Raw genomic sequence first — 138,418 nt, 5'->3', positions numbered from 1 at the left:
AAGGTGAAAGTTCTTTTTCAGCTATGGCTCTGCCAGTGTTTGATGGAGAAAACGACCAAGTCTGGGCAGTGAGAATGGAAGCTTATTTGGATGCACGTGATTTGTGGGAGGCTGTAGAGGAAGATTATGAAGGAACTCCTTTACCAGGAAATCCAACCATGGCTCAGATCAAAACCCACAAGGAGAAGAAGATAAGAAAATCCAAAGCTAAGGCTCGCCTCTTGCTGCAGTTTCTCCAACCATTTTCAGTAGAATCATGACATGCAGCTCAGCCAAAGCCAGCTGGGATTTCCTCAAGAATGAGATTAAGGAGATGAAAGAATCAGAGGAATGAAGGTGCTAAATTTGGTTAGAGAATTTGAAATGTACCATATGAAGGAATCAAAAACTATAAAAGATTACTCAGATAGGCTGATTGGCATTGCAAATAAGGTAAGAATACTTGGAACTGAGCTCACTGACAGTAGAATAGTTCAAAAAATACTTGTATCCTTACCTGAGAGATTTGAGGCAACTATTGCTTCTTTAGAAAATTCTAAAGATCTATCAAAGTTTAGTTTGGCAGAATTGTTACATGCACTGTAGGCACAGGAACAAAGAAGGATGATAAACAAGAGGGAACTATTGAAGGAGCTTTGCAAGCCAAGTTGCAGCTGAATTCTGGAGGTAGAAGCAAGAAATAGAAAGGAAAGAAAGGGAGTGCTAGCAACTCTGAAATTGCAGGAACTAAGAATCACACCAACACTACAAGTAGCAACAAAGCGGGAAAACATCCTCTTTGTTAACATTGTGGCAAGAAGAATCATCCTCACTACAAGTGTTGGAGAAGGCCTGATATGAGATGTAGAAGATGTCAAAAACTTGGGCATGCATAAATTATTTATAAGGAAAAGGAGCCACAGGGAGAGGCTTAAGTTGCAAATCAACAAGAGGTAGAACAGCTCTTTGTTGCATCATGCTTTGCATCGAGTATCTCAAGTGACAGCTGGCTCATTGATAGTGGTTGTACAAACCACATGACCAATGATGAAAAGCTCTTTAGAGAGCTTGACAAATCAGCAACATCAAGGGTCAAAATTGGAAATGAAAACTACATCTCAGTAAAAAGAAAGGGGACTGGAGCCATTGAGAGTTTTACAAGTATAAACTAATTTCTAAGGTTTTGTATGTTCCTCAAATTGATCAAAATTTGCTAAGTGTTGGACAATTGCTGGAAAAATGGTTGGAATTATTATTTGAAGACAAAATATATATGATCATTGATCCTAGCGGTCAGGAATTATTCAAAATTAAGGTGCAGGGCAAAAGTTTTTCTTCGAATCCATTAGAGGAGGAGTAGGTGGCATTTCCTACTCAACTCATCATTGTAGAAACTTGGCACAAGAGGCTAGGACACTTTCATCAAAAAGCTCTGCTGTTTATGCAAAGAAATGAAATGGTAAAAGGTTTCCAAACTTGGAGGAGCATCTCTCAAGCTGCAAGGCTTGTCTACTTGGCACGCAAACCAGATTTCCATTCAAAAGGTCTACATGGAGAGCTATAGAAAAGTTGCAATTGATCCATACTGATCTTTGTAGTCCACAGTCGACTCCATCATTAAATGGCAGTAGGTATTATATAGTTTTTATTGATGATCTAACAAGAATGTGTTGGATTTATTTTATGAGATTTAAGTCAACAGTTGTTGGAGCTTTCTTGAAGTTTAAAAATTGGACTGAAAATTAGAGTGGCTGCACGATTCAGGTCATTAGATCAGATAATAGAACTGAATATATATCAGATAAATTTAACTCCCTTTGTGAAGAAGCTAGAATTGAGCACCAGCTCACTGTCGCTTACTCTCCATAGCAAAATGGGGTCAGTGAGAGGAAGAATAGAATAATTATGGAGATTACTAGATGCTTGCTGCATCAAAAAAATCTACCAAAGAACTTCTGGGCAGAAGCAACAAACACAACTGTTTTCTTATTGAATAGACTGCTAACAAGGACTGTGGAAAAGAAGACTCCATATGAGGCCTGGCGTGGTGTTAAACCTATTTTAAAAAATCTCAAAATATTTGGATATCTATGTTTTTCTTATGTTCCATAGGTTAAAAAAGACAAGCTAGATGAGAAGGCTGAACCGGGGATTTTTATTGGCTACAGTTTGGTTTCTAAAGCTTATAGATTTTTTCAACCTCAATCAGGGAAGATAGTGATAAGCAAAGATGTTCAATTCCTTGAACATGAGCAATGGGACTGGAATGAGGAGTCTCAAGTTAAACATCAGATTGTGCCACTAGATCCTGATGAATTAGAAAATGAACAGCCTGTCAGGGGAACAAGATCGCTCTCAGATATTTATCAAAGATGCAATTTTACTGTTTTTAAACCTGCAGGATATGAGGAAGCAAAAGCAGATCAAAGATGGATAGATACAATGAAGGAGGAGTTGGCCATGATAGAAAAGAACTAGACCTGGAAGCTAGTGGAAAGGCCCCAAGATAAAAAAAGTAATTGGGGTTAAATGGGTTTTCAGGACAAAGCTCAATCCTGATGGCTCAGTGAACAAGCACAAAGCTAGATTGGTGGTGAAAGGCTATGCATAAGTTTGGGGAGTAAATTTCTCTGAGACTTTTGCTTTAGTAGCCAGATTGGATACAATTAGAATGCTTTTTGCTTTGGCAGCACATAAAGGGTGGAAGATTTTTCAAATGGATGTGAAGTCTACCTTTGAATGGTTTACTACAAGAAGAAATTTTTGTTAAGCAGCAAGAGGGTTTCAGTATACCAGGACATGAACAAAGAGTCTATTTATTGAAGAAAGCTCTCTATAGACTGAAGCAAGCTCCTAGAGCTTGGTACAACAGGATGGATGAACATTTGCTAAACTTAAGCTTTGAGAAAAGCTTAAGTGAATCAACTCCTTTTGTCAAGAAATCTGGCTCTAGCATTGTTATCATTTCTCTTTATGTGGATGATTTACTTGTGACAGGAAATAATGCTGTGCAGATTGAAGAATTCAAGAAGGAGATGATGAAGGTCTTTGAGATGACAGACCATGGTGAGATGACTTATTTTCTGGGAATAGGGATTAAGCAAACTCATAATGAAGTCTTTATCTACCAAAAGAAATATTTGAAGGAAATTCTAAAAAGATTTAGAACGGAAGAATCCAAGAGTGTGAGTACTCCAATGAATAAAAAAGAAAAGCTGCAGAAAGAGGATGGAGCTAAACTAGTTGATGAAGGAGTGTATAGAAGCTTAATTGGATGTTTGATGTATCTCACAGCAACAAGGCCTGACATCTTATTTCCTGTGGGTGTTTTATCCAGATTTTTGAATTGTGCTAGTGAGTTACACATGATGGCTGCCAAAAGAGTGGTTAGATATCTTAAAGGAACTCTAACTTAGGGCATCAATTTTAGCAAATGTCAGAATTTCAAGCTCCATAGATATTCTAACAGTGATTGGGCCAGGTCAATTGATGATATGAAAAGCACTTCTGGATACTGTTTCACTTTTGGATCCAGGTGCTTTTCATGATGCTCAAAGAAACAAGAAGTGGTGGCACAATCAACTGCTAAAGCAGAGTTTGTAGCAGCAACAGCTGCTATTAATCAAGCACTGTGGCTAAGGAAAATTATGTTAGATCTACAAGTGGATCAAGACGAAAGCACTGAGATTTTTGTGGACAATCAAGCTACCATAGCTATATCTCAAAATCCAGTGTTTCATGGAAGAACTAAGCATTTTAATATCAAGTATTATTTCTTGAGAGAAGTGCAAAAAAATGGTGAAGTGATGTTAGTTTACTGCAAAACAAAAAACCAGGTGGCAAACTTTTTTACTAAATTATTTCATGTTTACAAATTTGAATTTCTCAGAGAAAAGTTAGGAGTTTGCAGCTTTTGATCCAGGAGGAGATGTTGCTATGTCTCAGGAGCTGATTGTATTTTTTTTTTATTAAAGTTGAGTCCTGGTTTTTAGGAAATTTGTTTTATTTTTCTGTTATGAAAATAATTGTTATGGTTGTTGCTATTTCTCAATCATGTTAGCATATTTTTAGCATTTTATTTTAAAATTTAGTTCTGTTGCACTTGTATTTATTTGAAGTTGAAGTTCAATAACAATTAGACTTTTCCTAGTCAATTTTCTTGCTTCTGGTATTTTAAAATCAACATAAATATATCAGAACTTAATTATGTAAGTTTGGTGGTGGTCGTATGACTTAAAATATGAATTCATCTCTCTCTTCCTCTTTCTCTTTATATTTTGAATTTTTAAAAGATTAAACTCCAAGTTTAATACTAAGCATTCTAACCATTATTATTATTTTCTCTCTCTTTACTGTCTCTCGCTTATTTTTTTCTATTAACACTAACTAATTTTTTCATATATTATTATTACTCTCTATAATATCCCTTTCCTAGTATTTGTTTTTATAACATCTCTCTCTTTAAACTATAAACCTTTAAAAGGTTAATATTTAAGTTTAGCACTGGTCTTAGATATGTGCTTTCATAATTACTTTTATGCTTAATATTAATTGTCTACTTATTCTATACAAACTAATTTGTTCATATCTTAAATAGAGTATTGGTTAAAGGTATAAAGCACCAAATATAATTTGATAAATTAAATGATCTAATATATTTAATCTTTTTAAATTTATTTAAATAAATTAAATATAAAAATAGTAAAAAGTTCAAATTATAATATATTTATGTAAAAAATTAATGAAATTTATTAATAGTATGAATTAATTAATAATGTAAAAAGTAATATATTTTATTAGAATAATATTGGAAAAATAAAATAATAATTTAATTATAATTACATAAAATTTATAATGTAATTTTAAAACTATGTTGTTTTGATTTAAAGCTATGTAGTTTTGAATTGAAAGAATAAAGAATAATTAATTTTATTTAAATTATGATGGTATTATTATTTGTATTATTTTAAAATAACTTATAATTTCTTTTAAACTGATTTTCTTGTTATTTTCTATTATTAAGACTATGAACTCATGTAATAATGTATTATGAAAATAATTATGTAAAATAAATAAAATAACAGTCGAGCTCGAGTTTATGGATCTCAAACTCGAGCTCGAGTTTGAACTTATCGAATTTGAGATCGAACTTATCGAACTCGAATCAAGCTTGACCTTATCGAGCTTATATTCGAGTTCATTTTAATGAATTTATTGAGTTTGACACAAGCCGAGCTCGAGTTTGTCTAGTTAATATAATAAATGAATTTAAAAAGAATCAATCTCGTATTTAACATATTTCAAACGAGTCAAAATCGAGCCTTAATATTAAAACTCGAGCCTTAATGTTAAAGCTCGAACCGAGCTCGAGTTTGAGACTAAATCAATATTAATGAACTAAGCCTGAACAAGCCAAAGCTCAGCTCGGCTCGATTCGTTTACACCCCTAGTTAGGAGACAATGAGCCTTCATCACCTCAAACATTCCAAGCTAAATAAGGTGGGAGGGGGAGCAAGAATTACTTGTATGTTAATGGAAGTATTACTAGCTAAATGTGCTGAAATTGCCGTCACATGAGCTGCCAGGGGAGAGTTCTCAGGGCTTTCCTACCGAACAACTTTAATTTTAAGACAGAACACATGGTTCATGCGAATTTTAGATAACAAGGTATAGTATCTGCGAACACTAGTGCCTGTAACAGTGCCCATATTTTTTTTTGTTGGCAAGATGTTGTCTTTTGTGCTGAGAAACAGAATATTCTTTCCACAAATAATGCAGTCCTCCATTATTATGGATTGATAAAGCTGTATGCAATTTTAGCACTAAGTATATATAATAATTATGATAGCCTATATTGCGCCAACATGTATTTATCAAGTCTTCTGAACCAGAAAAAGGGTAATGATATCAGGAGTTCCTGTTCCTTTTAGATTTTCAAATGATCTCAAGAAGTTGAATGATTTTTGGTGGTCAGGAATTTAGTTCCTGTTCCTTTCAGATTTTCAAATGATCTCAAGAAGTTGAATGATTTTTGGTGGTCAGGAATTTAATTAGGATGCGCACACACACACACACACATATATATATATATATCATCAAGACCTTAATTAATTGGATCCCCTCTTTATTGAACTAGTGGCTATCCTCTATTCTATATCATCAAGACCCAGCTCTATTGGGCATTACATTTATGTATTACGTATTTATTCACGTACTTATAATATATAGCTCGATTTCTCTTTCGCATATAGCAATGGTTTGATGTGGGGCTTGAAGGGAATCCACTTGCAAATCCATTGATGTGGTTTATGAATGTACTGTCCACAAGTAATTTGCAATATTCTATCCATTAGATTGTGGAAAGCACTGTTTTAGGCATCAACATATATCATCAGTTTAGTTGATAACAAAAAATGGTAACTCATGGGTGCCCTAGGACATGATGAACCTTTGAATAATTTGATGAATAGGAATACAGAGAGTACTCCAGGTAGATTTTCTTTGATGTAGAACCGAGAATCAAAGAGAGCCATGAAATTGAACGAGGTGGTATAGACTGCAGATCACCTTGCATGCGTTATATATATTTCAAATTAATGACTATATGTAGAAGTGGTACAGGATACTCAAATCAGTTTCAATTGAAGTGCTTGCTGCTCTGTAACATGGAAGATTAAATAAAGTTTTTATTCTGTTGTATAGTACAGCCAGTGCACTACATATTCAATTTCTCTTTATATCGCATACTGCTCCAGTGCTTGCTAAATAGCTCCCCGCCCCCTCTCTCTCTCTCTCTCTCTCTCTCTCTCTCTCTCTCTCTCTCTCTCTCTCTCTCTATTATTATAAACATGAATCAGAACTAATAACATGCATTCTATGGAACATTCTCTAAAATGCATCAAAATATAATTTAGTAATATTCTACAGGTTGTAGTTCACTGAAATAATAACTGTAATTGAGTGAAGGAAGGAACAGCTATCTAGGATGGATCCAAAAAGAATGTGTATGTAACAGTGGAAGAAACTGGTATTTCTTGCTAAAGGGAAGACACCAAAAAAACAGTAGAATGGCAACTTCACATGGTATTGCAATGATCCTAGTTTCTTTTTTCTAGTTTCCTCTCATCTCTTTGTCAACCGCCGACCCCAATCAATACAACTTCGTGACTCATATCTAATCTTTTTTCTTGTTTTATTGCTCTATGACAAATGTCAAATATTCCTTTCAAACATATATATCCTTTTTCCGCTCAATATTTCTTTCCTGCAAGACTTGTGATCCAGAATGCGTCGCAATTAAGATAATGATTTGTAACATTTAATTTCATGTACGTACATGAAATTCACAATATAACATATAAAATATTTGGTAAATATAATATTAATGTTTAGAAATTTAAAAAAAAAATTATAATTCAAAATTATTATTGAAAATTAGTTAATATAGCTATGATAAACACATAATTTTTTATGTATTTAAAATAAATTTTTTATGTGTTTAAAATAAATTTTAATGCTTTGGCCTGCAAGGATGATACTATTAATTGTGATATGATTGTCTATTTATTTTTAAAAATATTTTTTCTTACTTGCTGTTGATTCAGTTGGGGTTTTATTCACATGGGTATCTTTTTTTTCTTCAGTCTTTAACTTTAAATTATATTAAAAAAAAAAAATCGTGGTTCACTCATCTTGGAGATAAAGCATAGATCAAATCAAGATACAAAGAAAATGATTGGCAGAATAATGTACTATTAAGGTGCAGTAAGCAGTTGACTTGCTCAGATAATTGAAGGGAAAAGTGGGATTTCGAAATGATTGGCCTCTGACTTTTATTTCGTCCTTCTCTTCTTTTTTTCATTTCATTCGTTTTCCAAGAAAGAAAACACAACACCAATCACAACACCTTTTCTGTTTCTTTATTTTATTTTATTTTTTATCCTAAGTATAGAATTTTAATTAGCAACTTATCTAATTATTTCTTGTTTATATCAATTTTTTTTCTTCAAACGACAAATGCAGATTATATTAACATAATAGAGAAAAAAACATCATTTGCAAGAATTTCCTCCGAGAAAGCAGGAGGTACCATAAAGTTTTCTTTGAAAAAAATGTAAGGAGAAGAAAAAACTATGTAGGCTAAGATGCTTGAAGTTTTTGAAGTGTTGGGTTTCTGATCCAGCAGTTCAACTCCTGCTTTTAAACGAGTGTGAAGGTCCAATTTGGACGAGTTGGGCTCGATGGAAAACCTTCTCACCTTAAAGTTCAACTTCTTTAATGGGCCAATTTGGGGAAACTGCAGTGAAAGGTAAATTGGGACTGGGCATTGGGATTCTGACCTTTGCCATTCATAGCCAGTTAGAGAAGGCCAGCAGGGTAATGCGTTATATCGAGTAACCTTTATTTCTTTTCTTTTTCACTTGTTGTGTTTCTTTCTATCATCTTCTCTTTTTGGTTGAAAATTAGATGATGTTAGCCTAACTCTATGCCGTGATTCTGTCTTTATCGTATTTGCAGTTAATCTAAATACATTCGAATGAATAATTGATTTCTGATAGCTTGTATGCTGAAGTTATGCATGACTTCTGCCACAAATCTGTTACAAAGAACCTAAATTTCACAGATATATTTGTCTATTAAGAGGTATAGCTGTAACTCTGAGGTTGTTTCTGTTCACACTATCATTTTTCTTCAAATTCTTCTTTTACACGATTAATCTTTTCAAAAAATAAGTTTTAGGATAAAGGCCAACCAAAGGTTCTGTTGATCAATATTCAACCATAAGATAATTGGAAGATGACTGCATCACCATTGCAAAGTTAAAATGAAAATATAACAGATGGGGAATCTCTTGAATGTCAATTGTCAAATTGCTAGATAAGCCAGAATCATTCGTAATCCTTAAATATATTAGCATGTGGATTTGATAGTGACTTCCATGTACCTTGTTAAAGGAATGAAAACAAATCCTAGATATGATTACTCCAATTAATTATATACAAGTGATGAGTTTCAAGAAAATTACCTTTTAATTAAGGCATTACATGTCCTATTTCGTTTCAAGTTAAATAAGCGATGCATTGATCCTGTCAACTCCGAGGTTCGGTCCTGTAAACTTGTGAATTGATAAGCAGAATTTTTTTTTTTTATCTATTCTGGAAAATATGTTCTTTATTTTTAAGCACATTGCATAGATTTGCTTCTAGGTTCCCTTGACATGGAGGCTATGGTGGATACTGGATTCTGATTGCAAAGAAGCATTCTTTAGAATGACATACATATATAGAACACATGTCAAATAGGAATCTTGCTGCCCTCATTGCCTAAACTAAACAAATGAAAGTTGCAGGATTAACAAGAAATCAAAGACTAATGGAGTGACAATCTGAGAAAAATTCACACACAAATAAATTTCTGTTGATAGAGAAAGAACATTTAAATTGTGTTCCTAAACTTTCTTTGTAATGCATGCAGGTTAGTTCCCTTACCATCATGGTTCTCTTTAGGAACACATTTACCCAAATCATGAAAAAGAAGAGAGAGAGAGAGAGAGTTTCCACATTGGTGGAGTGTAATACATTGCTTTGCAATGAGAATAGAGTGGGGATTGAGAAGTTGTCAGAAACACTCTGGCAGCTCTTTGTGTAGAACATTTTATTTTCTTTGATAATTTCTTACTGAAACTTGAATCATTTATTTCATCTACCAGTTTTTTTTTTTTTTCTCCTGCTGATGAGACACCAAATATCCATTGCAGTGGAGTATCGTGCACTGTTAATACCTATTTCCATGAACCTGCAGGGTCAAAACACACAAACCAATTAAGTTTGGAGTGACATAGGGTTGTGTTAACCCAATCATCTTATATCATCAGTCACATATAATCTTTCAGTGATTCTGCTTGGTCCATAAATGGTCATTTTGATTTAAAGTTGATTAGTACTCACATCAAAGCCAACAAGATTTCTGCAGTAAGTGGTGTTTGTGAGCACTGTGCTGGTGGATCCGCACTCACTATCTTTGAGGGATACTGTTGATCTGTCAAGTTTAATTGACCATGGGTATTGGTAATTCTGAGGGTGTTGATAATTCTGAGCTGTGGCCCCAACATGTGAAGATGAGAGCTGCATCCGCATGGGCATGGCTCTTGGGACATTCCTTCCTTCCGCTGATGCTCTTCTCCTGCTTGGTTGCCTCTCGAATGAATCTGGCCTTTGTTTTGGTGCACTCTGTGACCGCACCTTGGCTCTGGAAGATTCTGTATTTGCCATGTAGTTTGGAAATAATGGGTAGTCATAGGACAATGATTCTGCATATTCTGGTCGAGGAAAAGCAAATGGAATTCTTGACGGATCAGGTTTTGACACTGCAGAGTAGTACTGGGGGCTGCTCTGTGCTGCGTTGAAGGAATTGTCCTCAAAATGCCCACTGCATGCTCTGGGGCTCATGTTGGTCAGAGCTGATGGAGCTGGAAAGACTTGGCAATTGTCTGGCTTTGAGTATGCCCGATTTGATGATGCATAATGTGTGGAAAGTCTATGCTCTACTCGTTCTGCTTGTGGTTGGTGTGAATAGCTATCTCTGCTCTTTGTGTTTCCCCTTGATTGTCCAAGATCCATCTCCACAATCTTGATGTTCTCGTCCATACCTCTATCAATATCCTGCATGCATCAAAGACGTAATACATTTCAGTCCTATTGGATTCAAAGCACATAGTACTCCAGTTTCATAACAGAATAGATCATGAATTGGAAATTTCAATGGAGAAAAATTACTTATATAATCTGTGTGCAATTGGAAATTTCAATGGAGAAAATTTAATTACATAATTTGTGTGCCTGAATCTGTTCTCCTGTGTTGATTTTCTGTGGATCGATTGTCTCTGACTAGCTGGGGTTGTTTCTTCAGTCATCCGGATCCTCTGAGCCTGAGCTCTAGCCTGTACAGTCACCAATGCCTGCATGCACCGGAGTGTAGCAGTGGCCTGTTTCCTCACCAGGTGACCTCTTACCAGTGCCTGCAACTTCACCAGTGCTTTCAATGCACATAATGCTTTTTTTGCCTGTTAACAACGCCAACAAACAATTCACATTATCATCTTCTTAGAATTGATTCTTTGTAATGTCCAGCTTACATCTTGGACAAGATGGGTTAAGTGCCTTATTACAGATGGAAAATTCAAGAATTCCATACCAAATAAGAACGGAAGACAGACTGAATCTTTGTGGCAGCAGCCTCTTCAATCGCACTTGTTCTTCCAGGGGCAGTTGCAGTTAGACGGATCACAGCCGCTGCAGCTTGTGCAGCTGCCACAGCTGCATCAGCAGCAGCAGCTGTAGCAGCTGCCATTGCCATTGCGTGCCTCTTCTGCTCATTTTCCGAATCCAATGTGGCCTGAACCTCTGGTTGTGGTAATGCGGTTGCTTCTGTAGATTTCATGTCCCTGGGAGTTGCTGCTGTGACTGAAGACCTGCGAAAACTCCATCTTCTTTTTTCTTTTGGAGTTGTTGGTGGGATCAAAACTGGGGTCGCCGGATTCTCAATACTAGTTGCTGATTTCTGATTAGTTTTACATTTTTCTTTCTCCTTCTCCTTGTCTTTCTTTCCTGTCAAGAAACTTCGAAGCCATTTGCCTGTCTTCCCCATCTCTACCTGGTCCTTGTAATTAAGCAGTCATAGTATCATGGCAAGCGCATGTAAAGATAGAAACAAATGAGTTGCGGATCACTCCATGTCTATATTTCATTAGTAGCTTTCAACACTATAGTGGTCCATCCACAATCCAATTGCATTTTTCTAGACAGCCTAATCTTACTGTTTCATCATTATTCATTCCCAGTTGTAGCCACCATTTCCAAAAGGATGATATGGTTTTTGTAACCACCATTTGCCTTTTGATGTAATTTTCTCAGATACCCATTTTTTTCCTTTTCATGTAAGACACTTTTATGTGAGTAGCAAGGGCGTTAAGGTAATTGAAAGTTCTATGTCGTGTTTATTAATGAATTGGATGTGAGATGGGGAGGCTCAGAAGCCATGTGAAACTGGGTCAAGAACATGCAGAATCCGTGTAAAGTACTCATTTCAGGACTCAGGGCAGGGGGGTGCTTGTCCACTTGAGGTCTATTTTGAGGTCATGAATTTTAACACTCGTGTCATCTTGTGGGTGCGTTGTGGGGTCCCTAGAGTAGTGTGCTTGTAGGGGTGTGCACGTGCTTATCCTATCCCAGCTAGTGGATTCTTCTTCAGTCTTTTGAGTCAAGTTTCCTTTTCATGATCCGAGTAGAGGTGAGTATTCGGTTCAAATCGAATAGAACTGAATCAAATTTAATTATAAAAATCGAATTGAATTAAATTATAAAAATCGAATCATAAATTTTAGAAATCGAATCGAATTGAAATGGATGAAAAACTGAATCGAACTAAACTGTTTTATTTTGGTTCGGTTTAAATTGATCGATTTGATTTTTTATTGATTTTTGAATTTATACTTGATTTTCAAGTTATTTGGTCTAATTTTAACTTTGGTTTGAACCTAATAACCATTAATCAATGAAATTAAACAATTAATATATATAAAATTAAATATAATTCATAAGTTTTTCATAAAAATAAATCAATTCAAAAATCGATTCGATTTGATTTAGTTTGATTTAACTATATAAATTACTATTCGGTTCGATTCGGTTTAACTGATTTTTTTTTCTCTTTAAAACCGAACCGAACAGACATAACCGAAATTTTTATAATTTAAAATCGAACCGAACAAATTTAATTTTAAAATCGAACTGATTGAACCGAATTGACTCGGTTCGATTCGATTTTTCGATTTGAACCGAATTCTGCTCAGCCCTAATCCCAAGTGAAGACCACCTTGATAGTTGATACCAAAACCCTAAAGGAAGTCATCTTCCTTCCCTTTCTATCATTTTCCATCTCCAAAAGGGTAAGGGTCCAGCTGCCTTCACAACCCTGTAATAGAGACATGACCATACATGATGATGCTGATGAGATATAGAGATGTTGTTGGGGTGACAACACAATTTATATTAGAATCTTCCAATTGTGAAGGACCACTACCAGCACAGATTGTTGAGTCCTGGAAACTGTAGCATTTTCAGGGAAAAAAACAGCTGCAGGTTATGAACAAGTAAATTTTGTCTGAATCCATAGAAAATAATTTGGGAAATCTTTAAAATTCTGTTAGAGAATGGAGTGTAATTTAGCAGTGAATTAATGGTATTGAACCTAGGGGTGAGGTGGTTAGGACATGATGACATTGTACTAATGGCACCAATTCATAGCCGAAATATTACTAATGATGAAAGAATTAGTTGGCAATCACATGGCTGCGTTTACATGCTTCCCATTTGACTAGGCGTTTGATTCAGGGAAACGCCAATCCTGTTGGGTTTTGTCCATTTTCCCTTTCTGTAGGAGCTCTAATCCCTAATATAATTAAGATACTATGAACGTGTTGATGTTGGCATTGCATGTTCAAGGAAAATTATTTGTCCTTAACCATTGTGATACAAGGAAAAACGCATCACACATGTATAATTAAGTTGGCTAGAAAATCTTTTTAAAATAATCCAATTAATTTTGATTCATATAGAGTCCACATCCTTTCAAAGATCTATATGTTTTGTCTCGAGTGAATGTGAATCATTTGAAAACAGTCCACATCCTTTCAAAGACATTCTGTAAATGACTGGTAATTTTGTTAATGTCACTGTGCGATGCCAGAAATGTAAAAATAACTTCGATGTAAGAGTACTCAATAGTCTTTTAAGGGAAATATGAAAAAAAATGGTGTCCTCTAACTCTAAGAAGGGAGGACAGGTCAACATTTTCCATGTTTCCATAGGACCGATGCTCTTGGATCATGTCGGATTTCCCTTTTTTTTTTTTTTTTTTTTTTTGCGCAACTTGTTTATCTTTTACATTTCACGAGACGCGGTAAAACAGCTAATTTTACTCCCCAAGTGAAAGAGTTCCCGAATTTTTAATCCAAAAAATATATACAATAATTTTATAAAATAATATTTTTATTTATTTTTTTAACATAAAATTAATATTTTATAAATATGAAAAATATAATTACACCCTTATAAAAAAATTTACTTATTTCTCATAAATATTAAAAAATAATAATAATATTTAAAATTAAATACTTTTATATAAAATATAAAAATACTATATATTATACAAAACTTAATTAGTTAGATTTATTTATTTATTGATATTAACATGTATTATATTTAATTAATTTTTAAGTATTATATATATTTATTTTATTATTTGTGACTCATTAATTAAATTATGAATCTATTAATTGAATCATTAACCCATTTACACCTAGCGTTTTCATTATATTAACTTCTAAAATAGTTTTAATAAAACTAGTAATAAAATTTACTTTTATTTACTATCTCAAGTTTTTATTTTAAATAAATAAATCGAGAGTCTTTGAATTTTACCGTATAAAGACTGTGAAATTCAAATTTAAAACTTAATTAAAGCTAATTATAAAAAAAAAAATAAATAAATAAAAGCATACTGACGTGGTTAATTGTGGACTTAGGACAGATATGACTATAAGAAAAGGCCCAAAGCATTGATGTAGGCTGGTGCTGATTATCCATGTCCAAAAGTAATGACTAACAGCGGCCAACCCACCCAGTTTGTTAAACAGAGTGAGTACATCAATTAAAATGTTGTCCTATCATCAGCTAAACTTAAGACCTCGCCCACTCTGACATTCATTTTTCTTCTAACTTCATGTACCATCTTCTTCAATCGCCGTTCGAGAACTGTACCTTTGGGCTGCAACACAATATGTTATTAGATATTGGGCTTTCCACTCAAATGAAAATGTTCAATTCAATCTTCTTTACAGTACTCAATCTACTATCAAACTATTCCATCTTAACAAATTCACGGAGAATGCTTCAATTTTGGATTATTTCATATCAGAATAAAAAAAAAATTACATCAACCAAAACGGTGCCTAATTCATGAATCATAATTAGTTAAAAAATAAGCATAAATATATTAAGTTAATATTAAAAAATAAATTAAGAGATTTCTTTCAACAATGGTGCCAAAACTGAATAATAAAGTGTTGGTATTTTGCATTGAGAGTCCACTTAACAAGGTAGGTGGTCTTTAAACTATCAAATAGCGATGAGTTGTCGTTAATTGTGCACCGCCCACTTCACAAACAGAAGACATGACCATAAGCTCCATTTAGTGAGCTCCAACTGCTTATGCTGACTATTTTGTACTATTTAATCGAGTGAAGTTGACATATGAGTAAATTCATAGCCAATAAGCAAGGACCCATGCTTAATTTTTAGCTGCGATGGTGCCACCATCCATGCCCTAGCTCTAGTCACTTCATATTCATAATCACGTTATTGTGTAGGTGGGGAGACTGAAACCACAAAGCAGGCCAAGAAATTCAACAATTTACGCCTGGAGGATGGATTCACCGACTTCTCTTCCAGGATTTACCAAATCAACTACTTTACTCCATTTCCAATTTCTAATTAATAATCTTCCATTAGTTTCTGTACAAGCAGAACCAATAAATGTTGTGACATATATCCGACTTCTTTCCTAAAATTTAAACTAATTAAAGACCATATAGTATGCCCTTATTTTTATAAGAAAATAAGAATATATGAAGTGATCGTATGGTTCAAGAAATTTCAATTAAATGATTGTGTGTGTGTGTATATATATAAAAATTGAGATCAGTGGAACAATTTGATTATTTTTATAAAGTAAAGATTATTTAATGTGTTTGTATGAATTTATGAAAATAAGAGAGCGATGCATAAGGGAATGAAATGAGATCATATATGGGTGGAGCGGATCATCCGAGAGCAGCACAGCCAAAGACGCCATTCAAAGAAAATTTGTCATTTTCAAAGTCAGCCACGTGAAGCCTTGAACTTCCATGTCTCAACTGTAGAGAAGTTCCATTTTTAACTATCGTCCCCAAATTTCAAACTCCTCCCATAACTCATCCAAATAAAATACAACCACTCTACTCTCTCTCTCTCTCTCTCTTTATGTTTGTTCCAGAGATGGCTTATGTTTGTACCGTTGCTTATTCTCTTGCAACCCTTCTTCTTTTGCAACCTATGATCGCAAGGAGTGACTTTTTATCTCCTGTTCTTGGTTTGTCCTTCAATCCTTCAGTGACCCCTTTTCTGATTTTCGCTCCAAAACCTTATTCTTTCATTCACTTGCCAATTTTTTTTATTGGTTTAAAGGTTAAAGTCTCTCTTCCTTGATCTGATTTTTGCTTGCAGATGATGTGTGCAAAACAGTTGAATGTGGAAAGGGAACCTGCAAGCCATCCCATAACAGCACTTTGTTTTATGAATGTGAATGTGATTCTGGTTGGAAGCAGACTCGCTCTGACCATGATGATCATCACAAGTTTCTTCCTTGCATAGTTCCCAACTGTGAGCTCTCTCCTTCTCTCTCTCTATCCTTAAATACATCAATCGAATCGCATAGAATCCAATACACAAGCACTTTATCAACTCTGTTTCGACTTAATATTGTGACTGTTTTCTATTGCTTGTGATTCTGTCTATGCAATGATTTTTTCCCTTTTTTACTGTATTTGATTTAATTTGTTAAAGCTGAGTGGGTGTATGATTTGCGAATTCTTATTCTTAGAAGGTATGGAGAAAATTAAGAACATAGATAATAAATTTACCAGAAAAGATTCTAATTTTGGTGGTCTGATATTTAGAATAAGAATATGAAGGATGGAAAAAAAAAAAAATGAAAGTACAGTATTCTGGAGTCAAAGGGTGTATGACCATAGCATATCCCTTCATCCTGTGCCTTTAATCACAGGAAATAAATTAAAGTTTTCTTTAAAAAATGATATCTTTTATTTAGGTCGGTAATGCATGTTAATCAATGTCTCCTTAAGGACCCTTGTCGTGATAAACTTCACTAATTTAAGAGACACAAACAAAAACACTTGTCAAGATTAGATAGTGATATTTTACCTATATCAAGTCAAAGATTAGGTTGTGTGATTATCTTCACCAACTTTGGATAAGGGACTGGTTTTCTTTTTATAATTAAGTCATTTTTCAGCAATAGTTCTTCTGCATTGCTGATTAATTGTATCGTTTTAGGTACCCTGGACTACTTATGTCAGGCAGCTCCCTCACCGATTCAAAATAAAGCAAGCAAAGCTAATGCATCAATTTTTGATCGTAAGCCTGGCTATTTCCAAATTTTCGTGTTGCCATTTGATAATTTCCTTAATAAAGACTTGAGGTTTCTGTTCTTTCTGTTTTGAAGCCTGTTTTTGGACTGATTGTGGAGGCGGTTCCTGTAACAAGACATCTACTTTCACTTACAGTTGCGAATGTACAGAGGGTTACTATAACCTTCTCAATGTCTCTAACTTTCCATGCTTGAAAGAATGTAAGAGACTATTGCCATATGTTGCAAAATGAAATAGTTCCACAGATATGATGCTTGTTTAATGTGAAGTTTATTTGTTGGATATAATAGGTTCCTATTTACTGCTTTCAATAAGAATACTGACATAGGTTTTAATGCGAATAAAAGGTTCGATTGGAATGGACTGTTCAGGACTTGGGATTTCTATTTCAAATAAGTCAGCTTCTCCAGCACCTGTATTAACTGATAGCGGTCAGAATCAAGGTGAGGCTGTCAATTTAAGCCTGTAAATAATATCCAGAATATCCTTAGCATTCCTCTTGAAGAAGTAAATATTTAGACAACATTCAATCAGGTTAGAATTAATTCCAGGGTATCCACATGGATACAGCTATAAAAGGTGATATTACCATTGTGGATTTAAGGACACAATTAATATTTCAACTAGCAACTGTTGGCTATAGTAAATTCCCATCCCATCCATTTCTTAATGGAAAGAACTTATCTGTTGACAAATATGCTTTTTCAGGAATCAGCTCCCTTCAATATATGATACTGCAAGCTTTTGCTTTTATATTTAACATTCTCGTGTCACATCTTTCTTTTGCAGCTGGTTCAAGTCTTCAACACAGTTTCCCTTGGTTGATGGCATTAATCATGTCTCTGGCCATGATTCAGTGGAAATAGAATTGGAGTACCACATTCCATTTAGATCATATACAGTTTCTCATGATCATCTGCTTTTGATTTATATGTTTGATGCCTTATTTAGTTAAATAATTGCATTTCTGTCTGTAAATTTCCCCATTATGTGAATGAGTTAGAACACAAATTCTTTAGGGTTTAGTGTGTAGCTTGTAAGCATATGATGCAGAGAGGATTTTGTTGCAGAGATGTGTAAAGAACATGCTAGCACATTATTATACACACGCCTATATCTGTTTATAACAATAGCTTATATTGAGTTCCGCTATCCAATAAAATTGAAGAAAATGCAAATTTGAACGAAAAAGAATTTCTTGCTTGCATAGATAACAATAGAGAACTAATTGGAGGAAGACGGATATTGAAATTAGGAGGATTGAATAGAATATGTTTTGTTAGAGTTTAAGTTAAATTGAAATTAGGCGATTAAATTAAAATAGGAAGTTCAAAGTTTTTTCAGAAAGAAAATTAAAAAAAATATATTGGAAGTTTGAAGTTTTATCAGAAAGATATATATATATATATATATATATATATATATATATATATATTTTTTTTTTTTTTTTTTGGTGAAAAAAAGGGAGTTTATTAGAAGTTTGATTTCGGTCAAAACCGAATTTGATAAGTTGTATAATCCAAGTCCAATTTGGACTTGTCTTTGTGGCATGGCCTATATATAAAGAAGAGTTGGGTGGCGCCGTATGATAAGAGGTAGAAAGCGGCATGCAACAGATAGAAAAATTAGGCCACAAAATTGAGTCATGGCAAAGCCCATATGGGGCTCAAACTTCTTGGGCCAATTCGTTTGTGGGTTTTTATAGCCAGGTCCCGGGTTTAAACAGCGGACATTATCCAATAGGGCTTGTTTTTTGTTCTCAACCCTTTGTTGATGGTTTTTCTCTTCTTTTTTGGGAAAATTTTGAGTACTGAATCCTGATTGATAGAAATAAACGATCCAGAGGACAGAAACCTACCTCCAATCTGTCTCTAGTACTAAATTACTAATTGCACTGTAAGTCTCTGCATCAAGCTCAAGTCAGTCACACACGTCCACCACTCGGTCCCTCGTCAAAAACCTAAATAAAAAAGCTTCTGCATAGAAAATGCCCTAGAAAGCTAATCTAAAGAGCTAAAATGTCCCGTCGTATTCCCTCCAGTACATTATCACTCTCCCACTCAGTACGGTGCGCCACCGCGGCGGCGTACGGCCCACCATTTTGGGCATTTTTTCTGTAAGCATATAACTCGACGGATTGGACGGACACTCCACAACCTTTATTTTTGTCTTTCTTAATTCCTGATGAAAATAAGGCCTACCCCCAAGAATTTGTATTCTCTATTTATTAGTTATTTTAGTAGCCGAGAGCCGCAGACAGTGTGTAATGTGATCTTTGGATTTTGTGTATGAGTTATTGCCGCTTTTGCCCTTTCTTGTTGCATCTTTCACTTTACCATTTATCGATATTCGTTTCTCTCAAAAAAGCTTCCCCTTCTTGTTTCAAAGTTGCCACAAATGGGCGCATCCAGTTGAACCCTGCTTTGGTTTTCTCTATGCCGTAAAGCCTAAAGTGCCCTTTGGTCCATCAGGTTTACTTACCCTGCTTTATCCCTCTCATTGCTTTTGTTTTGTGCTTCTGTTGTGTCTAGATTTGCCCTTGTGTGATGAAGACTCAACAGTAGATGCCTATCACACTCACAGAGTGAAGATAAATTATATTGGATTCTGATCCATTTTTAAGCCTTTGGAACTTGGAGCTGCATCTACTTGTTCATGTTTTTTGGCCAATTTATGTGACCAGTGAGACAAGTCACATTCTTTGATGGCGTTTATCACTAAACCACAACACATGGTGGCCTTGTCGGTGGTGACCCAACTCCGTGTTTTTGTAATTACGGCGGAATTCCTAAATCCCACATGTTATTAGCCAATAGCCCTCTCATAATTGCCTATTAAGCCATACTTAATATGCACTAATTCTTTATTTAAAAAAAACTCAAACAGTAGTGGATGTTTAGAAATGCTCTTAAATAATTTATTATCATAATAGACAATTTATCAAAAACAGCTAACCATCACATAATTTGGATAATTCGTAGATAGAACATGGACAAAGAAGAAATCAATATCCAACAGATCACGCATGAAATAGCAACAGCCACTATCGATTGTCATATGGGATAATTGGTATGAGGTTCAACTTTATTCTTCAGAAACAGAAACAAGATTCAGCTGAACACGAGTTTCTGTTTTACGGGTGAGTATATATTATGCAGCATGCAATGCATGAGGTGCGCTCAACCGATGAATGGACAACCAAGGAGCGGTCATCTCAAGGTCATTTTAAACCATCCCATAATGAACATAGTGAGAATTAATGGGTGCTGACCTACAATTATATATGATAGTGGTGGTGTTGATAAAAATCAAAGATTCCACTGATATTGAATTTGAAATCTTAATGAGAATAGTGAATATCTTCGCTAAAGTGGGTTGGAATCTTATTAGAGTTTTGTTTCATCATCTTCAAATGGCAGGCAGGGACTTCCTGTCATCCACACAGAAAAAGTTTCGTCTACAAATGTATACTATTTGTTTGCAAATTCAACGGCTCGTATCACTCTGCCTTGACCCATTCCACTTAATGGTGCAGCCTGTAGGGCTTCAAGTTTCCATATCCATTAACCTTCTTGTGTTTTGGTTAATTAGACCACTGTCCCCATATCATTATGCCTGCATTAATTTCTCGGTCTTTTTTCGTTACTAAATATAAAAATAGTGACCAATAATTCTGTAATTTATTAATAGTAATATTTAATTTAATCTCTCTTAATTTCATAAATAAAAAATATTTGCACGAGGGTTAGCATCATAATTAATCTCGGTTGTGTTTATGATTCGAGTGGATTAATATATTAACACTGTTTCATGCTTAATAAAAAAAAAAGAATAGATTTTTTTTTATATATATATTAAAAGCAAGGGACTAGGCATGATTGATTATTTAGGAAGCGTAGAGGGAGCTTAGGGTTACAAAGGGTACACGTAGTATCGGAGTTTAATGATGATAGTGAGATACTTCTGTCCTACCAACCGAGGCGCCCAGTATTTAATCTCTTTCCTTATCACAGCCTTCAGCCCTACTGACGACTGAGTACTGTCCCTATCTCCTAATATTTAAATCACGAAAACAAATATTAAAAAAAAAAAAAAAAAACTAATGGGTGTCGCAAACGTCCATGGCCATCAATCGTAATGCCCATCATGTTTAATGTTCAGGTTCAACGGCTTCAACAAAGTTGAAAGCAAATCCCCTCCCATATTTCACTCTGGGCTGAATGATGAGAGCCTTATCCAGAATTTTATTTAAGGCTTTTATGCTTATGAAATAATGCTGTCATATTAATTAATTTTTTTTTACTGGCAAAAAATTAAGATTCTTCAAATCTTATGATTATAATATTTTTAAAAATGTATCACTAAATTTGAGATAATATTTAATAAAATAATCATCAAATAATTCGCTGCTTCTGTATTGGATAACTCCCTCAAATACTTGCGTTTAGGTGAGTTGTAGATTTCTTAAAGGTCAAATAATAACTATTTATATAAGTTAATAGATGCCAAAATGATAATTTAATGTGGAAAATGACAAATGCGCATGAGGATAAGCTTCAACGAGTAAAATAATTTTTGGCCAAAGATAGCAACTACAGGACCACCTTCATTTAATTTAGAATGACCCAATCTGAATAATTTTGGCCCATCCTAAATATATCAATTCCCACATACCCTTTTCAACCAAATTTATATTAACCCAAAAAAAAAAAAAGAATTCGTAATGGTTTTAATGATTAAAACATAACAATTTGCCTTGTATATTTTGTTCATAATTATTAATTCAATATTTTTTGTATTTTTAAATTGATGGATAATCTGTTTAACTTGACATGTTAAAAAAGTTTAATATAACATATAAAAAATTTTTTATCTTGTATATACAATTAAAATAATAAAATAAAAATAGGGCATTTTCAAAAAAATAAAATAAAATAAAAATAGGGACTGATGGAAAGAAAATGGATGGAGGTAGATGATGACATGCAGGCAGGCAAGCATGCATGCCACCACGCGCAAATTAGCTGCTGCATGAAAATAAAAAGAGAGAAGCTGTTAAAATTGTCAGGGCTGGCTGTTTTCCCTTTGCTGAGTGTAACTCTGCTGGTTGGCCTTGCCAGGCTCAGAAAAGGCCAACGTACGCCTCAGGCTTTGCTTCCGGTGGGAACGTTATCACACTTTGCTTTCGCTGCACCTGCTTCTCCATTATTCCAGCATGATCGTCCTACTTGCCAGTCAATATGTACTGGAATGTGTTGTTAGTTTTGCTTGGATGGGAATGAATATCAATGCATGCATGGGTCCTTTATTCTCTTCCAATACAACACTGCAAATTCACTGCCTATTCCAATGCCATATTTAAATCTAATATTTTTTTAACTGTATAAACTTCAAAATAATTGAATAATTTTTCTAAATTATTTTTCAACAATATTTAAAATATTTATTTTCAAAAATCTTTTTTTTTTTTTTTCTAATTGGCAAGTCAATCTCAAACAGAACTAGAAGTTATGGATGATGCATGCATTTAAGAGACTGCACGGCCTGTATCGTTGCCATCAATCCATTGCTTCATATCACCTAAACAATAATTGGGGCGAAAGATTTCATTATACTTTAAAGGACTCGAGAAAATTTTACCAAGATCCGGTGAGCAAACAACGGTAAATTTGTTTATTCTATGCTTCACTTGAGGTCGGCAGGAACCAAGCATGAATAATGACTAGAAAGAAACGATCATCATACTAACACCAATTAATGGTTAATAACGCCAGGCGGAAGTTGTGCGGCTAAGCTTCCAATATTGATGCTCACCATTTGCTAGTGACTCTCGTAGTTTGACCTCATTCGCAGGTTTTCCTAAGAAAATTTCAGTAATTACTCACATGGATACAGATCATTGCTTTTATTCATGTCCCTACAACTTCCACTTGCCAGCATTTTCTGCTTTTTCACAGATCACCAATCGTTTTCTTCCCTTTTTTTCATTTTTATTCTCCTTTTTCTTTCATGCATTGCAGTGAACCGATCTACGAGTCCAATAAATCAAAGAAAAAACATAAGGGATGGAGGAGGGATATGTTCACAGTGATTTAAGTGGGAAGAAGAGAGTCATTGGTCAATTGAGATGGTGATGATACTCCAGAACATATTATTATATATATTAAAAATATTAAAAAATATATTTTTTTCATAAAAAAATATGATGATACATGTTCGCTTGATATATCTAATAATTTCTCACTCTGACCCGCGTCCTCACCGCGGCTTTCCAATCTCCCACCTCATACAATTAGAATATTGCACCCTAATACCTAAATGGACTAATCAAATCATTATAAGGGCATTTAAATAATAAAATATTAAAATCATCAAATTAATAGAGTAATAAAAGATTTTATAACTCCTCAATAAAGTCAGATATATAATTTTTATAAATAAATAAAATTTTTAGTGAAAATATTTTATTTTTATAATGAATCTTCTCTATATAAATAGGTCTTAGTAAATACATATAATTCATTAAAAAATTAATAAAATATTAAAGAAAATGAGCATATTGAATTTTTTTTTCTTATTCTAAAATAGAATCATTTAGCAAATTCATATCTAATGGGTGAAATTGCTAGTATTTGTTAAGAATATTTTTCTAAAAAGATTAATATTTATGAGATCACACATGGGATCTTTATTTTTCTGCTTTTCATCATGATCTTCGATCCAATCCTCGAATAAAAGCACATAGGAGCAGACATCGCAGTCAGGTTTGTCTCATACCACCTTCCTCTATAAAGCAGCCACTCAACCATATCTCCAGTTAAAACGCCACTTATCAAAACAGACTCGGTTTCTCGCGCTCTCTCTCTCTCTCGTCTTAAATGGACAAACCCATGGCAGAGCCATGGCGACCGGACTTGGCCCTTTTCCGACCACCAGAGACGCCAAGCGAACCTATGGAGTTCCTCTCGCGTTCTTGGAGTATCTCGGCCTTGGAGGTCTCAAAAGCCCTTGCTCCGCCACAAATGGTTCTCTCTAAGACCATGAGTGGCTGTACCATACAGGAGGACATTGCTGGAGAGCTAGAGGAGAGTGCTACCGTTTCTGGGAACCCATTTTCTTTTGCTTCCTCTGAGACCTCTCAGATGGTCATGGAAAGAATCATGTCACAGTCGGTGAGTTATGGAAAACAGAGAACTAGAGGATAAAGACAATTTATGGGATTTATATCTTGTTGGCTCTTGGTCTTAAAGTTCTAGCTTCTACTTTGTTTTCTTCTCTCTTTCTCTCTCTCGCTACTTAATTGACTGGTTTTGTCCTTTTTTAAATTCGGTTTTGTCTTTACAGTTTTCTGGTTCTTTTGGGTGTTGTGTTTGAATATTTTTGACAAATATTGTTCTAATTTTGACATTTTTTTTTTGTAACTTTGATTTCATAGTAAACATAAAGGAATTTTTTGAAGAACTCAACTGGTGTTGAAACTCGAAGTGAGATTTAATTTGCAACATTTTATTTTCTTCCAGCAAGTCTCTTATTCGAAGAAATCAATCCATTGTTATAAAAGTTCTCCAAAGCACAATCCCATTATCATCACCTTCGATTTCCTCAAAAATTATAACGCGTCTTCTTTGATGCCTCTTAATGCAGCAGGAGGTATCCCCACGCACTTCAGGCAGGCTCTCACACAGCAGTGGCCCTCTTAATGGTTCCTTAACCGACAGTCCGCCTGTCTCCCCGTCCGAGATGGACGACGTCAAGGTAAACAAACACATGACTAGTAATACTTATTTTCAAGAACTATTATCAAGGGTGTTAATAAGAATCTGTATTGTGAGTATCCGCTTTTTGTTGTGCTCTATTTGGCTTTCACAAAGCACGATTTCTGACCTACAGTGAGTACTGACTCATTCATGCCCAAGAAGACATATTTCAGGTTTCTCTATAACCAATGCTATCTTTAATCGCCTCCATAGGCAATCCTTCAAATATACTTTCCTTTGGTCGAAAGAAAGCTGGTTGAATTTTAGTTATATTTTATTTTATTTTTAGCGAAAATTCAGAGGACGTAATTTGTTAGCATTGGGTGAGTTACATAATTACCTATTTGTCCTCCTGTTTTTTTTGGCAAAAGTCTTAGTGGAGAGAAGGTAGAAACTACCTATTTGACATGTTTTCTGGTCCTTTAATTTTGTCAAAACGCGGGTATGCGTTAGTTTCCTTACCGAATTGGTTAAAAAATTGCAGAACTTTGCATTTATGGCTTATGGACTTTCACCATCAAACACAATTAGTGCAACTCGCCTGCTTTGGATAATTAATAAGGGTTAATTAATTATTGATATTGCCCTTGATTTTTGTTTTTGGATTCGTCAATGGTTTAGGATGTTGCATAAGAGAAACAAATCCGAAACCTTGCCTCCTAGAAATGGTAATTTGATGAGCCAATTGAATTGCTTTTCTGCTCTGCAGTATTGCCGTCCAAATAATATCGCTAACACCCAGTTCCGTACACCCTCTGCCACGCCTGGTGCTGCCATTAGTACCGCCGGAGGCGGTGGTGGTAAGACTGTTGGTAGGTGGTTGAAGGACAGGAGGGAGAAGAAAAAAGAGGAGACAAGGGCCCACAATGCCCAGCTTCACGCCGCTATTTCTGTAGCTGGCGTCGCTGCAGCCGTTGCTGCCATTGCTGCCGCTACCGCAGCATCTTCTGGGAATGGGAAGGATGAGCAAATGGCGAAGACTGATATGGCGGTGGCGTCTGCTGCGACATTGGTTGCGGCTCAATGCGTGGAGGCTGCGGAGGCCTTAGGGGCAGAGCGAGACCAGCTAGCTTCTGTTGTCAGCTCTGCTGTAAATGTGCGGTCTCCAGGTGATATCATGACATTAACAGCCGCGGCAGCGACGGGTATATTTACTTGTTTAATTATTCAATGTCAATCAAGGCTATACTAAATTCGTTTTATATGGCATTTATGGGATTTGGTTTATGTATTTGTATTTGACGTATTTTGCCTTGTACGTGATATTGTTATTGCAGCTTTGCGTGGAGCGGCAACGTTGAAGGCCAGGGCATTGAAGGAGGTGTGGAACATAGCAGCAGTTATTCCTGTGGATAAAGGGTTAGGTGCAGGTGCTGGAAATGGTAATTCTAATGGTAGTTTTAGTGGTGAACTTGTGCCTGAACAGAATTTCCTGGGGATCTGCAGCAGGGAACTGCTAGCCAGAGGCTGTGAACTCCTCAAGCGCACTCGTAAAGGTGAATAATGCTTTTAATTATTGCATTTGCCTTGTTAACTTGTTTTTCTTGAATGAAATGAAATAGCCCGTTACGCAATTTTCATTACAAGTATAACTTGTTGGGTTCGCATTTTCATAATGAGATGCTCAACTGAGGTTTGTAATTTTCGTTGGTATAAATCTTGACTTTTTAGCTTCATTTCATTGTACATTGTCGTAATTGCTTTCTCAAGTCATTTATGTTGATTGTGGATTAGTTGATTATACGCACGAGAGGGAAAAATAAAACTGGATTTTGAAAATTTTCTAATTTCTCTTTGGAATAGAGGTTGTTAGTTATAGAAGAAGAGAATTTTGATTACCCTGTTGTAATTAATGCAGGTGATCTTCACTGGAAAATAGTTTCTGTTTATATCAACAGAATGAATCAGGTATATAAGCATTTCTAATTCCAAACCATTATTCCGAGTGTGAGTGTTTAGAAATATCAAGTCATGTTTTAATTATTTGGGAATGATGGCTGTTATGAATGTGAATCAAATGAGGAAAAAGGGAGCAGGACAAAAGCTAAAGCTCTGATCAATTATTATGAAATAAATGGATCTACTCTCTCTCATTCTACGTTCTTCTCTAACCACCTTTAACTTTTGAAAACCCTCGTTCTGTACAGGTTATGCTGAAGATGAAGAGCAGACATGTGGCTGGGACCATAACCAAAAAGAAAAAGAGTAAGTATCATTGCTCGTCTTTCTCTATTAATGTGAACATCTTCTTCCATTTGGGGATTTGAGAAAGTTAAAATGGCGCTAAAGCCTAAAAGATTAGAAGGGTTGATCTTTAAATTCCTCTTTTTATTTATTTATTTATTTATACTTACAGATGTGGTGTTGGAGGTTATCAAAGATATTCCTGCCTGGCCAGGACGCCACCTGCTCGTGGGTGGTGAGGATCGGAGATATTTCGGATTGAAGACTCTGTTGCGGGGAGTTGTGGAGTTTGAGTGCTTGAATCAGAAGGAATATGATATGTGGACTCAGGGTGTGTCGAGGCTTCTGGCCATGGCAGAAGAAAAGAACAATAGAAATAGAATTTAACTCACACAAAGGGGGCAAAAGCTTTGCAATTGGGAACGGGAAACTGGGATAAATAGTAAATACATGGCCCTAGTGAACGTTAACTAAGTTTTTAAATTTCGGTTGGGCTATATATATTTCTGTTTGTTCTGTTCCTATATTTTGTTAAGGAGAAATCAAAGATTTTAGTTATATCCAATATTTTGGAGGCCAATCTCTTTTTGTTTTGGGAGTGGGAATATATTTTTGTCTTGGAACTGGAAAAGTAAAGTGTGTTGAATCAAAAGGAAGTAGAAGCCATGTGATGAAAGCCATTGTTTCTTTCAGTGAACAGGTAACGAAAGGAGCAACTTGGTTGGGGTGGTCAAAAAGGGGGTGAAAGGAAGAAGAGCCCATTGTTATGATAGTAGAATGTAGAAACTAATTTCAAATATAAAGGCAGTGAGTGCTTTTGTTTTTTATTTTCTGTGGCCCTCGTTTTTGTACCCATTGTTGCTATAGGGCCCTGCTTTAAGGTACTTCGATGTGGAGCCGTTAAGGCATATGCTTGTGGATTTGTTGTCTTTCGCTTTATCTAATAATTTGATTGGATTAAGTGAATCAAAAGGTTTTTGCAATTATTTAATTAATGCAAAAGTAGGCTTTGATCCTCAATGCCAGAGGAGGGTGGGGAATAAATGTTAGTCAAAATCGTGCCAAAGACTATTCTCTCTTATTCTCGTTCCCTCTTGGGTGTCTTTCTCATTTCAATCGAGTGTGTTTTTCCCTATAGGGCCTTCTATTTCGGGCATGAAAAGGCCCATCCCCATCACGGAGTGTGGCTAGCTCCTTCACCTCCAATTTGGGGTGTGTTTAACCTCTTTAGTTTGTTGGGCCGATCACTAGGGCTTTTGTGGTAGTTTTTGTTGTCAGGTGGTGACTTGGAGGTAATCAGTGCGGGGTGTAGGAAGTCTAGATTTTCTCTGAGGGCTGCACCCTGATAGGGGTTAAACTTTAAAGATGTCGATGGTAGGTAACATTGCTGTCTCAAAGCTCTCTTAGGGAGATCAACTTTCTTTTCCTTGTCATTAGGTAGCTTCTGGGAAGGCTTAACATGTTTGCTCGGTTTTGGAGTCAGGCTCTTCGTCTCCATACGCGTTAGAGGAAATGAAGATTTGGCTATTAGAGTTGAGCCTGTACATGGTTCTTGGGGTTTTAGATGATACTGAAACGATAAAAATCATATTAAATCGAAATTATTTTAAAATTTTAATTTAATTTTAATTTTTTTACTAATAACTGAACTATAATTATATATTAAATTAGAACTAAATTTATATATATATATATATATATTTATAATTTTTTTATATATATTATATATTTTTTAGGTATAATTATATATTTATAGATGTATATATAATTATGAATTAAATATAATTTAATATTATATTTTATTTTTTTATATATTCTTAATAATTTTAATTATAATATATTAAATTACTTTATAATTTTAATTATAAATGCACTGAAATACTATATATATATATATATATATATATGTTAATTTATGATTATATTTGTATCTTATAGTTAAATATTAAATAATTAATAAATAATTAAAATATATATTATATGATATGTTTGTATTATTATACTATATAATATACTTAATTTTAAATTATGTATATATATAATTTAAAAATAACTAAAAAAAATATTATATGATATATTATGTATTAATAACTTAATTTAAAATTTATATATTAATTCAAGTTTAATTTTTTAAGAAAATAATTATATAAAATTATTTTAATTAGTGAAAATTGAATCAGAATTATATGAATCGAGTTGAAACCGAAGGAAGAATAGACAACCTTATCAAATCAAAATTAAAAAAATAAAAAATTAAATTGAAATCGTATTAAAATTTCAGTTTAATTTTAATTCTTAAATAAATTTTAAATTGAACTAAAACGGGTACAGGATGCTTGTTGTGCAGCTCTGGGTTTGAGCTGCTTACACTATGGTTGCTGGAGCTGTTTTGAAGTTGGGTCCAATGGACTTAGACTTTACCTTTGTGATTTTGCTTTGGGCTTCAGCCTCTGCCCACACCCATATAATATTCCCCTTAATAATTAATGAAATATTCAGTTAAAAAAAATGTCTCATATCATAACAAATATTAAAAATATAATGAAAAAAAATCACAAAAACAACTAAATTGGAGGAAGTTTTTGAAGTTAAAGAATGTGTATTTAAAGTACCATATTTATTTGTAAGGAAGGTATTTTAAAAAAAAGTATGGTATTTTAAAGAAAGTAACATCTTTTAAAATTTTTACTTTTTCAACTCATCAAATTAGAGGTCTAAAAGGTTTTACTATTTTACCTTTCATTATCTTACTTTTCTTTATAAAACCTTTACTCACTCTATCTATATACTAGCTTAGCTTAATTCAATAGCTAAATACATATTACTCATATATATTCAAATTCTATTACTTCAATTCCTACTAAAAAACAGAAAAAATGTAATTGAATCCATTGGCTTCCCTGATCATTTTCAATTCTTCACTCTCGTAGTCCTCTGAATTCAAGTGCCAATACAGCACTCCCAACTCTATATAATCCTATGGTTTATTCGAATTTAGAAATGCTCGCAATAAAACACAGCAGCAAAAGACGAAAACCCAGAAAAAGAGAGATAAGACTAGCCGAGTGATCCGAGCCGAGGGAACGAACTCCCGTGGGCTGGGGTGACGTGGGTGCCTTTGGTCTTCCTCCCGGGACGCCCGGTGTCCTTGTTGATAGGCATGCTGATCTCGATTTCTCCACTATTTTCAGTTGCCAGCCAATAATATCGCATTTAGCATATTTCCAGGTGATGAGCAAGTGATTCATTTTTCTTGGCAAGATTTTCCTTTCTTTCCTTTCATAATAATAATAATAATAGTTTGAATTGGGGATTGTTATAGAACCATGATTCAATTAATATTGGCAGTCTAGTGATCAGTTAACAGCATATGCCTCGCCAACTATGACTAATCACTTTAAGGTTTCAGGTACAGAACAGTTGCGAGAAGTGTAGCAATCATTCATAGGGGCTAAAAATCAGTAACAACTAGGGCAATGAGATACAAGCACGTCAAATGGTAGCATACGTTCAAATTTACATCATATAAAGAGCATAGATGCTCATGACCGCATATTTTAACTTGGGCTATATTACAAATCAGAAAAAAAGAATTTCCCACGACCATGATTCTAGTACAAAATTGATCTGCTGACAGTGAAATCCCTATCCCTTGCCAACAAGTAATTCTCTCATAAGAATCTCTATAAATGGGAGGGAACTAGAAAAAATAAAAAAAAAAACTGCTTTCCTTATCAAGAAAGAGCAGATCATGTAACAGACATCCTGAAGATTGTTAGGTTGCCTTCCTCTTTTGACAATGGTGATTGTCTGTAGAGGGCACCCTACACAGTTCCAAGCATCATAAATCACACAAACAGCATGTCAACCTTCTTGGACATCTGCAGAGCACACAAATAATACAAAGACCTTCACATATATTTATAATAAATCCCAATATATATTAACCTGTATATGAAGAATCAAAAAGTTCCCTAGAAGCTGCACAAGAATTACTTCACAACTATAATCACTTGCATCATAAATTAGAATATTACAATTAACTATTTTCATAAGGTTGACAAAATAATGCTTGGCAGCACACAAGAAATTCTAACAAAACACGGTATGGGTATAACCAAAAGTCATGGTTTGAGTGGCACACAAGTACATTGTCAAAAATAAAATGTCCATTGGTCTTTATGGAAATCTATCTTTTACTGGCATTCTTCAGATTCCCAGCAAACAAATGAGATTGGACAGCCCATGCGTCAAATGTTTAATATCAGTTCGATAATGAGCATTAAAGCTGTGATTAACATAAACACCATGCACATTTCAAGTCATAAAACATGCCATGGAAAAGAATTATGCAGCCTACCTTCATTAAGATCAACAGAAAAACTGGCAAACTTTGGTTGATCATCACCTGGGCTACACAAGGTAAGTGGCACTCCAGGCTGAGGCGGAGAGCTTGTGCTGCTCCTGGTTGATTGTCCATTTGAGGTATGCATCCTCATATGATGGTTCAAATATGTTTCCAAGCCAGAAGAAGTAGGACCCGCATTTTTCCTGGCCTTAAATCTTCCCCGGATAGTAATATATGGGGTAGAAATGGGGGAAAAAAAAAAAAACCATGGTTTCCGATTAATAGCTTTCTAATAACTATAACACATGAAGAAAAGGGAAGTTAAGGTCACCAATGAATGATCTTTGTCACTGAAAGTACCTATCTTTTTTCTTCTCCAGATATTTCTTCAACAACATTTTTCGGTTTGCATGAACCTCTACATATTAAAAAGAGTAAACAATATTAAAAGGATGTGCAAACAACTGACAATTAGGGGTACGCACTATTCAATTTGAATTAAAATTCTGAACTGAACAAAATTATTCAGAAATTCAGTTTAATTAATTAGGTAATTCAGTTTGAAATACATAGAAGTTCAGTTTACTCAGTTTGGTTTTTAAATGAAAATCAAAAAATCGAATAGAGATCCTTCAGAACTTTGTGCTTTGTAATTTAGGGAATAGGGTTACTACTTTACACCAGCTTGCAAAATTCTCCACACCCCCACCCTCCACCCCTGAATTATTCGGTTTTGCAATTTTTCAGACCGAACTGTCTAATGCTTACTACTACTGACAATCTTGACATTGTACTTTCAGTAACTTAAGCAAGATTTTGCTCAGGGTACTTTTCATTGCTGAATCACAAGTAAAGAGTATGCATACAGCAATCTCTTGCTCAAGCACAGAGAAGGAAAGTGGCTGTGGCAGCAAGTGTGCCAGAAAAAGAAATTTGCTATTTTTAAAATGTGAAGCAGGAGAGAGAATTGGTGCCAATGAGATGGTGCTAATCCAAGTAGTGCTTGAGAAGATACTTGTAGTTGCACGCAATAGTGTTGGTGGGTGTAATGTGCTGATGTAAACACTGTGGATCCCAGCACACACAAAGAAGAGGATGACAGTGAATCAAGCATGAGATCAAAGGGGTTAAAGATTGCATCCAAGACTTTCTGAAAAAAAAAAGAAAAAAGAAGATGTTGGTACTGACAATGCTAACATAGACGCATCGTTGGTGGCAGCAACAGTATGTGATTCATCGGCAGCGATAGAAGTGCAATGAATAACCCTTTACAATACACACAGTTAGTCACCATGAAATGTCCTCCATTTATCTTTTTCACTTCTATCACGCCAAACAATAGAAAAACAGTTAAAATTGCTTATACCAATAATTTGTTCACAATCACCTTGTGAAGGGATGATATAGCTTTCAACAAGATGAGGATTCGTTGTAACAACACTCAATAAAAGCCCAGTGTCCAGCCCATCCTATAAGCCATATCTAGAGAGAAACCCATTACATCAAATGTCTTACCTCTTGAAGTATCAAGATACAAAGAAATTTAAAGCACCAGTATTTGGCATAATAAAGCACGCTGTTGAAATGTGAATATTCCCAGCTACTAACTTTAACATAAGAGCAACGTTCTAAATTTATCCATTGCATAAATTTGCATAATAAAGATACTCATCCTCATCAAAGAGAACTATGACGATGCTTTCCAACAAGTAAAAAAAATCTACGAACAACAAGCTAAGGGCGAGTCCTTACCAGGGTCATGAGTCATGTTGGCTTTCTCCCTACACTGATGAGAATATTCTGTTGTCTTCTCTGTAAAGTCAATGCACAGACCATTTAATTCAGTATCACCAGAAGAAAAGCCCTTATTGTTAGCTTATGTTTTCAACATTATATTTTTGAGTTATAAGCTATTTTATACTAGATCTCACATAAGTTTATCTCTTGTGTCACTCTAGTCAAATGATTCACATTAGGTTCTATCCAGGGTTTTAGTAATGAAAATCTAGAAAAGTGACATATAATGTTTTGAAACTTTGGAGAATAGCTACATTTCTATTTAGCAACAATAATTACCAATTTTATCATTTCTTTTTTCTTGTGTTGAGGACATATGCTGCTATACCTTTTCATTTACTAAATACATCTGTAACTCTAGCCATGTTCCAATGTAGCAGCACCCAAAATTGTAAGGTTTAAAGGGTAAATTGTAAGCACTTCCATGCTAAAAATCCTACCTGTTAGAGTGGTCTGAGCGATTGCAGCATTAGAAGAAAGAAGGCCATGTTTATCACTGGGGGTCTGAAAATGACATGGAAATGAAAATGCAGGTCTATGAATTGGATCATCCAGAGGTGACTGAATTGGACTTGCTGCAAGATGCATGATTGCCTGGGCCTGCAAATCCATATTTTGGATGCATTGGAAGGCCAACATGCTATCAGAGTTATCTCCAGGTATCCATGCAAAGGGGGGCTTCATTACCTTATCAGATGGGACTCCATCATACACATTCACCTTTCCGCAATAGAAAATTGTCAATTGCCCGACTAATCCATCTGTTGCACCAGGACTTCTGTGGCCACATCTTCAAATACTTCATTAAAACAGCTAAGTAGGAGATAACATAGCTAGAAGCGATTATTTGGATGGCATAAGACCAAGTTTCAATCATGTGTGCTAGTTGTGTTAATGCATTAATTGACATCTCAAACCATCTTTCAAAAAAATCAAACTAGAAAAAATGTCCTATGTAAACAGGACTGCATACACAATCAGAAACAAAATATAGCATGCTTTAAGCAACACGTTTCAAAGTTATACTGTTCATAAACCATTTCTCAATTCAAAGGTGTTCCCCATGCTGACCATAACTCTTCCCAAAACCTTCTTCCTTCTCTTCATTTATCATGTTTTTATTCAGTAACAGTAGAACTTACGAACTAAAAAGTTCCAATCATTTGCGCCTCAAACCTCAAAGTTTAAGGCCACAATGTAAAAGATATAGCATTATCTCTAAAATATATTTTCATTAAGAAACTCACCGTACATGCAGATTGTGGAGTTTAGTACTAAGACCCACGTTTTACGAAACTAAGCATACCAATGTTAGTGTTATACAGCCTATGGTAAAACCCGCGCGGCAATTTTATTTCTCACATGTCAAACCTAACCCAGAATTGGATAACCATTCTGAGAGTATGAAATTGCAGCTAAAGAGAAGCATTAAACTGGGCAGCCATATTGCAAGGTCCATCTACATCAATTGATGGAAATCAGCCAATTGCTGATATATGTTAACTAATCCCATTAACATTACGGAAACAAAAACAATTATTAAAAGCAAAAAATTAAAGTCAAATTGAAAAGGCACAGATTAACCTGGAAGCAATAGCTTGATCATCTGCCTCTTCCGCTTGGCAATCCAACTGTCCTGGAGGAGTGGATTTCGGAGAATCATTCTGCCGGCACGGAGCTATCTCATCTAAAGACCCAGAAATTGCACTGTTATTTCTATCACTGGGTTCCTTAATTGAATCAACCGAATTTGAAGTAGCCTACAGAAAAATTAGAATTATTTATTTCCAAACAAAACAAACACCAACAGTTAACAGTTAGTAGGGGGAGTCGGGACTCACCGGTGGTTTGGAAACTAAGATTTTCCGGAGAGCACCGGCGCCGGAATCTTCACTAGTTTCAAGGAGTGCTTTGAGGGAGATTACTTGCTGGATCGCTTGTGATTTGTTCCAAGAAGGTCTCCGCAATCCTGTACGGACATTATAACAAAATCGGATAAAAAGGAGACACGTGTCAGCTGCCTCTAAATTTACAGGCACCGGAAAATATGGCGAGACTTAAGGATAAAAATGGAAACGAAAATGGAGGATTATAAAAAAAAATAAAGAAAAAAAAAAAGCAAAATAGAAAAGAACAAGCAGAAAGGAAGGACCTTTTTCTTTGAGGTATTTGCGGCAATCTTCGCGGGTGAGCTGGGAAATGTCTTCTTCCGTGAGCTGAGTAAGGGGCTTGTCGAGTATTGACGGGAATGACGTGACGCCGGCGTCCATGCCGTCGGATTGAGGAGAGATTCACCGGAGGACAAGCGAAGCGCGGTGGTTATAATTTCTCGTGGAGCCGTGGGAGGGCGCGTTGAAAAGTGGGGTAAAGGCGGAGACTAGAGCGAGAAGTAAGTCAGTGAGAGTGTACGCGATGACGATACCTTCTCTGCTTTTTTTTTTTTTTCTCTCCCGTTTTTTTTAAGCTTGGGAGTAGAGGGAGCTTTTTGGAGATGAGGATGCACCCTAGGCTGCCACGTAGATAGAAGTCAAAGTTAACGGTGGATTAACTTTATTTTTACGCAAGTTTAATGGAGTAAAAAAATTGCATTTATGCCACTAAGCACCTGACTGACACTGTTGTAAATCTCGGTTCTCTCTTCTTTGCTCCCGCGAACCGTTGCCCATTGAAATGGCAGTTAAAATCGAAAAAGCTTTCATTTATTTATGTTTATATTTTAGAGAATATTTATCGAGTTTGCTTTTTAAAATTAACTTCAAAAATAAATTTAGTTTAAATTTATAAATTAATTTAATTTAGAAAAAAATCTTAATTTATAAATTTAAACTTAATTAGTCCTCTTTGCTTATTTATAGATTAAAATATAATATCTTTTGCAGTTAATCATGCTTATGCTCCATTTTTTTTTTTAAACAAATGAGTGCATGGCCACAATGGCTCTTACTAGGTCACCACAATTCAAAAGCAAGTCAATGAGAGAGCTTAGCACTCTATTTGTAATGGTGAAAAATTTTAAAAAAAAAAATGAGAGAAACCAAAAAAAAAAAAAAAATTTCACCCTTCACTGGTTTTGTTTGGTGAAAAATGGGGTCCCAAGAATTTTCTCTCCAAATTGAGATGCAAGTGAATAATAGATACATGAAATTACAATTTATCCTTATAATAATAAATTTTACTTGCATATAGAAATAACAAAATAGATATTTTATCATTTATTTTTTTTTTATTTTTCTTAATATCCAAATAATAAAAGAAAAATAATTTTTAATTCACTTTTATTTCCCTCTTTATTTTTTTTTCTCTCAAAAAGATTTTCCAAACCCATATGTTTATTGTAAAATTTTAATTATCAAATAAATTAACATAAATTATGAGTTGTAAATAGAGAATAAATTTTACTAGTAGCCACTCAATTTTATTAATGATTTTATTTTAGTCATTATATTTTAATTTATTTAAATAAAATTATTAATTTTTTATTTTTAATTCACTAAAGGTCATTCAGATTAAAATCTGGTAGAAACTCTAATAAAACTATTATATTTTATGCCTTATGTCGATTTAAATTATAAAAAAATTTATATTTTTTCCGAGTCATATTAAAATTTGTTTTTTCCATTGATTTTTTTGGTCTAAAACTAAGGATCTAGAAATGTAATAAGCAGTATCAAGATAAAATTTATTTATTTAGTTTGTTTTTTAATTTGATTGAGTAAAAAGATAAAAAAAAATTTATGATTTAAAATTATATAAGAGACATTATAAATTAATTTATGAAAATTCTACTGAATCAAGTATGAGTGATTATTAATAAATAAAAAATAAAAAATGAGTGATTTTATTAAAATATAATAATTAAAATGAAATAATTAATAAAATTAAGTGACTACCAAAAAAATTTATCTTGTAAGTGAATAATTAAACAACTAAACCAACAGGCATACAAACTGCTGGATAACAAAATTTTAGGGTAATTGGATGACCAACCAAAAAGAAAAAGAAATATTAAAAATATGGCCTTTTCGTTGTAGCTGTGATGCATCACTTTCCATCATTCTTCAACAATAAAAAGATAAAGAATTTTCATGCATATTTGGAATCAGGTGGGTCATCCATTAATGGGCCAGTAACCCTTAAACGGAAGATGTAACTTGAAATGAGGTGGTTTAACAGCAACTTCCTCTTTAAATGCGACGCCAGTAATGGAAAAAAGCTAAATGGTTTGGTGGGTTCTCCACTAGCTCCCGTTCCGTCTCAAAGTGAAAAGGAAAACACGTTCCCAAAAATAAATAAAAAGCTTTGAATTCCTGCACAAAAAATGTACAGATAAACAGAAAACAAACTTAAAAGGATTTGCAAAGCGGTAGCATATTGCATATATATAATTATATATATACATACCCATATTGTACTGAAGCACGAAGTGTCTCTTTCAAATTTGTATACCCGATGTATCTAATCCAAACCATAAAAAAGCAATGGTTGCTTGCTGTAGCTGCCATAGTTGTCCCAGACGTAGGTCCTCACTGTTCATCAACAATTTTTTTTTTTTTTTTTTTTTTTAAGCTCAAAATCTCCTCAGGGCCTCCACAGTATCATTTAAGAAGGCCTGTTCTCTTCTTGGATTGCTGCAATCTAGTGTCAGGCCCACTTCCCACTTGCTGCAAGGCCTATGCCTCTGCCTAATATTTTGGAGTTTTCCTTTCCATGAAAATTATTCCCATTTTCTAATACTCTCTCTTTATGTTAATGTTCCACCAAAAGTGCTTCTCTGATTCTCTTTGTACTACATAATCCTAATCCTATTCCATTCCACTCAATGTAGTACGATTCTATTTGCTATCACCCACTAGCAATTATTTGCAAAATAACTGGAATACATTATAAAAAAAAATAATATCTGAAAATAATACTTTTTCTATTTCTCCAGAGTTAAACGTGGCGTGCTAACCTTGTGGGATTGCCCTATCAGGCCCAAACCGGGACCTGAGCGAGCAATCGATGTGCAAGTACTGAACCTGGCTTAAACCTCCGGCCATAAATGCAAGCCACCGAACCCAAAACTTCATTGGTCACTGATTGCAGAGCAGAAATTCCTAACCCAACTGGGCAGCAGTGGTAGGTTTCAATTTTTATTTAGGCCCGCACTCGCAGAGAGATCATGGAGGGGCTCAGTTGGGTTCTTCTCATATTTATTATTATTATGATGTAGTTTTACCATAGCAGTTACGTTGTCAAACATGTTTGGTCTGTTGTTCGCTGATGGCTCCCCACAAAGTGGCCCCCGCCCCACATTTATTAGCCCATAGTACTCCAAGTCCAAGGAGGGGAGAGAAAGGGAGAGGCTTTAAATTTTATAATATAATAATAGTGGGTAAAGTTAAGCTTTGGGTCCTTGAGGGAAGGTTAAACCTTGACTCGGATGTTCGTCTCGTACAAGACAGCACCCCCAACTCGTACACACGTACGCAACCACACGGTTGCTGTTGCCATCAACCTGAACACCCTCTTCTTTGGGAAATATTACCTTTTAGCCTTCCTTTACCATATTTCTCTTATTACACACTTATTGCCTCCTCCTTCGTTTTCTTCTTCATCTCTCTCTCTCTCTCATACGCTGATAAAGAGAGATCATGGACTATCGTTCAATCCCGACTAGACTCCATTCATATGTAACTATTACAGTGTTCCATCTTGATTGTATCGCTTTTGTTCAACTCTCCATTTTAATTTCCTATTTTATGTAATCACATGCACATTGAAGTAACTAAAGACATTTAATTAAAAATTTGTAAAAAATGAGGAATAGATGAAAACAAAATGGACTAAAATTGTAAGAAATCCAAGGTAGAGAAATCAGAATCCGGCTGAGATGGATGATCTGATTTATTTATGATACTATACAACTACGTGACTATCATTCAGGGTAGACCCCACCCCTCTTAATTTGGCCGAACAATAAAACAAGACTTTCACCTGTTTCTCTCACGCTTTCTTTAGTCACTTCGGTATATGTCTTTGACTTAGACCTCTCCTCCCGCACGCTCACACGCAAAAACTCTTGCAACTATCGCTCTTTCTCATTCAATCTATGCTTCCGTCTTAGACCCTTTTACTTCTTACTTCCTCAACACACCAACACTTGTTGCTTCCTCACCTCCCACCTCGGCGATGGCCCTCTTCCGCCACCGCCTCCGCCATCTATCAACACTACTCACTGCCTTCACTTTTCTCCTTTTCTTCTCTTCCTCGGTTACCACTCTTTTGCTACTCGGTAAGAATCTGAATCCATCACCCATTACTTCACTTCACTAACTAAGCTAAACCCACTTCTTCAATTGTTAATTCAAATCTATAATTGTCTTCTTTCTTGTGCAGGTAGCGGTTTTTCAGAGAGGGAGGACAGGGAAAGAGGAAGAGGGTTAAGGGCATTTGACAGAGTTCTCACTCAGAAACGACTCAGTGGACCGGGTTCGTCACCACCCACGTGTAGATCCAAGTGCGGGAAGTGTTCGCCATGTGAACCAGTTCATGTGCCGATTCAACCTGGTTTTAGTATTCCATTAGAGTATTACCCGGAGGCTTGGAGATGCAAGTGTGGAAACAAGCTGTTCATGCCTTAATAAAAATAAAAAAGAGTTGCTCTTTGTTATGTTGCTATTTGGGTAACTATTGGTTCTCGAAGGAGGTGGTGCCTTTCCATGCTTGCATTATGAAAATTTTGCCACAGGACAAGGAACTTTGGGAATGTAGGTTGTAGAGGTGAGATTACCAAGAGAGATCTCTCCTCATCTCTCTCTCTCTTGTTAATGATCCCTTTTTCTTTCACTTGCATTGATGCAAAGTTTATTATGAGACATTGGAATTAAGTAAAAGTTGTAATTAACTTGAGTTTCTTTACATAAGAACAGAAGCTGCAATGTTTTTAAGGTTTAAACTCTTCTCTCTTTTATTTCATTTGTACTGACACTGAAAATAATGTGTTACTTCAAAGTCAACAAGCATCTCAGTGAAAGAGATTTTTAGTGACCTAAACAATAGATTACAAGCTATAATGTTTCGGTTCTTAGAAGGGTATCTGGAGCATTGGCTCTCTCTCTCTCTCTCTCTCTCTCTCTCTCTCTCGCCACTAGTGAACAAATGCATATTGAATAGTAGCTGACTATACAGCTATAGCAAGAAGAAATAGGCAAGTTCTGCAGAAAGAGCAAAAGAAAGGTATTTTGAAGAAAACTTAGCCCATGAAGCCTCTCTCTCTCTCTCTCTCTCTCTAATGCCACTAGTGAACAAATGTATTGAATAGTAGCTGACTATATAGCTATAGCAAGAAGAAATAGGCAGTTCTGCAGAAAGAGAAAATCAAAATATTTTGAAGAAAACTTAGCCCATGAAGCCTCTCTCTCTCTCTCTCTCTCTCTCTCTCTCTCTCTAATGCCACTAGTGAACAAATGTATTGAATAGTAGCTGACTATATAGCAATAGCAAGAAGAAATAGGCAGTTCTGCAGAAAGAGAAAAACAAAATATTTTGAAGAAAACTTAGCCCATGAAGCCTTTGGCATGTGAACCAAAACATGGGTTTCCACTTTCAATTATGGTATTATGAAGCAGTGAATTGGAAAATTTTGGGAGAGGCAGACATCAAAGGAGAAACGATGGGGACACTACTGTTTGTTTGTTTCGTAACTTTGGTTTCTTCCCTGAAGTCCGAGATTGTTTTTCATTATTATTTTTTATATTTCTCTAGAATTAATCTCTTTCACGGATTACAAATTTTATAATACTTTAATCACATAAATGTAAAATTCACTCCTTTTTTTAATTGAAATTTGCTTTGTAAAATAATTATTCTACATAAATATAAAATTACAAAATTTAATGTCTTTGGGGCATCTAGTAATTTCGCGTACCTGAGCTGAGAGTCTCTTCAATTGCGTGTCTCCAAATTACCCCTGCTAAAATCCATGAATTTCTTTCAACTTGGGATGTCAGAACTGAAGAATGCTTAGATTAAAGCAATTGAAACTCGATATTAATATCAGAAAATTAATTTGAAAAATATTTATAATTGTAAATTTAAAAGAAAATAATTTCTCAATAAAAAAAAGCATTATATTATGACATTTATGTGTGGTCATTGATTATGATAACAAGTAAAAGAATATAATAAATGTAGAAAATAAATGATAATAAAATTGGGACTGGATAAGAGAAATTTATTTTTTGGAAGGTAAGCTTTGATTTGTCGATTTAAATGCTACCAGGCAATATTTGTGATGGGCCATAGATGGTGTGATGGAAGATGATCTGTTGGAGCATGTGGAATGTTCATTGACTGGGAGACAAATTGCTCTCAGGACTCACCTGAAAGTCTAGCATCAGATTACGGATTTCCTCTTCCAAAATATCAGCCCAGTTTGGCTTGATATTATTTGAACATTCTCTTGGAAATATTTTTTATAATTATGAAAACCCAAGTAGCACAAAAGCTTTATATCATGATTAATTGACTAAAACCGTTAATTAATTAATGTTGATGCAACATATTTTGATGGTAAAGTTGATCCATCACTTACAGTAAGTAGTGGAAGCTTGCGAAATTTCAAGGCACACGAAGGGCCTGATGGCAGTGATGAGTTTCCTGTACAGATACAATTTGAAGCTGAAACATATTTTTCTGTGTTTGCATATGGCAGTGCTGTTTATATTGAATATGGTAAAAATAAATAAAATAAAAAAAAATACTGTAAAAAGAAAAGCCCCCACATACTCTATCATCATATGGCCCCACCCAACTTTAAATCAATCAATCAGTCGATCGGATGATATTTGTGGAAGTGCTCATGGAATTCCAACCCAAGTTTCCTCACGATGTCTTGGTTCTCTCTCCCTTCACAAGCCATGACATTTAATAATTCTTTTGCTAGTTTTTTTTTTATTATTATTTAATTAAATTTTAACACTTTTCATGCATATGAAATTAAAATATAATATGAATGTCATATGGAAATTGAAATTATTTTTCAAGATAATAATTGAAATTCATTGCATTAAAAAAAAAAGCATTACAGTTAGATGAGAAAATAGATGTTCTCATGTATTACTTTGGAGGTACAATAATTTGCCGGATTGGTTAGACAAGAGGGAAGAGGACGGAGGATGATAGGTGATGTGAGAGGAAAGGGGTAGGCATGGAGAGTGGTGGCTCCAAATAATATTAAAATCCCAAAGGGTGGTCAGAGGTCTTACTCAGTTTGCCCATTTCTTTGCCACCATACACTAGCTTTTGGGTTCTGAGTGAGAGAGATATCAAAAGATAAAGGGAAATGATTTGAAGTGATATTTGATTTGACAGTGTTGTTGGGATTGCCGGTGGACTTGGTGGTATGCCCCATACCACCTTCGTTTGCCTTTGCCACTGAGGAGTGAGAACTATATATCTAGTTCTTCAAGTTCAAAATCCAAAGACGTTTCAGTAATTCATTTGAAAATTCAACATCCATTAGTACACTTTTCTCTGAATTTGAAGGATGAATGGCACAATTAAGTTAGCTTTAGCTTAGACAACAGAACTGTACTATATAGTTGTAAAAATAGTTATAATTTCAATAATTCATTTGAATTATATATATTCCCCTCATGTGAAACTGAATGGCTATGGCCGGTCACCAGCTAGCTCCCAACAATATGGGGCCAAAATAAGGGGAAAAATCTAGGAGACATGCATGATCAATCAAGGCATCGTTGTTGTTTTCAGCTCTTTGTTTTTGGCAATTTCAAGAGATTAAAAAAATCCATTATTTCATCCAACCCTAGTTTATTTACACTTGGCAATAGAACTAGCAGCTAGCAAGCAAGAACTACCATACAAGAAATAATAATACCATCAAGGACTACCTTGCAAACCATGCTCTGGCTCTGTTGAAATGGTAATCTCTACACAGCGGTATAAAGATTTTAATTTAACGTTTCCATAAGGTTAGCAGATAATACCATCAAGATTTTTGTGTGATTAGATCCACAATTGCACTTGGTTTAATCCACACTATCTTTTAAATACAATTGGTATTGTTCAAAAACCTTTTTATTTTTATCTTTTCAGGTTCAAGGGAGCCAGAAGAAGGATTGTTAACCGAACAAATAAAAATGCATTCTCGGTTCTTCGCTCAGTGTTACAAGGCTTGAGCGTGGCATGGTTTCTTGGCTTGCCAAGGGTTGTTGTTCAGTGTGACAACGCTGCTGTGGTGAGTGATATAAAGTCGCAGCATCGGGAGTTTTCCAGTGGGAAACCTTTGATTCAGGCAGTGAGGTAGCTTGTGCATCGGAGTTGGGTGGCCAAATTTGAGGTCATTTTTCCAGAGGCCAATTTATCTGCGAATTATCTTGCCCATATGTGTTTAACTGCTCCGCTGGGTGCCAGCAGATATTTCCCTCCTCCTGAGGAGTTGTTTCCTTGGCTTATGCATGATTTTATTGGAGTTACTCATTCTAGGCAGAGCCTAGTGTAGTCTGTTTGGTGTTCTTGTCCGTTTTTACCTGAAAAATAGCAAGCTTGGTTGTCGTTCTATATGGCTACCTGTATCAATAGTTGAGTACTGCTCTCGAAGATGGAATTCATGGAAGTTGCTGCTGCAGCAGCTTTTAAGGCCCACAGAAAAAGGCCCTTTTTGAGGCCCGGTTCTTGGATGAAGGCCCTCTTATATGTAAATGATAAGTGTTTTATAGTTAAGAATAAATTACATTCTTCATCATTTCGTTTTTTTGAAGGAGCCTTTTTCATTGCTACATTATGACATAATTAATGTTTAAATTTCTTTATCTTTAAAAATTAATGCCTGTAAATTTTGGTTTTATTTTTTCATTTTTTTCTCAATTTTTTTAAATTTTTCTAATTTTTATTATTAATAAAAATAAAAAATATCTTAATATTCTTAATATAAATTATTATTTTGTTCGTGAATTTTATCATTATCAATATTTTCGTCTTTATACTTTTATCATCATTAATATTTTAATCACCCATTAATTACCTTTTTTATATATTGATTATAATAAATTAACAAAAATAAACGAATGGTTTAAAATGTCTAAAGAAATAAAAATTTAAGAATTTTTTTATTTATTTTTAAAATATTAATATTTAAATATTGATTATTATGCAATATAAAAATGAAAATGGTATTTTATTTTAAAATATTTTATCTTTTATATAAAAAATTTTATATTTATATTCAATAACAGAATTTTGGTAAATTATTATTTAGTTATGCATTTTTAAAAATTAATTATTTAGATATTTTATTTTAAAAAATATATTATTTAATCTTATACTTTTTACTTTATGAATTATTTAATCGTTGATATTATTTTAAAATAATTTTAAATTCAATTACTCATTCTCTGTAGTTTAGATAATATAATTATTAAGTTTCTATAATTTTAAATTTATCAATAATCCCTTTGACTAACTTAATTAATAAAAACTTATTTTAAAATAGTTTACTAATAAAACTAAAAAATTAAATAATATATTTATATAAAAAATTATTAAATAATTAATTTTATTAAAATATTTTTTCCTAAACTTTTTTATTATTTTTTAGAAGTCTATTTGATATTATTATTAAAATTATTATTAAAAAAATTACTTTTTTAAATACACTAAATAAAAAATGTTAAAAATAATTTAAAATTAAATTTAATAAATTTTAATCATAAAAATATTAAAATAATAAAATAATTTTTTACAATAATTTTTTGAATAATATTTAAAATAATATTTTTATTTGAAAAAACACTTTCAACTTGTAAACCCAATGGCAAACCGTTACTGTAGGCATATTTGGTTCACTTGTTGGGTGCAGCTGATAGTTGATAGACATTCAAATAGGTGAATTAAAGTGACTGATAAGTTTAAAAAAATAAAGTTGATAACTAATAAGCAGTACCTATCAGGTGTAATTTATATCAATTCTATTTTTTTAGAACTGTTTCTTATCAACTGATAGCTGATATGATTTTATTTTTTATTTTAATCATATTATCTTTTTTTATTTAATTTAAAAATTAATATTATTAATATTTTTATATTTTTTATTTATAATTTTAATATTTTAATTAACACATTTTAATTTTATTAAAATATTTTTATTAATAATATAAAATATAAAATATTTATTTATATCTAAAAACTTTCATTTTACATATCAACAATAATAATTAAATATAATTTTATAAAATATTTAATATAAATCAATTACTACGGTCAACAATCAGATAATAATTAATAATAATAATTAGCTATAAGCCGATAATTATTAATTATATTCAAATGTTAAACCAATATATCAGTTTCCGCTACCAGTTTCCGCTCCCATAACCAAACTGACCATAATATCCTTGATTGACAGAAATTGCAACGCGATCGCGCCCAAATCGCCCAACTCTTTCATTTCACATCTCAACCACGGTAAGGGTATTGTAGTCTTTCGAACGCCATTCTTCATTTCTTCAGTTATTCTTGTTCTGCATTTCCTTTGCCGCGTTGCACGAAATCATAGTGGAGCAAACAATCATAAAGAAAAACAAAAGAGCAAGGGAAAATGGTTGCCCCGAACCAGGGAATAATTAAGCTCCTTTATAATATATTTAGCTATCCTTTTGTTTTCCTAGAAAACTTATTTCCGAGAAAATCCTACTCCTTAATATGGATACTAATGGATCATCAGCTATGTATGCTTGCCAAGTTGCTTTGATATTTTGTCATGGCTTTTCTTGATCGTTAGTGATATATTAGGCGATTATTTCATTTTATTTTGAAGCATAACAAATGATTATATGTTTGAATATCTTTCGAGTGCTATCAGTCCTTATTCGTTAATAAAGTATCGAGTTAATTTGATTTTCAGAATCTCGAATATATTTGATTAACTTCGATTTGACTTCCATCTTTTTGGTGGAATTTTGACTTTCTAGTCGGTGCAATTTTAATAAAAGTAGGATAAGTTAGCTTGTCTATGGAGATGGTTACGATCGACTTTTGCTTATTGAGCAAGTGTCGCTTGGATTGGAGCCAATGTTGGAGAGTCAAATTTTGTTCGTTCATTCACAATCAGTTGTATAGCTTAAAAGAAAAGATTGAATGTAATGTAAGAGAAATACTAAGCAAGGATTTTGCAAGTGGTAGGGCAAACTTTCACATGATCTATGTTGCTGTATTAGAATGAGAAGAGAATGCTTTTGGAACAAGAGTATCTTCTGTTCTCTTTTTATGTCCCCCCCACGTGTGTGCCTGATGTGGTAGATTTAGATCAGTAGCTTTACAAGAAGGTTAATCCAAGGTCCATTTAGCTCTATAGGTAGTCTGCTTTCTGTAACCAGTGTTTCTAATGTGTAGGGGACAGGAAATTGTGGTTTTGGGAAAGCTTGATTTTGTAGTATTTTTCCTCTCTAGTAATTTTTTTTTTGTGAATATATTGTAGAAACTTCAAAACTGCTGGTACAAGGAGCTAGACTGGCGTCTAACCATCTGATGGTACTTATCTGCAACATAGCTATCTTCTTTTTTTTTTTTGGTTTTAAGTTCTTTCATTGAACGTTTAATTTAGGTTGTGAGAATAAAAACAATTGATTGGATAAATAAAGCTTTACAGAGTGATGCTTTACGTGATTATAAGCAGTTTTAGTCGAGTGGATTCTGCGAAAAATTTTCTGAAGGCTTGCTATGTGATATTGAATCCTTATATTAGGATCAATGGTCATCCATGAGTTTTTTGTTGGAATACTTTGTTCAAATGTGCTTACCATCTTCCTTGATTATTAGGCTGTACACATATTGATCTTAAACACGCTAGAACTCAGCACGAATCATTAACCTGTGATCAGGTGATTGTTTTCTTTTATTATTATTATTATTATTATTATTATTATTATTATTATTATTATTATTATTATAGTTGCGACAAGATGCCTAAACTATTGTTAAATAATATGTTTTTCCCTGTTAAGAGTGATTAGTCTCCACTCCTAGAAAAAAAAAAACATACAAACTGGAAAATGTAGCAATGTTCTAACGAGATGTTCTTTTTTTTTTTTCCTTGTTTTGTAATTTCCACAGGATACTAGGGAAGAAGTCATTGAGGCATGGTATATGGATGATAGTTATGAGGACCAGAGACTGCCTCATCATAAGAATCCTAGGGAATTTGTATCCTTCGATCAACTTGCTGGTAAGCATTCTTAGAAGACACCTTAACTTTATGAAACCGTCAAGTAGTTAAGGGTGTCCAACTCTGCTACAGCAACAATTGTCTTACATTCCAGAGCTTGGAGTGCTTAGTTGGAAACTAGATGCTGACAATCATGAAACAGAGGATTGAAGAAAATCCGTGAATAACGTCGATATTCTTACATGGTTTGTTTTGCTAATTCATTAGTTATTTTATATGTATCGTTTTTTTCCCTTGTTTTGTTGTTCTATTCATTTCAAGGTGAGGAATGATTGTTTTAACAATGACCAAGAAATTGTTGTTTTCTTGCTCTGATATGGCTATGGGAAAGCCAATTTGGGCAAACTGTTAAGTTGCTCTTGATTTTTCCCCCTTTGATGTAATAATGTAATAAATGAATGTTATTTAAATGGGGAAAATCAATAAAATTAGACCCTGTAATTTATTGGGGTATTGATGTTTGCTCACAAAGGTGTTATTCTTCATTTTCTTTCTAGTGTCTAAAAGTCAATTTTTTTTACGTTTGACAAGTAATTTTTCTGAATAAGACTTGACATTATTGAGGTTTACCCAGAGAAGCTGCCAAATTATGAAGAAAAGATTAAAAACTTCTTTGAAGAACAGTTTCACACTGATGAGGAGATCCGCTACTGTGTGGCTGGAAGTGGCAAGAGTCGTCTCTGTGCATGTGTCTTATTTGTCTTATACATTCAAGCCTCTTAATAATCTCCACTCGGTGAAGGATAGTTCGACGTCAGGGATCGTAATGACCACTGGATTCGTGTCTGGGTGAATAAAGGGGGAATGATTGTCTTGCCTGCTGGAATTTATCATCGCTTTACCCTGGATACAGATAACCATATCAAGGTATACGATAAGACATGTAAGAATATTAGTTGTTTGTGAGCGTATTTGTTTGTTGGAGACTTGGAGGGAAAAGTGTAACTGAAGTATCCCTTCCTTTTCCCCTTTTCTTCTCTTCAGTAATTCGAAAATCATAAAGGAAATGAAAAGTTATTCATTCTTTTGATGCTTATATAATTGTTGGTCTGGAGCCTTATGTCAAAGCATAATCATGACTTCTAATGCCATGGTGCCACCACAATTAATACCATTATCACCATTACACAGAGTAATTGTAATTATGGTGACCAATATTCCCATGATTGTGTGGTTGACAGTCTTTTGGCTTTCAGTCTATTACCAGAACATCAAGTATGGGCTGTCTATATTTTACAAGAAAACATGGTACATATGCATGGTTATTGTTATTGGTCCCGGCCCGCCCAGCATTAATACAATGACTTGTGACTTTCAACCCAATTTTTGGACATCTATTTTTGGTTGACCTTTGTGGTATTATCCTATTCAGATACGATTTAGGCTGTGGCATATTCCTAACAACTTGATACATTTAGATACATGTAAGAGTCATTTTGGGTTGAGTATCTAAGAGTACTATGTTTGAGCTCTCGTTTTTGTGATTTAGACTGAACGAAGACTTTGCTTGGGACATGGAATTGATAGTCTTTTTCTTCTATGATATAGGCTGTCCATAATTTCCTTATATAGAAATTACTTAGAGACATCTTATCAAGTTCTCAAAGGCAATAAATTTTAGTTGCAGAGTGAATGCTGTATGGGTTTTCCAGGTAATCGCATGCTTGGGATGAATAAGTTCATATATAATGCGAATGTATGAGGAATTTTAATCCTGTTTTAGAGAATAATATATTATTGGTTATGTGAGGGCAAGGACAATTAGGCACTAAATATTGGGTTGCCTAGCTAGCTTCACTAGTGTTTCTTCACCTTTTGATGTGAGATTCCTCTGGCTAGATACCCTTTGAATTCTGCAGATGTGCAGCTGAATATGCTGCTTCTTTCTCATTTTCATTGTTCTGGATATCATTAGTTGTGCACTTGTTGCTGATAGAAAATTCAAGGTTCTTTTTTGAGTCATGTAACGTGGGTCTGTATTGCAGGAGAGAGTATCTAAAAGCTTTTGTGCGTAAGGAAGTTGGTGATCATGCTGTTGATGCGGCTGCATGAAATCTTCTGCTGCTTCTAAAGTAACATTAAGAACGCTGTTGGCTTCAATAAAAATACCTACGTTTGTATGGCCGGTTTGCGTGTCTGCTGCCTTTGGCTATTTAGTTCCATTGCTGACTTGTCACGCTTGTTTAGCAGCTTGCCCATCTTTTGTTTGAAACCATTGCAAACTTGACGATACAGTTTTGTATCCTCGGCATATTTGGAGTCCTTGGACAACATATGTATGCTTCTAAAAGATGGAATAAATGTACATTACTTCATGTCAAAAGGATTTTTGTGGACAGGAGACTATGAGAGAGGGGCTGTTAGAGTACAAAGCAAGACTGCACGGTAAAGATGGTGGCAAAATTGCAATTAGGTGGCTCCATTAGGTGACAGAGACGATCTTTTTGTTCTTTGCAGATCTTGAGCTCAATAATTCATTTCAAAAGTGATGTTTTGACCAAAAAAAGAGGTAGAATCAGTGTCTGTTAAAGTCAGCTCGAGTCCAATCACTCTCTTCAACGTCACAGCTCTTTATATAGAAATCGAGCACAGATTTTGGTGTGTCGGGTATGTTTGGGGCGATTCTACACTCATTTTCAAGCTTTTTGAAAGCTGCTTCATTTTTTACTTGCATTAGTTTAATCCAACTTGGCAACATGCATTAATTTAATACCATCTCCATCTACATAGTTCCATCACAGTAAATAAATATCTTGTCTGGTTGTATACGATCTGTCTTCTATATGATGCCAAAGGGCAGGCCAGCTACCCCGCACCTTCAGATTGGGCGGTGAACTCTGATTTTGAAAGTGCGCGAATACCATTTTATGCTAAGGTATGGTAATAAATTCTCTTTTATAAACAAATAGTATAAAACAAATTTTTAATTTTAATTTGTGAATTTTCAGACCTGTTCTGAATTACTGTCTTATTTTCCGAAGGAAAAATTACAAGCAGTTTTATTTTTTTTTTCAATAGAGGATAAATTTTACTCAATCACTTAATTTTGTTAATTTTTTCATTTTAATCATTATACTTTAATTTTGTTATAATAAAATTATTCATCTTTTATGTTTTTGTTCACTAACAATTATTTAGATCAGAATTCAATAGAATCTTTAGTAGAACTCTTATGTGATATATTTTATATAGTTTTAAATCTTTAAAAAAAATTTATATATTTACTGGCCATATTAAATTTTTTTTTTTTCAGGTTTTTTAGAGTTTTCAAGTTTTTTGGTCTAAAAAATATAGATCAGAAAATTTAATAAATAATATGAAAATAAAAATTATTTTTTTTAATTTTTTAATAAGGAGATTAATTTTTTATGATTTAAAGTCATATAAGATATACCATATAAGAACTTATTTAATTATGGTCTGTGTGACTGTTAATAAAAAAAAATAAAGGGTGAATGATTTTATTAAAATAAATTAAAGTATAATAAATAAAATAATATCTAATTTACTCCCTATACTTTTCAATAAAATTTAATTTAGCCTATTTTTTATTTTTGAGCCTAATTAGCCCTGAAATTCTCATTAAAGTTCAAATTGTCCCAAAATTGTTATGCATGAAATTCGTAACCTTTTAGAGGCGTGTGAGAAGCTAATTTTTTTTCCTTTTATTTTAATTTATATTTTTAATTTGTAATGAATTTAAATTTAAATTTAAATTTAAATTTAAATAATTATATAAAATATAAAATAGAGTTTTTTATATTTATAATTTTAATTAATTATAATTACAATTATTTTATTTTTCTAATTTTAGTTAATTATATGAAAATATAAAAATTATATTTTTATATTTTATTTTAGTTAATTATAATTGATTTTAAATTTTTTAATTTTTATTTTAATTTTGAATTAATTATATGAAAGTATGAAAATATTATTTATTATTTATTTTTAAGTAATTATATGAAAATAATATTTTTTATATTTTTAATTTTAGTTAGCTGACACTTATTATAATTTTTTGAATTTTAACTAATTATATGAAAATATAAATATAATATTTTTTATGCTTTTTAATTTAATTATTTGTAAATATAACAAATTTGGTTTTCAATTTCAATTTTAATTTTATAAATTTACTTAGTTATATGAGAGTATAAAAAAAGCATTTTTTATTTTTAATTTCAATTAATTATTTTAAAAATAATATTTTATTATTAAAAATAAAATATTAATAAATATTTATTTAATTTGATGCGTATATCTCACTTTTATATGGTTAGATAATTTTTAAGTTTTAATAAAAATTTCAAGATTAGTTTGACTCAAAATTAAAAAATAAGCTAAATTAAACTTCTTAATAATACAAAAGGTAAATTAAACATTATTCCTATAATAAATAAAATGAAATAATTAATATCTGAAAATAAAATTAATAAAATTAAGTGTTGTTGAAGAAATTTGTAAAAAGAAAAAAAATAAAAAAAAAAAAAAGCAAGAACTCGTGATACGATTATTTGATCGGCCTTTTCGGCCGCTGTTCGAGACCCAATGTATTAGTGGCGTGACTGTAGTTACCGACACAAAACAAAAGCGATGAGGATTGGTTGCCAATCAACCTCGAAAAGACCTTCAAATTTTTTCCATTGATTGATCCAGGTTCTTGAATCTTGATTCTGTTCTCTCTTTTGGATGCTATGAGACGGTAATTATTACAATTTTTAATTTGAATGGAAATAAATGAATGAGTTATGAAGCATGAAGATTAAGTTTTTTTGGGCTAATTAACTACTATTGAAAAGTTAAAATTAATTAATTAGTTAATTGGTCCTTTTATATGTGGAACTATTTTACGCTTTTGTGCAAATAGCAATTGAGAAATCCAGTTGACACATAAAATCCTTCCCTTAAAGTTTGAAATTGAAATGTTGGTCAATACCATGTTACAATTTTTTGATGTTATAATTTTTGAATTGGAAGGTGAAAATTAATGAATTTTTTTTAATCATAAAATATATTTCTTTAGATGAAATAAGAGTACAAGGCCTAAGCTTACAAGAGATAATAGTATTACGAAACTTTAATCCAACTCAAACCTTAAAAGATATGAAATCCTAGGACTTAATTGGATATGATCCAATTTCATCATCATCCTCGGCCGACTTCATCTCCTCTTCTTTAACAACTTACTACTACCATCAAAGGAGATCTGCAAAGAACTAAATCGAGCATGGGAAAAGGAAAACAACATTATAAGGAGTGTTTAAATACCCTATACATTTTATAATTCTCTCATGCCTTCAAACTTAGGGGAAAATAGAGGGGATTTGCAACAAAACTAGGAAATAGCAGGGATTAGAACCAGTGCTAGATGAACCGGGAATAGGCTTGGCAAACATAGACCCTTCATGCTCCCTTTGATGAAAAGACGAATTCGGTACCACACCGACTACTAACTGATGATCTACTCTTTAAAGCTTCACAGTAAACCATAGGGATAGTGCAACATGCAGAGCAATCCCTCTAAACACCAACAAAAAAACCTATTCTAAGAGGGTACTAAAACTCAATAACGGAGACTGAAAAAAAAAAAAAAAGCTAAAACACTATGAAAGGAGTTTTAACTAAAGAGAATATAGGGAGAAGGTTGACGACTAGCTGGCCGGACCTCTCCAAAAACTAAATCAGAACTGGAACTTTTTTTGTTTAGAGAAAGGGGCCAGTGGTTTGAGACTAATGTTGTTTGACAAATATAGATGAAAATGAATAAATGAGATAGAGGAAAAAGTTAAAAGAAATATAAAAATTGAGTTTAATTTAATTTAATTTAATTATTATTAAAAATTAAAATTTTTTAAGTTAATTAATTGGCTGTAGACCGTTATAAATTCTTCATCTCCGTAATATTCGTTCCCATATTTATTGAGAATTTATTTTATTTAAATTTAATTTATTGATGACGCTCACCCACATATTTTTTTAAAATCGTTAAACGAGACGTATTGGTCCAATTGTGGACTCTAACGGCCAACTCCTCTATCACACAATGCCACGTTTTCATAAGCACCGACCTTGTTATTATTATTTTAATTATATAATATTTTGACTTGCACCCACCCACTCATCAAAGATATTTCGGTTTCCAATCTCTCCTTTGGTTGGCTGATGGACGGGTCCTGTTGAGGAGCTCAGTCATGCCTCAAACAAGCTTAACAATTCTTGGGAAATTAGGTGCAATTAAAATAGTAATTTTTAATAATTGTATGTTTATATGGATGCCACCACTTAAAATACCTAAATTCTAATCTAATATAAGTATTTTCATTAAGAATAATATTCATCCTATTAAGAATTTTTATTGTAAAGTGTGTGTGAATATATATTATATAAAAATAAGAACTCTATTAAAATTGTCATCGATGATTTATTTACATTACTAACCCGTGTTTGAGTGTATGTTCATCTTTCATAAAAAAAAAATTAAGAATTTTAAATTTTATTTTAATTAGACTTATTTCAAAATAAGAATATGATATAATCATATTTCTCATCTAAACAGAAGTTTGATATCTATATAAGAGGCTAAATCCTCTATAGATAGATCCACTATTCTTTTTATTCAATTATATATTATATTCTTCTGTTGTCCAAATCAACCTACCTAATTTATCTATAAAATAAGAAATAACATTGGGTGAGTTGAAAAGGACAATAAAACTTGTAATATAATTTAATATGTAATAAATTAAAGAATAAATGAATAAATTACATTATACTAAATTAGATAACCATAACTTATTAAGTATCATTTAGACAAGTTATTTCTCTGTTAATTTAATAATATAAATCAAATAAGACATCTCTTTATGCTTCAATGAAAGTTTTAGTAGCCCTTTTCATCAATGCCTCCAATTGCCATTTCTCTATAGAGCTTTCTGAATCCCAATTTCATTACCTCGAGAAGATAACAATAATCTCCTCAATTCCTACAACCTTCTATCCTATAACACAAATCCAATTCTTTGTGATGAATTTAAATTTTATATATGTTTGCTCTCTCCTTTCTCTTTCTTTTAAACAAACTTTTCTCTTTTTTTTTTTGTAAAAAAAAAAAAAGAATGAAAATGAGGTGTCCCAGTCAGTAAGACATAATAATAAACAATAACTTTCCCAAAGGAGGCAACAGAACCAATAAGGAGCAAAATATCTCATTGCCATTTTGGCTGCTTTTGCATCATCAGCCATTCAGCCCTACAACCAATGCCCTAAAAGAAAGAGAAAAACCAATCTCGTTAGCTATTTATAACCAGATCATTCCCTTGCTTTTCTTTCATGTTTGCCTCTTTTTTCTCTAGTGTGTTTCTTGGTCTCCATACCATCTCTATCCCTCCAAGAATCTTTACTTAGACCTTGTTCTTCAACATTTACTATTACTCTCCAGTTTTTATGCATCTTCTGTTCAAGTTTCTGATTATTCGTTCAAGAACAAAAGATATATCCAGTCTCACCATTTCAACTTCACTTTTCCATATTCAAACCAAACATTTACTAAAATCTTGGCATTTTTTTTCCTTCTTGATATTTTCAAATTCAATCCCAAGCTGCATTTTTTTGTTTTTAGGGCTTTGCACCTATTATTCCACACATTTCCCTGAGAACAGGCTCCTATCTATATAAAATAATCCTACAAGAAAGAGAAACCCAACCCACCTCGAATCTTAGGCCTCTTTTTCAGTTTCCAATCATGAATCGTCTGGGCCGAGTGAAGGACGAGTATGCAGGAGCTAGTCCTTCTTACTCAGGCATGGCATCTACAGCTATTCCTCAGCCAATAGAGGGACTTCATGACGCTGGTCCTCCCCCTTTTCTCACAAAAACTTATGACATCGTGGAGGACATGGCCACAAACCATATAGTTTCTTGGAGTCGAGGCAACAATAGCTTTGTTGTTTGGGATCCCCAGACCTTTGCCATGAGTCTTTTGCCCAGATACTTCAAGCACAATAATTTCTCGAGCTTTGTTAGGCAGCTTAACACATATGTGAGTATTTTTTTTTACGATTTTTAGATCTTTAATTCTGAATGAAAAACAATTATAAGGAAGTGGCTGAATATTGTTTTGAGTAGTGTTAGTGTAATTTCATGTTGGTTGTGTAGATGCGAAAGCTCCCCCATTTTCACGAAAGAGCTAGAATGTATTTTTTATTCATTTTTGTTTTAAAAGAACTTTTTATTCTTTGCAGTAAGATCTGGCTTGTCCCTTTTCCCGCAATCTTTGTCTAATGGGTTACATAATAACTTAATGAGCACATTTTGTTTGTTTATGATTCAAGAAGAGTTGGAGTACGCAGATGAAAATTGAGAATCTATACAAACACAATAATTTGGACTATTATTATTTGGTTGCTTAAGCCTCTACATTTGCTTGGACATTTAATTTGTTAGAACTTGTTTGATATTTGATGCATTTTTATTCTGTGTAGTTGTTGAGAGTTTTTAATTCAAAGATCAACCGAGCTTAATTTCTTTTGGATTTGATCATGAGGAAGGAAATTTTGGTTTATGTAGGGGTTTAGAAAGGTTGACCCAGATAGATGGGAGTTTGCTAATGAAGGGTTTCTCAGAGAGCAAAAACATCTTCTCAAGAATATAAGAAGGAGAAGAACTCCGCAGCCTCAGGCTTGCCAGCAATCTCTAGACCCTTGTGTTGAAGTTGGAAGGTTTGGATTGGATGCAGAAGTTGATCTGTTAAGGCGAGACAAACAAGTGTTAATGATGGAACTGGTGAAGCTTAGGCAGCACCAACAGAATACTAAAGCTTGCCTTCAACTAATGGAACCCAGACTCAAAAGGACAGAGACAAAACAGCAACAGGTGATGGGTTTCTTGGCTAGAGCGATTCAGAATCCCAATTTTGTGCAGCAGCTAGTCCAACTAAAGGACAGAAGAAAGGAACTGGAAGAAGCAATTAGTAAAAAGAGAAGGCGGCCTATTGACCAAGGGCCTAGTATTGTTCAAGTTGAAAATTTTGACCATGGTGGGGGAGTGGAAACTTTTGTTAAGATTGAACCTCAGGAGTTTGGTGACCTTTCTGAGTTTGACGTTTCAGAGCTGGACGCACTGGCTATGACCATGCAAGGAGTGACTGGAAGCCAACAAAACTTGGAGGAAGAATGTATGGAGAGAGGAGAGGAACATGTAGATAAAGGTAAGGACCTTGATGAGGGGTTCTGGGATGAGTTATTGAATGAGGATATTGGGGAAGAAATGGGTAGGGGTGATGAAGCTGAAGAGATAGATGTGTTGGTAGAGCAGCTTGGTTACCTGGGTTCTAGTCCAAAGTAGAGAAACTGAAGTTATTATGCTGCTTCTTTTTCTGCCCGCTACAGTGCTTTGAGTATGAAAGACTCACTTTAACCGACTGTCTGAATTAATTTTTTTGTCTATTTGATTTTAATATCCTGGCTGCCAAAATCCAGATGTATTAGATGGGTTTTGTTGGTAATTGATAGGAGACTGCGAATACATTTGACACTGAAAGAACTAATTAGGCGTCAGAAAAGCACAAAATGCGTTCTTATTGGAAATTCTATGAACAGCTTACAGTTTTCTGGAATCATTCACATTGATATAGTTGATCGTAGGTTCAATCATATAACAAGATTACTAGAACAATGCAATATTATTAGCTACTTCATTTCTTGCCTCTGATCTGGTGTGATTGCAAGCAGTAACTAATTGGAAAGCATGTTGAGATTTTATTTATCCTTATGCAGGTTATATAAATTGTTCAAAATATAATTAACCACATGTAATGTGTACTTACCTGATAGAGCACGTTCAAAGTATTAATCTTGTTTTGTCATTTGATGCTATATGCTAGTAGTAATTCTTTTTGTTCTTAAATTTGAAGTCATTCTTGTTCTTGGAATAGCTTATCATTGTTTTGCCTCGTGTATGAGTATTATTCTTGTTCTTAAAATTCATATATGTGAGCTCTTGAGCTGGAGGTGATCATATAGTGATTGTTTCATATGCATAAATGGGCTCTATTTTCATTTACTTTGCTATCTGTACTCAAATGCATTGCATTTGGGATCTTTTTTTGTCTTGAACCCAAGGCTAGCCGCACTGTCCCAGACCATGTTGTCCTTAATACTGTTTCTTTGGAACTCTGCGTGGTTCTAGAGTAAATAATAATAATAATAATAATTTCATATTTAATTTTTATACGTCATGAATTCAAGTGGTGGGCTGTTGGTGGTGTCACTGTCACCAAGATGATTAAAGCTTGAAATCCTTTACAGAATTTTGTAGAAACTTCATAACAGTGATCAGATCCGTACTTTTTTTAACAACTTAAGTATTGCAAAATATTGTTTTCCTGAACTTTCTTCGATGAAAATATAGTCTTTAAATATGGCCTAATATTTTGACTCGGAAAGTAAGTTCCAAGGGCTGCTCTTATAACACAAGTTTTCTTTAATATCTTCTCTCTCTCTCTCTCTCTCTCTCTCTCTCTCTCTCTCTCTTTCTCTCTCCGGGTGAGATATATATGCCATAGACATGCGCGCAGCAACTAGTAAAAAAATTTATTTAGTTTCTTTCTGTCCATCTAGGGTTTATAGGCCTAGATAAGATCTTCTTTATTGGGTCATATGATCACCATAACGTGAGATTCATTCTTCAGGTTATAAAGCGGATTCACTTTTTTACGAGAGATAGAGTAATGTAAATGAGATTTTTTCTAACAAGAAAATTATCAATGCTTGATGCCAAAAATAGATGTATGGGACACCACAGGGACCAACTTCACAAATACATGTGCAGCTATCAAAGACAAGAGTATGGTAACACTTTTTTCTCTTTTTATGGGCACAAGGGTAGAAGGCTAAATCATGAGCTTCCCTAACTTGTGAAATATTTATGGTGTGCACCATCAGAATGAGTTGGATCACATTAAACATTTGCATTTGTCTGCTCATCAAGATATATAGGGTTGCACATGCTGTGCATGAGTTTAGTTGTCATTTGCAGAGAACGAACAAGAAGTGTAGGAACAAGTTTAACGGAAACTCCTCTATAGTCATGAGGTTATTTCATCTCATACCTAATTTTCTGGGTTGGACCCAGAAACAAACCAAAGGATTTGCAATGTATGTATTAGAGAACTTCCCTGAATGGGAAAAATGGACAAACCCAACCTAGATTTCTAGTTTTAGCTCGTTTAGTGTGATTCCAATAGAATGCTCGACTGAGAAGCAATTCTTGCTGAAAGTATATAGACTATAAAAGACGATGAAGTAATCTAGAGAGTTCAGGCACTGTGTGCATTTAAAAATGTCAGTGGTATCTTAACTTCATTTGTTTATTTATTTAAATTCGAAGTAGGTGATTGACAAAACTATGGGATTGATATCTTGGGCTGTGAGGCCTGGAGAGGCCCTTGGGTTTGGATAAGCTCAAAGACGCCCTCACACAGTTTGAACAAAAAAAACCAAGTTCTCTAAGCATCCGGTCGGATGATGTGATGAAGATGAGCTCTTACACCATTAAAATGGACAAGAATGTCTCTTTCACAGGTAGGTGAATTTGTTTGATCTCAAAACTATGGTAAATTCTAAACTGGACCAACTCCACCGCATAGTTGAAAACCTGGCGAGAGTGTGGAGCTTCAAGGTGAATACAGTGTTGTCATTTTGTGGAGTGAAATAGAACAGTATGGCCACTTTCTTACCATATAGTCAAATGACTTCTTTGAAATCTAAGTTCCAATTTTAGGTAGATGATAGTAAATTGTGCAAGGAATTGCTCATCCATCGTCAGCAATGGAGTTTTGAACGCTAGCTACTTTGATACGCGGCCATAGTCAATTTATTTTTATGCATCTACTATAAACTCAAATTTATATAAGGACAAATTTAATTGTTATTAGATTAAATATTTATATTAAAATATATAAAAAATTAATTAAAATATACATATAAAATATATAAATATATATACATATACTTATTTCATGTGAGCTCGGATTGACCATAAACACTTTTTTTTTTCTTTTTGTCTCAGCTTTTCTTTCTACTGAAAGTATCCGTTACAATAGCAATATTGAAAATTGAAAAGCTTCGTAGAGGCGTCCAAATCCAATTAGCCCACAATCACAAAGTGCCAAAACCAGGACCTCAGCATCGGGTGAGCCTCTGAAGCCTATCTTTTCAACCACCGACACAGCCCATCTTCCATCTTTAATCCTATCAAACCCAAACTCAACTGTTTCCCATCAGGCTTCACTCTCTCTCTCCTTTCCCCACCATTGGATTTAACATCTCACAGGACTGAATTTCTATGCCCTTCCACTATCATCCCAATAGACTGATTTTTAGATAAGATCAATACATTGTTTGGTTGGCCCGCATCATTTTGAATATTTTTATTTTTTAAAAATATATCAAGTTCGAAGAGAGATTTTGTCTTTGAGTTTGACCTAATTTTGTTCCATTTTATGATGAAGGATTGTTTAATTAAATAACGAAAAATAAATTATTTTATTTTATTTAATTATATTCTATTAAAACTATGATTAATAAATTAGCCAAGTTCTTAGATAAGAGGCACGTTTGATTATTTTAAATTCCAAATAAATTTAAATTGGGGTGCTAATATATTTACATGCTGCACTTCTGGACGTGTAGAAAATTTGAAAGGAGACGAGTTAAAACAGAACCCATATACTCAAGTCAACGCTGTGGAAATCCGCGGTGTACATTAATTTGGTGGCACGTCTACCAGGGGATCGAAAGTTTTCAACAATTGGCCTATCGTAAGACAGCATCATCATCATCTCTTAACAAAAAAAAAAAAAAAAAAAAACACATCATCATTTTTCATTAATAAATATTAAAAAAATTATTATTTAATTCATTTTATTTTAATAAAATTAATTATATAATTTTATATTTTAAAATATACTATTTAATTTTTATATTTTATTTTTTATTAATTTTTTTAATTAAAATTTTGTATTAATCAATAAATTTTAATATTAATTAAATTATTATTTAATATATCTTTTTTAATAAAATTAATTACTTAATTTTTGTATTTTAAATTATTACTATTTACTTTTTTATTTTAATTAATTTATATATTTAAAAAAATATATGTTAAAAATATATTATTTTATGAAAATGGAAATTTTGTTATTTAAATACTAAATTTGAATTTATATTTTTTAACTTGTTCAAACATTTTAATTTAATTAATTAGACATTATTTTTATATTTTATTTATTATAAAATAACTTTTTTAAATTATTTACTTGATTAATTGGATATATGGGAGAATTAATTAGTCTTTTTATATAGACAACTTGTAAATAAAAGTGTGAATGTAAAGAAAAAATATAGAAGAAAAATATAAAAAGATTGGAGAAAAATAAGAGAGGAGGTTCTAAACAATTTGAATATAAAAAATAATAATTAAGATTGAAAAGTTAATAAAATTAAATTATTTAATTTCATTAAAATATAAAAAATAATTAATAAATAATTGATATTCAAATTAATTATCTAAAATTTCCGAAGTGATTAACTATATTAACAGACTAAAAAGGAACGTTAAATAATATATTTTTTAAAAATAAAAATTAAACAATTATTTTTTTTTTATTAAAAATACACAAGCTAAATAACAAAAAACCAAACACAAAAACTCACGAAAACCTTTCTTCAGAGGCTCTTTTGTCAGCAAAAATAATGAACAAAACGCACTAAAAAAATAATAATAAACAAAACCAAATTTGCTAAAACTAATTTCCACGTGGCATCTTGCCGACGAAGCTAATTGCAGTTTTTGCATGACAACCAAACTGCGATTGTCTGTCAAAAGACTAAAATGCCCACCACCTATAAATATATATATATATATTACTTTTTAATATAATTCATTTTATATATAAATGACAAAAAAAAAAATTAATTTTTAATCCTTAATTTTATTTCTTAATTAAAGATCTATCGTTGGTAAAATTAAAAATAAAAATGCAATCTTTATTTTAAAAAAAGAATATCAAGGGAAATCAAAAAAAATACGAGGACAAATTGGTCAATTCGGGAACCTGATTGACGCACCATAATTGCTTTAGGGGCCCTCTGGTTTATCCGCAGTTCCAAACCTTCGTTTCTAAGCTCCATCTTTTCTTCCTTCATCACAAGCAGAGCGCGGTTTCCATTTGCATTATATCTCTAAACCCAAACAGATCCAAAACCGCAACTCTTTTCTATCTTTCTCTTTAATGCCAGTTCAGATCGCCTGACTCGGTCTCTAAGCACAGTTGAATCGGCCACTAAACAACCGACTCAAGAGCTTCGAATTCCAATGGGAGCAGTGCCTTCAACGCCGCAACGCCCGCAAGACACGGCGGAGTACCTAATTGGCTCATTTGTCGGCGAAAAATCTTTCCCTCTTGGTTCAGATTTCTGGCAGAAACTTCTCGAACTCCCTCTCAATCTCCGTTGGCCCACTGATCGTGTCCAGGAAGCCTGCCAGCTCTTTGGTCAGTTTTCCTTCAAAAATTTCTTTTTATCATCGATGAAACTATCTAATTATTGTAATACAATTATGCATTAAGCTGTTAGCTGTCGCACATTAGTCTAATTATTATTGGACTTTTTCGTAGTGTTCAGTGAGCCATTTCTGATCAATTAATTACGTCGATGTAGGAGAAACTAAACTCTTAAGCAGAATCTGATTTCAACTAATTAATTGGAATATCTAGTAACGTGTGTGGATAGCAACATTGTTGCGCTTCAGTTTATTCTATAGAATTGTGGTCCAAGAATGTTATCTCCTTTCTCAATTTCAAATTATTTTCTCACTTGATGATTATACTTTCTATGCGTTTGAGTAGTAATTAAGGCCACTGTTATTAATTATGATTATTCATTGAGCTTTCCAACTTGGTCATCCTTCCAATTTTGATTAGTAGCCAAGTCATTTGATTTTAGCTTAATTGTATTGTCGGAGTTGGTCAGTCTAACTTAATCTATAAGCTCCCATACCCTTTCTTAAATAACTTTAAACCTTAAACCCCAACAACGTTACACATTGTCATTAACTGTACTGTTATGCATGTCTACTGAATACTAACACTAAGAGAACATGCACTAATCATGGTTATTTGTTTTAATTATTTTTAGTATGGTTTCACTTCGTGATTGTCTGTCTACTGGATCTGTAATGGTCGCATTATATTTTTTGAATGTTGTTAATATATAATTCTCTGTCTGCTTATTCTCTTTTTAATTTTTTTGAACATGACTTTGACCATTTCTATGTTGTCTTGCATAATTCACTGTGCAGCACAAAACAACTGTTATACTAGGCATCTTGCGAAGATTTTGATTCACCTAGCACAATGTTTGCAAAATTCCATTTCAACTTCTGGTGCACCATCCCCAATTTATATGAAGGCGGTTAATGCAGTGTACATTTCATCTGTTTTCTTGAAGTACTTAATTGAAAATGTCCAGAACAACAACAGTGAGGACTTGTATCTGTCATTGGACGAAAGAGAACCAGTACCAGAGGGTTTCATAATAGGTATTTCACATTTGACATGCAGTTTATTTACTACTATTCGTAATCGTACATGCATCCTTACATGGTCACCAGTGAGGAAATTGAAGGCAATAATCTAGTGCTGGTCCTGCCAAAGTGGGGAATCCTGGGATTGGTTACATAGATTCCTAGCCTTAGCACTGGTGATGCTTATAACAATGATTTACTTGATTGTGGTAAAATGTTCTTATTTGTTGTTTGTTATTTGTCTTCCTTTTGGAGGTTGGGGAGCTTGGATGTTGATGTTTGGTGTAACTGTAAGAGTTTTCAAGCATAGCATAGGCAATGATCAAGGGTTTGACCTAGAATTGTGCTTGCATTTTCAGTGGGAATATTCTAGTTTGTTACCATGTTTATTTCTTTCTGTGTTCATTGAATCGTGAGATCTTGGTGGTTTGACTGTTAGAACTTATCCATCAGAGGAATCTTGATCGTTAACATTTTGTTTTGGGTATGTTCAAGTGTTTGTTTGATGGCTAGGCTTTCCAATATATATGTCTGAAATTTGGGATTTATTTGTGCAGATCTAAACATTGAGAATGTTGTCATGCTTAATGTGCTTAGCTTTATTGGTTCTGTAGATGTAAGGTACATAATTTATTTTTTTTTCCCCATCTTTCTTCTGTAACATTGATGTTCTTTATCATCCTAAATTGTGTTATTTTTGTCACAAGCACGAAAACATACCTCCTACATCAGGAGTTGCTTAACTTCATGCTTGTTGCAATGTCAACCCAACTTCTTTATGGCCTATCTCCAGGACTGACGGATATGAATCCTTTTATTGATGCAGCAATGGTTCAGGTTAGCAGATGAACTTTTTGGATTGTCTGTTGTTCTGATCTGAGGTTTCCAGACCTTGAAATCTTATTGTTAGTGAAGTGTATAATTTGCAGGAAAGTTCTTTGGTGAGTTTGGTTGTTCGCAGACTGCTACTCAATTATATAGTGCGACCTCGCATCCCATTGAACAGTACATCTTATCCTGTATTTTCTGAAGGGAGTCAGCCTGGGGTTTTGCAGAGAGTTGGTTCTGCAGCTGGTATATTGAATTGTTTTGGCTTGCTTGTTCACTTTGTTCAAATTGTGAAGTTTAGCAATACAAAACTCATATTAGTCATTTTACATATGAAAAAAGAAAAAGGTTTTGAAATAAATGGTGCTGTTTGCAATTTTCAAATGTTTAATTTCTTTTCTGAATTTTGATTAATATATGCACTACCTGACTGATTTTGAATTTTGTTCATATTTATACAAATATGACTCTTTGATGTTGAGTGTTATTGAGTATTGATTGAGTGGAGTTGCATCTATCTAGCTAAGAATGAGGCATCTATATGAATGTCATGTAATTTTTTCCTTGAACCGAAGTTGAGCATATGTCTCTCTGACATTTTCCCCATGCCTATCTCCTTCTGTTGCTAGCTTTCATGCACTATGTAGATGCTTCTTTGGGCAAAATTGTTAACTTCTTTGCTGTTATTAACATCGTATGTTTGACTTGCAGCAACTTTTGTATTCCTGCCATTCAATTATTTGGCCAGTTCAAATGGTGAAGCCAAAAGAAATACATTGGCAGACTGCAGTCTTCATGTCTTGCTCATACTTAATTATTATCATAAATGCATGGTGGGTGATGTGTCTGTAACAGACAGAAGTGATGACAGTGCTGCTTCAGATGCCAAAGCAAATACATATTTCTCTGACAATCCTTACTGCAAAGCATTAGAAAATGCAAGGGATATTGAATGTGAGATCCTCTTCTCTCTCTTACTAAATTGTTTCCTTAGAAATTTTTGTTGGCATGTTATATTTTGTTTCTATTAAAATGCCCTCTTTGCAGTTGATCGTGTAGATATTGAAGGGAACACACACAATGGGTCGCTTGTGCGATTGCCATTTGCATCTCTATTTGATACTCTTGGCGCGTAAGTATCTTCTTCTTCTTCTTATTTTGCTTTTTGAATTGAAGTATCATCTTTGTCTCCCCCCCAATATCAGTACTTCGTATAGTTTTGAGTTATAGGATGCTAGAATATATGCTTCTCTGTATCGTCATGGATCCTGGGATAAGTTGCATGTATGCTCCTTAGGCAACACCATTGAGAGGGACAGAACTTAACTAACACTTAGCTGGTCCACACACACACACACACACACACACACACACACACACACACACACGCACAGAGGAATTAGAAGAAATAAGTTGATTTATACTACCTGCATACTGTTCATGAGAGAGAGAGAGTGGAAGAAGTAAATTAATTAACATTTAGCTTCTTCTACTACTATATAGTTCCTTTTTTCTTGATCTCATAGCTATTAAACTTATTTCTTTTTCTTATTTTGTTGGTTGCCTCATTACAATGTTTTGAACTTTCTGTCCTCTGTCTCTCAGAATATTGCATAAAAGTTTTTCCTATGCAGGTGTTTGGGTGATGAAACTGCAGTCCTATTACTTTACACATTGGTGATTGGAAACTCTGACTTTTTGGAGTATGTTTTAGTGCGAACTGATTTGGATACATTGGTATGAAAAACCAACTTAATATTTCCCTGCTTTTCCTCTCTCTTTTTTCAAACTTTCATATTTAGATTAGCATGGAAAAGGATGCCTCTTTTGGAGGAGGCTGTTGAGGGAAGCTTAGTTAACTGTGGTTCTGTTTGATATGTAACTAACTGTAGAGATCAACAAAATTCTTAGATTTATTGATTTTATGGAACGTCTTAGTTACTTTTGCAATTGCTTTACTGAAGTGCAGCCTAATAATGACCTGTTTCTGTGGAATGAAACCTACAGCTGATGCCCATTCTAGAGACGCTATACAATGCTTCAAAGAGAACATCTAATCATATATACATCTTGTTGATTATACTTCTTATACTGAGTCAAGATTCTTCTTTTAACACAAGCATTCACAAGATGGTAAGGATAAACTCTGTTGTCAATAGTTAACCATATTTTCATGGATTATATTATTTTCTTATTCTTTTTTTTTTTTTTTCGCCAATTCTTCCAGATACTGCGTAGTGTTCCATGGTATCAAGAGCACCTTCTTCATCAGACATCTCTTGGTTCCCTAATGGTCATAATTCTTACAAGGACTGTGAAGTATAACCTATCTAAGCTGAGGGTACGGCTAAAATTATTTATCTTTGTCCAGGTTTTATAATTTATGGTAGTTCCACTCAAAATTGTCTTGTTTCAGTGCTATAACATTGAAAGATGATATTAACCTCATACAAAAAATTTGTAATCTCCATAACTTGTATAAACTGATTAAATCGGTATATTTGATGAGCATTTAATTCCTGTTTTCTTTCCCTTCCATCATTTCAATAGGGTCTTTTTTTGGTAATCGTAGGGCCATGTTCTAGGTCAATGTTGGCAGTTTTGAATTTTGAGTTACCCAGTGTGTTGGCATGGAGCCTTTAGAATAGCCGTTTCATGCAATTATGCTGAAGCCCAGGGCTGTATCTAAACAGTCTCTCCTAGGACCTTCTTTACTTGGTGTTCAGGGCTTTTATTTTCTTTTCCTTGGTGGTCTGTCCCTTGGTTAAAATTAGAACAGAGCCTGCCTCCATTGCCTGCCTCCTTTGCACTTACTAAAACAATGTCTTCCCTTTGGAATTTCTCACTCAACTAGCATTTGTTATGCAAGAAATAAAATAAATATGAAAGAATGTTAGAAATGCCTTCTATAAATTTTATGTTAGCTGCACTAGTTGTATGTTATGGAAAAAGGGCAGTTTTATTCATGTTGTGACAAAGTTTATTGTCATAACTTATTGCATGGACTAGCAAAATGTCAAAAGGTGATGGATAATTTTTCCTTAGCATGAGAATGAAGAGCAATAAATTAAAGGCGGAAAGGTGTCCATATAAGATTTTAGGAGGGTGGAGAGGGGGGTTCCCCACTTGCATTGCCGAAAACAAATCCCCTCGGCGGCTTTGGTATGCGGAGAAGGATTGAAGTTATCATACACAGAGTCCTGTATGTACCTGGCCTAACTTTTGATGATGAACCATTTTTCACACATAGGATCCACTCAGATGTTGATCTTGGAAACTTATATTTTGACATGATGGATGTTGATTATATTCTCATATAAAAAGTCCATGTATTACTTCAAATGTTAATTCTTGATAGGTATGTTCTAAAAATTTCCCTCATAGCCCTCTAAAATTTAAAATTTATGACAGGATCTCTATCTCCATACAACTTGTCTAGCGACTTTGGCAAACATGGCTCCTCAGGTCCACCGTTTGAGTGCATATGCGTCACAAAGACTAGTTGGCCTTTTCTACATGCTGTCTCGCAAGTATGTTACTCTGTTCAGCTTCTTTTTCTGTACTTTACCAATCATGATGACTTTGTCACTCTGTTGTTGCATTTCTCTTTCTAGCATTATCCTTGCACTGTTTATTCAAAGTGTTGTTGCATACTCAGGTACAACAAACTTGCAGAAAAGATAGATGATAAGATAGGAAAGAATGGCTCAGTTCAAGAAGGCAGCCTTGCTGAAGATATGGTAGTCATTTTGATCTTTTTATGTGATGTGATTTGGCATTATCACAGTAGTTATAATATGCTACTTGGATGTACCTTTATGTTCTTTCCTGTTAAATTTACTGAATTATTTTTTGTCACAGTCTGCTGAGTTGCATATTTACACTGACTTCCTGAGAATTGTCCTTGAAATATTAAATGCAATCTTGACTTATGCCCTGCCACGCAATCCTGAGGTATCATGTCATTGGTAGATTCAGCATAGATTATGTTTGTTTTCCTCATAATCTCAAAATCATGTAAAATATTTTTATGTTTCCAACATTTTTTATTTTATGTTTTGTGGCAGGTTGTTTATGCTATAATGCACAGGCAGGAACTTTTTCATCCATTCAAGAATCACCCACGCTTCAATGAATTGATTGAAAATATTTACATGGTATGTCCTTTTTTTTCAAAAAAATTTTGTTGCATCTCCTTTTCTAGTGGATTTGTTCAGGCATAACTGTAGGTGATATTGTTATGCCTGTTTTTTAGCTTTTTCAATAACTCAGTAATGCAATTTGTGTCTGATTGTGTTTTATCTATGACACTTGTGAAACTTATAGGTTTTAGATTTCTTTAATAGTCGCATGGATGCACATACAAAAGATGGGGAATGGTCCGTAGAGAAAGTCCTCCAGCTTGTAATTATTAATTGTCGATCATGGCGAGGTGAAGGAATGAAGGTGAAAGCAAATAATTTTGGAAATTAGCAGTTTTGCCCAACTTCAGAATTTGGATGTATTATCTTTAGGAATTACTTTTGCCATTTTTTTGAAATTTAGATGATTTTATTTGGGCAGATGTTTACTCAATTACATTTCTCATACGAACAAGAGAGTCATCCAGAGGAGTTCTTCACTCCATATATTTGGCGGCTGGCTTTGACCCACTGGTAAATTTTCCTGCACCTCCTTGCCTTCCCAATTTCCCCTCCACCCCACCACACCCCCACGCCACCCCACCACACCCCCACGCGAGAGTTCCCCGAACAAAAGGGAAAAAAGATTAGAAAGGAGAAAGCAAAATTCAGATGTTGTGTGCTTATGAGTCAACTTTTTTTAGTTGTGGTCTGCTTGTTTCCCTATATGCTTGTTGGCAATAATTGTTGGGATTACTATTTTGCATGCTATGTGTTGTTCCTAATACATCACTAATGCCCGTGTTTTGCTGTGTGCTTGTTCTTCAGTGGATTCAGCTTTAATCCCGGTACCATAAATTTATTTCCTGTTGACTTGTCAGGGGAAGTAAGTATCTAGATCTACTTTATAATCTTTGAAAGTTAGAATTTTTGATGTTGTATTTAACTTTTTGTTGCATTGCCACAACTTGCATAATGACCTCAGTTTCAGTCATAGAACTGCCATAAAAAGGATGTGATTCATTTTGTTCTTGTGGAAGCAGCAAATGTGCCCTTCTTTTATTTTTCTTTTGGAATTGCTGTTGCATCATATGCCCAAATTTGTGCTGGACTTTTGGATTGCATTAACAAAATAATTGGCTGGATGTGGCTCCCAGTTCTTTTAAATACTTTATTTTACCAATCACTTGAAAACTAGCTTGAATTTATTGAAAGAACGAACTTAACTGTGTGAAATCAACACCTGCTTTCAGCAACAAAAATTATGAGATCTTGGCAGGTGCTTGGTGAAACTGTATAAGATATCAGATGGAGCAGTTGGGATACCTAATTATTGAATTAGGTGTCAAACAGAAAAGGGACCTTTTTTGGATAACCCTGATTCAGGAACGATGATAGTTATTTCTATGATGATAGTTATTTCTAGTCTCATAGTGAAGGATACAGCAGGAAATTATCATTTTTCTGGTCAAGTGATTTTAATTTTCTTTTTGGTGGAGTAATTCCTCTGACCTACTCGTAGACCATGTTGCTATTTCAGGTACTTGTACTAAATTTTCCTCTGGTACTTGACTAAGGAAATTTAAAATACCAAAAATCTAAGAATATTAACTGATAGGCAAATGCGGAAGAAATTTTAGGGCTTTGTGCAATGAACTAAAATTTCTTAAGCAACTAATGAAATATGGGTTGCTAAAAGACTAGAGCTGCCTGCCTGCCTAGTATAGGCCACCGGAAATAACTGGGATGGTTTTGTGTGTGCTGAGACATCTGTTTACTTGTGTAACTGGTTTTCATTGGGGAATCCATTACTAGGCAGGTGTATAGCCAAGTGGTCGTTGTTTGCACCAGTAGAATTCCATATTGTTATTATTGTTATTTTAGCTTCCTGGAAATGGTTTGAGTTGTGACCCCATAATCCGATCCTGGAATTACTTCAGAAATTAAGCAAACCTCAGTAATTTTGTTTTTTCTTCTTCGGCAAGTTGTCACTTGCGTGGAATGTTATCTCTTTACAGTGAGTTATTTTGCTGCAGAAACTAAATGATTATGGTGGGAAGTTTGACAAGCATCAAAATGGACAGCTGGATCAGCATGTGCAGCTTGACGTGTAGCGGGTGAAGTGCAACGTATTCCGCCACAGATATGTTCATAGTTGACTGTTTTGTAAATACGTGGATAAGTGTATTCGTCCCATTCTTTCCTGTTTATATGCTTGCAAAATTGTGGAGTCTACCAAAAAAAGAAAAGAAAAAAAAAAAAGATTTTACATCACAATGTAATGAATATGAGTGGGATTCCAGTTTACAGATTCTATTTCTTTTGCCTAGGCAGGCACGGCTCTTCTTTAGCTTGTTAGATTAAATGGTGCAGGTTCAACCGTTGATGATGCAAAAATGGATTGATTTGTTTCTCAACTATTGTTAGAGAAACAAATTAGCTTTGGGCATTGCACTTTCGTACTGTGCCTATGGAGAATGTAAATAATTCCCAGTTAATATTTTATGAGTTTTGAAATTGAACCTCGTAATTATTTTGTTGAAAACTTTTTATCTATACTACAACATAATATTTTTTACGTTTGTAATTAATAAAAAAATTTAAATATTATTATTTGAAGTAGAATTTTTCATCAATTTAAATGATTTTTTATTATAGCTAATTTGTTTCCTTAGTCAGCTCAGCCGTTTATCAAATTAATTTACTTGGTCTATTTTAAAAATTTTACAACGTAAATTGTTTCAATTAAAAATGCAGTGCAACAATTACTCGATGAGCTTATTCGAAATTTAATTAGAATTAAATAATTAAAAAAAATCAGCGCAATTAAAGTGGTATATATTTTTTTTTCGTCTAAGCAATTAGAGTGGTTATAACAAATAGTAACGAAGTGGTTTGAGATTAGCTAGACTAATTCATTCCCACTTCATTTTACATAAGATTTATGATTTTATAGAATAATTTAGTAATTTAGATGTCAATATTATATCCAACAAGTAGGAGAAGTATAATCTTTACAAAATTTTAATTAATTCGATTTTATTAATCATTGAAAAAAAAAAAGAAAAAAAAAACTTACACTAGTTGATTTGATATTACTACGGTACATGCGTACAATACAAACGTTCGCAATTATATCATATAAGAGCCCCACCTTTAACATATTCTGTGAGGGCCAACGCAACCAAACCCAACATAGCAAATCTCCCATTCCACAGCTCCGCGTCGGATGTCATGAATCCATCTGATTTTGACTCTACGCTTACCCCTTTAAACAAGGGGATTAGAGACGCGAGAGAGAGCACGACACTTGTTCCTACAAACCATGTGACTCCACCGTTGGATATCTGGGCAAACAGATCGTGGCCCTTGGATAACTCCACTGCCATTGCAGCAACAAAGCCAATCATGGCCAGCCTACCGTTAATCCTCTCTGGAGCTGGCCCACTGAATGCCAACACGTCCGAGAACTTCGTACTCACCTGCTCCTCAGTTTGGAAATTGAACTATCACTTTCACTTTCACTTTCCATAATCTTCTCTATTTAATCAATTACAATAAAACAAAAAAGAAAGGAAAGAAATTGATTGTGGGGTATGTCCACTCAATTCACCTAACAGTTACCTTTAGAGCAGGGGGGGTGGCTACAGATTCCGGTTGTGTTTGCCGCTTCTTTTGATTTTCCTGCAACTTTTCATCTCCCTGCAACGGAGTTTAGATAACATATGAGGCGGTTGATTCCTTTCTAACCATTTTCACAGAAACAAAGTGTAAAGCCTTTAAACTTACCTCTGCCATGCATTTCACGGAAGTATTGATCCTGTAGGTGCTTCTTCGCAGTTGTGGGTTTGGAAGAAAGTGGCTCACTCTGGCTCGATTAGAAATGCGAAGTATGGGATTGGCCAGGACGACGGCTTGCATTGCTGTTGCTCCGGCCATATTTTACAACGAATTGTACACACCACTCAATTTGGAACGGCTGATGAGAAGTGACCTAAACAATCTTGATGATGTAGGTATATATAGCCCAAGAGGACAAACGGAGTAGAGGATATTTTTTATCCACGTCATCTACATCTATTTCAAGAATGCTATAGGGACACATGGGTTTGAATGTCAGTGCGTACTCATTTATGGAAGTTGGTGACGTGGCTAGTTGCTGATCCACCAGTTTATCTCCAAGTGCAGTTCTAGGTTCTTCATCTCATGACTTTTTACTCATCGATCTCAAATTTTGCCACGATTTTACCACATGAATTTGACACGTCTAGACTCCAGAGACGTCAACAGTAACAAATTTCATAATAATTAATCTACTTTTTATTTTCCAGGCGCAAGCAAATGGAATGATCAACTTGATTTGTGGCACTGCAGTGTCCACACGATGCTGATATCACTACAGTCTACATTAAGCCTCTTTAGACTAGCTTCACAACATTGCCTTGGAAAAATTGTATTGATTTTTCTAAGTGGGGAATCTCTTTTTTAAGTTGAATGGATAAATTTTGGTAATTGTTTTTTAATTTATTTAATTATAATATTATAATTTTTTAATTTAAAAATGTAATATTAAATTTTATTAATTTTTAAATTTTATTAATAAAAATTAATTTTTTAGTTAGATATTGATTTAGGTAATTTTAATATAGAGTTTAGTTAATATTTTTTTTTCTCCTTTAAATTATATTTAAATTAAATTAATTTTTTTTCTATAGACAGAATAATTTTTCATGAACAAAGAGAATAATTTTATACTTTACATAAAAAAAGAGAAATATTGACTAAGCGTCATATAAAAACTATTCATATCAATTTCTGATTGAAAAATCAGTAATTAAAAATCAGATAAATTTTATTGTATAAAATTTAAAAGTTTAAAAAATTTTATTTCATATTTTAAAGTTAAAGAATTATAATATTATAACTATATAAGTTAAGAAATAATTATTAAAATTTATTCAAATTGTGTGCATATTTATTTTCTATAAAAAAATTGAGTAAATTAATCTATGTGTGTTTTTGACAAAAAAAACTCAAAACGAATCATTTATTAATAAATTAATTATTTAAAATTTTACATTAATTATAAATAATATATTTAAATTTATAAAATTAACACATGTTAATAAAGAAGGTATGTTTTCTTATTTACCTTCAAGAAAAAATTACATGCCGCCATTCCCTGAAAATGGTGTAATCCTTTGGACCGTAGAATGCCAGATACCTTTGCTAACTGAACTTTTTTCTCTCGAGGAAGCTGCTGAAGGCCTGAAAGTGGGGGAGTACTTAATTTTATTGCAATACTTGAATATCAAGTTATGCCCTCTTCAGCGTAAACTAATTATAATTTTCATCCTTTTTTTTTTTTTTTGCAATTATAGTAAGTACATTTTTTTTATAAATGGATTCAAAGCGCTGTATCCTTTGATGTAGATTCTGCGCATACACACACTGCCTGTTAGTAAAATTTCAGGTTTCATTTGGGAGTGGTGGATTACATGTTCCTGAGGGTCCTCTTATGAATTTATGAGGAATCAATCAAATTTTGAAGTTCACAGATGGGGGAAATGGGTTTCAGGATAGTTAAAAAAAAAAGGGCTCTCTTATGGTAACGTTGATTGATAACCTAATCATATAGGAAGATTAAATTACTACATTCTTGCACAACCATATATTCGTTCCATTTCTCAGCATGAGATTGACGACTTTCCCCCTGAAAGCTTTTACAGCACCACCTAAATTTAGAATATAATGTTGGCATAACAACCAAATTATAAGTATTCTTTATTACAATACAAATAAGATACTCCTGTTTTATTTATCACATAGATAGACAGGAAGCAATTCTTGTTCTTTTGCCCGAAAATTATACATTTTAGCTTATAATTTTAGGCGGAGTGTTTGCAATCCTCCAGTTATATTTAGCTAATACCGGCATTTCTCTTGAGCCACTAACTTCATTAATGTGCACGGCATCTGAAATTTCTTTTAAATCCTCTTCTGCAAGCTTTACTGTCAAGGATCCAATATTATTATCAAGGTTCTTAACTTTGGTTGTTCCTGCATAATTTCAACAATTGCAAAAATTTTGGTTACTACAAATCTTTAATCATGCTTAAAACTATTGCATTTATCAAGTTTCTTACTGCCAAGTGTTCCTATGGTTTCATGCATTTTGAATGATGAGGACACCCTGGATATCAAATAACTAAGCAAAAGAGTTCAGCCTTTCATACCAGGAATTGGGACTATGTCATTCCCTTGATGGAGAAGCCACGACAGAGCTAACTGAGGAGGGGTGCAGCCATGCTTTGCAGCCAAGTTCGCAAGTCGGGTATATAGGACTTTGTTCTTCTCTATATTCTCTTGTTTGAATCTTGGATGTGCCTGTGCCTGGGACATAACAACACATTTGTGAGACGAAAATTCCAAAATTAAAATTTTATTTCGTTCTTAATTCCATAAATTGGGATAGACGTTGCAATGCAGAAAATAATTTTTTATAAACAAAGTTTGATATAGAAATTTAGTTGAAGTTGCATACCACGACATTCTCACTGGGTAAGCTTTCCACGACTGCCTTCCCAGCAAAAAACCCAATACCAAGAGGACTATACGCTACTATCCCAATACCAAGTTCTCTGTGAATATATAGGTAACAAAAATAGTGAGATGAGCAAGTTTTCATTTCAAAATTCAAGAACAGTGGAACTAGATGTGAACTTACCGGCAAAGGGGAATTATCTCATCTTCAATATCACGAGTCCACAGAGAATACTCCATCTGTAGGGCAGTGATGGGATGAATTGCATGGGCTCTCCTTATTGTGTCTGGACTTGCTTCTGATAAACCAATGTACTTTATCTTTCCTTCATCTACCAGCTTCTTAAGCTCTCCCATCTGCCTCGCCAATGTTGGTTCCAGAAACAAAGCACAAATTTCAAAGGCAATCAACTACATAAGAAATGGAAGGAAAATAAAGACTCGAATTAAGAAATATGTGTTGATATTTACAGTATCCTCTATTGGCACTGAAGTATCCACACGGTGCTGATAATACAGATCAATGTAGTCAACGTCAAGTCGTTTGAGACTAGCTTCACAGCATTTCCTAACATATTCAGGGCTGCCCTTAACCTCAAATTGCAGAGCATCCTCTGACGCCACGAACCCAAATTTTGTCGCCAATTGAACTTTTTCGCGAGGAAGCTGCTTCAGGGCCTAAAAACATATGAAACATTCACCCTTCATTTCTTGAGCAATAAAAACAGAGACTTTCTTGATTTCTTTAAACCCAATTGAAGAAAAACATGTCCACCGAGTTGGACCAGATACTTCACACAGATATTAGTAGAAAAGTATAATTAAGAATACCTTGCCAAGCATAATCTCATTATCATGTCTTTGACCATAGATATCGGCTGTATCAAAGAAGGTGACACCTCTAGAAAAAGCCTGCTTTATGACAGAACAGCCATCTTCATGGGAGAGAGGAGCATTCAGCAGTCCAGAAAGTCCAGCGCATCCTAATCCCAGCTTAGAAACCTGCAGCAAAAGAAAAAAGACAGTATTAATTAAGGGGTTCCTCAATTAACTATAATCTAGGGAAGACATAATTTCCAAGGACAAAAATCAATTCATCAGAACAGCAGGGCAGCATCATAATAATAATCATAACCATAATCATACTTTATATGTAAAGCTAAGAGACTTGCCTCCGGTCCATGTTTCCCAAGTTTCACTCTTGGAATTTGATACTGTTGCTCTTCCATTTTCAAGCTAAGTTAGGGCTTCGCCTTGCAGATTCTCGATTTCACTTCAATAGTAACACAAATTGATATGGTGGGTACCCTCCAACTTTAATAAATTTATTATTAATATTCCCTACAAAATTATTTTTTATTATTTTTCTTATATAAAATGAGAAAAAAAAAAGGGTCCAAACCACAAGTGTCTGTCATAGTTGATTACCTTATAAGATAAGCAATGATTTGTGGCTATGATCAATATTTAACCTAAACATCAATAAATTTCTGACAAAGATAATCCGTTAAAAAAAAATATTTTCTGACAACGCTAAGCAATGACTGGCTCCAAGAGAAGCCAAACGGCATCGTCTAATGTTAAGACACTAAAACGGGCCTCTGTTGTCCTAAGACCAATAAAAAACGACGTAGCATATTTGTTAGGAGATGAGGATGTTCTCTTTCACGAAGACGGGAGCTTTATGTGCTGTGCTTAGCTTCTGTTTTTCGATCTCTTGAAAATCCGGGGGAAAAGAAATCATACAAAAATAAGAATTCAGAAAGAGAGCGTTGGAGAGAAGGCAGACCTACGTAGTGACAGCTCTTTTATTTACCTTAATTGGCCGCATTTCTTCTCTCTCCGTCACTGTAAACGAAGTCGAATGCGTCTACGAGTACGTCCTCTACGAAGGCGACACCGTTTCTGGGAACTTTGTGGTGGTTGATCACGACGTTTTCTGGAGCTCTGATCATCCCGGCATCGATCTCACCGTAAGTCAACATCCTCCCTCTAGCTTCCTTTTCTTTCATTCAGATCCGTGATTAGTTTCGTTTTTCTGGATCACTCTCAGATAAACTTGTTTGGTTTCTCTTTCATTTTTCTTAATTTTTTTTCCTATTTCAAGTTCCACATGGGTTTTAAATTTTTTATTCTTGTTTACCTTATTGACTGGGTAAAGGATGGGGAAATGGGGTTGTTCTGGGTGAGGTGTGTTGGTTTTCAATAATATTTAGGTCAACGAAAGGAAATTAATCGTTTTATGGTTCCTTCTGGTAATTTGGTCGAATACATTTTCGCTTCATTTTCAGAAAGCTGGGTCAATAAAAATTAAACTAAATAAAGTCCTTCATTGCTTGGAATACTAGGAAAAGTATTTTATCTGGGTCTGTAGAGCATTAAAATTGGCCGTGCAATGTAAACAGTGTATCTATCTTATCAAACTTACTTGTTTTCTGAACTTGGGTTTGTGTCTATAACTCTATTGTATGTGTTAGCCACTGATGAGCTTTGCCGGAAAGATTTGAGTAAATACAGATGGGTCGAGTGGCTCCGTGTACAAGTGAAATTGTGAATGAATTACTAGTTTTCTGAACTTGGGTTTGTGTCTAAAACTCTATTGTATGTGTTAGCCAATGACGAGCTTTGCCGGAAAGATTTGAGTAAAGATGGGTCGAATGGCTACGTGTACAAGTGAAATTGTGAATGAAAAAAATTACTAGATATAGCATCTCGGGTAGATAGCTGTTATTAAAAAAATCAATAAGCTTAGCCTATCCTGCACGAAAGATTTGATAAGATAAAAACCCAAGGTGGAGTCAAAATGAATGAAAGATACTGTTATTTTGTGACTTGAATCTTGGATATATTTTTTTATAGACCTGAATTGTGACCCAACTCGGAAAATTTGGTGCTGCGACCTTATTGGATAAAAAAAGTGAGATTTGTGGTGGCAGCGGAGGTCGCAGGCCAAGGGGCACGAGCCCGGGCCCGAAGCCCACTACTGATTTTCTTGGGGGTGAGAGGGCAACGGACCAGTATAAATATTATAATATTCTACCCTATGTGGAAGAGATATTCAGAAACACACTTGGGGTTAGGGTTTGAGAGTTCTAATTGATTGTATCTTGCTCTTTTCATCATAATTAAATTTTTTTCTCTTTGTCTTGCCCGTGGATGTAGACCTTACAGTTGAACCACGTTAAATTGTTATTCTTCTTTTTCTTTTCAATACTGTGTAATTGTGCGATTTGCGTGTGTGCCTTAAATTTGCGTACTTGTTATAATAGATACAAATATTGAAGAGATGGTATTCTTGAATAAGAGTTCAACTATAATTTGAGTTAAATGTCTCTCTTATCAACTTTTCTTACTTCCCCTTTTCTTTTATTGAGGTTAACTGCACGCACATCTATGGATAGAATCAGGATATCAACATGCAAATCATGTGTAGTATGATTTAGATGCAGGAAAAGTGGAAAATATATTGAGACTATCAAGATATCCGTGTGTCAAGGGGAGGGGTGGTAGAGGGAATGCTTGTAATTTTTTTTTTTATCTTGAATTGGTAGCCTAAAGTTCTAATGAATTGCATATGAATGATGGTCGGATATAATTGAATTGTAATAACTTATTAGTTGTCTTGTATGCTAAAAATAAAAGTTTCATCAGTGTTCATGCTTGTGTGTGCCCAGGTATAGTTAGATTAGTGATGATGCGGTAGTTTAGATATTACTATTATTCATGCAATGAATCCTTTTAGGGTCTGCAACTTGTTCTGTGTTTTCATTGATCTGTCCTGCTTTTTAATTAGCAGGGCACAAATATAAACTTGTGTTGACTTGTTATGAACTGATACCAGATGCTAGGATTACCTGTGGCAAGGCGGCATTGCTTTAATTTATTACGTCTTCATCTTGATTTGCTGTCATGCAGGTGACATCTCCTGCAGATAATGTGGTTCACTCTGTGAAGGGGACATCTGGGGACAAGTTTGAATTTAAGGCCCCAAGAAGTGGAATGTACAAATTCTGTTTTCACAATCCCTACTCAACATCAGAGACTGTCTCTTTCTGTGTTCACGTTGGTCATATCCCCAAGGAGCATGATCTTGCTAAAGATGGTTTGTACAATTCTCTATCATCAGCATATTCTTGTATTCTACACCCATCTCTATATGCTCTCACTTTATCAACTACTACAAAAGTTGCCATAGAACACTTTTTCTTATGAAACTTATTGCTTATTGAAGCCAAATGGTTAAAATAACATATTTATGGCCATTGGCACTAGGGATTTTTCTTCTGCTGTCCTTTTGATGTTTGCATGATTGTTTCTTGCAGAGCATTTAAATCCCATTAATGTTAAAATTGCTGAGCTGAGAGAGGCATTGGAATCTGTTACAGCAGAGCAAAAGTACTTAAAAGCACGTGATGCTCGACATCGCCGTAGTAAGTCTCTCTTTGTGAATTTCCCTTTTTCATGCATTAAGGCTATAATTGTGAACAATTTCCAGTTAATTCTTTGTTTTTTTTTTTTTTTTTTTTTTTTTTTGTGGGTTGGGAAGGGCGGGCGCTGAATTAAGGCGATATTTATGAACAATTTCGACAAGACATGCTCTTCTAAAGGGATTCGTCATAGGCAATGGATTTTGATAATGGTGTGTTTGACGCTTTTCAGAGTAATTTCTTTTTTTCCCGGGTATAACTACCTGATACAAATTGGCTGAATTTGCTTCATACGTATCTTTTAATGTTCCAAACAATATCAGTTTTGCAACATATTGCTGATTTAAGATATTATTTGTTTCTTCTGCAGCCACTGAGAGTACACGAAAGCGTGTTATAGGCTACACAGTGGCAGAGTACATATTGTTGGCAATTGTAAGTGTACTGCAGGTCGTAAATATCCGTCGCCTATTCAGCAAATCAGTTGCATACAACCGAGTGTGAGCCACCTTACTGTTTAGGCTGAATTTACAAGAGAGAAATGCTGTCATGCACTTTAAAATAGTGATCTGCTGGTTTATACTGTTCAATTTTTTTGTACTTCAAGTTTCAACCACAATGCAAAAGATTAGTGCAAGTTTCATGGGCTTTGAGCTGTTTGCCCCATCACACCCGAAGGGATAATTCTGAGGAGAAACTACGGCCTTCGCTCAAATATTTACAAACTGAAATCATAAAAATTGATAAATTTAGTTTAATAAAAAAAAAAAAAAAGCTAACAGTTCCATTAATTGTATCCTAATCACTTCTATCTGAAAGAAGGTAAATCGTTATGTTATTTAATTGTAAAAAAAGTGTGCAGGATTCTTACATTAGAAAAATATGAAATAAAATGATAATATTAGATTAGTTATTTTAAATTTATATAAAATAATTTAATTATTTATATAAATTTAAATTAAATTATAATTTGATTAACAGATTTTGGGGAATATCTATTAGCTTTAAATCACTAAATAAAAGGAAAAAAAAAAATTGAAAGTTTTGATCGCCAGGGACACTGTAATTCCAAGGCCTGCCGACGGCTCACCCCAATCTCTCTGTTGGCGTCTTAGAATTCGCCATTGTACTGTTAATATGGTTTATTAAATTTTGTTTGCAGCCGTTGTCCAAGATTCCGTTGTCGTCCAGCGGTTAGGATATCTGGCTTTCACCCAGGAGACCCGGGTTCGATTCCCGGCAACGGAAATTTGTTTCTTTTCCTTCTTGGTTAGTACCGTATTTAATGGGTGATTACATTTATTTATTTATGTATTCAACTACATAATTTTAATTAATATCGAAAAACATAAATTATTATTGTATTTACCAACCCTTTGCCACTCCATCAGTGTCTTGCGCGTCAAGCTCGAACATATCTTTTGTTCTATTATAACTTACTGAATTATTAATTTTCCAAAAAATTAAAAATAATTGAGCCTAAACTATATCATAATAACGAATATTATATAATAGATTCCTTGTAGATAAGCGGTAATGGGTTTGTACCCATAGATTGAAAAATCCTGTGATCGTTTAATTTGAAAAGCAATTATAGCCCACAGGAAAAATAAATCAGTGTCTCTCACATCCCATCCATTGACATATTCTTTTACGTGCTTCATAAATATTAAGAAAAATCACTACATTGAGAATATGATTTTTTTTAAAGGAAAATATGAAGAAGAAATATCAAAAACTTGGGCCAACCACGTTGTCAATTAAAAGTTAAAACTAAGTATTGAAAGCACATTCCTATGTGATAAAAATTATATTTATACGCTTAAATTACTCTTAACTTATAAAATTAGGCCAATTCATATTGAAGAGGTTCACTATAAAATAAAATATTTTTAATAGAGATTTTTTCTCTATTAAATGTATGCATAATATTATTCATATAAATAAAATCATTGGCATGATGGAATTTATTAATGTGAATGGTGATATATGTAAAAAATAAAGTTATTAAAAAAATATATGATATATTCACATTAAAATTTTATTTTAAAATTTTAAATTAAAAGAAATAAATTATTTTTTTTAACTATTTATCAATAAATAAATATAAAAAAATTACATAATTATCGCAAGAAGATTAGCAGAAAGCAATCGGTGCGAATTTGTAAAAACTGAAAGGCCAATATTGGAAGTAAAAATTAAAGTGCCCGAAACCTCGTATAACTACCTCAAACTTCCCTCGTCTCTCTGGTTTTACGGATACCAGAATACCAATTATTTACAAAACAATCACCGGAAAATGTTGGCAATCTTTGACAAAACGGTGGCCAAGTGCCCGGAGGCGCTGCAGAGCCCGCTTTCGGGTTCTAATTCGGCGCTAAAAGATGGGTTTTTGGCCAAGCATTTTGGCTCTGTCCACTCCGGTTCTGTTACTGTCAATCTTGGCTCTGCTGGCGTTATTGCTTATTCCCTTGACAAGCAAAACCCTCTCCTTCCTAGGTAACTTTTCTTCTTTCTCTCTGGTTTCTTTTTTGCCCTAAACAACGATAACCATGCTTTTTTATTATTTTTTTATTTTTGGCGGTTGATCTTATATTGATCGCTTGGCTGCTGTTTGTGATTTGGGCTTTTGGGGTGTCTGGTCCTGAGGAAATGACAAGAGTTGGAAGTTGAGAATCACTCATTTGATATAACTTCTGATAACTCTCATTGTAGGTCAAATTTACTTTCTAATGATCAAGGGTATGTTAGATTTCCTTTTTTTTTTTTTTTGAAAAAAAGAAGCATCCTTCTTGTGATCGTTTGCCGGCAATAATTGCTTATATGTTTGAATGGTTTTGTTATGATCTGGGCCTATTTGTTTCCTGAAAATTCCAGTCTTATCGATCATTTCCATAGATCTGTTTTATTATTATTTTTTTTCATGTATCACCATCATTTTTAAAATCATACGAAAGAGTTGCAGGCTGGCTACAGTTTTGAGTTCCTACTTTGGTTGAGACTTGTGCCAATGAATATGTATATTTTAAAAGTTTTCGTTGATGATAAAGGTCTCTTAGAGTTGTCGATTGGTTCATTCATTGTCATTATTATTATCTAATCATTGGTTTTTGGTGATTTGGCTATACTTTTGGTGATTTGGCTATACTGAGGCATATAATCTTAGTTTAAAGATTTCCTCTTGTATGTAGTTCCAACTTCCATTGGGAAAATAATAATTATTTCATGGTTCTAATATAAACAAAAGACAGATCTAATCTAGTCCAGAGGCTATTCCGTCATTTCATGCAATTTCTGTTTTTGGAAGTTTTAGATGTTTCATTTATTTATTGGAGTGATCCCATTTGTGTTTTGAATATCATTTGCAATGTTCTTCCTCAAAATCAAATAGTCAATATATCCCATATATGGGATCATTTTTTTGGTATTATTTTAGTCTCTGCATTATCTTTTCTATGTAGATTAGTATTGTTGGCTAATTTTTATGAGTTTCTGTACCATAAAAGATAGCAGGCTTATCTCTTGTTGAAAGTTAAGAAATCAGGTTGTATGTGCCTCTGCCTGTAATCCAATCTTTTGCAGGAAACTGAAGAGCCAAATCCACTTTTTTTTTTTTTTTTTTTTTTTTTTTTTTATGGTTCTGATTTATTCTGAATAAAATCTTTAGTTTTTTCTGTACCATTTGTATGTAACTTTGTTATTTATCTCCTTCTCCCTTGCTAGATTATTTGCAGTTGTAGACGACATTTTCTGCTTGTTCCAAGGGAACATTGAGAATGTTGCAGTTCTTAAGCAGCAATATGGCTTAAATAAAACAGCAAATGAGGTGATCATTGTTATTGAAGCTTACAGAACCCTCCGAGATCGAGGACCTTATCCTGCTGATCAGGTTGTCCGAGATATACAAGGGAAATATGCTTTTATTCTATATGATAGCACTTCAAATGCCACATTTATAGCTGCTGTAAGTAAAGCCTTATGCTTATGTTGTTGATTTGTATCTCATCAGTTGCTTGAATCAATGTTAACTTTTTTTCCTTTGATGCAGGATGCTGATGGGAGCGTACCCTTTTTCTGGGGAGCTGATTCTGAAGAAAATCTTGTACTTTCAGATGATGTTCAGATTTTGCAGCAGGCCTGTGGGAAATCATTTGCTCCATTTCCTAAAGGTGACTTTTTTTTTTGTCACATTGGAAAAGCAAAGGTGACATTTTTTTTCTAATCATAGTTGGACCAATTGCCTTTTGTGTGATTTATAGAAATCTCTTTCTTGGTACCCGTTTTGAAACCTATGCGAGTGTAGCCAAGAAAATACAAAATAAAGACCGAAGGAGACACATGGGTAAGGGTTGCAATCTACTTCAAGTTGGTCAGGGATAAGTGAAAATTGAAAACCCAGAAATGGGGGTTATTTACATGCACTAAAATTTTCAACACAATATATGTACTGTGTATCCTTTTATACATATTCATTTTGCATGTAAGATTTTGGGTTGAAAGTTAGGTCTTGTTCGTATTGGATTATCTCATGACAATCCCTTTTTATCTGTTGTCTAGTGTATTTACCTTTCCGTGCTATAATCCCATGAACTTTTAGATGGTTATTTAAGCTGCAAAGAAGGAATTCGCAAGTGCAGGATAGATGATGATCTGTAAATATTAGATTGCTCAATCTATCCGTTTCTGTTGTTACCTTAGGATGCTTCTGTACAACTACTGGAGGCTTGAGGAGCTTTGAGCACCCTCTGAATGAGTTGAAGCCAGTTCCAAGAGTGGACAGTTCAGGTCAGATATGTGGTGCAACTTTCAAGGTGGATGCAGAGACTAAGAAAGAAGGTGGCATGCCCAGAGTTGGGAGTGCTTATGACTGGTCCTCAAGCTACTAAGGAGCTTTAAAGTTTTCTGAACGGGGCTCTGGTTATTAACGGTTCTTCTGTTGGTTTTGCAATATCTTTTTCTGATCTTATATTCTGATCTTTGATGATTTTACTGCAAAAGTATACCACCTTATATTGTTGCTACTTGTTAGCATTTCCCAAAAACAAGATAGCAATTTACAGTTCTGTAAATGTTGCTTACTGTCCAGCTAAGTCCAAACTTGTATGGGGCATAACATAAAATAAGATTTACCGTGCATATAGTTTCTGATACATGGTTGTGTTTGCATTTAATTTGTTGTTTTTTATTTTAGCTCTTATTTTGGCATGTTGGAGAGAGAGAGAGAGAGAGAGAGAGACAAGAGGAAAGAGGGAGGGGGGGGGGGGGGGGGGGGGGGGGGTGTTGTGTGTGTGTGTGCTTGGGGGTATGTAGGGGTTATTTGAAGGGAGAAAGCTGCTGTTGAACCCGGGAACAGCCTTCAATAAACTCCTACAAGTATGGTTGGATGCGCCCCTCTTTTGTCTTATTAGCTCATGTAACGCAAAAATTAGGTTCCCTCTAACCCAAGCATATTTGAGTAGTTGGATTCAGAAATGAAGCGTACACGGCATGACAAAGAAGCTCATGGGCGCTTACCGACAAAAACCGTGTTCGTAGTCTCAGCGCAAGCATCACAGCAATGAAGGTGCCTCTGAAGCGAGTATACCTACAGAAATATGATGTTCCCCGGTTGCAGAGCGATGATAAGACATCATTGTTTAATTTTATGGAATGAAGAGAATCTTGCCACGTCATAGACAATTGAAGACGTTATTTCTCGAAGTGGTTATTGCTGTGTTCCGTGTGGTGGAAAGTCGGCTCTACTGGGCACTCTTAACGGCAGGCTTGATGAGTTTTCAAAGGCTTGGCTGTATTGAATAGTCTTTTTATTAAGGATAGGAATGCAGCCCATGTAGGATTAAGCAGTGAGTTTGCCTAGGAGTGAGGGTTATTTCAGAGTGTTTTTAGGCAGTACCGGATTAAAATTTTTTTGTGCCAGTTCCCTCTAAAGGCTGCACGGTTTCTATAATTACAATACGAATCGGGCAAGTGTTTTAAATAGAGGGGTCAGAGGTGGCTTGGGAGTTGGGATTGTCCAGGGGCACTAGATAACCGACAGGATCTTTCCAACATTTGATTGCAGTACGTCTCTAACGCCTGCTTACTTCCTTGAGTTGTCCAGGACCACAGCACTTAGAGATGCATCTTTCCAACGCCATTTTCATACGTAAGCTTGAATTTGAGCAGCAAGTTGGTTAATCTACTTACATCTTGCAGTGTTTACGGAATAGTGACCCCAAAAAGGTTCCAACATAGCAAAGCACGAGCAAGAGAAGCTATAACCAATTTTCTCTGCTTCTAAGATATATAAAAAAAAAATTCTAAGATTTCTCGTGAAACTTTATATCAAAAATACACAGCATGATACACAGCATGGCAAGAATATCACCTATACATCTTATAGCAAGTCCATTAAAGAGTTGGGATAAATGTAAAGCTCAAACAAGGACAGTTAATACCCTTGCTTTGCCTCTTAACTATCAGAAACAGCAAATATATTTTCCTCCGAACATGTACTAGTAGAAACAGGAAAAGAAAACTTTCTAATATTTTGCCCTTCGGTGTTCTGTATATCTGCTGGTCCTTTGCGTCCACAATCCCCCCTGGTGTAATCTGAAATGCGTGTTTCTGTCAAGAAAAATTGCAATTTAAATCTTGATTGGGAAATTAAATTACTGCATTATAATTGGTGGTTTGTATTAGGATAAGAGACTAAGCACTGGTTCATTTTGGATTTTACATCATCCGCAATCTTATCATGATTTAATGCTTTTACCACTTTCTTAATCCGTCAACGGAAAAGTAATCAAGCCAATCAGTGTAAAAGCAAAAATAACGACTAAGGATATCGCTTCTGCCTCAGGCAGATTTGGAGCGTCAAGCACCTCGCAGATGCGTTGTCCACCTTTGCCTTTCCTGAACATCGACCTGATTGTGGCCACATGAGCAAGCACATGGCCTCCTGCTGGTTTTTTTTGGATCTGATATGAACACTCCTCCACCTGGGTCAGCAATAACTGCAACCAACAACTGAACTATTTAATCAAAATGCCTCTGAAAAACACATCAGAATAGTTTGGAGCTGTCCTGGCAGAACTCAAGGTGAGCATGTGTGCTGTTATACCAACACGCTGTGCAGACATGTTAGAGCAAAAATATATAGTCATATAAAGAATACAACATTAACAATGGAGTCAAAGTTTTCCGTGCATGAGATTGTCTTAGGTCAAGGGTACCTTGATTAGTCATGTAGACTGCAACATGGAATTCCTCAGCTGTCTTTGTCAATCTGGAGAGCATTTGTGCTCATTTTTGCTGTAAAAGACAACTGACTTTTGACTCCAGTCATTGGAAAAAATAAACAGATAGAATGGTCTTAAGCATAATTGAAAAAGTCAGTGAAATTCAAACTTATACAAGTGAGTGAGTTACTTTAACCTAAAAAAAAAAAAAAAAAGAAAATTGAGATGATAGTAATCAGATGGCTCCAAAACTTCCAGAATTTGAATTGAAAATTATTATGCCTTCTTTGTGTGCATCATCAAACCACTACAGGTGTAGATACCTGCATCTAGAAGCTTCTTTATATCTCCTGCATTGATTCCTTGAGCGATCACTGCAAAAAGAAGAATACGTTATAAAGTACAAACAAACAGAGCAATTAAACATCAATATGGTTCAAAGTTTCCAGATAACCTAGTGAAATACGCTAAGGAGAAACCAATTCATCATTTGCAATAGCGATTAAGCTGAATCTCAACCAAGGGAAAAAAAAAAGGGACAAAAGCCTAGAGAAAGCAAGAGTTATATCCGCAACTCTTACAGCTCAAAATCAACAAGCCAGGAAAATAGCATGCGTCATTTTATTGGAATCAGGGGAATCATCCAACATTTTTTCTTAGACAATTATTTCTCACTTAATATGTGATAGAAAGGCACAAAAATCCAGTGCGGAAGAATGCCAACTGACAAAAGTTGCTGCTCAAAATTTTGCATTGAAATAGCAAAAGTTCTTGTTGCGATTTTGTTGCGATTTTGCTATTTCCGCTCGCATATCTAAGGGAACTCGTTTTCACCAAATGAACCGAGCAAAGCACTCAAAATTTTCCGTACGGAACGAAAATTGACTTAAGTAGGAGAAAACAGTACCAAAAAAAGGCAAATAAATCAAGAACGAAAATTTTGTTTCTTACACTTGTCAATAGCTTCGAAAAGTCTTTTTCTTCATCGATGTCTTCTCGTTCCACAAGTTGTAACTGGTTTTGCTCTTCGGCTCTAAAAAACATCAGAAATGGAGATTTTGGAAAATGATTAGGTTTCTGATCACCGCTATAACACGATATTGGCCGGATGAAAGAAAAGACACTGCGAAAACTCACTTGAGAGCAGCTATCCTCTTTGATTCCGGTAAAGAAAATCTCCACTTTCAAGCAAAGAAAATTTAGGTGTTTGTTTAGATAGAGAGAGGGAGAGAGATTTTTAAAATTTAAATGTCAAGTAGGAATGAACGATTTTTTTTTTTTTTTTTTTGTCTGACGATGAATTTCATTTCAAAAAATCAACAAGGCATAAACCCCAGTACAAACATATGTTGGAAAACAGGGTTTAAATGCAAGGATACGTAATGAAGAGCTTTTTGCGCTAGAAAGCATACAAAAGGGAAGGAAACTAACTGAAGGTTAGAAGCCAATTCCTGTATATCGTGAACAATATTAGGGATGATTATTGGACATTGGCGATTTAGAATAGCATTAATCAACACTTGACAGTCTCCTTCAAAGATGATTCTTGTGTATCCTCTAGTAATTGTAAGCTGAAGCGCATCCCTGCAAGCTAAACTCTCTAGAATAACGGGATCATCTATACTTGGATACAAATGAGTAGCCCAATTCAAAGTCCTTTCTCTGTGATCCCTAATAATAACTGCACAAACTCCTTTCTTTTGATTGATATCAACAACAGCATCAAAGTTGGCTTTCAACACATTAGATGGTGGAGGTGTCCATTGTTGGAGACACGAAGATGGTTGTTGAACTATAGCTTGAATGAAGGAGTCTTGAAAGGCTAAAGCAGAATTGATGACCACATAAGTATCTTGGACCTGACCCTTAAAGAGCAAAGCATTTCTACACTTCCAAATACTCAAACTCAAGAAGGCTGCTAGCTGCACAAGATCAACTTCCGAAGGGGCAAAAGCTAAGGGCTGAGTAAAGAGCTTCCCAACAGTCTAAAGCAGAATGGCCTTGTAGCCAAGATGATCGGACTCTAAGGGATGAGTTAAACCAAATAGCCTCCGCCCTGGGACATTCGAAAAATAAGTGCTTGATTGTTTCCCTTTTAACGCATATTAGACAATCTGGAGCAACATTGGATAGTCTTTTATTGACTAGATCACTGGATGGTAATCGTCCCCTAAGAAGACTCCAAAGGAAAATCGAGATCTTACTTGGTAAAGGGATTTTCCAAATCTTTTTCCATATCATCTCATTTCGAGTTGCAAAAATAGGACCTGGCCCCGCTCCAGAACTAATCTCAGCATGGTGAATCATTCAAGCAATGTGGCATCCTGATTTAACTGAGTAGACCCCATTCTTGTCAAAATGCCAAATCAATTGTTCTTGTCTAAACATGCCTACTGGAATAGAAAGAATGTTTTGAACTTCTTCTTCCACAAAATTCTGCTTCTATGTCCCAATGGTTAGAAGCCGAATCAATAAGCTGAGACACCAAAGTAACTTCTGTATTGTGGTTCAACTTAACTTGTGGAATTGAGGGAAAACTCTTAGGAATCCATCTCTCAAATTTGCAAAGGATTGACTGCCTATTACCCATTTGCCACCTCGCTCCTCTATTCATAATCTCTCTTCCCCAGAGGATACTTCTCTAACCCCAAGATGGGTGGCTGCCTTCCTGAGCCTGTAAAAAAGAGGTGGAGGGAAAATATCTTCCTTTCAAAAGTCTAGAGATTAACGCATTAGGATTTGATAGAATGCGCCAACCATGTTTAGCTAAAAGAGCCATATTAAAGCTTTCCAAATCTTTGAAGCCCAAACCACTTTTACTCTTCGGATCACACATAGCTTACCAGGAAATCCAGTGTAGTTTTCTCTCATCCTTCTTCTTCCGTTAGATGGCGTGAATTTATAATGCAGGAATCGAAATTGGCGGGGTTTTTTAAATAGAATTTAAGCATCCGCTTAGGCAATCCATTCACTATAAGAAATGTTAAAAATAACTACGAATCTTACTTATCATAGAATTTCGTTGGTAATTTATCGATGATTTACCGATACTTTACCGACAAAAAAGAGAAATAAAATTTAAATTAAATTTTACTGACTAAATTACCGACGAACACTTTAACGATGATGTAATTTCGTAGGTAAAAGTAGTGTCTAACATTGGCAGCAAAATTAGCGACCAAATCTTTTATCGGTAATTACCAACAAAACATTTTTCATAGGTAATATTAAGGAGAAAATAGAAAATAAAATTAAAAAAAAAACCTACGAATTTTTGTCGTCGGTAATTACCAATGAAATACTTTTCGTAGGTAATATTAAGGAGAAAATAGAGAAGAAAAATTTTAAAAAGTCCAAAAAAAATTACCTATGAAGTTTTTTCGTTGGTAATTAGTAACGAAACGCTTTTCGTAGGTAATATTAATGAGAAAATAGAAAATAAAATTAAAAAAAAATACCTTTAAAAAATTTTTCCTTGGTAATTACCAATGAAAAGCTTTTCGTAGGTAATATTAAGAAAAAAAATAGAGAAAAAAAATTCTAAAAAGCTAAAAAAATTTTACCTACGAAAACATTTTCATCCGTAATTACCAACGAAATGTTTTTCGTATGTAATATTAAGGAGAAAATAGAGAATAAAAATTCTAAAAAACTCAAAAAATTTCACCTGTGAATTTTTTTCATCAGTGATTACCAACGAAATGTTTTTTACAAGTAATATTAAGGAGAAAATACAAAATAAAATTAAAAAAAAATACCTATGAAAAATTTTTTATCGGTAATATCACGACTCAACCTATGGGCCGGACCGGCACTAGGACCTGGGCCAGCCTAAAGCCCTCGAGGCCCGTAGTAAGCCTAACTATTTCAACCCAACTCTAAAGTCCATTTAGGCCCAATTTCAAGAATTCAACCGGATAGAGTCTAGCCATAAAATAGACCTTTTAACGGGGAGTTTTTGACTCACCCGACCTGTAAACATAATATATAATCAATTGGGAAGCTCAGCTCACCCTCCACATACTCATAATAACATAAAAATAAATGGAAGCTCAGCTCCCTCATCCAGTCCAATATACATGCATATAATAAGTTTACAGGTCCAACATGGTAATTATATTACAGACCCAAATCAAATAAATATTTCTAACACATGCGGAAATTCTAGGAGTTAATAGAATTATACAAATATTAATAAATGACCTGCGAAGAAGAAAAGCAGGTTAACCACAACAAATATCCTTCTGTAGCCTAGAAAAATAATGAACAGGAGTGAGCGTTCAACTCAAAGAGTAAAATATCAATTTTAACCATAATCTCTATAACTATCTAAAGCTAATGCACCCTGTAGAGTGAAATGCAACATCATCAATATTTTCACATCATAACAGCAAAAAGGTAATTTGGAGCACTCACACACCTGATAATGTCAAACAATACATATATAGAGCTGATCCCCTATACAGCCCTCTTAATCAAAACTGTGCCAGCGAAGAACTCAAGCTCGGACTTTCGCTTAATAAACCAAATCGAGGTCCCAGCGAAGAACTCAAACCGTGTCTACCTCGAAGGACCAAGTCCCAGCAAAGATCTCAAGCCGTGTCTACCCGTCCTGTCCATAGCCAACACCACATCACACGCACGCTAACTCACGCACACTGCTCCAAATTACCACAACAACATCCATGGCACTTTAACAGTTGTGAATGCAACATAAAATGTGTCTAGAGTTTAACTACATAGATATATACATATAAGTGATGCATGAGCATGCTTGAACATATAATAATATCGAAATTATAATTAAAATTAATATTTTACTCACAGACTCAACCGAAGTCACTGTAGCTGCTGGGCGGAGGAGGAAGGCTATCCCGACTCACCTGATAATTTTATTACAATTATTTAATACAATTGACTCAATACAAACTAAGAAAAGACCAAATACGTCCTAAGTCATGCCGAAAATCCGGTAGAGTCTCCCCTATACCTAGGACCTACCCAACCTGCAAAAGGGCTTAAAACACACTTTTATATCCATAAACCATACATCCACAACTCAATCACATCACACAGCCCCTCCTGGGCCTATCCAAACAGTCATCAATCACAATATGTAAAATTACAGTTTAGTCCTCACAATTTAACCCTCTTGCAAAAACTACCCAAATGAGTTCTAAAAATTCTAAAACTTTGCCCCGCGATCCTTAGCAATATTACTAAGCTATTGCAAAAAGAATCATAATTTTCTGAGCTACCACAAATATTTTATGAATTTTTAATCCAATTCAAGCACTAGAAAATCACGAAAAAGCAAGGTTCGGGTTTACCTATGCCGATTCCGACTCCGGAAACGCTCTTAGGACGTCTGACATCCACGGCAGGGAAGCCAAAATTGCGCGCGAGCAGGTGGGTCTTCGCGAGTGTTTTCTGGCGGCCTTGAGCATCGGCCGGCCATGGGAAGGCGCTGGGGCGGTGCGCCGGCGAGGTGGGGAAGGCTTAGTGGCAGCGGCGCGGCCTGGGGAGGAGGGAAGAGAGAGAAAATGGGAGAGAAAGGAAGGAGGGTCGGGATGCGCGAGGAAGAGAAGAAAAGAAGGATGGAGGCCGGTCCGATTCGACCGGTCCGGTTTGATTCAGGATTCAAAATTTTGAATTTTACTATACCTTGGGACCGAAAATGAGGCTCAAAAATTTCGAAAAAATTCTAGAAAACTCAAAAAAATTCGTAGACTCCAAATATATTTTTAGTTTTGCCACGTGGTCTTTAAATTAATTTTTAAAAAAATCATCAAAGTTTTATATTTTCGAAAAATTGAACCCAATTTCTAAAACCCGAAAAATCTCAAATAATTTCCCAAATTTTAATTAAAATAAAATATCAATAGTTCCCCATAAAATAATAAATTTAAAAATTTGGGTTGTTACATTCTTCCCCCCCCCCCTACAGAAAATTCGTCATCGAATTTTATACAAGGCAGAATAAAGCATAGAATTACACATTGAATAGATAAGGGTACTTGCTACGCATGTCCCGCTCTGACTCCCAAGTGCACTCTTCCACTGACTGATTCCTCCACAAAACCTTAACCATAGGGATCTGTTTTGATCTTAGCTACCTCACTTGGTAGTCCACTATGGCTACAGGTTGCTCCTCAAACGTCAAGTTTTCTTTCAACTCTATTACATCCGGCTGTAGCACATGAGAAGGATCAGGTATGTATTTCCTGAGCATGGAGATGTGAAATACAGGATGAACGTGAGAAAGGTTGGGTGGTAACTCTAACCAATAGGCAACTGCTCCAACTCTGTCAGTAACCTCAAAAGGTCCAATATATCGAGGTGCCAACTTGCCCTTCTTTCCAAATCTTATGACTCCCTTCATAGGAGAAATCTTCAGGAATACGTAGTCGCCTACTGCAAACTCTACATTCCTCCGTCTAGGGTCTGCATAACTCTTCTGCCTACTAAATGCTATTTTCAATCGTTCCCTTATTAAAGGAACTATCTCTGAAGTGTACTGCACTAGGTCTACATCATGTACCTTCACTTCTCCTATCTCTGTCCAACACAGAGGAGACCTACACTTTCTGCCATACAATGCCTCATAGAGTGCCATCCCTATGCTGGAGTGATAACTGTTGTTGTAGGCAAACTCCACCAAAGGTAGCTGATCATCCCATTGACCTCCAAAATCCAAAACACTCATGTTAAGCATGTCTTCCAGTATTTGGATTGTCCTTTCGGATTGTCCGTCTGTCTGAGGGTGGAAAGAGGTACTAAAGTTTAACTGCATGCCAAGTACCTCCTGCAACTTTCTCCAAAACTGAGAAGTGAACTGGGGCCCTCTATCAGATATTATGGAAGCAGGAACTCCATGCAATCTGACAATTTCTCGAATATAGAGTTAGGCGTACTGTGCAACAGAATATGTGATCTTCATAGGCAAGAAATGAGCTGATTTAGTTAGGCGGTCTACAATTACTCATATCGAATCATATCCTCGCGTGGTATGAGGCAACCCAGTTACAAAATCCATAGTAATCATTTCCCACTTCCATTCTAGGATAGGAAGCTCTTGCAGCTTCCCTGACGGCCTCTGGTGTTCAAACTTCACCTTCTGATAAGTCAAGCACTTGGACACGAAGTCTGCTATGTCTCTCTTCATGCCATTCCACCAATAGCTATCTTTCACATCATGGTACATCTTGGTGGAGCCTGGGTGGACATTGTACAATGTATAGTGTGCCTCTCGCATGATTCCATTTCTGAGATTGTCCACGTCGGGCATACATATCCTGGAACCTTGCATAAGGGCGCCATCATTGGCAAATCCAAACTCACCACCTTCACCCTGCTGTACTCTTTCTATGATCTTCATCAATTGTTGGTCTCTGCGCTAGGAAACTCTAACTCTGTCTCGCAGGTCTAGTCTCACTGAAAAATGAGCCAACAATACCCCCTCATCTGAAAGATCTAAGATCAGACCTTGATCCATCAACTCATGTACTTCCTGAATCAACGGTCTCTTCTCCGCTGATATGTGCGCCAAGCTGCCAGAAGATTTTTTGCTCAAAGCATCTGCTACTACATTGGCCTTCCCAGGGTAGTACTGGATGGTACAATTATAGTCCTTCAGAAGCTCCATCCATCTCCTCTATCTCAAATTTAAATCCTTCTATTGGAAGATGTACTTCAAACTCTTGTGATCGGTGTATATCTCGCACACTTCACCATACAGGTAATGTCTCCAAATCTTTAGTGCAAAGACTACAGCCGCCATTTCCAAATCATAGGTGGGGTAGTTCTGCTCATGCCTCTTCAGCTACCTTGAAGCATAAGCCACAACTTTTCCATTCTACATCAAAACATACCCTAAGCCAATGCTGGAGGCATCACAGTACACTGCATATCCTTCACCACTCATCGATAGTGTCAACAAAGGGGCGGTGGTTAGACACTCTTTAAGCTTCTGGAAACTCTCCTCACAATCATCTGTCCAAATGAATGGAACACTCTTCCGAGTTAACTTAGTTAGGGGAGCTGCTATCCTGGAAAAATCCTGCACAAAATGCCTATAGTAGCCAGCTAGGCCCAGAAAACTTCGCACCTCAGTGACTGTTGTAGGCCTAAGCTAATTAGTTACAGCCTCAATTTTCTTGGGATCTACTTGAATGCCTTCACTAGAAACCACGTGTCCCAAGAATGAGATACTTTTTAGGCAAAATTCACATTTTGAAAATTTGGCATATAGCTGGTGCTCCCTCAAAGTCTACAACACCATCCTCAAGTGCCATACGTGTTCTTCCTCGGTCCGAGAGTATACCAAAATGTCATCTATGAATACGATGACAAAAAGGTCCAGGAATGGCTTGAACACCCTGTTCATCAAGTCTATGAAGGCTACTGGTGCATTAGTGAGTCCAAAAGACATCACCAAGAACTCATAATGACCATATCTTGTCCTGAATGCTATTTTGGAAACATCCTCATTCCTGATTCTCAACTGGTGGTAGCCTGATCGTAAGTCTATCTTGGAAAAGAATCTAGCCCCTTGGAGCTGATCAAACAGATCATCGATCCGAAGAAGTGGATACTTGTTCTTCATAGTCACCTTATTCAGCTGTCTATAGTCAATGCACAACCTCAATGACCCATCTTTCTTTTTTACAAATAGAACAGGAGCACCATAAGGTGAAGTGCTTGGACGTATGAAACCCTTATCCAAAAGCTCCTGTAGTTGCTCCTTTAACTCTTTCAATTCTGCTGGTGCCATTCTGTAAGGCGGTATTGATATGGGGTTTGTACCCAACATAACATTAATGCAAAACTCTATTTCCCTTCCTGGTGGCAACCCTGGAAGCTCCTCAGGGAAGACATCCATGAATTCTCTGACAACAGGAACATTTTCTATGTTGACACCTTTTATAGATTTATCTCTCACCAATGCCAAATACCCTTGGCATCCACTCCTCAACATTTTTCTAGCACTAATTGCTGACACTAAATTATATGGAGCCACGCTCCTGTCACCATCAAAGCTAAACTCTTCCACACCAGGTATGTGGAAATACACCTTTTTGTTCCTGCAGTCTAAAGTGGCATAATGAGTTACCAACCAATTCATTTCTAAAATTACATTGAAATCCATTACTGGTAGATGAACTAAATCTACTGGGAGGATCTTTCCATCCACTACTACTGGGCTATCAGGAAAAACCATATCTACATCTATGTTGTCACTGAGCGGGGTAGCTACAGACAAATGACATTTTAAAGTTATAGGGTTTCTATCCAATCTCATGGCAAACACTAGGGAAACAAATGAGTGCGTAGCACCCAGATCTATTAAAACACGAGCCTCATAGGAACAGACTAGAAGAATACTTGCCACAACTGCATTGGAAGCCTGAGCATACTGGTGGGTCAGGGTGAAAACCCAAGCTTGACCCCTATCCTACGTTGCAGAACCCTGATATTGACTTTTACCTCTTGATCTGCCTCTAAATCCACGTCCCCCTTGTCCTCGGCTCTGTTGGCCACTGAACTGATTGCCTGCCATGCTGGAAGCACCAGGATACAACTGATGAGGAACATTTGCAACAGAACCCTGTGACCCCATCTGTGGCTCGCTGAACACGGGGCATTCCCTAGGAAAGTGACCTGGTTGGCTACAGCTAAAACATACTCTTGTACCCATCAGACCCTTTTCCTGAATGTCCTCTTCCACACTGTGCGCAAGGTGCTAAGAAGGATCTGAACTGAAACCAATCGCCAGATCTGAATCGCGACTCTCATGGATCCGCACTGGTGCGAATCCTCGAGATTTGTGTCTAAAGCCACTCCTCTTATTCCCCTCTGTAATTACTTTGGCCTCCGCTATCCGGAGCACCCATGTGGTGAACACCTGAAGAACCCTCTGCTCTATTTTTCTTTGCTATTCCACTGTCATCTCCGGTGTAGCTAATCTCAATCTGTCAGGCTCGATCAACTACCACATCAAAAGACTGATCAGACATCATGGCCAGGTTTGCATACCTCCTGTCCAGCCCCTTTAGGAACCTCTTCACCTTCATAGTTTCTATAGCTACTGCTGCAGGGGCATATCTACTCAATTCCAGAAATTCTGTAGTATATTCATCTACAGACCTTTCATTCTGTCTTAAGGCCTCAAAGGCCCACTGCTTTTGATCTCTGAAACTTTCTGGTATAAACCGGTTGATAAACAGTTCCACAAACTGGGTCTATGACAAACCCTCCATCCGAGGTAATATGTAGTCATTCATCCATTGTCTAGGCATAAACCCCATGACATGCTGCACACATTCTATAAGTCTCCTATCAGTCAACTGCAACTCTATTCCTGCCTGTCTGCAGGAATCCAAAAATCGATAGGCATCATCTGACACATCATAAGTACCAGGTACCAACTTATTGAAATTTATTATTTATTTGTACAATTCCCCTCTTGGTGCGGTGGACTGTTGCTGTTGAGGAGGGTGGACCATATACTGTGCCATCATATTGATGGTTCTCTGCAAACTAGCTAGAGTAGCTGCCATTGAGTCCATGGGACCCGGAGCCACAAAAGACTAATCCTGAACTGGTGGTGGCTGCTCCTCTACTTGAGCAGCTCTAGGCCTCCTACCCCAACTCCTCGGGGCAGGTGCCTCATCATGTGCTGACACCTCGTCAGGCATATCTGGTTCTGGTGCAGTGGTAGCTCTCCTGCTTCTACGCATTTTCCTGAAATTCAGCAGCATTAGCCCAAAAAAATTAAAAACAACATATTACATAGCTCTATAAACTCATATTTCACACAATTATATAAAGCATAAACTAGAAGCAAAGATGACAATGCAAGATGAATGTGGACCCTATATTTCGCATGTGACTCCTGTTAGACTCTTCCCAACACTTTAGAAATTATTCCCTATGAATCTGGAGCCTAAGCTCTGATACCACATTTGTCACAACCCAACCTATGGGCCGGACCGGCATTAGGACCTGGGCCAGCCTAAAGTCCCGGAGGCCCATAGTAAGCCTAACTATTCCTCAACCCAACTATAAGGCCCAATTTTAAGAATTCAACCGGATAGAGTCCGGCCATAAAATAGATCTTTTAACGGAGAGTTTTTTACTCACCCGACTTGTAAACATAATATATAATCAATTGGGGAGCTCAGCTCACCCTCCACATACTCATAATAACATAAAAATAAATGGGAGCTCAACTCCCTCATCCAGTCCAACATACATGCATATAATAAGTTTACAGGTCCAACATGGTAATTATATTATAAACCCAAATCAAATAAATATTTCTAACTCAACTCAACTCAACTCAACTAAGCCTTTATCTCAAAAATTTGGGGTCGGCTATATGGATTCGCTTTCTCCACTCTAAATGATTTTGGGTTAAATCCTCAAAAATGTGTAATGCTTCTAGGTCATGTTGTACTACTCTCTTCCAAGTTAATTTAGGTCTACCCCTTTTTTTCTTTCTATCCTCTAACCTAATGTGCTCTATTTGTCTAACTGGAGCCTCCGTATTTCTACGCTTCACATGACCAAACCACCTCAATCTCCCTTCTCTCAACTTATCTTCAATTGGCACCACTCCTACCTTTTCTCTAATACTCTCATTACGGACTTTATCTAGTCTAGTATGGCCACTCATCCATCTTAACATTCTCATCTCTACAACTCTTATCTTAGATGTACACGACTCTTTCAGTGCCCAACACTCACTACCATATAACATAGCCGGTCGTATGGCTATACGGTAAAATTTTCCTTTCAACTTATTAGGAATCTTACGATCACATAAAACTCCCGTGACACGTCTCCACTTCAACCATCCAGCTTTAATCCTATGACTAACATCTTCCTCACATCCCCCATCTACTTGAAGGACTGAGCCTAGATATTTAAAGTGATTACTTTGGGACAGTACCACTCCATTCAAATTAACTCCTTTCCTATCACCAGTTTGGCCTTCACTGAACTTGCAATGTATGTATTCTGTCTTTGTTTTACTTAACTTAAAACCCTTTGACTCTAGAGCACTTCTCCAAAGCTCTAACTTTCTATTAACTCCTTCTCGTGTCTCATCTATCAGAACAATATCATCCGCAAACATCATGCACCAAGGAATACTCTCTTGTATATGTTTCGTCAATTCATCTAAAACTAATGTAAAAAGGTAAGGGCTTATGGCTGATCCTTGGTGTAATCCAATTGAGATCGGAAAATCTCATGTGTCCCCTCCCACCGTGCGCACAATAGTAGTTTCTCCTTCATACATATCTTTTAACACTTGTATGTACCTAATAGATACTCTCTTTTGTTCTAATATATTCCATAAGACATCTCTTGGAACACTATCATAAGCCTTCTCCAAATCAATAAAAATCATGTGCAGATCTTTCTTCACATCTCTATATTTCTCCATCAAGCTTTTAATGAGAAAAATCGCTTCCATAGTTGAACGACTGGGCATGAAACCAAATTGATTGAGAGAGATAGAAGTATCATGATATAGTCGATGCTCCATAACTCTCTCCCACAACTTCATAGTATGGCTCATGAGTTTAATTCCCCTATAGTTTGAGCAACTCTGTATGTTTCCCTTATTTTTAAAAATATATACTAACATACTTCTCCTCCATTCATCAGGCATTTTCTTTGAGTTTAGAATTTTATTAAATAATTTAGTTAACTATGCCACTCTCATATCTCCCAAACACTTCCATACTTCAATTGGTATTTCATCGGGTCCACAGGCTTTACCCACTTTCATTCTCTTAAGTGCTTCCTTTACTTCTAAAGATCTAATCCTTCTAGTATAATTCACATTCTTTTCTATTATTCTATAATTTATATTCACGCTATTACCATTTTGACTATTATTAAATAGATCATTAAAATAATTTCTCCATCTTTCTTTAATGTCCTCATCTTTCACTAACAATTTTCCTTCTTTATCCTTAATGCACCTAACTTGATTGAGATCTTGACATTTCCTTTCTCTCCTCCTTGCTAATCTATAAATATCTTTCTCCCCTTCTTTAGTTCCAAGTTTCTCATATAACTTTTTAAAGGCCTGTGCTCTTGCTTGACTAACTGCATATTTTGCCTCTTTCTTTGCTATCTTGTACTGTTCATATGCCTCATTATTATCACATTTAGGTAATTTCTTATACTATTCCCTTTTTCTCTTCACTGCCTTTTGTACTTCCTCATTCCACCACCATCTCTCTTTTGAGGGTGGTCCATGTCCTTTAGACTCTCCAAGTACTTTTCTAGCTACTTCTCTAATATTTGATGTCATCTGTATCCACATATCATTGGCCTCCATATCCAGCTTCCATACTTCGGACTCGAGAAGCTCATTTTTGAACTTCACTTGCTTTACTCCTTTGAACTCCCACCACTTTGATCAAGCTACACTATTTCTTCTGACCTTACTTGAATTGTTCCTAAACTTAACATCCAAGACCACCAAAAGATGTTGACTTGTTAAAGCCTCTCCTGGAATGACCTTGCAATCCTTGCATAAAGCTCTATTTGTCTTCCTGGTTAAGAGGAAGTCGATTTGGCTTCTATGTTGCCCACTTTTGAAAGTCACTAAATGTGACTCTCTTTTTATAAAGTAGGTATTTGCTAGCATTAGGTCGTATGCCATAGCAAAATCCAGGATGCTTTTTCCCTCCTCATTTCGACTTCCAAAACCAAAACCTCTATGAACATTCTCATAACCTTGTCTATCACTTCCTACATGTCCATTCAAATCTCCACCAATGAAAACATTCTCTTCATTCGGTATGCTTTGTATTAAATCATCCATATCTTCCCAAAACCTTTGTTTACTCTCACTGTCTAGTCCTATTTGTGGGGCATAAGCACTAACTATATTTATTGTTTCTCCTTCTAGTACTAGCTTTACTAGTATAATTCTATCTCCTACTCTTTTTACAGCTATTACTACGTCTTTCAATAACTTGTCTATGATTATGCCCATTCCGTTCTTATTTCTCTCCTTTCCAGTAAACCACAGTTTATACCCTGAATTACCCACTTCCTTACTTTTTTGTCCTACCTATTTAGTCTCCTGAATGCAAGCAATATTCACCATTCTCCTTTCCAAAGTATCCACAAGCTCCATTAATTTTCCCGTAAGTGATCCAACATTCCAAGTACCAACCCCGATCCTCCTCCTAACCTGCTCCTTCCTAATTGGTCTCTTTCTATGATATCTTATATTGTTTTCTATGTCTATCTTGTGTTCTGTACTATCTGTTCTACCATCTGTCCTATGGACTAACTTCTTTACCCACACCCGTCCATGATGTGGGAACCCTTGCTCACTTAACACCACACTCGAGCGCCGGCATGGCGCGTCTCTTTCAGTGAACGCCCTATACCCTTGCATATTTCTTACTACACCCTGGCTCCGATGTAGCGTGTCATTAGTAGAGGACGCCCCAACGTTTATATCATTTGAATCCATATCATAAGGTGTGACCAAATTTTTACGCTGGTTGTCACCTACCGCAACCCTCCTCCTTTATCCGGGCTTGGGACCGGCTAAGCGCAAACTACTTAGGCGGAGTTAGATAAATATTTTTTAACACATGCAGAAATTCTAGGAGTTAATAGAATTATACAAATATTAATAAACGACCTGCGAAGAAGAAAAGCAGGTTAACCACAATAAATATCCTCCTGTAGCCTGGAAAAATAATGAACAGGAGTGAGCGTTCAATTCAGAGAGTAAAATATCAATTTTAACCATAATCTTTATAGCTATCTAAAGCTAATGCACCCTGTAGAGTGAAATGCAACATCGTCAATATTTTCACATCATCAGAGCAAAAAGGTAATTTGGAGCACTTACACACCCAATAATGTCAAACAATACATATATGGGAGCTGATCCCCTATACAACCCTCTTAATCAAAACTGTGCCAGCGAAGAACTCAAGCTCAGACTTTCGCTCAATAAACCAAATTGGGGTTCCAGCGAAGAACTCAAGCTGTGTCTACCCTGAAGGACCGGGTCCCAGCGAAGATCTCAAGCCGTATCTACCCGTCCTGTCCATAGCCAACACCACACCACAAGCACGTCAACTCATGCACACTGCTCCAAATTACCACAACAACATCCATGACACTTTAACAGTTGTCAATGCAACATAAAACGTGCCTAGAGTTTAACTATATAGATATATATATATATAAGTGATGAATCGGCATGCTTAAACATATAATAATATCGAAATTTCAATTAAAATTAATATTTTACTTACAAACTCAACCGAAGTCACTGTGGCGGCTAGGCGGAGGAGAAAGGCTGTCCCGGCTCACCTGATAATTTTATTACAATTATTTAATACAATTGACTTGATACAAACTAAGAAAAGACCAAATACGTTCTAAGTCGTGCCGAAAATCCAGTAGAGTCTCCTCTATACCTAGGATCTACCCAACCTGCAAAAGGGCTTAAAACACACTTTTATATCCACAAACCCTAAACCCATAACTCAATCACATCACACAGCCCCTCCTGGGCCCATCCAAACAATCATCAATCATAATATGTAAAATTACAGTTTAGTCCTCATAATTTAACTCTCTGGCAAAAACTATCCAAATGAGTTCTAAAAATTTTAAAACTTTGCCCTGCGGTCCTTAGCAATATTACTAAGCTATTGCAAAAAGAATTATAATTTTCTGAGCTTCCACGAATATTTTATGAATTTTTAATCCAATTCAAGCATTAGAAAATCAAGAAAAAGCAAGGTTCGGGTTTACTTATGCCGATTCTGACTCCGGAAATGCTCTCAGGACGTCTGACAACGGTGGAGTAGCTAAAATCTCGATCCAATTCCAAGATTTTTTTGGTAGCCTGTCTGTCTGCCGGAAATTCACAGATCCGGGCCACTGTAGAATTTTCGTGATTTGAAGGTACCTACACGAAGCCCACATCACAGGGGTTAGTATATAATTTTTACGAAATTTTCTAAGCTCATTTAATGCTCGAAAAAATACTACAAAGTTTCATGGGACCCACCGAAAAACTGTGTCGAAAAATTTTGAAATTTATATTATCGCGAAGTTCTCGACGAGTGGAGCGCTCTGGTACTCTCAGTTTTCTCGTGGGGTTCACGGTTTATGAGAAATCTAGCCCAAAAGTCGAAATGGGCTAAAACTTTCAGGACAAAAATTGGGCAAACTATTCGATGGATTTTGGTGTTCTTGGTGTCTATGGAAAGCTCTCGAGATGTAGATGGTGTTTGACACTAGACTCGGCCCAATCGGTGGCCGGATCAGCCGAATTTCGGCCGGGAAGCTGAAAGAGTGCGTGCGCAGGTGGGTCTTCGCGCACATTTTCTGGCCTCCTGGAGCATCGGCCGGTCGTGGGGATGCGCTGGGGCGATGCGCCAGCGAGGTGGGGAAGGCTGGGTGGCGGCGGCGGCGTGGCCTAGGGAGGAGGGAGGAGAGAGAAAATGGGAGAGAAAGGAAGGAGGGTCGGGAAGCGCGGGGAAGAGAAGAAAAGAAGGAGGGAGGCTGGTCCGATTCGATCAGTCCATTCCGGTCTAGTTCGATTCGGCCAGTTCGATTCAGGATTCAAAATTTTGAATTTTTACTCTACCTTGGGACCGAAAATGAGGCCAAAAAATTTCGAAAAAATTTTAGAAAACTCAGAAAAATTCGTAGACTCTAAATATACTTTTAGTTTTGCCACGTGGTCTTTAAATTAATTTTTAAAAAAATATCAAAGTTTTATATTTTTTGAAAATTGAACCCGATTTCTAAAACTCGAAAAATCTCAAATAATTTCAAAAAATTTAATTAAAATAAAATATCAATATTTACCCACAAAATAATAAATATAAAAATTTGGGGTGTTACAGATAATTACCCACGAAAAGTTTTTCATAGATAATATTTAGAAAAAAAATAGAGAAGAAAAATTCTAAAAAACTAAAAAAATTTTACTGACGAAAACTTTTTCGTCAGTAATTAATAACGAAAAGTTTTTTGTAGGTAATATTAAGAAGAAAATAGAGAAGAAAATTTCTAAAAAGCTTAAAAAATTTTACCTACAAAAATTTTTTCGTCAGTAATTACCAACAAAATATTTTTCGTAGGTAATATTAAGGAGATAATAGAAAAGAAAAATTCTAAAAAACTCAAAATATTTTACCTACAAAACTTTTTCGTCGGTAATTACTAACGAAATATTTTTCGTAGGTAATATTAAGCAGAAAATAGAGAAGAAAAATTTTAAAAAGCTCAAAAAATTTTACCTACAAAAATTTTTCGTCGGTAATTACTAACGAAATGCTTTTCGTAGGTAATATTAAGGAGAAAATAGAGAAGAAAATTTTTAAAAAAATACCTACAAATTTTTTTCATCAATAATTACCAATGAAACGCTTTTCGTAAGTAATATTAAGGAGAAAACAGAAAACAAAATTTTAAAAAAATACCTATAAAAATTTTTTGTTCGGTAATTCGTTGGTAAATCATAAAAAATGTGAAATTTCCACATCATTTGTGAATAGATTGGAGGGCAGTAAGTTTGTCTATAAAAGGAAAATCACTCACCAACAAAGAGCAATTGTGGCATAGCCACATGTGTGAGGCCTACTTTGGGCCCCACTAATAACTTTTTTTTAAGTCAATTAAATCTTAAAAAATTATAAATTAATTTTGCATTTAAATTAAAATATTTAATATTTGATTTAAAAAAAAAGTTAAAAAATTAATTTGAAAATTTAAAATTAAATTAAATTTAAAAGTTTATTTAAATTAAAAATTAAACTAAAAAATTAAATTAAATTTAAAAGTAAAGACTAAATTAAAAAATATTAAATAAAAATTAGCTACAAAAATTTTTTTCATCGGTAATTACCAATGAAAAATTTTGTCAGTAAATAGTTAGTAATTTATAAGAGTAAAATCTTCTACGAAATTACTTACAAAAAAATTTAAATTTACTTACAAAATAATTCATCAGTAAATTTAATGACAATATTTTTTTTGTCAGTAAAAATTACCTACGCTAGTATTTGTGGACGAAAAAAGTATATTTGATCGGTAATTTTCGTAGCTATTTTAAATTTCTTGTAGTTATTACTCTTGTAACGCCCTCACTTTAGGTAGTCCGTGCATTATACTATTCTGACGACTAATGTTTGTTCAGACAGTTAGGATTTTTGGAACTATACTCAAACTAGAGTGAGGAGGCATAAATTGATTGAATAAAGACTAAGAAAAATCAAAGAAAAATAAAACAAACAAAGTGCAACTCGGTTAGACGAGCCAAGATCACAGCGATGGATGACCGTACTGAGAAGCGATTGCGAAGACAGTTACTGACCCCAGACCCATGAGGAACCCTAGGAAATAATTTTGGCATAAATGACATTAGAAATACCAAAGAAAATTCAAAAAAATTTATTAATCGGTACAGACCAAAAATAACCCAATGAGCATAACAAAGGGCATTTTGATCATTTCAACCCCCGAGTTGAATTTTGACCTAAGTGTCAATTAAAATTAGAGAGATTAAAATATATTAAAATAAATTAAATTATAAAAAATACAATGGAAAAATGAGAAAAGAAAAGAAAAGAAATAAGATTATTGATATATATGATGTCATAATGACATCATTTAAAATCATTCAACCAATGGGAAATTAACAAGTTGTATTAAGGGATAAGGGATATATAAAATCAGACCAATTAATTAAAAAATTGTCATCTTCCCCATTTCTATTTCCCATGGCCGGCACACCTCCAAAAATTTTCTTCCTCCATTGTTGTTTAAATTGAACTTAAATTTCTCCTTAAATTCCACCATAAAATCCTAATATCCCTCTACTAAAATTCATCCTCTCACATCAAGAGGAAGGTTTTGATTCTCAAAAAGTGAGGAAAATCTAAAGTTTATACAAGTCAAGAATTGAACTACAAAGAGGTTAGTACATTTTTCCCTACTTCTCCTTCTTTAATCATTGAGCATGACTTGAGATAAGCTGAAATTGTAAGAAATTAAAAGAAAATTTGAACATACGGGGGTCACTAAATTTTGGTAGCTTAAAGAACTTTAGATTTTGATAATTTTGACTTACCTAAGCTTGATTAGTGATATTGATGAATGGAATTGAATGTAATTGGAGTTAATTTTCATTAGTATACTTGAGATTGAAATCTTGAATTAGGGTTTGACCATAATGACCATAGCTCCAATTGGTATGAGGCCAATTAAAGGTGAAACTAGATCCAAAATACTCCATTTTTTATGAAGAAACTATACCCAAAAACTATCCCTAACCTGGCCTAAAATTGACTTGAATTCGGGTAACCCTAATCTGGACCTGGAAAAATGACCAACTGAACAGTAAATGTTCAAGTTTGAGAATAGTTTCTAAATCAAAGTTGAAGCCCTATCTATTAGGTTTCCAGAACAGTTTGACTCATCCCATTTGGGAAGTCTTAGTGAAAGTTATGATATAAATTATGTTATGGGGTCAGGTGATAGTTATGGCAAATTCCAGGATTTGGTGTACTAAATTGTTCTAACAAATTGACTTAGTTTCCTTAAGTTATGGATTCTGGTCAAAACATCAATATTGTAGAGCTATGTCTTATAAAACTTTTGGCACTAGTTTCATTGCTTTTGTAATTTTTTTGACCAAGTTATGTCATTTTTGCCAAAACTGATCGGGTGAGCCTAAGTCCAACAAATTCTAGGCAGATTGGTCCTGGACAGTTTTGTTGATTTAACTTGTACTAACAATTTGACTTAGTTAGAGACAGATCTGGGTTTTATGTTCTTCATGAAAAATGTGCTCCTATATCTAACATTTCTAATGGTTTAAGAATCAGGTCATTCTGACATTCCTAGTGTGAGAACCCTAAAATGGGAATCAAAACTACTGACATGAACTTGGAATCGTATAGACATAGGGTACCTGAGTCCAGGCCAGTTAATTTGATCAGACCTGCTACAGTGTCAGTGTCACCTCAGTAGTCCGTTTTGGTAGGGCTTATGTAAATTTAGATTTTGCATTTTGATCATTGTACATAAATAAACGTTGTAAATTATTTTGAGACATGTAATTAAATTTTGGATTGTATATAATTGTATATTATTGTATGTAATATTATGTGAATGAAATGAAAGTTTGTTTTCTTGAAAATTTTATGAGTAATTGTATGATATGGTATATGAATAATTGATATGAGAAACGATGTCATGAAATGGATATAATTGATTTTAACAGGTAAATAAGAAAACCTGCCATGCACTAATAAAACAGGGGAGACTCTGTCTAGATCTCCATAAAAATGAAATAAAATAAAAAAAATTATATGTAAGATAATATAATTAAATTAATATTGTACACGACAAGACAGTACAGGGTGCTCCGACATTGAATGTAGCACGCCTTGCTCGGCTACACTGTAGATGGGTGAAGGGTGTTACAACTCTCATATTTAATATAGACAGGTTAATTAAAGTCGCCATTTACCACTGATAGTAGTGGCTTGATAGTAGATTTTTGGTGTTGAACGTATCTCAGTTCAATTCTTACATTAGCTGTAAAGACTAAATATTATTTTGGTTTGAAGTGTGAACATACTCATTCCAAACTTGGTAATAGGTCTCTTTTCATAAGATTAAGTTAAATCAATAATATCAATTGTTAACCGCAGACCTTGAATGTAACATTCTGTGTTGCAAGAGAAAATAATTTGTGACTAGAGGCGGAGCCTCGCTTGAGACCTTGACCAAATGGGGGGTAAGAATGAACCGAATCATACATTGAAATGGGAAAAATTAATCACTCGAGGCGCCTTTTAGTGGAATGGCCCGGAGAGTTAGAAGAACTCTGGGGTTAAGTGTGCTCGCTTAAGAGAAATCCTAAGATGGGTGACCTCCTAGGAAGTTCTCCATTCCACCTATGGGACAAAACCGTGAGGCTCAAGATGGAGTGGGCCAAAGCGGACAATTCCTCTAGTGGTTGGAGCAGGGGTGTTACAAAAGTGGTTGTTTTAGTTAATAAATAAAGTGGCAAGAAAACCAACTAAACAGGCTAGCAAGTACCCATTTTCTGCTCATAAGCAATATAGCTATTGACAAATGATATGTCCTTCTAACTTAACTACAAACAACACTGCGCTAATGGGAATTGCAACCACAAGAGGCGATGAATAATGAATCAAAAGGATGCCTAGCATGCATTCTCTGATGGTCAAATTAGAAATATTAAGAGAGAAATACGAAGAGTAATTAGTAGATTTTTTGCTAGGGTTTCTGTAACACCCCAAAATTTTAAATTTTATTATTTTATGAGTATTATTGAAATTTTAATTTTAATTAAATTTTAAGAAATTATTTGATATTTTTGGATTTTAAAAATTGGGTTCGATTTTCTGAAAATATAAACTTTGATGATTTTTAAAAATTTATTTAAAGACCACGTAGCAAAACTAAAAATATATTTGGAGTCTACGAATTTTTCTGAGTTTTCTGAAATTTTTTCAGAATTTTTGGACCTCGTTTTCGGTCCCGAGGCAGAGTAAAAATTCAAAAATTTTGTATCCTGAATCGAACCGGACCAGATCGGACCGGTCGTCTTCTTTTTCTTCCCCCTCCCCGCGCGCGTCCGACCCCTCTCCCTTTCTCTCTCTTTTTCTCTCTCCTCCTCCTCCTTGTGCCCTTCCGCCTCCCTGCCACCCCTAGCTCGCGCGCCATCCCACTGTCCCACCCACCCGGCCGACTGAACGTCGAAAGCAGCGCGGCGACGTGATGTGACGCGCAAGCGCACCGCTTCATCTTCCCGGCCGAAATCCAGCCGATCTGGCCACCAATCGGACAGAGTCTTGTGTCTAAACTCATCTACTCGTCGAGAGCTTTCCATAGACACCAAGAACACCGAAATCCATCTAGCAGTTTGTCCAATTTTTGCCCGGGAATTTTTAGCCCATTTTGACTTTCTGGCTAGATTTCTCGCAAACCGTGAATCCCACGAGAAAACCGAGAGTACCAGAGCGCTCCACTCGTCGAGAGCTTCGCAGCGATATAAATTTTGAATTTTTTCGACTCTATTTTTCGGTGGGTCCCACGGAACTTCGCAGTATCTTTCCGAGCATTAAATGAGCTTAGAAAATTTTGAAAAATATATGTACTAACCCCCGTGTTGTGGGCTTCGTGTAGGTATCCTCAATTCGCGGAAATTCGACAGTTGACCGGGTCTGTGAATTTCCGGCCAGACAGATCCGTTACCGGAAAAGTCTCCAAATTGGACAGAGGTTTTGGCTACCCCCCCATTGTCAAACATCCCGAGCTCGTCCCCGGAGTCGGAATCGGCAAAGGTAAACCCGAACCTTGCTTTTTTGTAATTTTCTAGTGCTTAAATAGGATTAAAAATCCATAAAATATTCTCGATAGCTCAGAAAATTATGATTCTTTTTGCAATAGCCTAGTAATATTGACAAGGACCGCGGGGCAAAGTTTTAGAATTTTTAGAGCTTGTTTGGGTAGTTTTTGCAAAAATGATTAATTATAAGGACTAAATTGAAATTTTACATATTATGATGGATGACTGATTTGATGGGCCCAGGAGGGGCTGTGTGATGTGATTGAATTGTGGATATATGAGTTGCGAATATAGAAGTGTGTTTTGAGCCCTTTGCAGGTTGGGTAGGTCCTAGGTATAAGGGAGACTCTGCCGGATTTTCGGCACGACTTAGGACGTATTTGGTCTTTTCTTAATTTGTATTGAGTCATTTATATTAAATAATTGTAATGTAATTGTTAGGTGAGCCGGGACAGCCTTCTTCCTCCGCCCAGCCGCCACAGTGACCGTTGTCAAGTCTGTGAGTAAAATATTAATTTTAATTGTAATTTCACTATTATTATATGTTCAAGCATGTCCATGCATCACTTATATGCATATATCTATGTAGATAAACTTTAGGCACGATTGATGTTGCATTCATAACTGTGAAAGTGCCATGTATGTTGTTGTGGTAATTTGGAGCAGTGTGCGTGCGTTGGCGTGCGTGTGATGTGGTGTGGACTATGGATAGGACGGGTAGATACGGCTTGAGATCTTCGCTGGGACCCGGTCCTTCGGGGTAGACACGGCTTGAGTTCTTGGGACCCGATTTGGTTATTAAGTGGAAATCCGAAATGAGTTCTTCACGCACAGATTGGAATTAAGAGAGTCAGATAGGATCAGCTCCCATATATATTATGATTGATATTACTGGGTGCGTGAGTACTCCAAATTACCTTTTTGATGTTATGATGTGAAATTATTGCTGGTGTTGCATTTCACTCCACAGGGTGCATTAGTTTTAGATAGTTATAGAGATTACGGTTAAAATTGATATTTTACTCTCTGAGTCGAATGCTCACTCATGTTCAATATTTTTTCAGGCTACAGGAGGATTTTATTGTAGTTAACCTGCTTTTCTCCTTCGCAGGTTGTTTATCAATATTTGTGTAATTCTATTTACTCCTAGAATTTTCGCATGTGTTAGAAGTATTTATTTGATTTTGGTCTGTAATATTATTACCATGTTGGACCTGTAAACGTATAATGATATGCATGTTTGATGGACTGGATGAGGGAGCTGAGCTCCCATATGTTTTTATGATGATATGAGTATGTGGAGGGTGAGCTGAGCTCCCCAATTGAGTATTTACTGTGTTTACAGGTCGGGTGAGTCAAAAACTCCCCGTTGGTTGGTCCATTTTATGGACGGACTCTGTCCGGTTGATTTCTTGAAATTGGGTCCAAATGGGCCTTAGAGTTGGGTTAGTGAATAGTTAGGCTTACTACGGGCCTCGGGGGCTTTAGGCTGGCCCAGGTCTTAGTGCCGGTCCGGCCCATAGGTTGGATCGTGACAGTTTCAGAAAGATCATACTTGGATTGGTTGTTCATGAAGTATTTTATAATGGATGTTACGCGAGTCTAAAGTCCCATTTTTCATGTGGTCATTTTTTTGAAAATTTATTATATATGTTACTGTCGTGGGTCTTGATCCTTATTGATATTCAAGAAACTGCAAACGAGAATGTAAAATAAGTGATTTTGTGATAGTTGCTCTAAGATAAGTAATTTTGTAATAGTTACTCTAACGCTCAAATCAATAGTTATAGAAATGAAAACACTTTTTTCTAAACAAAAAAAAAAAAGAGGGGGGGGAGAAGGGAAGGGGGACAAGGTGTAGCTTCCCCACCACTTCCCCCCTCTTAAAAAAAAAAAATCTTAATTATTGATCCCTCTAAAAGTAATTTATATTTTTTATTATGTTAAAGATGATGCAAAATATTAAAAATGCTTTTTCCTTATCATATATATAATAAATTTTTATAGCATTAGTTCTTTAAAAAAATTATAGTTTAATTACACTCTATCACAACAATTTTTGGATATATAATATGGTCTCCTCAAATTATATAAACAATGAGTTTAAACAATTTTTGAATTAATTTTTATACAGAAAATTGGCCCCTCAAAAAATCTGTTATGGCTTCACCCTACTCAAAAGTCCTTACTTTGCTCTATTTGCGTTCTATTCAATGTGTTAGTGGTAATCCTTCGTTCATTTTGTTATATTGTCGCCAAGTCCATAGGTTTTCTCAATAACTTACTCAACTTATGGTTAAAAATTATCTTCCCCTAAATTTCATCTTTTGTATTTCTTACCTTTTAATGCTTGAGTGTTCCTCTTCTCCACTTCTTCCTTTTTTAGGAGTTAATAGACACTCTTGGGTTCTCTCTCTTGCGGGTTCTCTCCCTTTTTCATCTAGGGTTCTAGACTCTCTTTTTGTTGTGTTTTTGAAAATTTTTCTCTACCCTCTGAGTAGGGGGAGGCTGTCTGTTTGCCCTTACATATTGTGTGGGATCCCTCCTCTCCCTGGAGTGGGTTGTAAATATTTTTTTGTTAGAATTTTGGTAGTCCAGCATTAACGTTGAGAGTTTATATGTGACTGTCTTGTTTGAGCTTCTGATACGCTCAACGTTTTCCTTTTGTGTTTGAGTTATATGGGTTTTTATGAGTTTTGAATTAAAGAAAGGAAGATAAATGGTGGTTGGAGAATGAAAAAGCAGTTGATGCACGATAGCAGAAGAACGAAAGGGAGGAAGAAAGCTCTTGATTTTGGAGATAGGGAAAAAAATTGAGATCTGATTTTTAATTGGCAACTTTTTTAGTTCAAGAAGAAATTGCACAATCCTCTATAGTTTGGGCTTAATTGGCAATCTCGATAATTCATGGTGAAATTGTGCAATCCTCAATAACTCAAGGTTTAATTGACAAATATTTTTTTTTTTTAATTTTTTGCAAATTCATGTATTTTTCTTTTGGTAATTTTCCCTTATATTAATCTTAAATATATATCTTAAAAATCCATAATATAGATATAATGGAAAAAGAGACGTTGTTCACTGTTGTTTAAAATTTCTCTATCGTTATATTTTTTATTTTATAAATTAAATATTACATTAATATTTATAGTTCATTCCATTCCATTATTACAAAATTAAAAACTAATTGATTAGTAATTAACATTTTAAAGCCTTTATATTTTCTGAATTTCACATTCAACTAAGTACTTGAATTATCTAGACAAAATTCAATTCTGGTGATGCGTCTCGTCTTCAAATTCACCATCGTTTTCAACCACATTAATCATCATCATTATATATTTTTTTTTGGTAAAATATCTTCATCATTAATTTCAACTCAACGGAGCAGAGAGGGGGAAAAGGGTTTTCTTATAATTTACGAACAAAAATTTTCTCATGTTGAATTGATAATTTACGTCGCACAAAACCAAGGGTCCACCAACCCCAACTTTCGTGTCACCATCCCAGATATATATATATATATATATACACTAATTTTTCTTTTATAATTAATTTTAATTTAAACTCAAATTTAATAATTTTAAAGACTATTAATTTAAAATCTCATTAATAATTTATACTAATTTTTAATGTAATGAAAATAATGTTTTTTTATTATTAATTTATATTTTAATTTTTAACTATTAAACTAAAATTTGTCAATTAATTTAATAATAACAATATTAATAACGTAAATTTTATTTTATAAAAATAAAAATTATGATAGAAAGGCCAATTAAAAATATGTTATAATTTCTCATCAAGTCCACTGTATAAAAGTCGTCTCTCTACAATCTTTGTACACTCCAGCCTCGACAAAGCCATTTATTTTTGTCCAAAATTGCTTTTGTAATGAGAAATTGTTGAGCCTGATTGTCCTTTGTGTGGCAGTGAGTTTGAATCTATTAGCCATGTTTTTGTCTTATGCCCCGTTGCTCAGGATTTCTGGTTAAGAGGTTGCCCTGTCGTGTTCTCTCTGGAAGATTGTTGCAAGGCTTGTATGGTGTTATGGGCAATTTGGAGGTATCGAAATGATATTGTTCGGGAGGGCAGGCGCACCCCTGTGGCTGAAGTGGTTAATATGGCGTCTCTTTTCCTTTCGAAGTGGCAAAATGCTCAGGCTAAGGAAGCTGCGCCGTGTTCTCAGACTCGTCAGATTGTGCATTCGGAGGGTATGACTTCCTGGTCCAAACCAGTAGCTAATTGTGTTAAATGTAATAGTGATGCGGCAGTTTTTCAAGGCTGTGATGGGTTAGGTGCAGGGTGGGTTATTCGAGATTCCAGTGGGCAATTGGTGAAGGCATGTCAGGTGAAACTTGCTGTTCCTAAGGACCGTTAATTGCCGAGGCCCTTTCATCCGGGGAGGCGCTTAGCTGAGACAGATTCCATAATTCTTGTGCAGGCTATTCGCTCATGTATTGGCAACAATTGTTTCTTGCTCTGATCTTTGAGAGCGGAATCCTTTCCCTTCTGTATATCTTGCTGATGTATCTTTGATTGAATGAAGTTCTGTTTATTTAAAAAAAAAAAAAATGTTACTGATATTTTATATAAAATTAATATATTAATATATAGAATAATACATTATTATAAAATAATAAATAAAAGATAATTTAACAAAATTTTATAAAACTCATGTATTATTTTATAATTAATTTGCTATTAATATATATAATTTATATAAAATCCTATAACAACTAATAGTTTTTCGTAACACAGAGTGCCTTCTCTGATGATTAAAAAAATGAGCGATCGGGTCATTTTTCACACCCCGGGACATTCAATTTCTGCCCCTCTTTATAAATTAATACCCCCTTCAAATTATAGCTGTGCACTGTTGTCTCTACATTCTAGGGTTTTCTCTACTTTTAACTTAAAAAGGAGCGGTTCTGGTCTCTATTCTTCTTCGTCGACCGCTCCTCTTGAAATTTCCCCTTTCCTTCCCTCTAATTTCTTGGAATTCTCACGCTCACATCACTGAATTTTCCTTTCCCACAAACAGCCCCTTAGGATATTTCTCTATATCTTCACTATCACAACATTTCCCCAAGCCTCTTTGTCTTTAGAGGAAAAAATCCACAAATTGCATTTCCCTCCCGACGAACACCCCCCCCCCCCCCCAAAGTTCGGTTCGCAATTATCCAATGCAACTGTCCGTTCCCACCGAAACCAATTCAAATGCCCTCCAAAACCTCGAAAACCCTGGATCCCCAAAACCCACTTTGACAGAAGCTAATTCTTCCTCTGCAGCTGCGGCTTTGGCGGCGGCGAATGATGAGGACAACAATAAAAGTGATGATAATCTGGATGACGAATTGGTTCTCGATGTTACGGGAAAAACCATGGAATTTGATTTATTAGAGAAGGTCGACGATTCCGTGGAGGGGTTGTATTTGTACAAGAATGTATTTAGTTTCGTTCCGAGATCTGTGGGAAGGCTGGGGAAATTGAGAACGTTGAAGTTCTTTGGAAATGAGTTGAATTTGTTTCCAGTGGAATTTGGGAATTTAGTGGGATTGGAGCGCTTGCAAGTAAAAGTTTCAACGCCAGAGCTGAATGGGTCGGGCTTGAATAAATTGAGAGGGTTGAAGGAGCTTGAGCTGTCAAAAGCTCCGCCTAGACCTTCTGTTTTCACGGTTTTGAGTGAGATTGCTGGGCTGAAGTGCTTGACCAAGCTTTCTGTTTGTCATTTCTCCATAAGGTAAGCATGTAAGTGTTTATGAATTGTGGTTGGGAATTTGGGAAATTTAATTTTTAAATGCTGGGCTACTTAATTTGCTTTGGACCTTCTTTTTGCTGCAGATACATTCCTCCAGAAATTGGATGCTTAAATAGCCTGGAGTACTTGGACCTCTCATTCAACAAAATAAAGAGTTTGCCTATTGAACTTAGTCATTTAAATGCATTGATATCACTGAAAGTTGCGAATAATAAATTAGTTGAACTGCCCTCCGAGTTGTCCTCATTGCAAAGATTGGAGAACTTGGACCTGTCAAATAATAGGTTGGCGTCATTGGGGTCTCTTCAACTTGACTTAATGCATAACCTTCAGTATTTAAATCTTCAGGTATTTCTCTGACAAAACAAGAAGTCGTCTATTTTCCAGAATCTTTAAGGGAAGATTGTAATGTACTGTCGTCTCTGAATGGATTTGAAAGATGTATTGTCTATTGGTACTTTCTAAAGTAGTTTAGTTTTTATTGTTTCTATCTAGAAAAATTCTTAGTTTTTTTTCCCTAGAAAAATTGGCATTTTTACTCTAACTTGTTATCCAAACGTTTTATGTTAGGCAGCTTTAGCAATTTTTAGTTATTCTTTGTTTAGTTTCATATCTCTAGTCAAATGATAAGCAATTTGCTTTCTTTTTACATTTTTCTTGATTATTTTAGAATCATGCTTAGTATGTTTCCATGTTAGAACAAGCACTATTTGTATACTTTCTTTGATCAGACCTTTGTCACTTATGTAAAATTTTGTTTTCATGGTATCTTATGTCACTTTTTTTTTTTTTTGCTTTCATAAGTTGCAATGCTGTTGATTTTTAATTGCACTTGTTGTTTCATGGTAATTAGATCTCTTTTTCATATTTATCTTGTCATGTTTGCAAATGAAAGATAGTGTGGGGTCATTTTGCCACTATTAAAGATGGCTGCACTTCGCATTCTCTCTTGATGTTGTGAATGTTGATGATGTGCATTCTTTTGCTGTTTATAAAATTGAGTTTTCTAAATATTGTCAGTGGATGATGTATTTTTGACATCTTAAAAGACTTTGTCATTTAGAATGGATTTTGTTGTTCATTTTTTAAATTATTTTGCTTGCATATGGATGTCTGCCTCTATAAATCTAACTTTATTTAATTAATCTTTGTACTTTTTATTGTTCAAGTACAACAAGCTTCTCAGTTGTTCTCAAATACCAGCATGGATATATTGCAATTTGGAAGGAAATGGCAAGGACTTGTCGAACGATGATTTCATCAGTTCTTCAGTTGAAATGGATGTGTATGAAACCTCCATTCAATCTGACAATAGAAATTTTTCTTGTAATGGTTAGTGCTTTAAGCTCATTTTATCTAAATGCCCTCTGCAGGTGACATTTTTGAAAATTTTTTGTTTTACATAGACTCCTTAAGTTTTTATCTAACCAACTTTGGATCATCGTGAAATGTTGCAGGTTCTCTTAATGCTGCATCAAGCATATTAATGGGATCTTCATCGAACAGTAGATGCTTTGCCGCTCGGAGGTCAAGTAAGCGGTGGAAACGTCGTCACTTTTTGCAACAGAGAGCTCGCCATGAACGTTTGAACAACAGCAGGAAGTGGAAGGGTGAAGGGCATACTGAATTATTGACTCCAAAGGAAACTGATAATTCCAAATCAGATAACCTCAATGTGCTTACCTCTGAAAATTGTGGAGGTACCTCAGACATCATAGGCCTGGATGATGACAGTGAAGATAAAGTAGTACATCCTGGTGAAGTTGAAGCTGCAAATTTACATGCTAGTGATGAGGGTGATAGAATCAGTTCTGAGAATGGGTTTCACACAGAAAATTGCTCGTGTGACCTTGAAACTATAGGTAAAGGTGGGGAAGATCAGTGTTGTGTGCATGAAAAATCTTTAGCCTTGACATGGAATGGAGCTGGTGGGGAAGACAAGGGTTCATCTTCAGAAAAGCCCAACTTCAATTTTAAGTCAAAGAGGCATTCTGATAGGGATCTTGATAATCCAAAACCATTCAAGTGTCGAAGGCCAACAGGAGATAGGTCGAGTTTATCCTGCAAGTATAGTGAACTATCATTTTGTAGCATTGAGGACCATCTTCCAGATGGCTTTTATGATGCAGGACGTGACCGGCCTTTCATGCCACTAAGGAGCTATGAACAAATTTTGCATCTTGATTCACGCGAGGTCATTCTTTTGGACAGGTTGTTTTATATGTCAACTTATGTCAATATCAGCATCATCATCAAATGCTGGATTTTTTTTTTATTTTTTTTTAAGTTGATCTTATTGCTTGTTCAGTGTTAAAGGCTGGTTGCTTATGTTTTGTCCTACAGGGAGAAGGATGAAAAGTTAGATGCAACAGTTCTATCTGCCCAAGCTTTGGTCTGCCGCTTGAAGAGATTAAATGGTTTTGTCAAGGAGAGGAATAAGGTTGCTGTTGATAACTTGCAGATTGCCTCACTGCTTGCACTTTTTGTATCTGATCATTTTGGAGGCAGTGACAGAAGTTCTACTGTTGAAAGGACACGAAAAGCTGTGTCTGGTTCAAACTATAGTAAGCCATTTGTTTGCACATGTTCAACTGGAAATGATGATGGTATTAATGCGTCAAAAAATATTTTGGGCACTTCAGAAGATATAATTTTCTCTGATCTCTGCGAGAAATCTTTGCGTTCTGTTAAAGCAAGAAGAAATTCCATCATAGTTCCTCTAGGAAATTTGCAGTTTGGAATTTGTAGGCACAGAGCCTTGCTAATGAAGGTAGTATTTTCTTTCATTCTACTATATGTTATTTGGACATTCATGTACACTTGTGTTAATCTAATGAAACTTAAATTGCTCCAGTATCTATGTGACCGAATGGAGCCATCAATACCCTGTGAACTTGTCAGGGGTTATCTGGACTTTGTGCCGCATGCCTGGAATATCATTCTCACAAAGAGGGGTGATACATGGGTTCGCATGTTGGTGGATGCATGTCATCCTCATGATATAAGGGAAGAGACTGATCCGGAGTATTTTTGCAGGTCAGTGTAGAATGATAGTTCATCAGTGTTGGTACATAGAAACGTGAGAAAAATTGAAGTACTCTTCGTACACAATCACTTAAGATTATTTGATTGGTCATCATATTTTTTTGCTTCTCCATTTTATTTGTCCAAGTTTAAGATCGTTTATCTTGTGGATTTCCTTGTTGCGCTAGGTACATTCCACTCAGTCGGACCAAAGTTTCTCGTTCAACTGAGAGCATGCCTGATCCTGGTTGTTCTATAACTTCTTTCTCCACGTGTGATGAATTAGAAAAAACTGTTTCTAGTACCATTATTGAATGCAAGCTTGGATCAGTTGAAGCTGCAGCAAAGGCATGTTTTTTTTTTTTTTTTTTTTCAGGCTTGTATTGTCAACGAGCAGAAAATGCACTTGTTACTTCTGCCTACTAAATCTAGTGATCGTTGGCATTAGCATTTGATGTGAATGTTTGGTGATTTTCTCATTATATTTTACTCATGCAAAATGGTCAAGTACTGATTTTCATTTTTATGGCTTTTCATTAAAAAAAAAAGATTTTCTTTCACTAGGAGAATTTTCTTTTTGTAGAAGGTATCCATTCCATTTTGTTGTATTTTACCTGATGTTGATTAAATTTTTTGTTTTATCATTTGGAGTATGATGGCACTCTTGTTATTTTCATTTTTATTTTTTTAGTACAACTTAGAAATGCCTAGCAAACTGTTGATAAGTTGTTCTTATTTGATGGTGCAGGTGCGTTCTTTAGAGATACGTGGGACTTCAGTGGATGAGATTAGGAATTTCGAGTACAACTGCATTGGGGAAGTAAGAATCTTAGGTGCTTTGCAACATCCCTGCATAGTTGAATTGTATGGACATCAGATATCTTCAAAGTGGGTTCATTCAGAAGATGGAAAACCGCAGCGCCAGATATTAGGGTCTATGATTCTTATGGAGCATGTTAAGGGGGGATCTTTAAGGGTATTCATAGTTCATCTTTTTTAGTTGGTCAATTTTATAATGTGGTTGCTCTACATCTTTTCATTCATGTGCGTTGCTGATTATTATTTGCTTCATGCAACAGATTTACATAGAGAAGATGTCAAAAACTGGCGAGAAGCATGTACCAGTGGATTTAGCTTTGTGTATTGCTCGAGATGTTGCATGTGCATTGGCAGAGCTGCACTCGAAACACATAATTCATCGCGATGTGAAAAGTGAAAATATTTTGATTGATTTAGACAGTAAGAGAGCTGATGCAATGCCTGTTGTGAAACTCTGTGATTTTGACAGAGCTGTACCTCTTAGGTCATTCTTGCATACATGTTGTATTGCTCATAGAGGAATACCACCACCTGATGTTTGTGTTGGAACACCTCGCTGGATGGCTCCAGAGGTTCTGCAGGCAATGCATAAACGTAACCTATATGGTTTGGTATGATGTTTCTTCTGTCTTAGATATTCCTTAAATTGGTTGCTCACATTTCCATTTCCATCTGTGAAATAACTGTAAGGTTCTATAAGAGCAAGTATAAGAGTGAAGTCATTAACGGTATCATATAGATTTCTGTATTTTTTTTTTCAAAATATTAAACCATAACTCTTTTTCTTTTATAACCTTGATTTGAGAAGGGAATGTTGGGAGAACAATCCTAGATTGTCATCAACGTAGTGAAAGATTATGTAGTACTTTGGACAAAGGTGAATTATTGTTTATTGTAGAATTTTATAATTTTTTTTGTTACTTGAAAGTGACAGACTATTTGGTATAGGATACCCTTATGATTTCTTGAATTTTAAGTATTGTATACAACCTTCAGGATGATTGTGTTGGCTGATGACCATATATTTTATTTATTTTTTAAAAGTTTGTCTACCATAGCAGAAAAGGTTATTTCAATGGCACATATGCAGCATATGTTCATATTGTAATGTAATTTTTATATTTTGAGTTGATGTAGCTTCATTAATGAATTAAGTAATTCTGTTGTCTGGTTGTAGGGAGTGGATATTTGGTCATATGGGTGCCTGCTTTTGGAATTATTGACTTTGCAAGTTCCATACTCTGGCTTATCTGAATTCCACATCAATGACCTTCTTCAGGTGCTTCTCTTTGAGAAAATCCACTAATAAATAATTGCCTTTTAATAATACAGTAATAAGTGATGTTTTTGTTATGCCTTGGTTTAAGCACTTTCATTTATACTCTTTGAATTAAACAGATGGGCAAACGACCACCATTAACTGATGAACTGGAAAGATTAGTATCAATGAATGAGCCTGCAGCCACCCAGTCTGGCTCAGATGTGGCAGGGCCTGAGGCTGAATTGGAAAATCTAAAATTCCTTGTTGATTTGTTCATTCGATGCACAGAAGGAAATCCAGCTAACCGTCCCACAGCAACTGAAATCTATGAATTGTTGCTTGTGCATACAAATACTTTCACTAGTTCAAGGAATTAGGTGCATGTGTAGATTAACCTTTAGGAAATAGTTCATTCCTAGTCCCAAATTTTTGTAGCCCTAGAATGTTGTATTACTATATTTAATATTTATTTCCTTTCAAATCAATTGGTTGGGCTTATCCTGAATTTGTTATAGCATAATTGTAGTTACAGGTTTAGGATTAGCATCATGAGCTTTATTCAGTGTGACTTTGCCCAGGATTTAGATTCAAATCAACACATTCTGCCCCTGTAATCTAATTGGGATCATTAAATTTTGTATGGGTTGTGCATTTGTAAGCTAACCTATTTAAATTATTACATCTATCAATGTTGGATTTGTTTGAAGCTTTGGAAAATGCTCTCTGATTATTATCTGGTTAAATGGATAATTGGAGGCAAATATATTTTATTTAGCTTGTCACCTGTGTGGAAAGTCATGGATATATTATTTTGGCTGAAGCAATGTAGTTACTTTTTGTCAAAGATGGCTGCTGGATCATAAGAAGAAATGTACAGGGATTGGGGAGTAGTGGAGGTTAGCTGGACGGAGTTAAACAAAGGGAGGGTTCTACCAGGGCAAATTTGCTATGCTGGTTCTGTCTGATTCAATTCAATGGTCTTGAGCAGCGAAGCTAAGGAAAAAAGATTGGGGAAAAGAGGTGAGAACTACGAACTCTTTGTTCGCCGGTTCACATCCATGAAAGGAAGTAGAACCCACATGGACGCTAAAAGTGTTACGGACGATCTTTGTCCAGGGGGAAGCGACCTTTTACTAGTGGGATGACAAGAAATTTGATTAAAATCTATAATAAATTATATTATTATATAATTCTAATAATAAAAAATTTATTTAATTGTGTATATTTTAATTAATAATTTATATAAAATATATTTTTGTTAAGAATTTATATTTAATAATTTTATAAAATATTTAAAATTTAAAATAATAAAATATTATATTTTATTTATTTAAAACAATATAAAAAGTATATAAAAATTATTAATTATTATAAAAAAAATAAAATAATAAATATTCAACACTGAAATCTGAAATCATTGCAGCTTTTATTTATTAAATCTAAATCTTTTTATGTTAAATTATATATTACCTAATTTGTTCCAAACTGGACATTTAGAAGCACAAAATCCTTTGTTATCTCCATTTGCCACTTCAAAGCCTATTTAAAATTTTACAAAAATAGTTTCATGTGATTTGCATGATAGCATTAAAGATTAATTTATTTTAATATTATTATAATATATTTAATGTATAAATAATTTTTTAATATAATGTCTTATAAATAAATAAATTAAAAAAAAACATTTACGATGTTTTTTCCCATTTTTCATGAGAAACAAATAATGTTTTGCAGTTCTCTGAGTCCCATAGGGAGAGCTATGTACCAGTGGGTGGTGTGTCAATTCATATCACTCAATTTTTAAAGATAAAAAAAAAAAAAAAATTCCGCATATATTATATATTCAATATGACCATTAGAATAATTTTTAACTTTATCTTCTAAAATTTAAAAGACACAATTATCTTTTTTTTTTCTTTAATTCTTCATTTTTTTAATTTTCATATTTTTTCCTTTCTATTTTCATATAATCACAATTTTCTTTTCTTTTTTTCTAATTTTTTTTCTTTTATTGTTTTGATTTTATATTTTTTATCCTTTCTTTTTTTTTTCAACAAAATTAGTGGACATATTCAATTTCATTAAGTAATTTTTTTTATTTTACATATTTATCAAATTAATGTTAATATCATTTGTTTAACTTAAAATTATAAGCGTTGAAATGCATCTTTTACGATAAAAATTGTGAATACTTAATTTTAAAATTAAATAAAAAAAATTAATTGTTAAATAATTCTTTAATAAATAATATGTAAAATAATTTAACACACAATCATAGAAAATTTTTATTATTTTATGAATAACTTGTAAAATAATTTTTTATTTTATGCGACTCAATTCACTCCCTTTTTATAACACGAAAAATTATAATATAATTTATATATAATAATTTTATTATAATTATTAATTATAATGAGTTGGATATGTATTTTATCACAATCCATCGTAATTGAATTATTATAATTACACCGTAAAATTCCATAAACACACACCCCCTTCACCGAACCTAACCGGTTGCAAAAACAGAACGGACAGAAAATTGCAGCTGCCCAAACTTTCACCAGTCGTGAACGGCATCCTCGCTGCTTCTAAAGCTCAAGGTGAGCTTCCTTGCCATGGGGATCTTCAAAACACACATACTCCCAATTGACCCATCTCTTCCATAATGAAATCCAAGAAAATCAAAACAATAATGAGACCCTCATATTTAAGTAAAATAAATAAAATGAGATAAGTCAGACAAGAGTGGATTGTGGCCAGGGAGAGCATCTGGAGCTATGGTGACTGTTAAACGACCACCTCGAAGGGCGAAAATCGCAATGAAATCAATTTATTCCATCATCTGCAGTGCTGCTTCTTGGGGATCTTAGGCATGCTCATCATTTTCAGCCCAGCATCCAGTGCGCTATTAATTTGTTCTCCTTCCCCCATCAATTGTCTGCTTTTCCTTTCCCTTCATCGCCCAACAACAGCAGACTCGCATCATCGAAAGAATGGAAGAAATGAGTCTTATTCTTTGTCATGGTTATTATTACACGGCTTTCCATGTGGGTGTCTCATTTTGAGTTGATGTCAAGGTCTATGAGAAAGATTTGTGAGATATAATTTAGAAAATTGGAAAGATGTTTTAGGTTTGGATTTGGAAGATTTGATTATGCTGATTAGGCTATTGCTAAAATGTTTGGGATTGGAATTTTTTTTTTTTTTTAATTTTCATTTAATAGTCAAATCCATCAGCAAAAGATAAAGATTCATTGATATGGGAAAAAATCCTAAAGGCTAAAACAAATTAAGGAGTTCAACTAAATATAGGACAGACTAAGCACTCGCCTAGTTTAAAGTCTAAAACAAAAATTCTCTCATAAGCTCAAGCCAGATAAACTAAGTTTTAGACCTACAAAAAAAAAGACCATAACAGGCTATCCAAGCCAAATCAATCCAAATAGTCAAACTAAAGAAAAGGCCAAAGCCTAGCACAAACCAAACTCTAGAAGTGGTTTGACCTGAAGTAGGATTCGGACAAGTTAAAGGCTATGCCGTCGTCTTTCTATCCAGATTGAAACAGGGTTGTCTCAGCAGACTCGGTTATAAATCGAGAAATGCGGTCATCGACCACCCTAACCTCTTAGCAAAACACAAAACCAACAGGAGAGTCACACTGCCATAAGCCTTGGAACCAAGTCATTGCATGTTTCATCGCAGGTTTTAGATCGCCCTCACAGATGAACCACAGCCTGCAAACAAACAAACACAACACAAAGCCAAAATCTATCTACAGCCACACTCAGAGGGGTGAGGGTGGAACCACTCCGGACTAGAGAAGGGGGGTCGTCCCCCGCCCAAAGAGCAAGAAATGGCTGACTATGCTCGGCAGAGGCGAGATCTAGACTCCGATGGCGAAATCCAAAGAGAGAAAAAACAAGAGAAGTTTTCTTGTTTTCCCTTCTTCTGCAAATTGTTATATAATATCATGTAAGTCTTAAAATAAACTGAAATACAATTTTAAAAGTGTCAAAAAAAATCATATGTTATTATTATTATTATTTTAATTTTCCCTCTATATATGATACAATCTGTAATCTCTATGTTAGGCTTTCAATGATATTCCATCATCCTCTGATTACTTGTAATAGAGGGTGTTTGTAATCATTTAACGTTCTTCTCTGCCAGAAGAAAGAGGTGTCTGTCTCTCTCTCCCTTTTTTTTTTTTTTTTTTTTTTACTTTTCGATCAAATAAATCTAAACATTTACGTCGTTGATAATTATATTCAAAACTTTTAAATTTGAATAATTTAAATATAACTTTTAAAATTAAAAATTTTTATTTAAAATTTAAAAAATTATTTAAAAATTTTGACTTTTTATACCTGAATTGAGTGGAGAGAGCGAATTTATTTAGTCAATCCTAAATTTTTAAATAAAAATTTAATTGAGTTGAGTTGACTTTTTACACCTGAATTATCATATAGCATGTCATATCATGTTTTTTAATTTTTTTTATTTGATTCATTGTTCTCTCTTGCCCTCTCTCTCTCTCTCCTCATTCTTTCTCTCTTACACTATCTCTCTTCTGAACAATCAAGCTCAGTGTGAAATTTTTACTCTTTTATTTGGAGAGAGAAAACAAGGGAACAAGGGAGAAAGGGGGAAGAGAGAGAGAGTACGAGGGAACAAGGAAGAGTGAGAGAAATAATCAAATAAAAAAAATTAAAAAATGTGACGTAATATGCCACAGGATAATCATATATAAAAAAGTTAAAATCCTCAAATTAATTTTTAAATTTGAAATAAAAAATCTTCAATTTAAATTTTAAAAATTATAATTAAATTATTCAAAATTAAAAATTTTAGAAAAAATTTTGATTTATTTAGACAATATGTCTTATTTTTTAAAAAAAAATTTATAGTACGTCTGAATGCAGATGCAGTGCTGTCTTGAGACAGCAAAACATTTGATTAGAAAGGAACAGCCACTGATTTTGCTTTGTTATTACGTTGGCTTGGAAGGAACATCGGAGCTGGTTAATGATTCACTGTTTGCCTGCAGTGCATGAGACATATATCCTTTGATAGATATTGACCAGCTGATGAGATAAAGAGAGCTCACAGCTGTTTTTATCTCGTCTCTGCACTTTGGTGTTTGTCACCTATTCGGTGATCATAAAATGTAGCCTGCGTATTAAGGTATCAGTTTGCTAAACAGAGAATGAGATATGTAAATGTCTCCTCCACAGTACACAATGACACTGTTTTACAGTGCAAAGGGACCAGCTTCTGGGTACCCTCAACTAGTGCCAAGAAGGGCCATTTTCCCGAGTTTTTAATAGGCTATGCTTCGTAGGGGTGATTAGGGAACACAATCACCAAACGCACCTCTCTCTCTCTCTCTCTCTCTCTCTCTCTCTTCCAGCAGGGGACCATCTGTCCCTTGTGTAGTTGGTCACGCGCGTGTTTTGACATGTGTGGTGGCATCATATGCTGCATGGACCCGCTAGATTTATGTGCCATTTGGTATCATAATTCTATCATGCAAATTACACCCTTTTTCGGGTATCCATATAACTTCCCACATGACTTTAATGATCCATCTTTATTAGAAATCCCATAAAGAGACTCAGAACTATATTCACCAAATTCTGCTGACCAAAAATTCCATGTGACGCTTGATTATGAAACCAATTCTCCTACTTTATCCGTACAAGAGTCTTAGGAGCCTACGAGAGGATATGCTCCCACTATCTGCTTTAAAAAAAATCCACTATATTCTATACCATTCCACAACGTCAAACCTTCAAATTAAGAATACGAATACAGAAGATTGTTGCTACTTTAGTTTTAATTGTAATGTTGCACGAATGGTTCATATCTTTCACTGGGTTAAATTGACAAGGGCTGATGGGAAGCTCAGTGATCATATACATTAGAAAACTACAAATTTAGGCACGCCTCTTGGCAGTACGTAACTGGACCACGCCTAAGCTTTAAGGAGTTGAACTGCAGGCTAAAAGCTAAAAGATTTTAATTATGTGTGAATCCACGATAGTCCTTCTCAGAGAAAAAAACGTGTTAGTTCGGTGTTAGAATTGAATTATTCAACCTGTGATCCAGTGGCTTTGCAATGGCGTGGTACGATTGTTCGTTGTGACACTACTCACAACTTCATAGCTATAGCATTTTATAAAAACTAGGCTACAGCTGCTTCCCCGAAAGAACACATGAAAGTTACTTCTGTACCATCAAAAGAACATTACGTAAATATTTGGTAATAATTCATTTAAAAGGGGCTGTGTTACGTAATGAAATACTTCATAATCTTGGCAAATACGTGCCTGCCCTTTGTTAATTAATGGATTCCAAGGTAATTAAAATCCGATAATGGGAATCTTGGAAATTTTGTGTGAAATTATATAATATCATACTGAGAAAGAACACTAGGGAGAGCAGATGTGGGAATTGCATATTGCATCAAATCAAAGAAGAAACTCTTGAATACTACTTGATATCTTATCGTTCTGCGTGGAAATCACTTATTTTGGAATAGATGCTGCTTGATTTTTATATAGTTATCAAAGTTTAATCTAATTCCCATTAAACAACCTTACAAAAAAAATCCCATTAAACAATGGATTAGTTCAAGCATGCAGTCTATAACAAAATTTTGCTAGGTCTAGAATGGATTCCGCAATCAGCTGACAGACATCGGCAACTATTTTGGAACAGATAATAATAGGAGTGCCCATCTGGATTCATCCTTTTACTAAAGAAACCATTAATGGCTTGACAAGTAAAATATTCGAAACCTTATGCCTCTATTGATCCTTCTAGTTCATGAGCGAGCAGGATTTGATTTGGGGTACTTGCCCTCCAACACCATGTAAAAAAAAAAAAAAAAAAAAAAAAAAAATCTTGAACAGTATGTGATATGTTGAGCCAATTAATAGAAGGAAAACATTGCTAATTAATTTGCATCACTGACTGTATAGATGCAATACTTTTGGCATATATATTCAAGTGTTCTTTGAGGTCAGTTCTTGTGCTTTGAGATCAGATTTTAATTTCGGTGATTTTATTCTTTATCGCATGGTACATTCAAGATAAATAATTACAAAATATCATATAAATTTAATTTTAAATATATCTCAGATGTATGAGTTTTTTACTTAATTAATGTTGATTTTTTTTTACGAATGTTTTGCGGCTTAAGCTATAAGGATAACATATTTAAAAAAAAAAAATCAGTAATTATAGTTTTCATTTAATTTCTCTCTATCTTTGAAAGCTTGGAAAATCTCCACGACTTGTTGATTATTATATAGCAATTAAATTAAATGATCTGCAATTGGCAAATATTATCTAGGATAGGCAGATATATATGCTGAGAATATTAGCTATAAACCCTAGTCATCGTTAGAATATAACCTATGTCTGCATAAGGTGTAAGGTAATTATAAATTTATAATTGGAGGGTTAAGTGTTTGATGACCCACTGCAGTACTATACAGAGTTATAATTGAAGTGTTAGGTGTTGATTGGCCCACTTCATCGCAGATAGAGAGAACTTTCCAATGATAGCAAAGGTCGATATCGTTTAGAGAATATTACAACCGAAGGAATATGTTCTAATACAGAAAAAAGAAAATTAAATTAAAACGATCATATGAATATATGATAAAGAGTGAGTTAAAAAATTTTTTTTTTTCAAAAAAAAAAAAAAGAATGTTATTCCATTTGGATTAATCAAGAAATGAAATCTCAAAAGATTAGGCAAATCTAATCGGAGTTATGGTTTTATTACATCTTATAAATAAATGCAACCTCGCTGAAGCCTTCTTATTATTCTAGAGAAAGAGTAATTGCATAATTTGGTTCCATTATCACATCTAGTGCTAAGGAACAAAGCTTAACTGAAAGGGGCAAGAAAAGTTTATAAATAACAAACTAGTCTTTTTCTTGATTGTCCATGTCAATTGTTACTAATAACTACTGATGTGCAGCTGGCACCAATCAGATGTGGGATTGTCAAGAAATCAAGATATGGCAAGTTTGTAAAGAAAAGGTTATCGTCAGTGACCAAAGCAAAGATGCTTATATGGAATTCGATTAAATGCACATAATCACATACTCAGACAAAGATTCAAATCCATTTTCTTTTCTTCGGGTGAGATGATGCTCTTTCCTTTATCCTTTTATTGTTTTATTTGTGAACCTTATGCAACACCTATATCAAACCATGCATAATGGTCCCCTCATAAGCTACTATATGGAGTTTAAGTTCATCTTTTGGCGGGCAAATTACCAAATGGGTAATATTAAAAAATTAAATGAACAAAAAGGGATGGAATATAAACTATTTACCAAAAGGGGTGAAATTTGATGACTTGGCAGAGAGAGAGGGGGACATTCAACTATGACTAGCGTTTAGGCACTAAAATAAAATTAAATTAATTTATGTGGACTGAAATGGAAAAAACAATATAATTCAAAACGCAGGATGCTACTTAAGGTAGCAATCCACGTTGCCTCTCTAAATATATTCTTGTCTGGCATGAAATAATGTTGAAAATAAGAAAAAAAAAAGCATCTGGCAGCAAGGTTCTATCATAGATAGCGACCAAGACGTCATATCTGATATATTCTCTTTTCTCATCTAGCGTGAAGTAGATAAAGTAAAAATAGAAAAAAAAAATTAAAAAAGCTACTTAAAAGCTAGGCGCTACTATAGGTAGCAACCAAGGCCTCTGACAGCCTTATGAAATTCCATGCTAGTCGAGGGAATCATGTCAGACGAGGGAATATGTCAGCTAATGCGTGGCAGCCTTGGTCGCTGCCATTTGTAGTGCCGTGCTGCAAGTAGGTTTTTAGTTTTTTTTTTTTTTTTTTTTTCTGGTTTCACTCATGCACTTTTACGCCAAATGAGGCTGCAGACGCCTTGGTCACTACTTATAGTAGCGCTTATTTTTCGGGTAGCTTTTCTTTTTTTTTTTTTTTTTTACTTTATCAATTTCACGCTAGACAAGAAAGGGAAATCTGTCATGTGTGACGTCTTGATCACTACCTATGGTAATACCTTGTTGCCAAATGCATTTTTTTGATTTTTTTCTTATTTTCAACATTATTTCATGCCAGACGAGAATATATTCAGAGAGGCAGTGTAGGTCGCTATCATAGGTAGTGTTCTGCATTTTGAATTATATTATTTTTTCCATTTCAGTTCACATAAATTAATTTTATTTTATTTTAGCCCCTAAACGCTAGTCATAGTTGAGTGTCCTTCTCTCTCTCTGCCAAGTCACCAATTTTCACCCATTTTTGTTAAATAATTTATATCTCACCCCCTTTTAGTAATTTAATTTTTCAATATCACCCCTTAGTAATTTGCCATCTTTTGGCTGATGGGTTGATACTTGCTATCCTTCTCCTAGGTTACAATGGGCGAGAATTGAAAGGTATGAAGGGTCCCCTACTCTCTTAGGGCCCAACCTAAAAAGTTATTAATTAATGCTCTTACAGTATATATAAAAACACTCACAAACCTGTCTGCAAAACTGCATGGTGCCAAGTCTTGGCGTGACAATATTCAATTTGCATCATTAGGGACCACTCCTCACATCTTGCATTTTATTTTATTTTCATAGCTTTTTCACAGTCCTCTTCCATATATTCCTTCACCAACAAAAATAAACTTTCATAAAATCTCCTTCAAATCTCCTCCCTTTCTCTTCTATTTATACTCCTTTATCCTCCCTTCTCTATGTCCCATAACCTCCAGATAAAGGACTACTTCAAGTACTTCCACCGACTAGGCCTCTCTTATTTATCTCTGGGATACACTCTGCAATGAGTGTATTATATTTATGCGTCTTCTCATCGTGCACCACTATCAGTTGAAGCTGCCAGCTTGATCTTAACTTCCCCCCATTGTTGAGGAAAGATCAGATCATGTGGCAGTTTCACCCGGTGTTGGTCGCACGAGAAACCCTAATTCCACTCATAACCCTTATTTCCACTGTTATGCTTACATGGGCTATTAGGGTTTTCCTTGCTCAATCCCTAGAAAAGGTATGTGATCTACTTGTACATGATTTAGCGGCATCTGGGTTTCTTGGGTTTGCCTTTTCATGCCTGTTTGTACAATTTATTTGCTTCTTTTGTGTATTTGGTACATTGATTTTGGTGTTTCTTCATTTTTATTCTGTCAAACTTACGCGGAAAAGTGTTTGCTCCTTGGGCTTGTTAGGGTTTTCAGTGACAGGATTTTTGTGTCTCGGTGCAGTTCAATGATTCCAAGGTCTCCATGATGCTTTGGTGATTGAGCCTTGACATTCTTTTAACTTGCCGTACACAGCTTTTACTAATAATTTAGGTATGCATCTTCTATTTCCTGTGTAGGATTCTAGACAAGAATTTTCCTCTGTGTATGATCTTCCGATCTCATATCTATTTGTTTAGGGTTTCTATAATAAGCGTTATGGTTCTCACTTATAAATTCTGCTCCAAATTACCAAATAAAAATAGTGTGTTCTTGTATCGATGATCCATACCTATAAACCCTGACACATATTGCATCTGACATCTTCATTTTTCAGTTGAGCTAGATTAAAGCCTAACTTAATGTTTTAGCTAGGGCTCAAAATGCGTGCGTGAGAGAGAGAGAGAGAGAGAGAGAGAGAGAGAGAGAGAGAGAGAGAGCGAGATAAGAGAGAGATTCACATGTGGGTTTACATTTATGGTTTGCAGTGAATTAAATTAGTCTTAAAAATTTGAGATGGGGAGAGTAAATGAACGAAGTATAAATCTAAATATTTTTTGCAGTTCCTTAAAATTATGATCTAAGTTGGCATCACTTAATTTTTCACTAATATTATGGTTTGAATCCAGCTAATTAATCCAGTTTTTGAGTTTTGCATTTCTTTCTTTCCTTTCCTTTCCTTTTTTGTCTCCTCTCTCTCTCTCTCTTTCAGGATCATATGGAGCAGATTCGTTCGAGCTTTACATGTAGTGAGTTGGATCTTGGTTGCTAAATGTATCCGGTACACATCTTTACATTTCCTGATAAAGTAATTGAGATATATAACCAGCTGTCATAATATGTCAATTAAGACAAGAAATACAACTTAAAAAACCTCGTTCGCCAAGTTCTTTCAAAACAAGAAGGGGGAGGAACTGCCTGACAAATGGAGAGGTAAAGTTAGTGTAGCAATAGAACGGTAAGATATATATTGTCCTGTTTGAAAAGTTTTAATCCGTGAAGAATCTACAAGACAATTATTCTATATATTCAGTATCTCTGTGATGAAAGCAGGGATATGAATATCGCTCTTCTTGTGTCACTTATTTTCCTGATCACTTTCTTGTGTTTCTTCCAGGTTTGAAAGTAATCACCGAAATCAAAGGTTTGAGTACAATTGCTATCTGTGATCAGAGGCTTTCTCTGAGAAAGTAATCACCGAAATCAAATTGATATATTTGCTTGGCACATTTGTGCTTGAAAAATTCTGATCCTGGTTAGACTTTGATTATTGGATATAATGTTATTCCCAATAAATCTCTATTTTCATTATAATATAATAATCCAAATTTTATTAGGATAAGACGTCACATCTTACTATAAAATAACTTATGCGAATCTCCTTCACTTGATGAACTTTGTCATAAGTTCCTTGAAGCCCATGCTCAAATCTACTGCTTCGACACCAAGACCCCTGTACTCGTTAACCGAAACTTAGCACATACCCTGTTATCAAGTAGTTTTGGAACAGTTGTAAATTATCAACATGGAAGGCAAATGAATGGCTATAAGAAACTAAAATTATCCAGTTTAAATGTGAAAGTAAAATGACCATAACATTGATTTAGAAGTAGAATACGGTCTCTCTTTTTTTTAATCCACAGTGACTTGGTGATGATCACAGGTTCAACCATATGCGAATAGCCAAGAGAAGGGCTTACAGTTCACAATGTTAGCCTAGGTGTCTCATGCATTGGGACATCTTTTCTATAAGTAAATTGTGAAAGGAAAATTTGTTTTTGTAGTTCCTGAACGGTTGGGATAATGGCTATTATTTATGTTGTTTCGAACTGTTAAACATTAGCATGCGAACCCTTGTTCTAGTTCTTTCTTCATTTTTTTTTTTTTTTGTGATAAACTCAAGTTCGTTCTTCTTAGTACAATGTTACATATTCTTCTTTGATGCAAGGACATCGCACATATGCACATGGATTGTAGAGTGTAGAGACAAAAGTATTATATGATTATGCAACTGTGAAGTCTGATTTGATTTCCCTATCAACCTTGGTTGTTGGAGTTTGGCCCCTCTCTTTTGGCAGGAAGCTCTAAGTGAACAAGATTCCACATAGCTTTCTTTTTTGCTTGGTACCCAGTTAAGCAAAAACGTCATTTGTTTGATTCTCCCAACTCTTTCCAGAGATTGCATTTGTCAGTTATCATCAATGGAAGACATCAGGTGGAGAATCCATTGACAAGGCCTTGTTACATTCCATTTATGGATGCTCTTTGGGAGACCCATTATGCTAGACAATGGTAATGCAATTAATTGGTTTTCTATAAGGACCCGGGAATGGCTCGCGTTCAATTATTGAAAGTGAGATTTCAGTGAAAAAGTTAAAGCTGTGCGTGTGAGAGAGATATAGAGAAGGGGCAACGTTATTATATAGTTTTAGAGCTAACTTGTACATACTTTGGTGCACAATTCAAATACATCATTACATGATTTTTCATCACTATGTACTTTCTCTCTCTCCAATAAATAATTCCCTTGCACTCCTTGTGAAATACTTTTGCAATGTCATTTTGTCTTCCAGTTAATTGATATTGCTCTAAATACATAGGATGTCTCCAAAGAGCTGGAATATTATGAAATATAAAAATTTATGTACAAACCGAAATCATATCTATGTGGATTCAATTAAGCCAAAATCATCATTATTTTACTTCCTCCTACTCTCTATTTTTAAAGAGAGAATTTCTTTCTGATATTATAGTTTTCATCAAAGGCTAGTCCTCTTTCTCCATCCCTTTTAGCGGTTGCCCCTTCCCTACCTGAACGTGGGTTCTCCTCTCCCACCCTTGAGTGGGTTGTGTACAATTTTTTGGATCTTGTTGGTTTGCTGGTTGAGCTTCTTGGTTAACGGTCATTTGTGACCTCCTGTCTAGGGTTTCTCCGTTGTTGATGATGGTTCTGCAGAGGAGGGCAGTCTCGGGGACGTTCACGACGCTGTGCCGTTTAGCAGTTGCCCCTTCCCTACCTGATCTCCTCTCCCACCTTTGGATGGGTTGTGTATAGTTTTTTGTGTCTTGTTGGTTTGTAGGTTGAGCTTCTTGGTTAAGGGTCATTTTTGGCCTACTGTTAAGGTTTCTCTTTTGTTGATGATGGTTCTGCAGAGGAGGGCGGCCTCGGGGACGTTCACGACACTGTTAGTGGTGCCCAGTCTCATAAAGCCTATAGGAGAGTGAGATTAGAGCTTTACCCTCCTCCCCTGATTTCGGTGTCCGTGTCCTTTGTGTTTCATTTTCTAATTGAGTTGCCATGGTGAAGCCACATCTTAGCCAAGGGCCTGATGTTGTTGATAGGGACGTCTCCTTCAAGCATTTTGGCCGATCTTTGGTCCCTTGTGGTGCCCTTGTTAAATCCCACGAAAAGTATAAACGTAAAAAAATAAATATAATTGGTTAGATTACTTGACTTGATTAATATTTTTTATGTGTAAAATAATTTAATTACTTGTATAAATCTAAATTAAAATAAATTTAATCATAATTTGGACAGCACTCCCTCCAAAATTAACAGCCCTCTTCTTGTTTTGCCCTTGATATAGGTTCTGCGTCCCCATTTTTAAGATATGGTGTTGATGTTCAAAGCCCAGCATTCCAAAGAGTCATGCATGGCTCACTAGTTCTTTAGCCAGACCATGGGGTGGTGTTTTTTGGGGAAACATTATCAAGAGTTGTTAGCCGAGTCTCAAATTCCCTTGGTGCTTCAACAGGACTCATCTTCCCTCCGGCTACCTGGTTGGCCATCCAATGGCGTTCGCTCCTTTTTGGGTGCTGTGCGGCACTTTTCATCCGGTTTGAGGGTTTCAGATCTGAGCCAACGTTTCTCTATTCTTTTAGAGTGGGCTGCTTGTATGATTTGAGTTGGGTATGCTCTTGATTTTCGGGCATGGCCATTATCTTGTAATGGGGCCTTTGAATCCTATTTTCAGTGAACGAATCCTTCTATCTTTCGATTAAAAAAAAAAAAGGATTTGATTGGCTTTGTACCGATTATTTGAATTATAAATTTCACATTTAGAAATTATAAAAATAAAAAAATAAATATAAATGATTTAATTGTAAAATTAATTTGATTAATCATTTTAATTTGTAAAATAATATAATCATTTTTATAAATTCGAATTAAAATAAATTAAATTATAATTTAGTTAACACTCTATGATCTCATACTCTGGATTGGATTATGAATTTTAGCCGTTCAATCACATGGTTTCAAGAGGAATTTAAGAAAGTATAAAAAAGAAAGGATAAATATAAATGATTAGATTACCATATTAATTTTGTTAATCATTTTGATGTATAAAATAATTTAATTATTTATATAAATTCAAATTAAAAAGAATTAAATTGTACAATTTTTTTTTCTTGAAACCTTTTCCTACTACAACAGGTAATATTCATTTATTCATTCATTCATGGATAATGTGATACATAATAAAAATAATCTTTTAAATCTAAATTAATACTATATGAAAATTAATAATTCTCCATTGTTTCATCTTTTTTCTTTTTCTTTTTTTTTTAACTTAGCTTGACGTGATCTAGATCTTTATTTTTAATGAAATTATATAGTTTATAAAAAAAAAACTATATACCATTAATAAATGGTTAAATTTTTGTGCAAGTGAAATTACATTTTTTTTTATAAGCAATAAAGATAATATTATTAAAGAAAATAAGTCAGGAAAAACTTAACCTATCAATTCTAAATGTATCAAGTTTTTTTTATATATATATATAGAATTGGTTTATTTAATTAGACTACTAATGACTTTCTTCAGAATAAATATTCCAAACATTAGAATTGATTTCACTCAGATTTGGCAAGTCTCTTACCATTATGATCTTACCTCTAATGTTGTTAATTAGTTGAAGATTAATATCATAAGTAAATATTTTGTTTGATTTAATTTTATGATAAAATTTATTTCATTTGTGAATGAATTTCATAATAAAATTTATTTAAAAATGAATTTCTTTTTTTATATATTTTGTATTAAATATAAAATTATTTTAAATAAAATAAATTTTATATCTAAAATAAATAAAATAAAATAAAATAATATATAATAAAAAAATAATTTTACCACTTAAAATATATACTCAACTCAACTCAACTCAACTAAGCCTTTATCCCAAAAATTTGGGGTCGGCTATATGGATTCGCTTTTTCCACTCTGAACGATTTTGGATTAAATCCTCAAAAATGTGTAATGCTTCTAAGTCATGTTGTACTACTCTCCTCCAAGTCAATTTAGGTCTACCCCTTTTTTTTCTTTCTATCCTCTAACCTAATGTGCTCTACTTGTCTAACTGGAGCCTTCGTATGTCTACGCTTCACATGACCAAACCACCTCAATCTCCCTTCTCTCAACTTATCTTCAATTGGCACCACTCCTACCTTTTCTCTAATACTTTCATTACGGACTTTATCTAGTCTAGTATGGCCACTCATCCACCTTAACATTCTCATCTCTGCAACTCTTATCTTAGATGCATACGACTCTTTCAGTGCCCAACACTCACTACCATATAACATAGCCGGTCGTATGGCTGTACGGTAAAATTTTCCTTTTAATTTATTGGGAATCTTACGATCACATAAAACTCCCGTGGCACGTCTCCACTTCAACTATCCGGCTTTAATCCTATGACTAACATCCTCCTCACATCCCTCATCTACTTGAAGGACTGAGCCTAGATATTTAAAGTGATTACTTTGGGACAGTACCACTCCATTCAAACTAACTCCTTCCCTATTACCAGTTTGGCCTTCACTGAACTTGCAATGCATGTATTCTGTCTTCGTTCTACTTAACTTAAAACCCTTTGACTCTAGAGTACTTCTCCAAAGTTCTAGCTTCCTATTGACTCCTTCTTGTGTCTCATCTATCAGAACAATATCATCCGCAAACATCATGCACCAAGGAATACTCTCTTGTATATGTTTCGTCAGTTCATCTAAAACTAATGTGAAAAGGTAAGGGTTTATGGCTGATCCTTGGTGTAATCCAATTGAGATCGGAAAATCTCTTATGTCCCCTCCCACTGTGCGCACAATAGTAGTTGCTCCTTCATACATATCTTTCAATACTTGTATGTACCTAATAGATACCCTCTTTTGTTCTAACACATTCCATAAGACCTCTCTTGGAACACTATCATAAGCCTTCTCCAAATCAATAAAAACCATGTGTAGATCTTTCTTCCCATCTCTATATTTCTCCATCAAGCTTCTAATGAGAAAGATCGCTTCCATAGTTGAATGACCAGGCATGAAACGAAATTGATTGAGAGAGATAGAAGTATCATGACGTAGTCGATGCTCCACAACTCTCTCCCACAACTTCATAGTATGGCTCATGAGTTTAATTCCTCTATAGTTTGAGCAACTCTGTATGTCTCCCTTATTTTTAAAAATAGGTACTAAAATACTCTTCCTCCATTCATCAGGCATTTTCTTTGAGTTTAGAATCTTATTAAATAATTTAGTTAACCATGCCACTCCCATATCTCCCAAATACTTCCACACTTCAATTGATATTTCATCGGGTCCACAGGCTTTACCCACTTTCATTCTCTTAAGTGCTTCCTTTACTTCTAAATATCTAATCCTTCTAGTATAATTTACATTCTTTTCTATTGTTCTATAATCTATATTCACGCTATTTTCACTTTGACTATTATTAAAGAGATCATTAAAATAATTTCTCCATCTTTCTTTAATGTCCTCATCTTTCACCAACACTTTTCCTTCTTTATCGTTAATGCACCTAACTTGATTGAGATCTTAACATTTCCTTTCTCTACTCCTTGCTAATCTATAAATATCTTTCTCCCCTTCTTTAGTTCCAAGTTTCTTATATAACTTTTCAAAGGCCTGTGCTCTTGCTTGACTAACTGTCTTTTTTGCCTCTTTCTTTGCTATCTTGTACTGTTCATATGCCTCATTATTATCACATTTAGGTATTTTTTTATACCATTCCCTTTTTCTCTTCACTGCCTTTTGTACTTCCTCAATCCACCACCATCTCTCTTTTGATGGTGGTCCATGTCCTTTAGACTCTCCAAGTACTTTTCTAGCTACTTCTCTAATCTTTGATGCCATTTGTATCCACATATCATTGGCCTCCATATCTAGCTTCCATACTTCGGACTCGAGAAGCTCATTTTTGAACTTCACTTGCTTTATTCCTTTGAACTCCCACCACTTTGTTCGAGCTACACTATTTCTTCTGACCTTACTTGAATTGTACCTAAACTTGACATCCAAGACCACCAACCTATGTTGACTTGTTAAAGCCTCTCCTGGAATGACCTTGCAATCCTTGCATAGAGCTCTATTTGTTTTCTTGGTTAAGAGGAAGTCGATTTGGCTTCTATGTTGCCCACTTTTGAAAGTCACTAAATGTGACTCTCTTTTTATAAAGTAGGTATTTGCTAGTATTAGGTCGTATGCCATAGCAAAATCCAGGATGCTTTTTCCCTTCTCATTTCGACTGCCAAAACCAAAACCTCCATGAACATTCTCATAACCTTGCCTATCACTTCCTACATGTCCATTCAAATCTCCACCAATGAAAACATTCTCTTCATTCGGTATGCTTTGCATTAAATCATCCATATCTTCCCAAAACCTTTGTTTACTCTTACTGTCTAGTCCTATTTGTGGGGCATAAGCACTAACTATATTTATTGTTTCTCCTTCTAGTACTAGCTTTACTAGTATAATTCTATCTCCTACTCTTTTCACAACTACTACTGCGTCTTTCAATGTTCTGTCTATGATTATACCCACTCCGTTCTTATTTCTCTCCTTTCCGGTAAACCACAGTTTGTACCCTGAATTACCCACTTCCTTACTTTTCTCCCCTACCCATTTAGTCTCCTGAATGCAAGCAATATTCACCCTTTTCCTTTCCAAGGTATCCACAAGCTCCATTAATTTTCCTGTAGGTGATCCAACATTCCAAGTACCAACCTTGATCTTCCTCATATCCTGCTCCTTCCTAATTGGTCTCCTTCTATGATATCTTCTATTGTTTTCTATGTCTATCTTGTGTTCTGTTCCACTATTTATTATACTATCTGTCCTATGGACTAACTTCTTTACCCACACCCGTCCATAATGTGGGAACCCTTGCTCACTTAACACCACACTCGGGCGCCGGCATGGCGCGTCGCTTTCGGTGAACGCCCTACACCCTTGCATATTTATCACTACACCCGGGCTCCGATGTAGCGCGTCGTTAGTAGAGGACGCCCCAACATATATATCATTTGAATCCATATCATAGGGTGTGACAAAATTTTTACGCTGGTTGTCACCTACCGCAACCCTCCTCCTTTATCCGGGCTTGGAACCGGCTAAGCACAAACTACTTAGGTGGAATTACTTAAAATATATATAATTTTAAATTTTAAATTTATTAATTTAATTATAATAAATTTTATAAAATTAATTATTAAAGATTTTAAATAAATTTTTATTTAAATTAAACACTAAAATTTTAAATTTACAAATAAAATTTATTTATACCAAACATTATCTAACAACCATCAGCGCAACTAGCAATGT

The 138,418-nt window shown here is 34.8% G+C and overlaps 14 protein-coding genes, 2 long non-coding RNA genes and 1 other non-coding gene across 31 annotated transcripts; 12 read left to right on the top strand and 5 right to left on the bottom strand.

The window, feature by feature from the left end:
• Positions 1 to 9,365: 9,365 nt before the first annotated feature.
• On the bottom strand, positions 9,366 to 11,941 carry LOC110632766 (protein IQ-DOMAIN 19). The gene is made up of 4 exons (XM_021781089.2): positions 11,173 to 11,941; positions 10,805 to 11,041; positions 9,927 to 10,640; positions 9,366 to 9,774 (listed from the first exon to the last, which is right to left on the bottom strand). Exons 1-4 carry the CDS (start codon positions 11,623 to 11,625, stop codon positions 9,754 to 9,756), a joined length of 1,425 nt encoding a protein of 474 aa, XP_021636781.2. The 5' UTR covers positions 11,626 to 11,941; the 3' UTR covers positions 9,366 to 9,753.
• Positions 11,942 to 15,866: 3,925 nt separating this feature from the next.
• LOC110632754 (uncharacterized) lies at positions 15,867 to 18,375 on the top strand. The gene is made up of 6 exons (XM_021781078.2): positions 15,867 to 16,167; positions 16,302 to 16,457; positions 17,151 to 17,231; positions 17,320 to 17,445; positions 17,593 to 17,688; positions 18,035 to 18,375. The coding sequence occupies exons 1-6, from the start codon at positions 16,059 to 16,061 to the stop codon at positions 18,109 to 18,111; spliced, it is 645 nt and encodes a 214-aa protein (XP_021636770.1). The 5' UTR covers positions 15,867 to 16,058; the 3' UTR covers positions 18,112 to 18,375.
• A 5,535-nt stretch (positions 18,376 to 23,910) lies between these two features.
• Positions 23,911 to 28,013, top strand: LOC110632787 (VAN3-binding protein). Of its 2 annotated transcripts, none has more exons than XM_021781117.2 (7): positions 23,911 to 24,417; positions 24,890 to 25,000; positions 25,712 to 26,147; positions 26,280 to 26,498; positions 26,861 to 26,910; positions 27,150 to 27,207; positions 27,359 to 28,013. In XM_021781117.2, exons 1-7 carry the CDS (start codon positions 24,124 to 24,126, stop codon positions 27,571 to 27,573), a joined length of 1,383 nt encoding a protein of 460 aa, XP_021636809.2. In that variant the 5' UTR covers positions 23,911 to 24,123; the 3' UTR covers positions 27,574 to 28,013. The 2 variants fall into 2 exon arrangements, with proteins under 2 accessions (XP_021636809.2, XP_021636810.2); XM_021781118.2 differs by having other exon boundaries at positions 24,027 to 24,417; positions 24,893 to 25,000.
• Positions 28,014 to 30,644: 2,631 nt separating this feature from the next.
• LOC110632745 (protein TIFY 4B) lies at positions 30,645 to 35,795 on the bottom strand. 8 transcript variants are annotated; one of them, XM_058136507.1, is made up of 8 exons: positions 35,484 to 35,794; positions 35,173 to 35,300; positions 34,916 to 35,091; positions 33,772 to 34,109; positions 33,287 to 33,346; positions 31,895 to 31,952; positions 31,595 to 31,749; positions 30,645 to 31,067 (listed from the first exon to the last, which is right to left on the bottom strand). In XM_058136507.1, the coding sequence occupies exons 1-8, from the start codon at positions 35,599 to 35,601 to the stop codon at positions 31,051 to 31,053; spliced, it is 1,050 nt and encodes a 349-aa protein (XP_057992490.1). In that variant the 5' UTR covers positions 35,602 to 35,794; the 3' UTR covers positions 30,645 to 31,050. The 8 variants fall into 8 exon arrangements, 7 of the variants coding, with proteins under 7 accessions (XP_057992490.1, XP_057992488.1, XP_057992491.1 ...); XM_058136505.1 differs by having other exon boundaries at positions 31,547 to 31,749; positions 35,484 to 35,793; XM_058136508.1 differs by lacking the exon at positions 30,645 to 31,067 and having other exon boundaries at positions 31,074 to 31,749; positions 33,772 to 33,931; positions 34,019 to 34,109; positions 35,484 to 35,793.
• A 3,523-nt stretch (positions 35,796 to 39,318) lies between these two features.
• On the top strand, positions 39,319 to 40,268 carry LOC110632796 (EPIDERMAL PATTERNING FACTOR-like protein 4). The gene is made up of 2 exons (XM_021781128.2): positions 39,319 to 39,605; positions 39,710 to 40,268. The coding sequence occupies exons 1-2, from the start codon at positions 39,503 to 39,505 to the stop codon at positions 39,952 to 39,954; spliced, it is 348 nt and encodes a 115-aa protein (XP_021636820.1). The 5' UTR covers positions 39,319 to 39,502; the 3' UTR covers positions 39,955 to 40,268.
• A 6,774-nt stretch (positions 40,269 to 47,042) lies between these two features.
• On the top strand, positions 47,043 to 48,599 carry LOC110632791 (uncharacterized). The gene is made up of 3 exons (XR_009144189.1): positions 47,043 to 47,214; positions 47,447 to 47,558; positions 48,133 to 48,599. It is a non-coding gene; the product is annotated as an uncharacterized LOC110632791 (long non-coding RNA).
• A 6,179-nt stretch (positions 48,600 to 54,778) lies between these two features.
• Positions 54,779 to 57,174, top strand: LOC110632768 (heat stress transcription factor A-6b). Its single transcript, XM_021781091.2, has 2 exons — positions 54,779 to 55,599; positions 56,127 to 57,174. Exons 1-2 carry the CDS (start codon positions 55,303 to 55,305, stop codon positions 56,901 to 56,903), a joined length of 1,074 nt encoding a protein of 357 aa, XP_021636783.2. The 5' UTR covers positions 54,779 to 55,302; the 3' UTR covers positions 56,904 to 57,174.
• Positions 57,175 to 61,712: 4,538 nt separating this feature from the next.
• Positions 61,713 to 70,399, top strand: LOC110632778 (uncharacterized). Of its 3 annotated transcripts, XM_058136666.1 has the most exons (18): positions 61,713 to 62,112; positions 62,919 to 63,158; positions 63,701 to 63,764; positions 63,851 to 63,980; positions 64,073 to 64,217; positions 64,683 to 64,925; positions 65,019 to 65,103; positions 65,606 to 65,708; positions 65,979 to 66,104; positions 66,199 to 66,312; positions 67,383 to 67,501; positions 67,630 to 67,711; positions 67,833 to 67,925; positions 68,039 to 68,128; positions 68,298 to 68,417; positions 68,535 to 68,626; positions 68,921 to 68,978; positions 70,129 to 70,399. In XM_058136666.1, the coding sequence occupies exons 1-18, from the start codon at positions 61,935 to 61,937 to the stop codon at positions 70,204 to 70,206; spliced, it is 2,160 nt and encodes a 719-aa protein (XP_057992649.1). In that variant the 5' UTR covers positions 61,713 to 61,934; the 3' UTR covers positions 70,207 to 70,399. The 3 variants fall into 3 exon arrangements, with proteins under 3 accessions (XP_057992649.1, XP_057992651.1, XP_057992650.1); XM_058136668.1 differs by lacking the exon at positions 63,701 to 63,764 and having other exon boundaries at positions 63,937 to 63,980; XM_058136667.1 differs by lacking the exon at positions 68,921 to 68,978.
• A 757-nt stretch (positions 70,400 to 71,156) lies between these two features.
• On the bottom strand, positions 71,157 to 72,255 carry LOC110632780 (early light-induced protein 1, chloroplastic). The gene is made up of 3 exons (XM_021781108.2): positions 71,882 to 72,255; positions 71,717 to 71,794; positions 71,157 to 71,574 (listed from the first exon to the last, which is right to left on the bottom strand). Exons 1-3 carry the CDS (start codon positions 72,029 to 72,031, stop codon positions 71,230 to 71,232), a joined length of 573 nt encoding a protein of 190 aa, XP_021636800.2. The 5' UTR covers positions 72,032 to 72,255; the 3' UTR covers positions 71,157 to 71,229.
• A 1,577-nt stretch (positions 72,256 to 73,832) lies between these two features.
• LOC110632779 (perakine reductase) lies at positions 73,833 to 75,965 on the bottom strand. Its single transcript, XM_021781107.2, has 7 exons — positions 75,808 to 75,965; positions 75,467 to 75,637; positions 75,107 to 75,313; positions 74,820 to 74,992; positions 74,637 to 74,733; positions 74,329 to 74,485; positions 73,833 to 74,152 (listed from the first exon to the last, which is right to left on the bottom strand). The coding sequence occupies exons 1-7, from the start codon at positions 75,862 to 75,864 to the stop codon at positions 73,968 to 73,970; spliced, it is 1,047 nt and encodes a 348-aa protein (XP_021636799.2). The 5' UTR covers positions 75,865 to 75,965; the 3' UTR covers positions 73,833 to 73,967.
• A 276-nt stretch (positions 75,966 to 76,241) lies between these two features.
• On the top strand, positions 76,242 to 79,710 carry LOC110632744 (transmembrane emp24 domain-containing protein p24beta3-like). The gene is made up of 4 exons (XM_058136669.1): positions 76,242 to 76,608; positions 78,551 to 78,737; positions 78,958 to 79,065; positions 79,433 to 79,710. Exons 2-4 carry the CDS (start codon positions 78,635 to 78,637, stop codon positions 79,564 to 79,566), a joined length of 345 nt encoding a protein of 114 aa, XP_057992652.1. The 5' UTR covers positions 76,242 to 76,608; positions 78,551 to 78,634; the 3' UTR covers positions 79,567 to 79,710.
• Positions 79,711 to 80,238: 528 nt separating this feature from the next.
• TRNAE-UUC (transfer RNA glutamic acid (anticodon UUC)) lies at positions 80,239 to 80,310 on the top strand. Its single transcript has one exon. It is a non-coding gene; the product is annotated as a tRNA-Glu (tRNA).
• An 884-nt stretch (positions 80,311 to 81,194) lies between these two features.
• LOC110632785 (stem-specific protein TSJT1) lies at positions 81,195 to 84,212 on the top strand. Of its 2 annotated transcripts, none has more exons than XM_058136530.1 (4): positions 81,195 to 81,561; positions 82,786 to 83,026; positions 83,111 to 83,231; positions 83,322 to 83,722. In XM_058136530.1, exons 1-4 carry the CDS (start codon positions 81,362 to 81,364, stop codon positions 83,363 to 83,365), a joined length of 606 nt encoding a protein of 201 aa, XP_057992513.1. In that variant the 5' UTR covers positions 81,195 to 81,361; the 3' UTR covers positions 83,366 to 83,722. The 2 variants fall into 2 exon arrangements, with proteins under 2 accessions (XP_057992513.1, XP_021636806.1); XM_021781114.2 differs by lacking the exon at positions 83,322 to 83,722 and adding an exon at positions 83,761 to 84,212 and having other exon boundaries at positions 81,202 to 81,561.
• Positions 84,213 to 85,357: 1,145 nt separating this feature from the next.
• LOC110632786 (uncharacterized) lies at positions 85,358 to 88,326 on the bottom strand. 3 transcript variants are annotated; one of them, XR_002490697.2, is made up of 5 exons: positions 87,420 to 88,326; positions 87,234 to 87,315; positions 86,606 to 86,656; positions 86,277 to 86,355; positions 85,358 to 86,057 (listed from the first exon to the last, which is right to left on the bottom strand). XR_002490697.2 is itself a non-coding variant. In XM_058137219.1 (5 exons), exons 3-5 carry the CDS (start codon positions 86,338 to 86,340, stop codon positions 85,514 to 85,516), a joined length of 351 nt encoding a protein of 116 aa, XP_057993202.1. In that variant the 5' UTR covers positions 86,341 to 86,355; positions 86,606 to 86,656; positions 87,234 to 88,326; the 3' UTR covers positions 85,358 to 85,513. The 3 variants fall into 3 exon arrangements, 2 of the variants coding, with proteins under 2 accessions (XP_057993202.1, XP_021636807.2); XM_058137219.1 differs by having other exon boundaries at positions 85,358 to 85,668; positions 85,926 to 86,057; positions 87,234 to 88,326; XM_021781115.2 differs by lacking the exons at positions 86,606 to 86,656; positions 87,234 to 87,315; positions 87,420 to 88,326 and having other exon boundaries at positions 85,358 to 85,668; positions 85,926 to 86,057; positions 86,277 to 86,587.
• Positions 88,327 to 91,614: 3,288 nt separating this feature from the next.
• Positions 91,615 to 113,062, top strand: LOC110632743 (uncharacterized). The gene is made up of 2 exons (XM_058137200.1): positions 91,615 to 91,691; positions 112,615 to 113,062. The coding sequence occupies exons 1-2, from the start codon at positions 91,615 to 91,617 to the stop codon at positions 113,060 to 113,062; spliced, it is 525 nt and encodes a 174-aa protein (XP_057993183.1).
• A 435-nt stretch (positions 113,063 to 113,497) lies between these two features.
• Positions 113,498 to 120,252, top strand: LOC110632774 (uncharacterized). Its single transcript, XM_021781099.2, has 11 exons — positions 113,498 to 114,424; positions 114,526 to 114,790; positions 115,612 to 115,774; positions 115,900 to 116,653; positions 116,786 to 117,212; positions 117,297 to 117,478; positions 117,655 to 117,814; positions 118,215 to 118,442; positions 118,546 to 118,896; positions 119,463 to 119,564; positions 119,684 to 120,252. Exons 1-11 carry the CDS (start codon positions 113,868 to 113,870, stop codon positions 119,921 to 119,923), a joined length of 3,429 nt encoding a protein of 1,142 aa, XP_021636791.2. The 5' UTR covers positions 113,498 to 113,867; the 3' UTR covers positions 119,924 to 120,252.
• An 8,937-nt stretch (positions 120,253 to 129,189) lies between these two features.
• LOC110632764 (uncharacterized) lies at positions 129,190 to 133,700 on the top strand. Of its 2 annotated transcripts, none has more exons than XR_002490695.2 (3): positions 129,190 to 129,605; positions 129,820 to 129,909; positions 130,508 to 133,700. It is a non-coding gene; the product is annotated as an uncharacterized LOC110632764 (long non-coding RNA). The 2 variants fall into 2 exon arrangements; XR_002490694.2 differs by having other exon boundaries at positions 129,192 to 129,605; positions 129,820 to 133,235; positions 133,383 to 133,700.
• Positions 133,701 to 138,418: the final 4,718 nt, after the last annotated feature.

This window comes from Hevea brasiliensis, chromosome 15, assembly GCF_030052815.1.
Source record: "Hevea brasiliensis isolate MT/VB/25A 57/8 chromosome 15, ASM3005281v1, whole genome shotgun sequence".
NCBI lineage: Eukaryota > Viridiplantae > Streptophyta > Magnoliopsida > Malpighiales > Euphorbiaceae > Hevea > Hevea brasiliensis.
The sequence above is the reverse complement of the archived record's forward strand: the minus strand, read 5'-3'. Positions and strand labels throughout refer to the sequence as shown.

Excerpts from the sequence above, each read along its gene's own strand:
- LOC110632779 (XM_021781107.2), bottom strand. The coding sequence starts at position 75,864 with ATGGAAGAGCAACAGTATCAAATTCCAAGAGTGAAACTTGGGAAACAT. Across the intron at positions 74,734-74,819 it reads GAGATAATTCCCCTTTGCCG|AGAACTTGGTATTGGGATAG; the intron begins GTAAGTTCACAT and ends ATATATTCACAG. Across the intron at positions 74,153-74,328 it reads TGACATAGTCCCAATTCCTG|GAACAACCAAAGTTAAGAAC; the intron begins GTATGAAAGGCT and ends GAAATTATGCAG.
- LOC110632743 (XM_058137200.1), top strand. The coding sequence starts at position 91,615 with ATGCCGATTCCGACTCCGGAAACGCTCTTAGGACGTCTGACATCCACG. Across the intron at positions 91,692-112,614 it reads CCAAAATTGCGCGCGAGCAG|TGAGTTTGAATCTATTAGCC; the intron begins GTGGGTCTTCGC and ends TTTGTGTGGCAG.
- LOC110632745 (XM_058136503.1), bottom strand. The coding sequence starts at position 35,601 with ATGGACGCCGGCGTCACGTCATTCCCGTCAATACTCGACAAGCCCCTT. Across the intron at positions 34,110-34,915 it reads GATCAAGCTATTGCTTCCAG|AAGTCCTGGTGCAACAGATG; the intron begins GTTAATCTGTGC and ends ATGTGGCCACAG. Across the intron at positions 31,953-33,286 it reads CAACATGACTCATGACCCTG|AGGTTCATGCAAACCGAAAA; the intron begins GTAAGGACTCGC and ends TTTAATATGTAG.
- LOC110632774 (XM_021781099.2), top strand. The coding sequence starts at position 113,868 with ATGCAACTGTCCGTTCCCACCGAAACCAATTCAAATGCCCTCCAAAAC. Across the intron at positions 114,425-114,525 it reads GTTTGTCATTTCTCCATAAG|ATACATTCCTCCAGAAATTG; the intron begins GTAAGCATGTAA and ends TTTTTGCTGCAG. Across the intron at positions 115,775-115,899 it reads TAGAAATTTTTCTTGTAATG|GTTCTCTTAATGCTGCATCA; the intron begins GTTAGTGCTTTA and ends GAAATGTTGCAG.
- LOC110632768 (XM_021781091.2), top strand. The coding sequence starts at position 55,303 with ATGAATCGTCTGGGCCGAGTGAAGGACGAGTATGCAGGAGCTAGTCCT. Across the intron at positions 55,600-56,126 it reads TTAGGCAGCTTAACACATAT|GGGTTTAGAAAGGTTGACCC; the intron begins GTGAGTATTTTT and ends TGGTTTATGTAG.
- LOC110632780 (XM_021781108.2), bottom strand. The coding sequence starts at position 72,031 with ATGGCCGGAGCAACAGCAATGCAAGCCGTCGTCCTGGCCAATCCCATA. Across the intron at positions 71,795-71,881 it reads CCGTGAAATGCATGGCAGAG|GGAGATGAAAAGTTGCAGGA; the intron begins GTAAGTTTAAAG and ends ACTCCGTTGCAG. Across the intron at positions 71,575-71,716 it reads CCACCCCCCCTGCTCTAAAG|GTGAGTACGAAGTTCTCGGA; the intron begins GTAACTGTTAGG and ends ACTGAGGAGCAG.
- LOC110632744 (XM_058136669.1), top strand. The coding sequence starts at position 78,635 with ATGTACAAATTCTGTTTTCACAATCCCTACTCAACATCAGAGACTGTC. Across the intron at positions 78,738-78,957 it reads GCATGATCTTGCTAAAGATG|AGCATTTAAATCCCATTAAT; the intron begins GTTTGTACAATT and ends TGTTTCTTGCAG. Across the intron at positions 79,066-79,432 it reads TGATGCTCGACATCGCCGTA|CCACTGAGAGTACACGAAAG; the intron begins GTAAGTCTCTCT and ends TTTCTTCTGCAG.
- LOC110632766 (XM_021781089.2), bottom strand. The coding sequence starts at position 11,625 with ATGGGGAAGACAGGCAAATGGCTTCGAAGTTTCTTGACAGGAAAGAAA. Across the intron at positions 11,042-11,172 it reads CTGTCTTCCGTTCTTATTTG|GCAAAAAAAGCATTATGTGC; the intron begins GTATGGAATTCT and ends CGTTGTTAACAG. Across the intron at positions 9,775-9,926 it reads GAAATCTTGTTGGCTTTGAT|GTTCATGGAAATAGGTATTA; the intron begins GTGAGTACTAAT and ends TTGACCCTGCAG.
- LOC110632786 (XM_058137219.1), bottom strand. The coding sequence starts at position 86,340 with ATGCTCTCCAGATTGACAAAGACAGCTGAGGAATTCCATGTTGCAGTC. Across the intron at positions 86,058-86,276 it reads AGTCTACATGACTAATCAAG|TTATTGCTGACCCAGGTGGA; the intron begins GTACCCTTGACC and ends TGTTGGTTGCAG. Across the intron at positions 85,669-85,925 it reads GTGGACAACGCATCTGCGAG|AAACACGCATTTCAGATTAC; the intron begins GTGCTTGACGCT and ends TTTTCTTGACAG.
- LOC110632785 (XM_021781114.2), top strand. The coding sequence starts at position 81,362 with ATGTTGGCAATCTTTGACAAAACGGTGGCCAAGTGCCCGGAGGCGCTG. Across the intron at positions 81,562-82,785 it reads CAAAACCCTCTCCTTCCTAG|ATTATTTGCAGTTGTAGACG; the intron begins GTAACTTTTCTT and ends CTCCCTTGCTAG. Across the intron at positions 83,232-83,760 it reads ATTTGCTCCATTTCCTAAAG|GATGCTTCTGTACAACTACT; the intron begins GTGACTTTTTTT and ends TTGTTACCTTAG.
- LOC110632787 (XM_021781117.2), top strand. The coding sequence starts at position 24,124 with ATGGACAAACCCATGGCAGAGCCATGGCGACCGGACTTGGCCCTTTTC. Across the intron at positions 25,001-25,711 it reads CCGAGATGGACGACGTCAAG|TATTGCCGTCCAAATAATAT; the intron begins GTAAACAAACAC and ends TCTGCTCTGCAG. Across the intron at positions 26,499-26,860 it reads CCTCAAGCGCACTCGTAAAG|GTGATCTTCACTGGAAAATA; the intron begins GTGAATAATGCT and ends TAATTAATGCAG.
- LOC110632754 (XM_021781078.2), top strand. The coding sequence starts at position 16,059 with ATGTTTGTTCCAGAGATGGCTTATGTTTGTACCGTTGCTTATTCTCTT. Across the intron at positions 17,232-17,319 it reads TAATGCATCAATTTTTGATC|CCTGTTTTTGGACTGATTGT; the intron begins GTAAGCCTGGCT and ends TCTGTTTTGAAG. Across the intron at positions 17,446-17,592 it reads CTTTCCATGCTTGAAAGAAT|GTTCGATTGGAATGGACTGT; the intron begins GTAAGAGACTAT and ends TGCGAATAAAAG.
- LOC110632778 (XM_058136666.1), top strand. The coding sequence starts at position 61,935 with ATGGGAGCAGTGCCTTCAACGCCGCAACGCCCGCAAGACACGGCGGAG. Across the intron at positions 62,113-62,918 it reads GGAAGCCTGCCAGCTCTTTG|CACAAAACAACTGTTATACT; the intron begins GTCAGTTTTCCT and ends TTCACTGTGCAG. Across the intron at positions 68,129-68,297 it reads TGATTGAAAATATTTACATG|GTTTTAGATTTCTTTAATAG; the intron begins GTATGTCCTTTT and ends TGAAACTTATAG.
- LOC110632796 (XM_021781128.2), top strand. The coding sequence starts at position 39,503 with ATGGCCCTCTTCCGCCACCGCCTCCGCCATCTATCAACACTACTCACT. Across the intron at positions 39,606-39,709 it reads TACCACTCTTTTGCTACTCG|GTAGCGGTTTTTCAGAGAGG; the intron begins GTAAGAATCTGA and ends TTTCTTGTGCAG.